Source organism: Cibotium barometz, chromosome 10 (genome assembly GCF_041138505.1).
Source record: "Cibotium barometz isolate CiBa-2024 chromosome 10, ASM4113850v1, whole genome shotgun sequence".
In the NCBI taxonomy this organism is placed as follows: Eukaryota; Viridiplantae; Streptophyta; class Polypodiopsida; order Cyatheales; family Cibotiaceae; genus Cibotium; species Cibotium barometz.
Genome location: NC_141055.1, coordinates 11,864,003 through 12,007,914, shown reverse-complemented (window position 1 = coordinate 12,007,914; position 143,912 = coordinate 11,864,003). Strand labels below are relative to the sequence as shown.

The 143,912-nt window shown below is 43.8% G+C and overlaps 1 protein-coding gene across 7 annotated transcripts; it reads left to right on the top strand.

The window, feature by feature from the left end:
• The first annotated feature begins 68,676 nt into the window (after positions 1–68,676).
• LOC147634558 (uncharacterized) lies at positions 68,677–128,564 on the top strand. 7 transcript variants are annotated; one of them, XM_086803661.1, is made up of 14 exons: positions 69,053–69,260; positions 69,339–69,437; positions 104,166–106,342; positions 125,121–125,231; positions 125,335–125,403; positions 125,521–125,637; positions 125,770–126,327; positions 126,583–126,989; positions 127,134–127,233; positions 127,306–127,365; positions 127,569–127,652; positions 127,745–127,864; positions 127,974–128,166; positions 128,269–128,564. In XM_086803661.1, the coding sequence occupies exons 3-14, from the start codon at positions 105,128–105,130 to the stop codon at positions 128,280–128,282; spliced, it is 3,048 nt and encodes a 1,015-aa protein (XP_086659787.1). In that variant the 5' UTR covers positions 69,053–69,260; positions 69,339–69,437; positions 104,166–105,127; the 3' UTR covers positions 128,283–128,564. The 7 variants fall into 7 exon arrangements, with proteins under 7 accessions (XP_086659791.1, XP_086659789.1, XP_086659788.1 ...); XM_086803659.1 differs by having other exon boundaries at positions 68,724–69,260; positions 127,974–128,564; XM_086803665.1 differs by lacking the exons at positions 69,053–69,260; positions 104,166–106,342 and adding an exon at positions 68,677–68,790 and having other exon boundaries at positions 127,974–128,564.
• Positions 128,565–143,912: the final 15,348 nt, after the last annotated feature.

Below are 143,912 nucleotides of genomic sequence, written 5' to 3'. Positions count from 1 at the left end.
CCTCAACATGCGCATATTGAATATTGTCCAGGATGACTGCATCATTCGAAGTTGTACCCTGGTATTGCTGCTCTTTCTCTTGCAGATATGTGCGTCCAGACAAGATCATACTCTCGATGGAGATGTTTCAAGAAAACATACGTGAAATTTGAGGTTGGAGATGGTGTTGTGGCTGACTTTGTGAAGGAAAGTGAAGGAAATCGAATAATTTCTCATTAGGGTTTCTTCAAACCTAGTATCGGGTTTGACCTTGATCTCAAAAGGATGCATCTACAAGCAGAAAAAGGTTGGCAAAATGATTATTAACTACAGAGCAATGGGAGAATAATAGAGATCTATAGTTACAGTGCAAACGCCATTACAGCACGGTGGATGTTGGCAAGTGAATCTTGAGATCATGTTGTGCTAAACCAAAATACACACGGTCTAAATTGCACATATATGCATCAGAAGCTAGCGATACTATAACTTTTCATTACAACACAAACTATGGGGTTTCCGAATTCAAGCTATACTAAGTCTGTATTGCTAAAATTTCAGCAAACACCCCTATGAGACAGAGATACGGAAAAGCATTAGGGGAAGGTTGAGGTCTATAAGGGCCCTTTAAGCTGCCACATTATGATTTTAATGACTTTTTGTTAAAATGTTAAGTTTCTTTGACTTTAGATACCTTCTTATTCTTCAAATGGCTACAAGTTTGAATTTCAAAGTTTCTCGCCAAAATTGAATTTAAAATTGAGTGGGCAAAACCATATCATGTGACATATCTATGGAAAGAGCTCAACGAGTAGATTCTGGATCTCTAATCTCTGACAAATTTTAAGCTCATATGTAGAAGCTATGGATGTCTGAAATTTCAAAAACTTTTCCTTCACTTTTTGGGAATGAAAAGTACAAAAAAGCATCTTCTAGAGAATCTTTTGACCACCTTTAATCACCCAACATTTTTGTATATATGGCATCACATCATTGGCCCTTTTCCTTAATAACCTTTTAATCACATGGCATCTTAAAGGGCCCCTATAGACCTCAACCTTCCCCTAATGGATTCCATATTCGAACTAAAAAGACCTATATTGCAAGTCACTACAACGCAATTAACATTGGACGTTAACGGGGGGAGGCCTTATATCATGTTGTACTGACTTGCACTATACAAGGTCTATATTACACTAATATGTAACAAACATCATTACAATGCGATTCACGGGCGGTGTATGTTGGTGAGTGAAGCATGATATCGCGTTGTGCTGAACCGAAATATACACAGTCTACATTGCACATATATGAACAGATACTAACGATACTACAACTTTTCATTACAACACAAACTATGGGGTTTTCGAATTCAATCTATACTAAGTCAGTAGTGCTAAAATATCAACAAACACCACTATGAGACAAAGGTATGGAAAAGGGTTCCATATTCGAACTAAAAAGACCTTGTATACTGCAAGTCACTACAACACGATTCAACGCTGATGAGGAGAGGCCTTATATCACGTTGTCACATTGTATTGACTTGCACTATACAAGGTCTATATTACACTAATACTTAACAAACAAGCCTCCAAAGTTCAGGATACTCAGTTAATGACTGTTTGATGTCAAAGATGCTGGGGAAGCATTTTGACTGTCTTGAGTATGTGGTCGTGGAGACCTATCTGATAAAGTTACAACAGCTGACGGAGAGTCAACGGAGGATGTCTCGCATAGCAAGGTCGGCCAAGGTCTTGACCAGCATCGGTTCGATTTAAATGGTGAGCTTCCGGTACGGTGGATGAGGGACCAAGGAAGCGGCCTATGAGTGAAGCGCTAGGTGACCTGCGAAGGACCCAAAGGGTGCTGACCATACGGTGCTCGGGCTGTGGGTCACCGAAGATACCCACACGTGCGTCGTGGAAGATATTGGAACAAGGAGTTAGAGTTGTTTTCTGGAAGAAAATTCAAGAAATCTATCAAGATCGAAATATTCAGATAAATGATTAATTTATTCCTCATTGGAATTCGTATCTAATTTAGAAATCAGTTAAGTGAATATTCAAAGAAAGAAATTCAGTAAAATTGTATGCAAGGATCGTATAGTTTCACATTGCACAAGTATGCAACGAAGCCGATCAGAAGTAGGCTTCCATATTCGAGCTATAATGAGAGCATATATTGCAAGTCAGTACAATGTGATATAGAGTGGATGTTGGCAAGTGAATCCTTTTATCGTGTTGTAGAGAATACTAAAAAGTGGCTTCTAAGAACAAGAGTATGGGCTGGCGATCTCCCATATGATTCCGAATTCACGTTATACTGACCTTATATAACGTAAGTTAGTACAACACTAAATTGTCATCATGCAATGTTACATCTACTTAAGGTGGGACCCCTTCTGTTAAACCCTAAATTGTCAAATTAAGAGTTAAGCTCTATGTAAACAGCAGCGTCTTTTGATCTATTTTCATCGTCATGATCTGCTCTCTGTTGTCTACACCATTTTATCCCTTCATGGACGACACTTGTTGATGAGTAAGTGTCCATTTCTCAATACAATGTTTATTGACTTGCACCATGTCTTCTTCTTCCTTTTCTATGTGGACTCCCAAGCGAATTTCCTTCATTATGAAGTCAATACAATGGGATATGGGGGTTTCAATTTGTTGGAACTCTTCCCATCGTGTTGGAGTGCATTGACTCCAAATATGTTGCATTTCTTTGATTTTGATTGCAACACAACGCGATTTACTGGTTTGAATATGTTGTTTGGTTGCATATCACATTGTATTTGGGCGAATTTTACATGTTTGAGTTTGCTTCGTTGTTGATTCAATACAACGCAATATGGAACATTCTACGTGTTAGATGTCCTCTTATCGAGTTGTAGTGAACTTTATCGAATATATTTTCATTGTTTGTCACTTGACCCTTTTTTGCGTGTCGGAGTTCCTTTGATGAATTGTGAATGCAATACAACTTGATATGGGGGATTCAGTGTGTTTGAAGTCCTCTTATCGCGTTATACTGAGTTTTGTTAAAAAATTATCCTTTGTAGTCCTTTAAGCCTATTTTGTGTGTTAGAGGTCCTTTCATTATTAATGCAGTACAATGCGATGTGGGGGATTCAGTGTGTTTGAAGTCCTCTTATCGCGTTGTATTGAGTTTTGTTCAAAAATTATCCTTAGTGGTCCTTTAAGCCTATTTTGCGTGTTGGAGTTCCTTTGATTGTGAATGCAATACAATGCAATATGGGGTATTCAGTGTGTCGAAAGTCCCCTTATCACATTGTAGTGAGTTTTGTTCAAAATCTGTCCTTATTGTTCCTTTGAGCCAAATTTATATGTTGGAGTTTCCTTTAACACGAATTCAATACAACACGTATTTTCATTTTCTACATATTGTGTTGTAGTGATATGTATCCAAATTTTTTCTTCTTAGTCATTTGAGCCATCCACCTAAATCTTTTATAGATGGCATGGACAAAGAAGACATCGAGAGACTCCTCGCCTAAGGACCCCAAAATAGGGTAGAAAGCTTAGAAATATGGACCAAGGAAGAATACTTCTCAAATGTACGAGTAGCACAACTCCGTCTTATGTGAGCTACGAAAGGTGCAAAGGCACATGCAGTGCGCCATTCTGAAGCTCCCATTCTAGCGCCTTGTCACATCTATTTGTGAAAGGAACCGCTATGATGTGCATTGGTGGTAGGCCTCGGCGTTGGGGTGCTTGCATGAGGCTAGAGAGGATTGGCTCATTAAGCATTTCCAGGACAGCTACGTTCTAGCTACCCATGCATATAGAGTAGCAATAATGTCAAAGGACACGTACTCGCTCGGCTTCTTAGGTTCAGATATGATAAGACCCTATAGCCAGTGAGCCTCACTAACACAAGGATGAAAGATATCCTGGAGATCCCCCCGCCGAGGCAAGGATGTAGTACTATCACTAAAGAGACTAAGGGCAATCATTCGCATGACACATGGCACAACGTACAAAAGGCTAACGAGATGAAGTCAAAAATAGGGAGGTTGATATGGAGAGAATTGAAAGGGCAAGGAGAGAAGCTAAATTTAAAGAATTGCATAGTTCTAATGTCCAATCTTTGAGTTATTTTTCCCCCTCCTTCATTGTGAAGTTGCCGGTGTGACACACTCTTCAATACTTCCCTTTCGAGGTGGAAGAGATTGAAGTGTTATCCAGAATGCACAAGGAGATCAACGACAGAGTTATGCAGGCTTTAAGGTTTGTTATGTTCCATGCCCTAAACTTTAATTTAAAGTGTTATTCTTTCTCGAAGTAATACGCTATTAATTATTTGTGCAGTCTGGTTTTATCAAATCTGCCACAAGATGCTCAACGCAGGGTATATATTTTGGATTCTCTTATATCCCCGCTTTTGGTTTCAGAAGGAAGTTTTCTACATGGATATCTTTACATGGTTTAGGCATGTAGATTTGGACCATGCCCAGATCTTTGTAATGGCCTACCATGAAGTGTAAGTGTCATGTGACCTAAATTGTACGTTTGGTATTCTAACATAAATACTAGGTTTACTATCTTATACTGTTTATTGACTTTTATAGTGGACATTGGAGTTTGATTATTATAGATACTGAGGCAAAGCGATGCTATCTTGCCAATTTAACTACAGAATTTCATAGCAACATGAGGCAATAAGTCCACGTGATCATTTTTTATATTACTGAGAGAGAGAGAGGGATTATTGATAATTGAAAAATGGTATACAGATCTATTAGAAAGTTAATAGCTAGTATTGAGGCCCTTACCCAGGAGGAGATTTTAGATTCAATGGAGATCATTAAATGCAGAGTCCCAGAGCAACATGATGGCTTTAGCTCTGGTTGGAGAGTGAGCTACAACGCCATATTGCTAATGTACGCAATGTTGGCACTGTCCTTAGAAAATGTAAGCATGCACTTCTTCTTCTAATGATACCTCAATTTCTTTGTACATTCACCGATAGCACATATGTAATTTTTTGTATGTGTAGAATCTACGACTATCGGATTATACAGATTTAGATGTACGACTGTATAGGGCCACAACAATTGAGACTCTAATTAGCAATATTGGGCAATGGGAGCTTGATATGTCATATGCATTTGTGCCTCCTCCACAACAGCCAAGACCAATGCCGTCGCTACGAGCCGACAGTATCCACAAACACCAACTGACAGGGAGTGGATCCACCTTGTAGGTTCACCATCCCCTTAGAGGGAGAAATCATAGCAAGAGCACTCCCCCGCATAGCAAGAGTAAGCTTCCCCTACCCAACGATAATATTCTACGTCAGCCCATTCACTTTTGACGCAATGTGTAAATTTATATTAACAATGTGTGAATTCTTTGTATTAACTGCTCTCGACATGTTCAAAATTTTATCATGCTGAATTTTAACAAGGCATTTTGGTATCTCCATGTTGCAATGATGATCTCTAAGAGAACTTGATTTACGGTAATGTCTTTACATTAAATGTTCCTTTCATCCACAGTTCCGAATTCAACCTATACTAAGTTTGCGTTGTTAAAATTTCAGCAGACACAACTATGAGACAGAGATATGGAATAGGGTTCCATATTCAGGCTAAAAAGACCTTGTATATTGCAAGTCACTACAACATGATTTACATTGGACACTGACGAGGAGAGGCCTTATATCCTGTTGTACTGACTTGTACTATACAAGGTCTATATTGCACTAATATGGACTTATATGTAGAATTCAAAGTAACGTATGTAAATAATAGCCTATTATGGCTTAATGTTGAAATCTAGACATTTTCAAGGTAGAGGAGCAAGGGTACCCAAGACGTGTGGTTGCCATAGAAAGAAAAAAATGCAAAAAGAAGTAACATTTATACAACACCATGTAGACCAAAGATAACTCTTATAAGTTTATTATAGATGGAAACGTTAAAATCTCAAGGTTTCCACAACCTCTAGGATATGTGGTTCGATACAAACAAAGAAGGTTTTGGAAGCTTCACTCCTGCTCTTTCGATTTTCCTACCATCTAACTTAAAATAGAAATCCCTTGGTACATCACTACACATCAATTGGATCTCTTGTCTAAGAAAGGCCAATGGCTAATGGATTTCTAGATTGACCACTAATGGGTCTCAACCTTGTAATTGGATGACAACATCGATGATGGAAGAGTGTGTTCCATCACGCATGTCTTGATCCAAGCTCTTCTAGATGCCTCTCCATAGTCGCCATCTTCTGTAACGAAATCGCATGTATAATGTTTGCCTCCCAATGAAATACCTAGTCATAAAAACAATCAATGCTTAAAAGTAACGGATATCACCCTAATAGAATTTTCTACAAATACAAACAAACTTTATGTTTTGATTTCACCGGAATGTAACATTTGGTATTGTTACTTTACTTTCAATGGCATCTTCTACAGAGAACCTGTTTATATCCCATCCCTCCCCCAAAAATTGGTTCATCCAATCATTATCAAGGGACCTCACTTGATATGTTAACTTAATTTTCTTGACACCCTCACATGATGTAAACATCTATGCAAAGGTGCTAAATGGTATAAACCAACTCAAATGGAAGTCCTTCGAACCTGTTGATGGTTTCATTGGTACATATATGTTCTTATCTTATTCTTGTATGCTGCAATGATGTCTATGTAGGAACAAACCCATTCTTAGCTAGACAATAGTAGAAGTGGGATAGACTCCAGTCTACCAACATTATCGTTTGAATTAGCCAAAACATACATGGAATTATAAAAGAAGATTTCTTGTGCTGTTGCTAAATGGCTGGGTGGATTATCATATAATAGCAATGTGCCTATCTCTATATGGAAGACATTAATTCTTCCACTGATGCACTGTACATTTTGCCACTCCTCCACATTCGATGGATATAAAGCTACAAGAAAAATTTAATGCTTAACTATAGAGCATAAAACAATTAGGCATTAAACACAGAAAACAAAGACTACTTATGGAATCTTACTATTTGTCTTAGATCTTGTACTTTCATCGTGGTGATGTAGCATTATGTCTTTTTGTATATAAACATGCTACACAAGGACCTCGATTGCACCATTTGGCCGCTTGAAAAACTACACAATCCTACCTTTCCAATGCTTGTTAGGATCACCAATGTCTTTTCATTGTACTTGAATGCTCCTCAAGTGTTGGGTCTCATCGTGATCCAATCTGACTTCCTAAATCGCTGAGGGATCCAACTGCCATCAGCATCCACACTTTCAATGCCGCAGATGTGTTTTCTCCTAGAGCTCATCTACAAAGGGAAAAGAGAACTTTATTACCATTTCATTGAGCTCAACAAGCTAAATAACGAAAATAAAACTTTAAAGAAATGTTGTGAACCTTGCACTCCATTTTCCTTCTAGTCGAGTTGACAAAAAACTCTATAAGTTTTCACAAATGACATACATCATTGTCAGGAAGATTAACAAACATAACAAACAAAATAAAAATCATGATTGGAAAACATAGCTTAATGAAGTTTAGCAGACTACTAAGACGGAATTAAAAAAGAGGCTGAGAGAAGAAGAAGAAGAGATGAAGCAGATATGGTGAAAATAAGTGACGCTATAAGAGAGGTAGGAAACGAAGAGAACTAAGTTCAAATTGTGGAGAAAGACTTCAATCGGACTAGCTTTCAATTAGTCTAGCCTCTTTTCTTAATATTCCTTCCTGACATATGTTTTGGTAGGTGGTATTCAGGCTTGACATTATTCTATTTTTGAGCTTTATGCCAATATATTTTATTCCTCTTTTTTGAGCTCGAAATTTTGGGGACCACTCTGACAAAAAAGTTCCATGTTACATGGATCTAGAATCTAAGCACTCTCATTTGCTGGCCTTATATTATTTTAATGGACTTTAAAAGGGCTCATTTGGAGCCTGAATTTTTCCTAATGCCTCTTACGTGGTGTTATACCCTTGAGCACCTTTGTGTAGGTTTGATTGAGAATGTAAACTAATGTGCTTACTCCTTCAGTCTAGAAAGTGTTTTGTAACATTTCCCTTTTAGCAAGCATCGAGCCATCTCCACAACGGTTTGATTACAACATTCTACAACCATTTTGCTAAGGTGTGTGAGCAGTGGTGAGTTGGCCCTTAATGTCATTTTCCTTTGCAGTATCTATCAAATTCTGTTGAAAGGAATTCTCCTCCTCGATCTATACAAAACTTTTTCACCTCCACAAGCTTATGCCATTGTTTAAACTTCCCAAAAACTTAAGCCTTATCTTGAAGAAAATAAACCCACATCTTCCTACTGTAATTGTCGAGACTAATATCATAAAGTAAGGAGATCCCCCCAATGCAGTAGTAGACATCTTACCATAGAGATCAGCACATGTGCTAGCTCTAGACAGAAGATTTTTTCCTATAGTTGCTCTCCTTTGGAAATGCCCCATGTTGTTTCTCGACCATCACATGAAAGCCTCACATGGTTTTTGTAATTTTGAAATATAGGCAAATTAGCTACCATTCCCTTTTTCTGCATCTCCTTCAGCACTGCAAATCGCTCGCACGCCAAAGCCTGCTCATGCTCTTATCTATAGTTGTTGGTGTAAGGGCACTCAATTCATATGGATTGTTACATCTTACTCCTTTCTTGACTAACTCTAGAATTTGTGTGTCAGTTTTCTTAAAGCATACTCAAGCCCATGAACTATTATTTTAGCAAACTGACAGCATATTTCTCTTGATTTGAGGTACATAGAGCACGTCACACCTTCTTCTCTTCACCTCTAGTAGGCTGCCATAAAAGAGATGGTTCTAGACCCTTTGGCTAAACATTTAGCATTATTTCCAACAACACTAATGGGTTCTTGTAGAAGCTTCCAAGAACTATACCAATCATTTCTACTAGTCATGTATTGGGATGCTCCACTATCCAAAATCCGTGAATCATCAAAACAATCAATTGAACCCTGAGCATATCAGCATATCTCTTTAATGGGGGCGACCCAAATTTCAAGCTTGGTCTTGACATTATTAACAGACTCTTTTCCCTTTCATGAAGACTTCAGGGTATCGTTCTTCTTGTCAACCTACTTCTTTATGCAGTCTTTGAGTTTGGCTTCTTCTTCTTGCCATCAGAAGATGCTGCGCCTTTGCCTTTAGCATTGGCAAAAAATGCAACATCAATACATTGCAGGTCTTCATCCGCATCTTCTCCTCAAGAAACATAGCACTAAATTCTTCAAATTATAGAGGTGGTACTCTCACTTGAGAGTTTAGTGCTGCCTAACCAAGCCATCATACTTTTGTGGAAATAGTTCAGATGCACCTCCGAGGAGCAGGTTCTTCACTGGTCTTTGTAGTCCCCCATAGCAGCCATTTGAACCCACAGATGTTTGATCCACGTGATAAATGCTTCAATGATAGCTTCTCCTTTAGCAAACTTCTCAAAGGAGCAAGTTGATTCTCGAGGTTCTAAATCCTGGTCTCATTCCGATTTTCATACTGATTCCTTAGTGTGGTCCAGGTCTTCAATGCCTTAGTTGTGTGTTGAATCAGAGTAAGATTAGAATCGCTAATGCTCATGATGATGGCACAAAGTACATTAGCATTGCGCCTCTTCCATGTCTGAAGAAGTGTAACATCTAGTGCCTTGTTGTTGGGGTCGGGGATTCCCACTGGTTCTACATCCATTCCCATAATAGTTTCTAGAAGCTCATAAGAGTCTAGAATGGCATTGACTTTGAAATTCTAGACAGTAGTTTGTCCCATCAGCCTTGCCTTCTTCTATGAAGGCTGGTGGGCGAATACACAGGATTGATGCAGCGATAGTAGCCAAGATAGAAGCCATCACTCCTAGTATTCTATGCAAAGTAAAACTAGTTTTGCATCCATTCCAAGAACAATTGCTAGAAGCTTATGAGAGCATAGAATAGCGTTGATTTTGGATTTCCAAAGACTGTAGTTTGTCCCATCAAGCTTGCCTTCTGTAAAGGCTAGTGGGACGAATACATAGGACTAGTGCAACAACCAATAGCCAAGGTAGAAGCTATCACTCCTAGTATTCTATGCAAAGAAAGACTAAACTTTATACACCATTTCTACTAAAAGCACCTAATCTTTGATACCATATAATAATATAGCACAACATAAAGATAGATAGAAAAACAAAGTGCAATAGAAAATTCAATATATAGAGAATGGAGAGAATTTGAAATTTCGAGAAAGGTACAACATGATGCTACTGTCCACTCATGCACTCTCAAGTAAAGCTTAGATGGCAATCTAGACAAACTCTAGATTGAGGAAGTACTAAGTGTAGAAGATGTGGATACTCACAATCATTGAATACCTTAGCTTGTGATAACTATGTCTATATATAGTGCTATAGGTGGTGTGTTATGCATGTATATAGCACGGGCGGTTATGCGGCATAGACACAGTCATTACAGCTCTCAAAACACGACCAACCTGCTACTACCCACTAATAATTAACCCATACTATCGACGGCGGCGGGCCATGGGCTCCTGCCCTCGCCGAGGGGACCCCCTAGGATCCCCTAGTCAGGGCATTACCCAAGGCCCCAGCTAACGCTTGCACCTATGACCATCTCCTACTAACTGTCAATGGTCACAATACAACGGCTCCATTGACGTCTAAGTCAGGGTTCCCACCACCACGGACACATACACTAGTGGCTTCTCCTCATACTAAGGGCCTTTACAAATATGCACTAAACATAGATGTGAGATACATGCTAAGAGGAGAGGGATGCAAGCATTATATCTGGGGCCCCAGGCAGTGCCCTGACTGGGGGGTCCTAGGGGGGCCAGCAGGCCCCCTCCTGGTGGGGATCTGAGGGCAGAAGCCCTACAATATGGATTCACTATTAGTGGGGGGCGGTGGGCCCTATTAGTGGTTAGTTTGCTTGATGATATGGATTTGTTTTATTAGTGGTTGGTTGGCTATATTTTGAGGGCGGCGACCATGTTTATGCCACATAACCACCTACATTGTATACATGCCTACCACACCACCTACAATACTATATATGGAGATAGTTATTACAAACTAAGGTATCCAACGCTTGTGAGTATCCACACCCTCTACACTTAGTACTTTTTCGATTCAATGCTTGTGATGAGTATTCACACCCTCTATACTTAGTACTTCCTCGATCCAATGCTTGTGAGTATCCATACCCTCTACACTTAGTACTTCCTTGATCCAGAGTTTGTCTCAATCGCCATCTAAGCTCTACTTGAAAGTGCATGGGTGGACAACACCATGACATTGTACCTATCTCAAAATCTTAAATTCTGTCCATTCTCTATTTAGTGTATTTTGTTTTGCTATCTATCTTTTTGCTGTGTGCTATATTCTTATAGATTTGTGCTAGAGTTGCGATGTGGATCCGTGTTAAGAGTTATTCTAGTAGAACTTATTGCAAGTGTCCTACCTTGACTCTTGGAGTGGAGTGCGGATTATAATGCGATTGGGATGATTGGTATTTCAACTCTTGGATTGGAGTTAGATTATTACAATAAACCTTTCAACTCTTAGAGGAGGGTTGTATTGTATTGGCAATAAGCAATTGGATCTTGTCAAAATAATGGGGAGTATGTACAACGGAAGCAATAGTTGATGATAGAGCAACATATATGAGAGAGAGAGAAAGAACACAAGATGAAAGCTTCTATATTACCTTCTATTTCAGCCACTCCAAAGTTGGCTTGACCTTCACCTTATGAATGTCTTGATTGTGTTACAAAAAGTGAAGCCTCCTGCCCTTTATATAGGGTTCACCAAGGGCTAGGGTTGGTGGGCCAACCCTAAATCCATTTTCCACCCACATGCCCACTTTATTTGGGGTGTGTTCACACCTACATGACCTCTTTCTCTTACCCTTTATCACTTGTACGTCATATATTTTAACATCCCCTCTCAATGCCACCATGGGACAATGTTAAACATCCCCTCTCAATTCCATGGGACAATGTTAAACATGGAGCAAGGTGAGCATTGGACATACAAGAACAAAATAACCCCCTCTCAACCATAGGATAGATGACAAGGTAGGTAGCCTTTATAGATTAGGCTTTTACAAAAGTGATGAGTTATAGAGAAATGTGGTTCACTCCCAATTCTAGTAAGCATGCTTTACTCCTCAACTAGAAGAGTTGCTTATTATGTGAGGAACTTTCAAAATTCTCCTCAACCTTAGCAACATCTTTGGTACCATCTCTTCCATAGTGGCTTCGTGCACCACCCTTGTTGCTCCTTTGCTTTGATGAAACCATCTTCTTGAAAAAGATAATCTTCAAGTGGGATTTGGATGTACCATTCTTCATTACATTGGCTTCATTGGTTGCATCTTCATGCTTCTCCAATCTTTTCTTGGGTAGACACGCTTGCGTACATGTTTCCTTCCAATCATGCTAGCTTCCTTAGTCTAGCACTTATTTATCAACACAAGGGCATCTCTTGATTTTTGATGAACAAGACCACCTTCTATAATCCTTGGGCTCTGTGAGCCTTGGAAGAGAACAGGGTTGAAGCCCTTAGAAAAAAAAGGTTGAAGACCTTTGAGATAAAGTTTTAGAGAGCAACTTTAAAGGAAGGTATAAAAAAACCTTTAGAAAGAGGGGTACTTGGACGAAAAAAATGTTTTGAAAACCTTAGAAGAATCGTTTTTTTTTCTTTCATTGTTGTGAAAAATGCGCTATGCGATTTCGTTGTTACGCTTGTCGCTACGCGGCTGTGCGATTTGCAAAAGCCGAATGTTAATGTTGTTGTCGTAATACCAAGCTACTTCAGAGCGTTTGTCTGTGTTTGCTCTGCAGTCGATGTTACTGTCGGAAAGACCAGTCCCGTCATCGACAACGGCAACTACCGTTGGCGAACAACGACGCTTCTATCGAACGTCTGTGGTGGGTATGCACTTCTAGATGTCGTTGCCTCAACACTATTGTGCAAATAAGAGATGGCGCTGCCCGCTGTGCGGAAGATCGCTTATTTCTACTGCTGCTAAAATGCTAAAGCAATAAAAGGACGCTCTGCACAACACAACAGTCGATCGTTTGCTGTTGGACGGTCGACAACGACAGGTATCGGACGGTGTCCTCCTTGCGTTTTTGGGTTGATGCGTTTGATGTGCCTATTGTTGTTGCTGCCAGGTGCTGTGCTGTTGTTGCCTTACCATGATGTTGCATAGGCAACAAGGAGAGCTGTTGCACAGGACAAGCTACTACAATTGACGCTGCCGTCTGACGGGCATCGCATCCGTCGGACGGATTGCGTTTCCGTTAGCCATGGATGGCCCTCCACCTCCTTTGATATGATGATATGAGGTTCAAAAGACAAGTTTAGTAGCTTCAAAAGCTCAACCAAAGTTTCTCATACCTCTTCTTCACGGTTCCAAACTATCAAAGAGGAGCATTGACGGAAAAACGCTGACGGAAATCCTTGATGGAAAAATGGAGATGGAATGAACTTTGCATTTTCCTTCTTCATTTTCCTCTTCTTCTTCTTCTTCTTGTGGGTGATGGGGATCCTTTTCTTTGATGAAGCTCTTTTGTTGTTTTCCTTCTTGATGCCTTTTTTCTTCTCACCTTCTTCTACCACCATCCTTCTTAATGAGGGTGTGAATAGCTTATGAGAGAGAGAGAGAGAGAAAGGGGATTGAAGGGGAACTTAGACTTTGCAAGGTTCTAATACCATGTCAAAATAATGGAGAGTATGCACAACGGAAGCAATAGTTGATGGCAAGATAGAGCAATATATATGAGAGAGAGAAAGAACACAAGATGTATAGAAAGCTTCTATATTACTTTCTATTTAAGCCACTCCAAACCTGGCTTGACCTTCACCTTATGAATGTCTTGAGAATCCTGCCTTTTATACAAGGGCTAGGGTTGGGCCAACCCTAAATCCCTTTTTCACCCACATGCCCACTTTACTTGGGGTGTGTTCACACCTACATGACCTCTTTCTCTCACCCTTTATCACTTGTACATCATATATTTCAATAGATCTTTGTATAGTGAGGAGAGGAGTTTCATATTGGCTTAGGTAAAGCCAAGAGACTTGAGTAAATAGGATGAGTGATTCTCAAGAGGATTACTTTACAGTGGTATATCTCCTTCATGAGAATGTTAATCTAATAGAAAGGGGAGATAATGTTACATCTAGACCAGCCTAGGGTTTGGGTGACCCGAGGTTAGGGGCATGTGCTGAACTAGGATTAGAGTTAGGTACAACCCAAGATTAGGGTTAAGGCTTTGCGACATGGGAACCTAGAGGGCTCACATCATGTAGACTAAGGACACTTAATTAGTTGTGGGATTATAAATAACAACTAAGGGCTAATTATGGCTAAAAAGCAATAAAGCAAGGATGATTGCTATAGAAGTGACCTTGGGGCACTTAAGAGTTATGAGAGGTAGGTGGTGGTAGGACAAGAGAGTTGCCAGGGGCATGTATGACCCCAGGGCCATTGCTATATACGTAGCCTTGGGGCACTTAAGAGTTATGAGAGGTAGGCAAGCTACCAAGGGCATGTCTGACCTAGGACCATAGAGCTATGAAGTGAGTGACTTGGCTCGGTGGTATGGGACGCCAAGTTGAGGTTCTCTGGGCTTGGTAGGCTCACATATAACAATCAGACCTTAGGCTTAGGAGTGGTTCGACGTATTACTAGGACATATTCAGGCAGGCCCTCTATTAATTAATTAGCCCCTAACAAGACTAATTAATTAATGCATTACTTAGATTCAAACCTTAGTATTTACTAAGGTTCAAACCTTAGCAAGTATTTACTTCTACGGAGTATTTAAAAAAACTTGATTAAGTGTTTTCTCTCTCTCACTCAGGCGCATAGGTGCTTTCTTACTCTCTCTCACTCAGGCGCATAGGTGCTTTCTTACTCTCTCAAAAATCAGGTGTTAAAAAAGGGATTAATTAATCTCACACTTAGGCGCAAGCAGATACTATTAGGCGTAGCAAAATAAAAATAAAAAATTTGATTGATCGTAATCGCTCTCTTTCATTTCGTGATCACTCTCTCTCTCTCTCTCTCTCTCTCTCTCTCTCTCTCTCTCTCTCTCAAAGTGTAATCGCCTATGTCTGCCATTGCTCTATTTCTCCCTCTCGTGCGCGGATGGGGCTTAGTGCCTAGGCCGGAAATGAGACCCAACAAGCTTTTATAGCCTCCATCCGAACTCTCCAAAATGGAAATTCTTCCAAAGAAATCGTGACCCCCTTCAGTCGCCCGTCACGTACAAATAAACCTTATAAAATATCAATACCTACCTTAGGTTGTATACTAAGGTTCAAGTCCCCTCTCACCCTCTCACTAATTAATTAAGAGCAAAAAAGCTTTTGGGACCCATATTGAACCTAAAGTTGGGTGGTGAGTAGCTAACCACAATCTATCGAAATCATGTAATACCTACGTTGTTGGGTCGTGGTTGGGTCTACAAAACCTCGTATAGGGTCGAGGGAGGTGGCTTTCAAGACCAATGAAATTTTTAAATTTCTATTTTTGACTTCACCTTCAGAGTCTTAGTTTTTTCTAATGTAAACCACATTCTTGGCCTATAGTATTCAATGCTTACTTCCATTGCATATATATATATAATTCACAATTAATTAAATGCCCGGTAGCGGGAAACTCCGTGTGGTTTTCCATGCAATTGGAGTCTGGACCTTCCCCCCACCTGCGCCTCATCCATCTGCCTCCTCTCCCGCCCTCACAACTGTCCCCGCGACCAGGAGATGCTCGTTGATGCACTAAATATGCTCAATTCATACGTAAATGTATCGGAGGCAGTCCTCCATGTGAGAGAGAGAGAGAGAGAGAGAGAGAGATGGGTGTCCCTCCTGTGCGCGAGACAAGAGGAGAGAGAGGGGGGGGGTGGGGGAGCGGGGCAATCGGCTGAACAAGCCACTTCTGCAGCATGAAGGGATTGCAGAAACGAGAGAGGGGGAGGGAGAGGGAGAGGACGATTTTGAGAGAGACAGACAGAGAGAGAGGACCGGGGAAGACATTGGCATGCAACTGCCGCCTGTAAACATTTCTTAAACTTGCAGATCCACGAAGATAATCCGATACAAGCTTTAATGCCTTTCACGAAGAAGAGAACGGGCCCTTCAGAATCCATAGTCCATTGTATTACCAAAGCTAGAAGCCCCTTAACAAAACAAACAAAAAACACACACACACACAAAAAGTGGAAAAAAAATAAGAGTCCCACTCACAGCTGAAGTGACGTTCGGCTGTTGCTAGAAAGCAACATTTCATGCATTCCACAAGGTGTAGCAAACCGTAGTTAGAGAAAACTAATAATGATCCACAAAGCAGAAATTATGATCTGCGAAAGCAAAAAAAAAAAAGGCACCTCAAGAGCTTAATTAAGGAGAGTTTGTGCTTCACCTTGCATTGCATGGTGTGCGATATCTCGCATTAATCACAGCATGATTATCACTTTTGATTCTAATTCAGTTGATGCAGATAGGGAACATCCGTATGAGGGATATACCACTCCATCTATATGTGTATATATATATATGTATGTATGATCCAAAGATCAGAGGTTCCCGACCTGCACCAAGCGAATTTGAGTCAGAAATAAGGAGGTTTGAAGCTAGCTTAGCAAACTAGGCAGCCCAAAGCTGGTGACATCTCAAAGCCAAAAATGGGAAGAAAGAAAAACACAGGCTGTATGCAACGCTGTGATGAAAAGCTGCGTGCAGAGAGACTTATCATCATGCTTCCGTCAGCGCACCATGTTTTTTTGCAGCAAGCACTGCAAGGGACTTGAAATGATTCCCACTGTCAGAAATAAACGTTTTTTTCCAAGTTTTTTTTAAAAAAGAGAATTGACCTTCAAGCCCACCAACCGGGTTTTGTTGAAAAAAAAAATTGCATAGATTAATCGGTTTTATCACTAAACCTTTAAAAATTATAACTGATTTTCCTCAATTTGAGCCGTGGAAATTACACTAAAGGATGGTTTTTTCTAACACTGTTCCCATCTCGAGAGTCGGAACTCTGGCCTTTGGATCAAGACACTGCCATTGGATCTTTGCTTTTCAAGTAATATCATAATAGCATGTTATTTAGAAGGGCATTTTTGTTATATGAAACTAAAAAGGAAAAAGCATAAATAAAATTGGATTTTACTTTGAGATAAAGAGGAGATGAATTTCTCATTATGGTGTACTTTTTGACGGGGTCACACCCGTTTTTTAGCATTTTGGCTGTAAAATACTTGCAAATTTTTAAAAATGCCCATAGAAAATGACACTAAAATACAAAAGAACTTGTTGTATGTCACCAAATTTTTAAAAATGCCCATAGAAAATGACACTAAAATACAAAAGAACTTGTTGTATGTCACCAAACCCATCAATTTTGAAGGGCTAGGGTGCCCGTCAAAAATCAAGCCTGACATTGCCGTAAACCAAGAGGAGGAAGAAGAAAGAAACTAAGAGAGGATTTGAGAGAGAGAGAGAGAGAGGTAGTAACATTGACAGAATGCAACACGAGGGCATATAAGACCAACGGTGGGACTTGAGCTCAGGTGGATCATGGCCTTTATAAGGGCCCTCGCACTAGCCAATTTGCCCCACTTGTGGGTGGCAGAAAGGTAGTGCGAGGGTCCACTTGAGAGAGAGAGAGAGAGCTCCATGCTCAAGACTTTAAATGAAACAAAGCTTTTCTTTTCTTTTTAGTTTACTCTCTATTAGCTCCTTTTTTTAAACATGGCTAAACTTGAAGTTTTAAAAAAACTTTCCCTTTTTATTGGTAGAATAATCATACCAAAAATAACATGATTGTACTCCTACAATGAGAGCATAGTATTTAAAAAAGTGGTGCCCATTACTCCATACCATCATAATTTACAAAGTGATTGCATGCGCTAGGCGATTTAGAATTTTAAATGCTCTCTCTCTCTCTCTCTCTCTCTCTCTCTCTCTCTCTCTCTCTCTCTCTCTCTCAATGTACTACACAGAGTTTTACATTCTAAATTGCCTAAAGCCAAGCATATGATGAACCCCTTCCATTGGAAATTGAAGCAGTGTTCTGCATGTCACATGAGGGTTTCACTTATTAGAAACTCTACATAGCATGTGCATTCAAAGGGTAATAACCCTCTCTACCCCCAATTTCCTTTAAGGACTTCTATAATCTAGATACACACCTTCTACAAATTTTGAGATGATAAAGTACACCTTCTACATGGACTTTTACACTTTTTGAATTTAGAAATATCTTACATATTTAAAATGTCTATAACTCCACGAGCAAATTAAACCCCTTCGTATGAACTCACAGGCTACCTTTTGTTTTTGTGTGACCCCTTGAGATTTTCAACTTACCATAATTTTTTTAAAACAAAAAAACTTCAAATGTAAGGTCTCTTTGTCGAGGAGAAGCACTCCTTATGTGTGCAAACACATGCCTTTGAGGAGACATGCCTTATGTGTGCAAACACATGCCTTTGAGGAGAAGCACTCCTTAAGTGCCAGTTCACACATGCCTTTGAGGAGCTTTATGGTGGCCACTCCTATTTCCCCCTATCCCCCATTTTTTTATATGGTACCATCAACTTAACAACTCACCATATAGAAGACTATATACCACAACTAGTGCAACTAAGCATGGTATCCCTCTAAACTATATACCACAACTAGTGCAACTAAGCATGGTATCCCTCTAAACTATGTGTGTGTGCTTGCACGCATGTTTCCCAATTGTGGATCAATCCCAAATTAAGTATCTAAAATTTTTAGAGCTTTAGATTTTCGAAGCTTTAGCCAACTACCTCCTTCATGCCACTACATAGCTTGACTTCACTTTATGTGTGCTTCTCTTGCAAAACTCCATCCTTTAAATAGATACTTGGCCAATTTCTCTTGTAAAACGAGGGCAATAATATATCACATGTGAACATGCATGCAACACACTTCAAACCATGTCATTTCATCTAATAAAAAATTTCCACAAGGATTGTTACTCTTGAAAAGGATCATAGCGCACCAACATCATTTTTTAGGATTAATTTTTATGGAATATGCCTTTGGATGAAGGTTAAATATTTACGAAATATGCCTTTGGATTAAGCGCACCAACATCATTTTTGGGGATTAATTTTTATGGAATATGCCTTTGGAGTAAGGTTTTAATATGTTTTGGACCTTAGGCTATTAAGGTTTTGGAGCTTTGAGACACAAGATTTGGAGGATTTTAGTGATGATGATGATGTAAAAGTTGGCATGGGGATTTAAGTCATGATGATGTGAAAGTTGGCATGGGGATTTTAATGAAAAAGTAGTGAATAGGTGCCCATGAAAGTTGGCAATTTAAAAAAAATGCTCTCTCTCTCTCTCTCTCTCTCTCTCTCTCTCTCTCTCTCTTGTTTTTTGAAGGGCTCCATGGAGCTGAATATCTCTCTCTCTCTCCCCCTCTCGTTTTTTGCAGGGCTCCATGCAGCTGAATATCTCTCTCTCTCTCTCTCTCTCTCTCTCTCTCTCTCTCTCTCTCTCTCTTGGAGATAAGCTTCTGTCAGATTGCGCACACACACACACACTCTCTCTCTCTCTCTCTCTCTCTCTCTCTCCCTCTTGGTGTGAGGTTGCTCCCTCTCTCTTTGCCACCATAGGGTCTCTCTCTCTCTCTCTCTCTCTCTCTCTCTCTCTCGTCTACACTGCTCTCCACCATGAAGGTGCTCGCTCATTGTTTGCAATGGCTTGATAATAAGGTTTGTAACCTTATTAATAAGGTTACCAACCTTAATTAATTGATAGCGGGCATTAATTAATTAATGAAAGAGTGCGAATACGAGAGTGCGATAATATCCTGGTTTTTTTCCTCTTGGGTAAAATAATTTTCTACCGCCGAAATGACATGGCATTGTGCGTGTGAGAGCGATATATTCGATTCTTCACGAGCGTGCATGGGGGGCAGGAGTAGATTTCTCTGAAATTAGAAAAAGATATTTTTAAAAAAAAGGGAGGGGCCGTACGCGCCTGTGATTCGCTTACCTGTTGAAGATAGAAATTTCAGATGCAGTTAAATATATTGACCGCCGTAAGAGAAATCAGCACACACTTCTGCAAGATTCACACACGGCAGCCTTTTGATTTGGATTCTAGTCTAGAGAGTCGAGACCACCGCCTGCACCCACTGCACACGCCAACTGCCCTTGTACAACACACTGGCTACATCATGGATGATGGAGCCCCTCCTGCGCATGACCACATGATGCATATGGCAACAAACCATCAAATGGCCATAATGAATGCATTTACAGCTTGCTGTCCCACCACAGGCAATTATCATTTTACTGGCTTGACCAATCAATACGAAAGCCCGCTCACAGAGGCTGTTCTCACGCAGGCCACTGGTGCCCTCAGTGCAACGGCCGGTGTTATCAGTCGTGGCCAGCGTGTGCACACCCTCAAAGAAATGGAGCTTAAAATGTGCCTAAGGAAAAAGCTCGACTTTTATTTGAGCCTCTCAAAAGCGTTAAGAACGATGGAACCTAAGCCTTTTTTTTGGGGGGAGAAATCCTTCCACCTCACACCCATCCCTACAATCTCCAATCCATCTCATTCCCTTCTTGTTCAGCTTCCTGGCTATTCAGCTAGGCTAAGGGAGGTGTGGACTTGTGTGACCACCATATCCCTAAGCTAAACAAAGAATTCCTCCACTTCATTAATCCCATCACCTCTTTCCAGTTGTAATAGCAAAGGAAACTTCTGAATTCTCAGTGGAGCATGTGAGAATAGCTTCAATCTGGTCCTGTCCACTTCCCCTTACACTGAACATTAGACTCCTCTATCACCTCCCTTACCATTCTACTCCGCATCTCCTCCTGCTTCTGCTGTAAGCATTTTGGTAGGCTAGTTGCCACTGCAGCCTTAGCATCAATGGGCAAATGCAATATTCCTAGCCCTCGCAAGTCTTTGGGCATACTTACTTTCTCCCAAGCAAGCCAAGCTAAATATCCCCTGCTATCCCTGTTCCTTTTCCAAATGAACTTTCTAATTGGAGCCATAATCCTCTTCCAATGGCATTTTCTGAAGTCACATATGCATTTAAAAATGAGTTTACAATAGCCACTCTCTCATGAAAAGACACCCTAATTCCCAGTTAGCCAAATCCTTATTAGTCACCCCAACCCCAAAAGGAGCTCCTAAGAGCCTGACAATCTTCCCCATCCTTATAATCTCACACCCCCACCTTTCTATATCAAAGTCATCCTCTTCAATCAAGCTAATAATTCTAGATTTATGTATGTTACATCTGAACACAGAAGCATCAGCAAATAATTATACTATTCGCAGGGCTTGTCTTACATTGTCATTATTAGCCTGTAGGAATAGCAATGAGTCATCTGCAAAACATTGCACCACCAATTGCTCCCCATTTTTCATTTTCAGACCCGTCAACCAATCCTTTCTCATATAGAAGTTTATTTTAACTTCAAGTGTAAATTAATCTTTTCATCATCATCTTGTTTAACATTAAGCTAATTATATAGATTTAGACTTATTTATTTAAATCGTTTCAAAACTTATTAGTCTTGTTTGAATTTAAAGTTTGTGAAGTAACATATTCATTTCATTTGATTATATTTAAAAAAGATTTTATTTAAGTCTTTTTGTAAATTTCAAGGAGAGTTCTTATGCATCAAAAGTAGAACATCGTGGAGGAACTCCCCCTTTCATATTGAACTATACTTTATGAATTTTTCACTATGTATTAGTCTTGTGGTATGGGACACAAGGTTAATCCTATGTGAAGTATTCCAATGCATACTTATCTCTAGATTTGTGTGGGATAATTTTTGGTGGTATGGAAAACTAAAATTTATTACGCATAGAAGTCCTTTATACAATGTCTCTTTTACATGTCTGACTTAGTGATATTTATTTGACGGGGCAGATAACTTATCACAATTAAGTGTTGAGAGGGTGATCTAAGCTGGTTGTGAGTGAATCCAACTAGCTGTGACATGTGTGAGGCATGTAAGGAATGTATGAGTGAATCTGATCAACTCTTCTAGTTAATTCTTGAGAGGGTGACCCAAGTGTGGTATAAGAATTAAGAGAAAATCTAATTAATTCTTTAGAGGGTCACCCAAGTTGCTTGTGAGTGAATCCAAGTGTAGCTGTAACATGTGTGAGATGTGTGGTGTCAGTTTGATTAACTCTATGAACACGTGCGACGCGTATGAAGACATTGTGAGTGAATCCAATGTGGGAGTTTGATTATGAATGAATTCGATCAACTCTAAGACACAAGTGATGCATGTAAAGGTTGTGTGCATTTTATTGTGAGTGAATCTAATCAACTATAAGACATGTGCGATGCATGTAAAGCCATTGTGATGAGTGAATCTAATGTGGTAATGATTAATGTGTTTAATCACCCGTATGTGCTAATATTTACAACCGAGGATGGTTGTATTCTCACTTGGGAGGACTAGCATGGGAGTGACATTTTTTAGATATTTTATTATCCATGGGAGTAAGCAAGAATTGTTATTATCCATGGGAGGACTAGCATGGGAGTAAGTAAGAATTTTTTAGATATTTTATTATCCAATTTTTGTAAGAAAAGCTTGTAGAGCAAGCAAGGGCTAAAATAGCCATGTAACCTATTTTTGAAGTAATAAAATCTATAAATACTCAAGTGGGGATGCTTTTGGCACATGCTTGTAGCATTATATGGATGGTAGTGATGTGTGTGAACACACTTAGGACTGTCGGGACACGTTTTCCCCCACTAGGAGGTTTTTTCCCCTGTGCGTATGTACACCCTCTTATCTACTCATTTTGGGGTATGTGCTTATCTTTTGTATATCTGGCACACATTTGTTCATTCTAATCTAGTGAGTTTGTGCGCTCTCAAGCTTCTCTATCATGTGTGTATGCATTGTTGCAACCCTAACCCTAATTCCAACAATTGGTATCAAAACTAGCTTCCTTGACACTTGATCTAGTAGTCTACCTCCCTCCTCACAACCCTATTTTTCTGTCTCCGATTGAGATACCCTCTTAGGAGAAGAAGATGTATACTGTAGTGTGATGTATACAAAGTTTTCAGGGTCCGCGGCACATTTGGGGCGTGTTTTGGGCACCGCAAGGTTTCTGCAGACATTCTGGAGAGGTATCATTTTGGATTGGTTCTGCTCGATTTTGGGTGTTTGGATTGTGTAGTGGCAAAGATTTGGTGTGTAGCAGCATCTACAGTGTCTTCAACAACATCGACCATCATACTTTCGCTAGTAACACTCTATTCTCTACTCTATGTTAATTTTCATACACTTTACAGGTGATTCAGTCAATTGGCAGCCATCCAAGCTTGCATTCAGTGAATACTAAGTACTTGCAGTGTGTTGAAAGATTTTTCATTTGGTAGAAAGTCATTGGCTGGCAGTAGTGATGTATTCAACATGTTGTCTACTGAGGACAAACTTGATGGGACTAACTACCTATTGTGGTCCTATATGATGAGGCATGTATTGGTTACTAAAGGCCTTTGGAATGTGGTCAGTGGTAGTGAAACTTGTCTTGTTTCACAACTACCAGTGCAACCAGGTGCTGCAGGTACGTCTGAAGTAGAATCTGATATAGATATGGCTCCTCCACATGCACCACCAGTACCTCCCACTGCTGCTCAAACGAGATGGGATGAAAGAGATGCACAAGCACATGCATTGCTTACACTTTCTGTGAAAAGCGAAGCATTATTCCTAATATTCGGTCATGTAAGACTTCAAAATAGGCATGGGATCCACTTGCTACATTATACCAGGTGCGCAACGAAGCACATGTTGCATATATGCGTAAACAGTTGGAGTCTGAGCACATGAATGAGGGAGACTCAATGGACAGCTTATTGACCAAGATCAAAGATTTTAAGGAGCAGCTTGCTAGTGTGGATGAGATATATCCTGATAATACATTGGTGCCCATAGTTCTCAATGCATTGCTGGATTCTTATCAGAGTTTTGCCTCTATCCTTAGACTCATGATAAAGGGAAATCCAAATGCCTTTACATTTGATGAGCTGGTTTCAGTACTCTTGTTGCAAGAAGAGCAGTCTAGGCAAAATAGATCTAATATGCGAGTTGGTGACCAAGCTTTTGTTGGTGACCAAGCTTTTGTTGCCAATTAGAAAGACAAAGGTAAAGCTTTTGTTGCCAATCTAATATGCGAGTTGGTGACCAAGCTTTTGTTGCCAATTAGAAAGACAAAGGTAAAGCTTTTGTTGCCAATTAGAAAGACAAAGGTAAAGCTTCTTCATATGGTGGCTATAAGCCAAAATCAGAATCCTCGGGTAAGGATGCTGGAGAGACGGAAAACTCTCTCGCTTGTAGCAAGAGTAGTATGATCCACATGTAGCTCAATCCAATGGGATTTGCATCCCTTTCGGAGCTAGGGATTCAACCCGTACCGGTGCACAAAAGCTTATCCATTTGATGGAGAGAATGCTAAGAATACTACTACCATTGACATAGACTTAACACACACACAAGCTCAATCTTGCTATTGCTCACTCACTCATCATCCCACTCATTCATGCATCCAAAACAAGAAGAAAGCTAAGCTATTGTATACACAAGATCAAAGCATTCTTCATTCTCAAACACTCACTTCCCTAGCATGCACACAAACCTTGAAGCTATCAACAAGAAACATGCACACTAGAGAATTGACATGAGAAGAGAGACAAACATCAACTCATTGCATTGAATTAACAAAAAAAAAGAACTTACAATAATGTAGATGGGGAGAGAGAAGAGATTGCACCTCTATGGATAAAGAGGGAGAGCTAGTCTCAAGAGAGCTCCAACATGAGTTTAGCCCAATGTGTCCATAAGCTCTCAAATGAGCCACTTTTTATACAAAAACTCTAAAACTCCCAAAAGTTCCCATGTGGGATTATTGTCAAGCCCACTCCCACACTCATCCACAACTTGGAACTCTTTACAAGAGCCCTAAGCATCTTTTTGTTGCATCCTTGCATTGATCTTCACTCGTCCACTCGTCACGCAACACTCCCCCCTTCCTATTTTGCGCACGTCCTCGAGCGCGGTAGAAGCAAATGCTGCAAAAAACAATAGATACAAGTAAAGCTTTTTATCGAAGAAAAGAAAACTAGCAATGACAATCTCACACATGAGCATACAAGTGAAAGGCTGATTAGAGTTTTAAAGAGTTCTAAAAGAGGTGAGTAAAAACTAGTCAAAGTGAGACTAAGTGGTAGATAGTGCTATGCAAAGGCAAGTGTGCTTGCACACCATAGGTTATGACCGCAGTCTCAATGTCCTACAAGTATTTCAGTTATTCCTAAGTGGCAAACCTACTCCTAAATATGAGCAAAGGTGATTGGACCTCTCTTTTTTTTTGACGTGTGTAAAAGATGATAAAGAGGAAGGTTCCATCCCAATGAGACCCAAGCAATGGCCAAGAGACCTTCGCCAAGAGAATCTAAAGGCCGCTAAGTATTTCAAGGGCGACAGACCCTTTTCTTTCTTTTTGACATAAGGAGTTTCCCATGAAGATGAGGGCATCAGCCTCGAGGGCCCATAATGTACCCCAGAGTCCTACCAACATCTATCAAGGCGATAGAGTCCTTGAAGGTCTTTTTTTCTGAATTTGTTAGACATCAGTGTTCACCCCATGGAAACCAAGGTATCGGCCCCAACGTGCTAAGACAATCCCAGGTCCTACCAAGCATTCCACATGGCTGTAGACACGTCATGTCTCAATTCACTTGTATATATTTTTTATGATTTTTGTAAATTTTTTATTAATCCTAGCACCTAGCCCATACCTAAGAGGTAGCTACCACTAGGGATAACTAATATACTTCGAGAGCATAAGAACTTGGCATACTCCGTTGGTATATATCCTACACTGTCTTCAAATAGAAATACCTTCTACTAAGTCCTCTAAGAATCTAGAAATCACTCACCACATTTTAACAACTAATTTAAAACTTAAACCAGCCAACTGTGTGTGAACATGCAAACAATATATCCAAAAGTTAAAAGCACATAAAGAACAAAGAATATGATTTGAATACATCTATTGTCGAGCTCATTGATGTTGTGTGTTTGCATTGATGCATTGCTGATGTTGTGCAGATTGCTTCTCTTTGCTCTTTGTAGGCATTGCATGTCTTCCCCCTTCCTAATTTGTGTGCACGGTAGGTGGACTATTGGGGCATGGTTGTATGCTCTTGTTTAGTTGAGATCTCTGCAAAATGTTTATTAACAAATAAGAAAAGAAAAGAAAGGAATGAAATTTGTTATTGGTGCCAATCACCGAATATAGCCGAGGGGAAAAACCCAGTGGGAGAAAAGTGCCTTGGCTTGTTGATCTTATTGTGGAGTCGATGAGCTTACCCTTGCACTGGTGGTGGATCCATGTCCACTTTTGCTGGAAAGATGGTATCAATGACCTCAGGATGTAAGGACAACCCTGTATAAAAATCGGCCTCTGGAGAAGGTGGTAGAGGAAGGAGTGCTTCCTCGCTAAAATATGGCATTGGTTCTATGGGAAGGTTTAGCATACAATCTCGATTTTGGAACTGCTCAATATAGGTACTCATAGTGATCCAAAATTGACATGTTGAGGCTTGGGGAAGGAGGGCTTGCAAGATAGGTGGTTGCAAGTCATTTAAGCATGTATACCTCCATTGTTGTGCTTGAACCTCCTCAGGTAATCTATGTTAATTTGGTCCTCTCTCTGGTATTCTCACATTAAGAAGATTATGGCGTTGGGGTGTAATTCCCACAATTTGTTCATTAAGCCCGTGCCATATCATCTAAAGTAAGAGCGGCATATCCAACAAATGTGTGAAGCTTCTCCTAATACGAGTCGTGCACACTCTTGACAATGTGGAAATGGGTGATGCTGTTGATAGAATAAAGTGACAAAGTGATGCCCACAGCAATTTTCACCTAAAGGAGCATAAAAGTACCTAGAATGAGTTTGAAAAGGAGGAGCACTATAACCCCCGCGATGTTCAGATCGAGTACTATCAGGGTCAATGCATGGTGGACATGTATCTCGCCAAGTATCCATCAGGAGGTATCTGGGCGTAGAACAATGAAATTTAGAAACTTCAAACTTTATACACTCATATCCATCATTAAAATCCCAATCAAAAACATTGTAGACAAGATCATCTCAAAAAGAACACAATCCTCTAAAGGCATAAGGAACCACATTATTCAAACATTGATCTACCAAAGAGCTTTAATTGTAGTGTTAATGCCTTATTTTTGGTTTTGGGTATGTCCTTCTTAAGAGGTGGGAAGGTTAGCAATTGTCGAGGAATTTGAGCAAGATAAGATGATTTAGGCATTGAAGTGCTAGAATCTATGCTCAAAGGAGACTCATGTGAAGTTGGACTTGTCTTAGGTACACAAGTTGATGGTGGATTTGTGTAACAAGGAGAAATTGGGACAAGTGGCGATTCAATACATGTTTTGGGAAGGTCAACACAAGGAGATTTGTAGGTGCTATCACAACCACCTATCCTATCTTGAAGAGGTTGTGTTGATTTCCTTTGCACCCACTGATATGGAAAACTGGAATCTTATTGATACACTCTTTTACCCCTAGCAAACCATGGCATTTGGGAAGCCAAAGTGCTGTTGCACCCTCATAATAGCCTTGTGCTTTAAGAACATGCTTTGGGACCCAACGAGTAACAATCTGAGTTTTAGGCTTGGAAAAGATGTGCTTTTTAGGAGGCATAGGAACTAAGCTAGATGGTACCAGTTTGTACGCATCTTTGGGTAGCCAAATTGATAATTCCTTCTTGCCTGGCCTTCTTTGAGCAGTGACTAGAGTAGTTGGAACATGCCAGCCATGGCCCTCACGTGAGGACTCATCGATTATCCACATCATTTGTGTTGGAGCTTCAAGAGCAGATTTTGAAAGTGGATTGTGTAAGGTAGAAACACCACCCTTTTGACATGATAAACCTCGTGGAGTAGCAGATCCCAAGATGCAATCAGAATCAATTTGCAATTTGTATTGTCTATTCTTCCAATCTAATGAACAATTGGTAGCACTTAACCATGATCGACCAAGAACAGCCTCTACCACTGCCTTGGACTTACTTGCCACATAAAAGGGAACAGACATCTGGTGATCCTAAATGGACATCATAATGACACATATTCCCTCTATAGGGTTATCTTCACCTGAGAAGCTTCGTAAGTCAATAGGAATGTGCACAAGTGTTGGTTGTCCCAAGGCTATCCATGTGTCAAACGAGAGAACATTATAATCTGCACCAGAGTCAATTAAGACAGAGACAAAGTAGGTAGTCTCATGAAGATGAAGACACACTTGAATATTGAAAGGATCGACATATTGTTCATCAGTAGCCAAGTGTAAGGTCAACATAGAAGCCTTGCAACGCTCCTTGGCTTTTGCAACTCTAGCTTTAGCCTCTTCTTGAGCCTGACGTTTAAGTAGGTCATGTGCTTCTTTCCGTGTGTGTGCAGCATGCATTTGTTGAAGCATGGCTTCAGTTAATGGTTCATTGTATTTCTTGAGACGACTTCCATTAATGAAGTTAGGCATTTGCTTTACCTTCTGGTGTCTCTAAACGCACTGCACCACTTGGAGTAAGCTCATTAATCACAAACGGTCCTAGGCCGCGTTTCTTAAGCTTTCTCTTATGCTTCTTAAGTGTGTACAAGAGCACAAGGTTCCCTTTTTTGAATCGGCCAGTTGTTACATTTCTATCATACCATTGCTTTTGTCTCCTCTTCTCGACATACATCCCCATTACCACCAATAAGCGGGTCTCATCAAGCTTTTCCAATTCATCAATGCATTGTGAAAGCTCATGACCAGTCCAGTCCAATTGTTTAGCAACTCGTAGAGTAGGTACAAGAAATTCAATGGGAAGAATTGCATCTAGCCCAAAAGCAAGCTCAAATGGGGTTGTGCCCATAGATGTTTTATAGGCTGTCCTATATGCCCAAAGAACTGAGTGCAACTTTTGCTCCCACCAATCCGTCCTATGGGGTTGTGTCCCATAGATGTTTTATAGGCTGTCCTATATGCCCAAAGAACTGAGTGCAACTTTTGCTCCCAATCCGTCCTATGTCCCTTAACAATCTTTGTGAGTGCTGTGCAGAGAATCTTGTTAGTACTCTCAGCTTGTCCATTGGTCTGGGGATGATAGGGTGCAAAACGCTTGTGAATTACCATAAATTCTCGAAGCAAAAACTCTATGACCTCATTCACAAAGTGCACACCTTGATCACTAACGATTTCAATAGGTAAGCCATAGCGTGTAAACACATACTCATACAAGAACTTGGCTGTGGTTCTAGCATCATTTTTAACTGTAGCCTTTGCCTCTATCCATTTGGTCAAATAGTCAGTTTCGGCATGCGTGTGACGAGCTGGAGGTTTAATGGGACCGACAAAATCAATACCCCATTTTGCAAAAGCACGTGTGCTTAACATAGGCCGCAATGGCATATTGTCCTTTGTGATGGGAGGTTTGGTCCTTTGACAATCGTCACAATGTTTTACATATTCTTCAGCATCTATTTGTAAGGTTGGCCACCAAAGCCCAGACCACCTAATCAACTTAGCTGTGGTATTGCCCGAAAAATGTCCACCCCCAACACCTGCATGTGCATGAGTCAAGATTTTTAAGTAGTCAGCTTCACATACACACATGCGTAAGTTGCCATCCTTGCCCCTCTTGTAGAGTTGGCCCTCTAGCAGCATATAGTTTGCCGCTTCAACTTCAATCGCACGCTTTCGATGTTTAGCAATTTTTTAATCAGTATGACCATGCTGAAGATAGTCCACAATATACTTACTCCAACTTGGTGTAGTTGAAATTTGGAATAATGTGACATTATGAATCGGCTGTTGAATTTGACATGAAGCACAGTTACGAACAAACTTTTCAGCATCCACATGCATGGTAGGCCACCATTGCCCATCCTGAGATATACGTCGCACACAAGTAGTAGCTGATGCATGGATTCCACCGATACCTGCATGTGCCCATTCCAAGATCTCCTCATATTGGTCAGGGTTAGGTATAAGCCGTAACACTCCATCATTACCCTGACGATATAATCTCCCTGAGATTAACTTGAATGGTTACCATAGGTCCACATTAGGACCCGCTAGTTGTATATGCCCACTTGTCAAAATTTCTAAGATGGATTCAGACCATTTAGGAGCTGTCTCTACAAGGAAAAGTGTTGAATCTAACATATCATCATCCACACCCACAGGAGCTTCTCCAGAGGTGATTCGAGACAAATGATCTGTCCTAAGATGAGTTGTTCCTTTTTGGACTGCCACTTCAAAATCAAACTCAAGAAGGATGCTAAACCACCTCACAATCCTTCCAGTTGCACAAGGCTTATTCACCAAACATAGCAATGCTTGATGGTCCACAAAAAATATGAATTTGTTTGTAACGCCGCTACGGGCATTACCACAAGAGGGGACGGCCTCTGGCTCACCACCCAACCATAGAGGAAGAATGAGGATTGCCCCTCATCCCCCAAGCTATATAGTGTGTGGCCTGTCGTCCACACTAGCCTGGCCGCCCATGACTCTGCATGGGCGTCCTCTCCCACTGAACCCCGGATATGGCCATCCGGTCTGCCCGCCCGTCGGTCAAGGCATTACAGCCTACGTGACATTACCCCCCCCCTTAAGAAGAGTTTTCGTCCTCGAAAACAAACTGGGGAAACCTTTTGGAAATTGCACTACAGCGTTCCCAGGTAGCTACCTCCTCATCCCTATCTGTCCATTTAACAAGTACCTCCTGGTACACTTTATGTCGAGTCTGTCTATCATGATACTGTAGAATCTTTTCAGGTTCATGTGGTATCTTTGGTGGTTCTATCAAGTCCACCAAAATCTCTGGAGAAACTGCGTTCTCTAACCCGTGAACTGATTTCTTCAGTTTACTGACATGGAAGACAGGATGGACTTGAGAACTCTCCGGTAACTCAAGTTTATATGCTACGTCCCCAATCTTCTTAAGGATTTTAAAAGGACCACAATATCTCAGAGAAAGTTTATCACACTTTCCCGTTTTCCTAGTTTCTGACTGCGCACGAACCTTGAGGAATACAAAGTCACCTTCTGCAAAGGTCACCTTTCTTCGTCCTTTATCCGCATAAGTTTTAGCGCGATCCTGAGCGCTACGAATGCTCTCTCGTGCGGCTCTGAGCATATCATTCATATCTTCAAGGAAATCCTTGACAGATTGAATCTTCTCCTTTTCTGGGCCTACAGCCATCGGAGATCTCGGCTGGAATCCATACATTAACATGAATGGTGTAAATCCAGTCGCTGAGTGTTTGGAGCTGTTATAGGTAAACTCCAATAAGGGCAAGTACTCTTCCCAATTAGATTGCTTTTTACTAACATAAGAAAGCAACATATCCTCTAGAATTTGGTTAACTCTTTCGGTTTGACCATCAAACTCCGGATGATACTCATACTCAGAGTAGTATCCAACTTTTTGAACACTTCCCTCCAAAAATGACTGTTGAACTTTCTATCTCTATCCGACACTATATCTGCGGGCAGGCCATATAGCTTGTAGAGATGTTCAATAAAGAGTTTTGCCAACTCTGGCATTTTAACAGTTTTCTTCGTGGCAATAAACTTTGCCATTTTAGTTAACCTGTCCACTACCACCCACACCGAGTCATTCCCTCGACTCGTCTTGGGTAAACCGGTAATGAAATCCATGGAAATGCTTTTCCATTTCCCTTGAGGAATCTCCAACAGATGGAGTAGTCCTCCAACCTTAAGACGTTCATGTTTATTGACCTGGCACTTACTGCATTTCAGCACATAAGTCTGGACGTTCTTAAACAAACTAGGCCAATAAAACTGTCTTTTTACTAGTGCATAGGTCTTTTGAATCCCAGGGTGACCCGCACTTGGACTATCAAAACTATACCCCGAAGACTCGGTTAGTTTCTCCGGACTAACTCTCGCTTCGCTACCCGCCGCACCTACGGCCAGTCTCTTCGGACTAGCATTACGTGCCGGCGAGGAAGGTGAGCGAGGCTGTGACAAAGTGCATACGCGTACAGTGCGCCAGACCTCTGTAAAGACAGGATCATGCTCACACAAGCCATGATTTGGTATTTCAACCAAAATCTTAAGGCAAATTTCATGCCTTATTTTGCATCATGTCATTAGCACAGAAGCTAATGTACTGGAGAGCACTCTAGTAGCACAAGTTCTTAGACCATGCTACTAGATATTTGTAGACTACGCTACCATGTTGCATCACCAACTTGTTAAAACTTCTCCTTGGAAAGCTCTACGGCCATAGGAAAAATAAACTAGAGCCAATCTAATCATGCATCACAAGGATTAGTTCCAAAGCTGAGAGATACCTCTCTCTTAGAGTAACATCTTTGCACAAGCATATGCTCTAGAATCTTGTTGAGTTTCTAACTACCATCAATCTACGGATGGTTAAACTCCACTCCAACTCAGAGTAAATGTAAGTTTTGAAGATTTCCCTTCAAATATAACAATCAAACTTCCTATTTCTTATGTCATACTATATATGCGGGTAGACCATATAGTATGTGGAGATGTTTGATAAAGATTCTTGCACCACTACGGGTGTCTGGAATTACATCCATTCACTTACAATTCTTTGTTGCTATTACCAGACATATCCCTTCAAGTATTGTCTGGACTCACACAACTATTCGAGTTTATGTGATAAGGGAGGATATCCCTCCTTTCCCTCAAGAAAGGTTTTTGTCCTCAAAAACTGTACTCTTAAGCGGACTACACGCTAGTGTCATAGGTCCAAGAACAAATCTAGACCGTGTTTAATATCATATGTTATATTCTTGAGTCCTTCCAAGAAACTTTTAAACATCTTGCAACGAAGATGTGGTATAGTGTCTACGCACATATGGTGGTACTTAATAAACTGCTTTGCAACAGATCAGTGGTTTCACACTTGTAACAAAGTGCTTCATTGTTGCATATTATTACCCTTCATAAGCGGTTACACACTTATGAATTATTTGGGTGGGTTGTACCATCTATCAAGAAAAATTTCAAACTACTAATAACCACATTATCAATCCATAGATAATGACTGAGCTTGCTGCTGCGAAGCCATAGGTTGCTAGATAATTGATGGTAATTACACAAGCCCAATGTTTCATTACATTATACATTCAATATTAATGCAAACATCACAGTACTTCGTGATGATGAACTTAGGAATTTCATCCTATCCCTGTTTGGTGTTGGTATGAAGTATAACTATGAGAACATTATTTACTGCCTCCTCATTATAGCGGCAAAGCTACCTACCCATCACAGGTGGCAATCTCTACCAAGCTATAACCAATGACAAGCAAATAAACGAGTACTCTTGTAAGAACTTCATAACCATATCTCACACCCAACTCATAATCACTACGGATTAAATGCCAGGGCTTGCAAAATTGAATGTTATCTGATAGGTAGAGGGGATCATCAAACTACGGATGATTTCGACAACTCACTAGGACTAGTGATGTGTAACTTTTAAGTTACTCCACTCTCCTTGCTTATTCATACCATCGAACAAATCGGTCCCTCGATTTGAGCAACGTCAACATATTTATGAGTACCTCGATACTCATGGATTGTGGTTCAGTAATTTAAAATGTTGATCTAGAGTATTTTTCACTCGAGGATCTTAATTTTATTAGCAGCTATGTATTAGTAGTGAGTAACTACGTACCCACTATTATCACACTAGTAGTTCCATACTAGTCTGTGAGTAACTCCGTACCCAATGGCGTACCTCCCCCGAGTGGGAGTACCATATACAACCATCTATAACAAGATGATTAAGTCACTTGCTGCTAAGAAGTGACTACACAAATTGACCCCTCCATTGCACATTGCAGTACAATTTCTGGTATTACAACACGAAATTTTGGATGCCCTTATCATAGAGGTCAACTTAAAAACTAGTGCATAGGTCTTGTGGAGTCTCGGCTGACCTAAACACACCACTGGTGACTTCCTACAAAAAATGTGGCGCCGAAGTCACCACCTATGTACTTTAACTCCGTAAAGTACATGGTCTTCATCTATCATCTATGGAAGTTGTAAAACATTCCTGCGATGGATTTTTATCACCCTAAAATTATTGTGCACTATTTTAGTGTGAAGAGCTTTTTTCCTGGGTACCATGGTTCACCCCAAGCTCATCTGTTGCTAAATTCTCCGATTTAACAAAGATATGTCTGCCTCCGAACACTCTAGTTCAGCCCCAGACTTTGAGTTTACTTCTTAACACTCCGGTTAAGTCAAAACTCACCAGATACAGTAGGATTTACCACTAAGCTCTCCGGCTTAGCCTCCTATCCTAACTCAGCCCGAGTTTATGTACACTACATATGTCGGATCCGATACTAACAACAACCAGGCTCATCTGGAGTGAGATACTACTCACTATTGCCATGTAAAACCTTATTAAATCCTAGAAATGCTCCACTCATTTCCCAGGGGTCATACGACTTATAGGGTTTACACGCACATGAACTTGTAAGCAAAATAGCCTGTCTTGCAATATTACAATTGCTTATGTAGGAAAGTAATATATTTCCCAAATTCATATGGCAGCAGCTAAAATGTGCTCACACAATCGCACACTTATGTTGAACATAGGCAAGACTACGCTTGCAAAATGCTATAGGGCGTCCCCCATGCATGAAATTGTCCAACCAAACTAGTCTACTACTAACCTCTAGATTTAGATCACTCCAGAACTAAATCACTCTGTTAGCACTAGCACACCATCATGGTATTGCTACCTAGAGCTTCTCCGAACTCTGTAAACTGGGTTTTATCCCAACTTATGGCTATATTTGGTAATTTTCAAAGTTCAAATTTTATCTTGCACACTTTATCACTACAGACAAGTGTACATACAACCTGCCAAAGAGTCAAGTTACATGCACAAGCCTTGGCGTCCCATTCCACCAAGACTACAATCGATTCCGTGAAGAATTTGATGTCCCATACCATCAAATTACCACCAAACCAATTGATGTGACATATAAAAAGGCTCTTTCCCCCCTCGAAAGATCACCACAAACTCTCGAGCAGTGGGATGTCGACGCATGGCAATAAAAAGAAGAGAAAACCATGCTAATAAGTTTAATAACAGTTCTCTTCGATCAACTTCTATAAGGGCATTGAGCATTACATCTCAAGACGATACCAGTGTTACATTCCCATAATGCCGCTACGGGCATTACCACAAGAGGGGACGGCCTCTGGCTCACCACCCAGCCATAGAGGAAGAATGAGGATTGCCCCTCATCCCCCAAGCTATATAGTGTGTGGCCTGCCGTCCACACTAGCCTGGCCGCCCATGACTCCGCATGGGCGTCCTCTCCCACTAAACCCCGGATATGGCCATCCGGTCTGCCCGCCGTCGGTCAAGGCATTACAGCCTACGTGACAGTTTGCCAAAGGTAATGGCGAAACTTTTTCACTGCATATATCATGGACAAACCTTCTCTTTCTGTTGTGGTATAATTCTTCTCAGCATTGTTCAACTGTCGACTAGCATATGAGATTGGGAAATCCTTATTATGTTCTCCCGATTGAGCCAAAATACATCCAATTGCAAAGTTTGAAGCATCAATATGGACATGAAAGATTTGGTTCCAATCTGGTGCCCGTAAGATGGGTGCAGTCACTAATGCTTGCTTCAACTTTTCAAAGGATTCCTCACACTCATCAGTCCAATTAAACTTTACAAGAAGAGCATATAATGGTCTGGCTAGGACAGCGTACATGTAGATGAATCGACGATAATAGCCACAATGTCCCATGAATGTTTGTACCCCTTTAGGGTTGATAGGCCGAGGTAATGAGACAATGACATCAATTTTATCCATATCTATTGAAATCCCATTGCGAGAAACAATATGGCCCAAAATTTTCCCTTGTCTTACCATGAATTTGCATTTGTCAGGATTCAAGTATATACAATAAACTCGACACTTTTGAAACACACGTCTGAGGTGTTCTATATGATCATCACGCTCTTGTGAGTGAAGAGTGAGTGAACACATAGGTCATCCATGAAGATCTCAAGAAATTGCCTAAGGTACTCCTTGAATACATGACTCATTAACCGCTGAAAGGTTGCTGGTGCATTTGTTAGACCAAATGGCATAACACGATAGGCAAAGATGCCATCTTCAGTAGCAAAGGCTGTCTTGTGTTGATCCTTTGGATCAATTGACACTTGATTGTAACCGGAGAATCCATCAAAGAAACTATATGCCTTTTTCCCTGCAACTCGTTCCAGAACATGATCCGTGATTGGAAGTGGGTAATGATCACGTACAGTAGCTACATTTACCTTCTTGAGGTAAATGATCACGTACAGTAGCTACATTTACCTTCTTGAGGTTTACACATACTCGAAGTTTTTCATTTTTCTTGGTCTGGGCACCACTACAATAGGGGAGACCCATTCAGTGTGTTCAATCTCATAGATAAATTCTGCCTCTAAGAGCTTGTCTATTTCTTCTTTTATCTTTCGTGCAAAATTCTCATTGTACGTATAAGGACGTTGCTTGGAAGGCTTTGCATCCTCTCGCAATGGAATTGTATGCTGACATATGCTTGGATCAACTCCTTTGAGGTCTTTATAACTCCAAGCAAAAACATCGCGATACTCCTTTATTGTTTGAATTAATAACTTCTCCTCATCTAAGGACAAGTCAGTGGCAATCCACACATAGCGAGGCTTTTCTCCTGGCTTAGCAATATCAATCTTTTTTTGCATCTTTTGGACCATCATATGAAACCCCTGGCATGCTTGGCTTTTGTCGCATGGGTTGTTGAAGAATGATCTTCCGATCTTGAAGAGTGTACTGTGTGAAGTTGGGGGGAACATTGAGACCTTGTTCTTGTCCACTTGAGTCATCACTAATTGAAGACCATGCGATTTTGAACTCTCCTTTGCAATCTTGTATCAGATTTTTTTGTTCAACCATTATCTTTGCACTTCCAACATTCTCTTTTGAATCGGTTTTAGACTTGAGTTTTGGTTTTTGTTTCTTCATTTTTTTGCAATTTTTGCTAACAGTTTTTAGCTTTTCTCCTGGTTGGAATCCATCTGATCGTTTTACTTGGTACTATCTGGTGCTTGGACATAGTATAGATATCCGTTCTTTCCTGAGAAGTGAGGTGGTGGTCGAGAGTGTTCACTCTTAAACTCCTCCTTTTCTTTTTGTAGTCTCTCACGTCATTTCCTCTCATCTTGTTTATGGATTCTCTTATGGCTCTTACAGCATTTATGTTTAGGTCGGCTTCGAGGGATCTCTACTTGAACCTCCCTTCCTCTCAAGAGTAGGCGTGCCTTTCCTAACTCTTCCTCAGGGATTATCACATCATTATCAAAATCAGAGTCCCATCCATCTTCCTTATCAGCATCATTAGCAGATTCGAGTGTTAAATCCTCCACTGAGACTTCCTCTACATGCAGTGCTGTTGTGGATGCATCCCCATAGTACAAAACATCTAGAAGGTCACGTGGTTGTACCATTCGTATAGGAATAACGTCATATCCATCTGAGTCACAAAATTGAATTGGCTTAGGTAAAGCACATGTTGATAATGTTGCAGGGACATGACTCCATTCTAGTGGATCAATTAAGTGCTCAGGGAAGGGTTGTGGAATGTATGCCTCATCTGATACACTTCGATTACCCTTAAGTCTCTCAGTGTTGAAATCCCTACATGAGGCTCCACACATCCATAGATCTTCTCGCCCATCTGAAAATGTAACTCTTGAGCCCTGAGATGAAGCAGAATCAAACTCATCTATTGGAGACCTTGTTACATCACGATATGAGTGATTCTTTAGGTTATTCCATCTCCTTGATATTTTTTTGGAGGCTTCGACTCTTAAGGTTGGATCAAAGAAATTTAGAGGAGATAAGCATTCCTTCCCATAGAGTGCTTTAATATCTTTCTGGATAGCCTTGGTCTGCTATTCCATCTCCTTGATTTTTTTTGGAGGCTTCAACTCTTAAGGTTGGATCAAAGAAATTTAGAGGAGATACATCCCATAGAGTGCTTTAAATGGTGACATCCCTATGCTCTAGTGATAAGATGTATTATAGGAAAATTCTACGAGAGAAAGGTATTGAATCCATCTTCTTGGCTCCCACCCATAATATGCTCTGAGAATGTCTTCAATTACTTGGTTGACTCTCTCAATCTGGCCATTGGTCTCTGGATGATAAGCTGTACTGAAGCAAATTTGAGTACCCAAGGCTTGAAATAAGGACTTCCAGAACTAAACCATGAAGGATTGAAGACCTCCTTGATGAATAATCGGGCAACATCATATTGTTGGAATTAGGGTTGCAGGAATGCACACACAACTTCAAGAAGATGAGGAAGCTTGAGCACAACACAGTAGTGTATTATGAGTGCCAAAAATGAAAGATTACAAGCCCTAGAAGATAATGGGCGTATATACAATGCACGGGGGAAAAAACCTCCTAGTGAGGGAAAAAGTGCCCCGACGGTCCTAAGTGTGTTCACACACATCACTACTATAATATGGTAACAAATCCCCCCTGGAGTGATGCAGTGAACAAGAGCTAGCACTCATGTATAGGGAAGTGTCTAGCTATGTGGACGAATCCACAAAAGGGAGTAAGCCCAAAGCTTTGCGAAAAGCTTCGAACTTCTCACGAGGCAGAGCCTTTGTGAAAAGGTCTGCAAGGTTATCCTGTGTTGGCACATAAGCCAAACTGATCTCTCCTGCAGAGAGTCTCTCCCTGACATAATGGTAGTGCACCTCAATGTGCTTCGTACGAGCATGGAACACTGGGTTCCGCGCAACTGCCAATGCGCTCTGACTGTCAGTGAAGATGGTGGTGGCAGATGGTTGCCCAACACCCAAATCAGCCATAAGGCGTCTGAGCCACACACACTCAACCGTAGCTGTGAAAGCTGCCCTGTACTCAGCTTCACAACTAGAAGTGGCCACAGTAGGCTGCTTCTTGCTCAACCATGATATGCATGAGCTTCCAAGCATGAAGCAAAAACCACTCGTGGACACGCGTGTGTCATAACAACCAGCCCAGTCAGAATCTGAAAAAACATGTAAATCTGGCGGCAATGATCCCCCCTTGGGATAAAACAACCCAAGATGCCGAGTACCACTCAAATAGCGAAAGATACGCTTCACTGCCTGCCAATGCTTAATGCCTGGGCTATGCATAAATCTGCTCACCTGTGAGACTGCAAACTGAATGTCTGGCCTCGTAATGCATACATAAATGAGGCAACCAACAGCTGTCTGATAGAGTGTGACATCAAAGTGATCTCCAGCATCATGAAGACTCAACTTCAAACCTGTCTCCATTGGAGTAGCAATAGGCTTGCAGTCTTCAAGGCCAAATCTCCGCAACAATGTTTCAATATACTTTGTCTGACACAAAGCAATACCTCCATCACACTGCTTAAATTGTATCCCCAAATAATGATGCAAATGCCCCAAATCTGACATCTCAAAAGAGGCATTCAAATCAGCCTTAAAATCAGCAATATGACTCTCATTTGGTCCTGTGAGCAGCATGTCATCGACATAGAGAGCAATGATTAGATGTACACCATCCACACGTTTAACATACAAAGTGCTTTCTGTTGGACTATTCTGAAACCCATGTGCAGTCAAATATGCATGTATTTTTTCATACCAAGCTCGTGGAGCTTGCTTTAAACCATATAAAGCCTTTTTTAACCTGCACACTTTGTTTTCCTGCCCTCTTTGAACAAAACCACGAGGCTGCGATACATACACCTCCTCATGCAAATCTCCATTTAAGAACGCAGTCTTTATGTCCAGCTGATGTACATTCCAACCATTATGAGCTGCTAATGCACAGATGCTACGAACAGTGGTGATATGACATGTGGGAGCAAAAGTCTCATCAAAATCAATGCCCTTCTCTTGAGCATAACCTTTTGCAACAAGCCTAGCCTTATGGCGATCCACTGTGCCATCAGGCTTACGCTTCAATTTGTATACCCACTTAGTGCCAATGGCCTTCTTGCCAGGGGGCAAGTCACATAAAGACCATGTACTATTCTTCATAATAGCATCGTATTCTGCTTGCATAGCAGCCATCCAATTTTCTGAACTTTGTGCCTCATCAAATGAAACAGGCTCACTTTCATCGCACATACTAGAAACAGCCAATGCATAACAATCTGACGCATAAGAGGCACCATGAGAGCCAGAACGAGTGCGACTAGACAAAGGGGCATCCAACTTGCTGTCACGCAAAGTCTGCACCAGCCATCTAGGCATGTTCCTAGAGCCCTCAATCTCTTGTCTCTCATCCTCAAGTGCATCATGCACATCTGCATCAGATATAGGCTGATCTGTGCCATCATTTAAAACCTGCATAGGCTGAAAAACTGCCTCATGAGGTATTGCACTTGACTGTGCACCACTAAAAAGAGGCAACAATGTATCATAGACATCACGTGAGCTGATATCTGTCTCCTTAGTACATGAAACCAAGGGCTGAACTGCATCTTCCACAAATACAACATCACGGCTAACCAAAATGCGCTTTGTCTGTGGATGATACAAACGATAGCCTTTGCTCTCAGCACTATATCCAACAAAAATACATTTGACAGCTTTGTCATCCAATTTTCTGCGATGTTGCACAGGCACTAATGCATATGCCAGGCAACCAAAAACACGTAAATGGCCAACAGATGGCTTGCGGCTATGCCAAGCCTCATATGGAGTGACAACCTGTAATGCTTTGGTGGGACACCTGTTTAGTACATAAGTGGCACACATGACAGCCTCAAGCCAAAAACCATGTGGTAGACTTTGACTCTTAACCATACATCTTGCCATTTCCATGAGAGACCTGTTTTTTCTCTCAGCCACACCATTTTGCTGTGGTGTATACGGCACTGTACATTGGTGTTTTATCCCACGCTCAGCCAGAAATGCATTAAATTCTGAAGACATATACTCCCCCCCTCGATCTGAACGGAGGGTGCCCATCTTACTTTCTGACACATTTTCAGCCATAACCAAAAACTGTTTGAAGCACAAAAACACTTCGGACTTTGCCTTCAAAGGATATACCCATGCATGCCTGGTAAAATCATCAATGAAAGTCACGAAGTAAAGGTAGTTTCCAAATGATGGAGTTTGCATGGGACCACAAACATCACTGTGAACAAGCTGCAATCTGCGTTCAGCTCTCACTGATCCATCTTTGGGAAAGGAAGCACGCTGCATTTTACCCAATATGCAGCCCTCACAAACATGCTTGACAGGTGCCTCAAGCTTAGGCAAAGAAGACACCATTTCAGATTTCTGCAGGCGCAGCAAACTTGCAAAATTCAGATGACCAAAACGTGCATGCCACAGTTTTGCATTTGAAATAGCCTGCGTATCCATAATAGCACATGCTGAATCCTCTACACATTTGCCATCCATATTGAGCTTATACAGCCCTCGACATAGTGAACCAGATGCTACAATGATGTCACCACAAGAGAGATCATGAACAGTACATCTGTCATCCACAAATTTTACAACCAAACCTGTTTTGGCAAATGCGGAGACTGACAGCAGATTCTTTTTGATCCCTGGCACATACAATGCATCAAAAAGTGTAAAGGTGTTGCAATTTGCAACATTCAGCACAATCTGTCCAACTCCTTTAACGGGATAAGAGGAGTTATTGGCACAAGTGACAGTATTCCCTGTGGGAGCAGACTCAAGGAAAGTGAATAAACTGCGCCGCGAGGTGATATGCTTAGTGGCACCACTGTCAAAGTACCATACATCTGAATCTACTGCAGACATACATGTGTCATGCAAAGATGGGTCATAACTGCACTGCGCATTGAATGCCCATTCTGTATCTTGAACAACATTAGCAGATTCATTGTTAGAAGGAGAGGCATCTGCAACAGCCATACCAGCCTCTTTCTTCTTAGCCTCTTTCGCAGCCAGCTTAGGACACGCTTTGATGACATGATCATTTCCCTTACAGTACTTGCAAAATGTCTTCTGTTTGTCACCCTTCTTTTCATCTTTGTCTTCCTTCTTTGGTTGCGCAGCATTTGCAGATTTCTGCTTACTAGAAGAAAAGCCAGCTTTACCTTTCCCGCTTCTCTGACTAGCAACGAAAGCTTGATCTGCGACACGCATAATATTCCTGTTTTGCCTTGACTGGTCTTCTTGCAGCAAAACAGAAACTAACTCCTCAAATGATAAGGCATTGGGATTGCCTTTCATCATCAAGCGAAGAGTGGAAGCAAAACCCTGATAAGAATCTGGTAGACCATTCAAAACAGTCTGCACAAGTGAACTGTCTGACAGGATTTCATCTGCAGAAATGAGCTGCTCTTTAAAATCCTTGATCTTTGTCAAAAAGCTATCCATAGAATCACCTTCGTTCATATGCTCACTCTCCAACTGTTTTCGGAGGTAAGCAACACGAGCCTCATTTCTTGCCTGATACAATGTGGCAAGTACATCCCAAGCATCCTTAGAAGTCCTGCAGGAGCGAATATGTGGGATAATGGTACGTTTGACAGACAGCGCAATCAAGGCATGAGCCTGCGCATCTCTACCATCCCAACGAATCTGCTCTGCTGAAAGTGGTGGTTCTCGAACAGCTGCTACAGCACTTGTGCCTGCACCATCATCAACAGTACCTGTTTCTGATGTGTTTGCAGCATTCCCAGCCACAATAGGACGTGCATCAATACCCTGCACAATGTTCCATAACCCCTTTGCTACCAATACATGTCGCATCATATATGCCCACAATGGATAGTTGGTGCCATCCAACTTATCCTCAGCAGCCAACATGCGGAATACATCATTGTTGTCAGCCATGGCCAATGACTGTACTACTAGATGTAAATGCTGTCTGTAAGAGGTAAACCTGTATAAAATCGACCTGTGCTATGTAGCACAACCCAAAACAGACGAATGGGCACCTGTCCTGCAGATTTTAATCTTGACAGAAAATCTACACAGTAGGACGATTTTGCCTGCGCAGTACTTGGAATGCAAAAACGGAGGGCGAAATGACTTCAGATCAAAATTCTGAAACGAACAAGCCCTACGGGCGGTCCCACGGCATATACTAACCTGCAGACGCTCGTGAAACCTCGTCGCAATCGGAGGAGATGAAGCGGCAGGTGCCGGTGATGCTGCCCGGGAGGAGGAAGCCTGCTCTGATACCAATTGTTGGAATTAGGGTTGCAGGAATGCACACACAACTTCAAGAAGATGAGGAAGCTTGAGCACAACACAGTAGTGTATTATGAGTGCCAAAAATGAAAGATTACAAGCCCTAGAAGATAATGGGCGTATATACAATGCACGGGGGAAAAAACCTCCTAGTGAGGGAAAAAGTGCCCCGGCGGTCCTAAGTGTGTTCACACACATCACTACTATAATATGGTAACACATATTTGAAGGTTTTCTTTGCCGATATAAGATGAGCTACTTTGGTGAGCAAGTCCACCACCACAAAAATGGAATCATATCCTCCTTGTACAGTGGGGAGACTTGTGACAAAATCCATACTTATGTATTCCCACTTCATTTGGGGGATATCCAAGGGTTGAAGCTTTCCAGGCATCTTGACTCTTTCAGCTTTGATCCTTTGACATGAGAGACATTACTTCAAGTATTGAAGGACATCATTTTTCAAGCCTGCCCAATGATAGCTCCTCGCTTAGAGCATTCAAGGTCTTTGTATAGCCTGGGGTGGTGCCAGCGGGGCTATCATGAGCTTCATGGAGGATTAGCTTCTTTAGGAAAGGATCCTTAGAAATACATAGCCTGTGATTGAAGTAGAGGCACCCATCATGGGTGAAGTAACCCTTGATTAGAATTTTCTCTTTCTCTAAAGTTCCCTCTTCTTCGACTGATTTCACAATCCTTTGGTAATCAGGATCATGAAACGAGACCAATATGGGATCATTTGGCATCGAAAATGCACTCAAGAAAGATTTGCAGCTAAGTGCATCAACTACCACATTAACCATTTCCCAAGGTGAAATTTGATGTCGAAGTCATATTCTTGTAGGATTCCAACCCATCTTCTCTGTCTCCTATTGAGATTAGTCTAGGTGAAGATCCACTTTAGACTCTTGTGGTCAGTTAAAAGTTGGAACTTTCACCCTAGGATATAATGTCTCCATAACTTGAGGTAATAAACAACTGCTAAGAGTTCCAAATCATGGGTGGCATAGTTGGCCTCATATTGCTTCAACTTGCGAGAAGTATAAGCCACCAGTCTTCCTTCTTGGTCTAAGACTCCACCAAATGCTAGACTACTGGCATCAGTAACCACCTCAAATTCCCTGGTGAAATCAAGAAGTTTCAAGACTGGTGCTAAAGTAATGATGGCTTTGAGTTGATCAAAGCTAACTTGAGGTAATGAACAACTGCTAAGAGTTCCAAATCATGGGTGGCATAGTTGGCCTCATATTGCTTCAGCTTGCAACGAGAAGTATAAGCCACCACCAGTCTTCCTTCTTGGTCTAAGACTCCACCAAGTGCTAGACTACTAGCATCAATAACCACCTCAAATTCCCTGGTGAAATCAAGAAGTTTCAATACTGGTGCTAAATTAATGATGGCTTTGAGTTTATCAAAGCTGACTTGATGGATTGATAACCACACTACTTTGAAATCCTGCTTAAGAAGATCGGTCAAGGGTGCAGCTACCAAGGAGTCATCTTTGATGAAAATCCTATACTATCCTCTGATTCCCAAAAATCCACGAACTTCGTGGAGTGAATTAGGGGGTGGCCATTCCAGTATATCCTTGACCTTGGCAGGATCTAATGAGATACCATCTTGGGAGACAATGAATGCAAGTTACTCAATCTAGTGAGTAAAGAAGGTACATTTACTTTTCTTAGCATAGAGTTTATGTCTACGTAGTAATTGTAGAACTCTATGCACATGCTCCTCATGCTCTTCCACTAACTTGGAGTAGACTAGAATGTCATCAAAAAATACAAGCACAAATTCATCCAAGTAGGGACAAAATATATCTTTCATCAGGTGGTTGAAAGTTGCAAGAGCATTGATTAACCCGAATGACATTATAGTAAACTCACAGTGGCCATAATAGGTATTCAAAGTTATCTTGGGTATATATGCTTCCTTGACTCTGATCTGGTAGTAGCCATACCTCAAGTCTATTTTTGAGAACACCTTGACCCTATGAAGCTTGTCAAGAAGCTCGTCAATGCGAGGGATCGGATACTTGTTCTTGACAATGACTTTATTTAGCCCCTGATAAATCAATGTAGAGACAAAGAGTGTCGTCCTTCTTCTTTGGGAAAAGAACGGGTGCTCCCTAAGGAGAGCTGTTGGGGCATACAGATCCTTGTTCAATGAGTTGGGAAAGTTTCTCCTTGAGATCAATGGCTTTAGGGAGAGACATCTTATAGAGTGTTTTTGAGATAGGTTGAGCACTAGGAATTAGCTTGATTTCATGATCGACTTCTCGACGAGAATGTGGTAGCCCTGTAAGCTTGTCAAGAAAGATATCATAGAATTCTTAGAGCCAAGAGGGTTCTGATTCTTTACTAGGTTCAATAGCTTTGTTGAGCTTAACAAGGAAAACTTGATGTCCCTTACGTGCTCCCTTGAGAAGATGTTTTGCTTTGACTACCTTGGACTTGGGTTTACCTGTCTTCCTCTAAACTAATACTACTTGGTCGTGCTCATTTTTAAAAGTGATACTCCCCTGATTACAATGAATACTAACATTAGTTATGATTAACTAGTCCATCCCAAGGATCCCATCATAAATACCTAATGGTAAGACCCTAAAATGGCCATGAGCTTACTCACTACCCAATTTAAAATAAAGGTTTCCTATAGAGTGGTGAGATACTACTTCCTTCCCACTAGCTAGCTCTACAACCATTTTCCTAGATGGTTTATGACCCAGGTTTAATTTTTGTAAACATCTTGGCGAAAGAAATGAATGGGTACTGCCACAATCAATCAAAAGCTAGAATGGCTTACCATGATGAGTGGCTAGGGTTTGAATAACACCAAATTGCTAGTTAGGACCTTGATGTTCTATCATCGCATGGACAATGGCACGCTCTTCTTCAACCATTTCCAAAGGTGGTTCTTCATTTATAGCACAGGCGTGGCCAATTGCTCCGTGACCTCTACCACATCCACCACCTCTTACACCTCAGTGGATGGGGGTTCCACGACCTTGATTTACTCGACCACTTTGAGGAAAGGATGTTGCTAGCTTGGGGCAGTTGGCCTTAAAGTGTCCCGGCTCATTGCAATGAAAACACACAAGGGCCTCTCTAGAAGAAGCACCATACGAGCGGGGAACAAAGACCTCGGTTGTAGTAGGGAGCATTTTGCTGGGGCTTTTTATAAGACTGATCCTTAGTGTTTGATTCAAGGTGAGATCGATTCTAGGGGCCTAGCTTTGCTAGACTTTAGCTCCTTCACAAGAGGTTTGGCTCGTATGAGAGCATCTTGCAATGTACTTGCCTCATTGCTTCGACGCGAGAATCCAAAGGTTCATTCAAGCCTTGGCAGAAACGGTCCACTTGCTGGGAGGTAGTCATGGATGGGCATACTGCCGAAGAGTGATGAACTTAGAGTAGTATTCTTCCAAGGTTAAACTGAGCTACTTGAGGCTAAAGAACTCATTCATCTTTATATATTCATGAGATGAGGGGATATATCGCTCCTTCACTGCTTGTTTGATGTCTTCCTAGGTTTGGGAGTGCTCGGTGACTCCCTTATCACGGCACGATTGCTTCCACCAGAGTTTAGCATCCTAGTGAGGCGAAACTATGCAAGCATGGATTGGTTCGCAGCTCCAATACCGGCAGAGCTCAACTAGCCTAGGCCCACTGAACTAGGTACCATTCATAACACTCGTCTCCAAACCGGTGAGTTCCAACTTCCCAATGGTAGGAGGGATACCTTGGGCCAACTCTAACGTTGTTGCCCCGGCTACACAAGCACGGATAGGGTTAGCATCAAGGTTGGGAGAGGATGTACCTGTACTTTACCTTAATCAAGATAGCAACACAATTGTTTAACTAAATCATAGGATACAAGAAACCACATTATCTTCTCAAGAAAGTGACAACTTTACAAGTGTAAGGTCCCCCGCTTTCTAAATAGGGAAAACCTTCAAGATAGTCTGCTAAGTCTAACTTAGGGTAGTTTTCTACTCATCGACACCTTGACCATGTAAGATACAAGGATATGATTAGTAGGTATGATGACTTAGTTCTATCTCGCAGGGGGAGCGTGGTATTTTTAAAGGATTTCTAAAATCAAACCACTCATAGAGTGATCGACTTTAATTCGAACAACCTCTATTCTTGAATTCTAGAAACAATGCTTTTTTCCTTATCTATGCAAGGCAGAGCCCGCTGACCGAGTCCTCTAGAGTAGGGTTGCCCATGGATTTATTTATCTAACGTAGCGCTTTAATTAATTTATTGGAAAGTTTCTTGACTAATCGAGTCCACCCGTCTGTAGAATGTTACCATCAGGGCATCCCATCCTCCCACTTTCCACCCAACTCCCACGTCAATTTATTTTCTAATTAATCCTACCACATTGTTTGACATAAATAAACAAGTTCCTTAATTAAAAGCCTTACACGTGGTTCATTTAAACAGGCTTTTATCAATAATACACAATGTTTACAAACAAAGTATTTAAAAAAATAGATACAATGTTCAAAATTATTCATAGCCAAATCCAAGCTCTTTACTTTATTGTGCCTCGATGATCTAGATTTCAGCCTTTCAGCCTCTACGGAGTGGGCAATCCCTACAGGACCATACACCTCATCGTCAGCAGCAGCAGCAGCAGCTGGCGAGGACTCGAGCCAGCCTGTCACCCGCTCAAGCTCCATCGCTTGATTCCCCCGCTCCTTAGAGGGATGTCTACACACTAGGGAGGGCTTATTCACCGCACTAGCCTGTCCCCACAAAACTAGGCAACATCACAATATTCACCTCCATTGACGAAATCTTATTCTCGCAATGGTATGAGGGATACCTTGGGTCGACTCTCCCGCTCAAGCTCCATCGCTTGATTCCCCCGCTCAAGCTCCATCGCTTGATTCCCCCGCTCCTTAGAGGGATGTCTACACACTAGGGAGGGCTTATTCACCGCACTAGCCTGTCCCCACAAAACTAGGCAACATCACAATATTCACCTCCATTGACGAAATCTTATTCTCGCAATGGTATGAGGGATACCTTGGGTCGACTCTCTGGGTCTCACTAATGTCGTCGCCCAGTTACACAAGCACAGAAATGGGGTTAGCGTTGAGGCAGGAGAAGAATATACCTGTACTTCTTAACTCAATCAAGATAACACTTTACAAACTGAATTGTAGAACATGATAGATTTCATCACTTTCCTTGAGAAAACAATAATTTCACCCACGAATAAAGAAAAATAGTATCTCTTTCTTAATGTCTTTAAAGTTATCATTAAAGATTAATAATAAATAAAAATCTTCTTTTAAACGATGACCAAGCTAACTTAGTCATTATTTCTTTGTGGGGCTCCCAAGGGGGAGAGATGGGGCGGCATCTGGAGGAGCAACTTCTTGAGACTCATTGATGTGTGCATCTCTCGGGGTGATATTTTGGCACTTTCATGAAGGACCCATTCTGCCCTCCTTCTTGTAGATCACAATGCCACGAGTCCAACGCTTCAGTCGGATCACAATTTAGAGCTTGTTTGCTCAAGTTATGAGCAAAAAACCCCTAGGTGTGAATCACCTCTAAGAGACTAAAATCCCTTACTAAAGTCACCGCTAGGGGGGGGGAGGAGGGGGAGGGGGAAGGTGTCCTTAAACTGGATTTGTAGAGGGAGAAGGCTGTAACTAGAGGGAGAGGAGGGGGAGTCCTCCCCTTAAGTCTTATTCACACGGGGGGGGTGGGGAGGAGAGCATTTAAGGACAATCTACCCTCAAGAGTGAGAGGGGGCCCTGTGCGTGGATAAAAGCAATGATACGCATGTACCTTCTGGGTCAGAGGCAGCATGGGCGTCCACGTGGTGGTCCATATGGACTGTAAGTAGGGCGATTGGCCTTTGGTCCTTGAGCGGGCGTTCGAGTGTGTGTACGACATCTTTTTGGGACAAGGACCTCTAATTTGGGATGTCAGCCTCGATATATGCGTCGGACCGCCCGGCGGTGCGAAAAATAATTTTTAGCAAAAATGTCCAGGGTATGTCCCTGGCCGTAGGGGTGCTGATCGTTTGTCAATCAGACGCCCGATCATGCATTTATTAAGGTTTAAGTTTGTCGTATTTTAACTTAAAATAATTAAAAATTTACGTATAGGCTCGATCCGGTGTCCGTTTAATATTTGGATGCTATAAAATCCTCTATTATGGTAAAATCACATGCAGATTCCGAATTTGGACTCAGAATTCTAAGATTCTAAGTTGAAACAGCTCGGTTATTAAAATTGTTGATTTTTACATCATAAAGATCATAAATTCATGGGCATGTATATTATTGAAGATGGACATGTTACAACAAAAAATTTAGAAAATTCGAAACAAGGAAAAGTAGCATCCTCTTTCTTACTTAATTAATGCTAATATTAAAGATCAATCAAAAAACCTCTTTTTAAATGATTATCAAGCCAACCTGGCCATTAGCTCCACGTGGGACTCCCATGGGAAGAGTTGGGGCATTCCCTTTAGGGTCATCATTATGCACGCTTTCCGAGGTAACATTTTGGGGTCTTTGAGGAGGAGCCTTACTATCACATTCTCATAGCTTGCAACACTGCAAACTCAATGCTTCAATCGGATTGCGATTCGGAGTTTGTTTGCTCACTTTATGAGCATAAAACTCACTCGTGGGAACCACCTCTGCTTGCATAAGTCTCTTTATATGGAGGATGGGGGGAAAAGTAGAGTGTCCTTAAGCTAGGGGCAAGGTTGGAAGTTGAACCAGAGGGGGAAGAAGGATAGTTCCCTCTTAAGTCTATTCACACACGGGGGCGAGTATTATAGGACATCCCCCACAAGACAAGGGCTGGCTGATGGAAGAAATTCTTTAGAGCCTACTTGGAGATGGGCTAAATAGGGCTTGCTGGGAGATGGGCCAAAGAAGGTTGTTGGGTACAGTCTCTGCTCAAAGTATCGGGTGTCAGCCTTGGAGGGGGTACTAAGGGTTTTGTAAGGTCCCTCCCAAGCCATGTATGTATGTCTCTTTTAATATAGATTTCAATAAGAAAAGAGAGTGTAATTAGAAAGAGTGAGACAATAAGGCTAGAAACATTAGAAAAGTGTTAGAATAAAAATATTAGCTCCAAAAATCCTAAAAGAAATAAGAACATAAGAATAGTCCTATTAAGAGATAAGTATCCCCAAAAATAGAATTTCGATTTTAGGTGATAAGAGGTCATATTTAGAGTACTTTTACACATTTAGAGTCCATGCATACAAAAAATGTGAAAAAACAACGTGTTTCCAAAGATGGCGTGTTTGTGGCTATATACACACGTTTTTGCCTATTCTGCCCGCGTTGGCTTGTAGAGCAGATGCCTTCCCGTTCTTTTGACTAGTTACATGACCATATTCTGAGTTTTTATCAGAGAGTTATGGCCGAAACAGTTTGCTGTTTCTATCAGGGTCTCTACATAGAGAAAACTGTGAGAAGACAGCAAGTAGCCTCAAGGTAATCCTAGAGTTTGAGATGCATATATCCCTTCATTCTTATCTAATATCTCAGAAAAGAAGCTTAGATTGCTATAATCTTTCGGAGGAAGAGACCAAAACTCCATAGCTTTTCTTTTAGAGAAAGAATAGTATACCATAGCCTTGTAAGAGAAGGCTATTTTGTCATAGACCTTAGAAAGAGAGAAGAGTCACAGTATGAGTAAGAGAAGATAAATCTTGGAGATTATTGGATGATTTCAATCAAAAGACAAGGTATTCGAAGACTCTATTCTCATATGTCAAGTTCTAAAGCTCTTGTTAACAAGCAAGGACAACGAGATAAACGACAAATTTCTATAAGATATATACATATTTTGTTTTTTATTTACATATCATTCTTAGGGGTTGAGGTATCTATTTGATTGATTTACCATTTAAAGTTTGTATTCTTTTAAGCAATAGCATATGCTTTAATAAAGAATGTCTTATCGCAATCTCAAGTTGAAATGCTAAAATCTTTGTGAAAAAGATTGTTTTCTTAAAGAAGGTGACATGGATCCTAGTCATATGGTTTAGTGAGTAAATGGATTGTTATCTTGGTTAAATTAAGGTACAGGTACAACTTCTCCCTGCCTTGATGCTGCCCCGTTCTTGTGCTTGTATAGCCGGACGGCGGAGACGTTAGTAAGGCTCGGAGTTGGCCCATGGTATCCCTCATACCATTGGGAGAATGAGGTTTGCCGATTGAGGCAAGTGATTATGATGCTGCCTAGTTCTGAGGGCCCAGGCTAGTGCGGTGAATTAGCCCACCCTGTGCGCAGACATCCCTCTGAGGAGCGGGAGGATCGAGCGATGGAGCCTGAGAGGGCGACAGGCCGGCTTGAGTCCTCGCCAGCGGGGCCGACGATGAGGTGTATGGTCCCGTAGGGTTTTGCCCAGCATGTGGAGGCTGGAAGGCCGAATTCTAGATCATCGGCGGTATAAAGGAAAAGAATAAGAGAGCCGGTTTGGCTTGTATGAAATTGATTCATGTTTAAACTTTGTTTTCGTAAATCTTGTCTTTGGTATGATTGTATGGTAGAAAAAGGCTGTTTTAACAAACCTTGTGAAAAGGGCCTTAATTAAGGAACATGTTTATTTATGTCAAACAGTGTGGTAGGATTAATTAGAAAACAAATTGACGCGTGAGTAGGGTGGAAAGTGGGAGGATGGAATGCCCCGATGGCACCATCCTACGGACGGGTGGACCCGATTAGTCGGGTAGCTTTCCAATATATTAAGTGAAAGCCCTACGCTAGATAAATAGGTTCTCGGGCAATTCTATTCTAAAAGACTAGGCCAGGACGGCTGTGCCTTGCATGGATGAGGAAAAAAGCGTTGCCTCTAGAAATCAAGTCTTGTAGTTGCCCAATTTATGATCAATTACCCTATGGGTGATTCATCTTTTAGAAGACCACGCTCCCCCTGCGGGATAGAACTAGGTCTTACCTATGAATCGTATCCTTGAATCTCTGCATGGTCAAGGTGACGATGAGTAGGAAATTTTCTCCAAGATAAGACTTAGTGGACTATCTTAAGTGTTTCCCCTATTTTGGAAGGGGGGGAACCTTACAAGTGGTATCAGAGCCGATCTTAGTTCCTAGGATTTGGTTTTCAAAGGTTAACTGTCAAGGGATTAAAACAAGTGATTGTTTATCATATGAGGACGAATCAATCATCTCTACTGGCCATAGAAGTGATTTGAATATCCTCACATGTTGAGACAATCATCTTATGAAATTGTGCTTGTATCTTGGGGGTGCACACGCAAGATATTTGTACAATAAATTTGAGAAATGAGATTGGAGAAAAAACCTTTTGTGAGGAAAACATAGGGTGATCAAATTAAGAAACTAGTGAGAGACTGAATGACTAGAAGCATAGACCGAAACTTTGTTTAGAGAAATTTTTAGGATAGCGCATTAATTTGTATATTATAAATTATTAAGATTATAACTCCATTAAGATTTGAATAGTTGACATGTGAATGCCATCCATTGGATGCTTTACACTAGAATGATCATCCAAGATCTAGAACCCATCTGAGACAATATGAATCTCGCGGATGTGTAATTCCCAAAGGATCATGCTCTTAGATGTGTTAATCCCTAGATACTAGGTGTGTAATTTTCAGAAAACTAATCATCTCAGATATGTCAATCCTGATAATCTTTGGATGTGTCAATCCCAAGGCACCAGATGTGTAATTCTCAAGAAAATGAAGATCTCAGATGTATTGATCCTGACTGCCTTCAAATGTGGTGCTATGATAAGTATTTGATAGTTTTGAACTTTTAATGGATATAATGAAAGAAGCAAGCTCACCCTTGCTCGTGTCTAAAAATCGTAAGAAATGCCAAATTAGTTGGAAGCACTGTTGTTAATCTAACCACTAGAACTAGAATCAGTTATATGAGAGGCCATGAAAGTACACCTTCGTGAAAGGTTTTGTCCTCTAGGATTTTGAGAGGATAAAATGAACGAATTTTTAGAGCTAACCCAAGAAGGGAGCACCCTAAAAGAATACCACCAAACTTTTGTTAAACTTCTCCGATTTGCTCCAGAGATGGATGAGGTAACTCTTCTCCATCGATTCATTTGGAAGCTTAATCTACTATTGAATAACCTCGTCAAGAGAATGCAAAACCATCCTCTCTTTCAGAAGCCATAATTATAAAGAGAGATTATGATAAAGGTTTTTTATATATAGAAAGTATCGAGAAGGACAAGAGTCCTTCCATGTTAATCAAGAAGAGGTCTCCTAATTCAAGAGGAACATCAAGCCCACCCTTGGCTACAAGGAATCATGAGCTAGAGCAAAAATTAGGTCAAAAAATAGAGATAGCAGGATTAAAGATAATCGAATTCAACAAGTATTTCTATGAGTAAATAGAAGAGGATTGGTGCAAGATTCATGTGAAGTAATGTGCATGATGATGAATAGAGCTATTCTACAAGACGATACTAAGATTATGAAATTGCTATCATAGGTTAGATTTCATCTATCATAAAGGATTGATTCCCTCACATTTTTCCATGACAAATTGTTAAGTACCATATTACATGGGGGGGTATAGAATAAGGAATTCGAAGGTTTATAGCATATGAAAGGTATATGGATGCATGAAATTAGGATAATAAGGCCTATTAACTTTAGAATGATAGACATTTTGGAGGCACAACAAAACAAGCCAAACACATGAAATAAGGGACTCAGAACAATGAAAGAAGATTTTTACCTAGTGGGGACACCAATTTTAAAGAGACAGGAGGATTTACTAAGATACTATCCCAGCTCGCGAGATGAGGACATCTCGAGTCTTTTAAGTGGGGGAGATTGTAAGGTCCCTCCCAAGCCATGTATGTATGTCTCTTTTAATATAGATTTCAATAAGAAAAGAGAGTGTAATTAGAAAGAGTGAGACAATAAGGCTAGAAACATTAGAAAAGTGTTAGAATAAAAATATTAGCTCCAAAAATCCTAAAAGAAATAAGAACATAAGAATAGTCCTATTAAGAGATAAGTATCCCCAAAAATAGAATTTCGATTTTAGGTGATAAGAGGTCATATTTAGAGTACTTTTACACATTTAGAGTCCATGCATACAAAAAATGTGGAAAAACAACGTGTTTCCAAAGATGGCATGTTTGTGGCTATATACACACGTTTTTGCCTATTCTGCCCGCGTTGGCTTGTAGAGCAGATGCCTTCCCGTTCTTTTGACTAGTTACATGACCATATTCTGAGTTTTTATCAGAGAGTTATGGCCGAAACAGTTTGCTGTTTCTATCAGGGTCTCTACATAGAGAAAACTGTGAGAAGACAGCCAGTAGCCTCAAGGTAATCCTAGAGTTTGAGATGCATATATCCCTTCATTCTTATCTAATATCTCAGAAAAGAAGCTTAGATTGCTATAATCTTTCGGAGGAAGAGACCAAAACTCCATAGCTTTTCTTTTAGAGAAAGAATAGTATACCATAGCCCTGTAAGAGAAGGCTATTTTGTCATAGACCTTAGAAAGAGAGAAGAGTCACAGTATGAGTAAGAGAAGATAAATCTTGGAGATTATTGGATGATTTCAATCAAAAGACAAGGTATTCGAAGACTCTATTCTCATATGTCAAGTTCTAAAGCTCTTGTTAACAAGCAAGGACAACGAGATAAACGACAAATTTCTATAAGGTATATACATATTTTGTTTTTTATTCACATATAATTCTTAGGGGTTGAGGTATGGCCCCGGCTTCTCTATTGATTGTTACAGTGATCTATTTGATTGATTTACCATTTAAAGTTTGTATTCTTTTAAGCAATAGCATATGCTTTAATAAAGAATGCCTTATCGCAATCTCAAGTTGAAATGCTAAAATCTTTGTGAAAAAGATTGTTTTCTTAAAGAAGGTGACATGGATCCTAGTCATATGGTTTAGTGAGTAAATGGATTGTTATCTTGGTTAAATTAAGGTACAGGTACAACTTCTCCCTGCCTTGACGCTGCCCCGTTCTTGTGCTTGTATAGCCGGACGGCGGAGACGTTAGTAAGGCTTGGAGTTGGCCCATGGTATCCCTCATACCATTGGGAGAATGAGGTTTGCCGATTGAGGCAAGTGATTATGATGCTGCCTAGTTCTGAGGGCCCAGGCTAGTGCGGTGAATTAGCCCACCCTAGTGCACAGACATCCCTCTGAGGAGCGGGAGGATCGAGCGATGGAGCCTGAGAGGGCGACAGGCCGGCTTGAGTCCTCGCCAGCGGGCCGACGATGAGGTGTATGGTCCCGTAGGGTTTTGCCCAGCATGTGGAGGCTGGAAGGCCGAATTCTAGATCATCGGCGGTATAAAGGAAAAGAATAAGAGAGCCGGTTTGGCTTGTATGAAATTGATTCATGTTTAAACTTTGTTTTCGTAAATCTTGTCTTTGGTATGACTGTATGGTAGAAAAAGGCTGTTTTAACAAACCTTGTGAAAAGGGCCTTAATTAAGGAACATGTTTATTTATGTCAAACAGTGTGGTAGGATTAATTAGAAAACAAATTGACGCGTGAGTAGGGTGGAAAGTGGGAGGATGGAATGCCCCGATGGCACCATCCTACGGACGAGTGGACCCGATTAGTCGGGTAGCTTTCCAATATATTAAGTGAAAGCCCTACGCTAGATAAATAGGTTCTCGGGCAATTCTATTCTAAAAGACTAGGCCAGCGGCGGCGGCTGTGCCTTGCATGGATGAGGAAAAAAGCGTTGCCTCTAGAAATCAAGTCTTGTAGTTGCCCAATTTATGATCAATTACCCTATGGGTGATTCAATTTTTAGAAGACCACGCTCCCCCTGCGGGATAGAACTAGGTCTTACCTATGAATCGTATCCTTGAATCTCTGCATGGTCAAGGTGACGATGAGTAGGAAATTTTCTCCAAGATAAGACTTAGTGGACTATCTTAAGTGTTTCCCCTATTTTGGAAGGGGGGGAACCTTACAGGTTTATATATATAAAGGGCTGGTACAGGTACTAGTGTAGGAGTCAAAGGAGGGGACTTAAAGGATAGAAGGGGATTGAGAGGAGGGGTCAAATGAGGGTTCAGAGGAGGGGTCAGAGGAAGAGTCAGAGGAGGGGAGTCAGATCATGAGTGAGAGGAGGGGAGGAGTGAGAGGAGGGGTCAAAGGGGTCAGAGGGGTCAGAGGAGTAAGAGGAGGGGAGTCATAGGAGTCAAAGGAGGGGTTAGAGGAGCATTAAGAGGAGGGGAGGAGGAGGGATTAGAGGAGGAGTCAAAGGAGGGGTCAGAGGAGGAGTCAAAGGAGGGGTCAGAGGAGGAGACTTAGAGGGGGCAGAGGAGGAGTTAGAGGAGGGGAGGAGTCATAGAAGGGGAAGAGTCAGAGTCAGAGGAGGGGAGGACTCAGAAGATGGGTCAGAGTAGGGGACTTAGAGGAGGGGACAGGAGGGGGCAGTGGGGTCAGAAGAGCAATCAAAGGAGGGGAAGAGGGGTAAAAGGAGCATTCAAAGGAGGGGGGGAAGAGGGGTAAAAGGAGCATTCAAAGGAGGGGTAAAAGTATACGTCCATCCTTCTAGGGCTAACTTATCTTTTGTACATTGACACAATCTAATACATTGTGTGTTGTGTGCATTCTTGCTTCTTCTTCTCCAAGCTTTGTGTGCTTTCCAGCAGGCATCGGCTCCCAGGGCTACGCCGCCAGCACCCTCCGACTCACGTTCTCCGATTGAGGTGAGCTTTCACGAGCACTTGCAAGTCCCTATACTCTGCAAATAAGCCCTTAGGGCTTAGCGTTCTCAAAATTCGCATCTAAGGTCGTTTTGGGCTCCGTTTTTGCATTTCAAGTTCTGCACAGGTGTTTTCGTCATTTTGTGCAAAAATTTTGACAGTGCAGTTTTTTGCAAAAACAGGCATACGTACTCTATTGTGGACCGTGCTACATAGCACGAGTTGTTTTTTGTTCAGTCTTTGCTTTATTACAGGTAGCTTTTGCATCAGTTTCAGTCAGTGGCCATGGCTGATAACAGCAATGATGTATTTCGCATGTTATCTGCTGATGACAAATTGGATGGAGACAGCAACTACCCACTTTGGGCATACATGATGCAGCATGTTTTGGTTGCAAAAGGAGTGTGGAACATTGTGCAGGGTATGGATGTATGTCCAGGTTCTGTGGATGTAGGATCTGTTGAGGATGTTGCAGGTTCTAGCAGCTCTACTGTTGCTACTGTTTTACCCACTGCTGAACAAGCTCGTTGGGATGGTAAAGATGCATAGGCTCATGCCTTGATTGCACTTTCTGTCAAACGTAACATCACCCCACATATTCGTTCAACTAAAACAGCAAAACAGGCTTGGGATATTCTAGTTGGTTTGTATGCAGGTCGTAATGAGGCAAAAATCTCTTACCTGCGTAAAGAGCTAGAATTGAAGATTATGCAAGAAGATGATGACATGAATGTTTTTCTTGCTGAGATTAAAGATCTCAAAGAATAATTGATTTCTGCAGGTGAGATTATTCCTGATCATTCTCTTGTGCAGACTGTTCTTGATGCTTTACCTGAGACATATCAGACTTTTGCTTCCACGTGGAGACTTCTTACTGAGGACAGACTTGATGCTGTCAAGTATGATACTTTAGTCAACAAGCTCTTGCAAGAAGCGCAGTCCAGGCAAAACAGGGCCAGGCAGCGTGCAGTTGATCAAGCATTTATTGCTGCCCAGAGAGAAGAAGTGGTAAGGTAGTCCCTTCTACTGTTTCTTCTCCTATTAGTAGGTCTGCAACTTCTTCTCCTTCCACAGGTAGCAACAATAAGTCTGAGAAGGCTCTTGATAAAGGCAAGAAAAAGATCAGGTGCAACTATTGTAAGGCAAATGATCATGTCATTAAGAATTGCCCTAAGCTAAAGGCTAAAGAGGCAAAGAAGAAAGAGTCAAATGCAACCACAATAGCGAATGCTTCTACAAATGCAGATTCTGCAAATGTTGTGCAGGATACAGAATGGGCGTTTAGCATGTATTGCCAGTATGACCCATTTGTACATGATGCATGTTTGGCAGTTTCTGTTGACTCTAATGTATGGTATTTTGACAGTGATGCTACAAAGCACATTACCTCACATCGTGATATGTTCACTTGTCTTGAGGCTGTCTCTAATGGGAATACTGTCACATGTGCCAATAATGCTTACCCAGTGAAGGGCGTTGGTAAAATTATGCTTACTGCTGCAAATGGCAGCGCTTTCACACTTTCAGATGCTTTGTATGTGCCAGGGATAAAGAAGAATCTATTGTCTGTCTCTGTGCTTGCTAGACTTGGATTTGTAGTCAAATTTGTGGATGACAGATGTACTGTTCATGATTTGACTTCTGGTGATACGATTATTGCATCTGGCACCTTGTTTCGTGGGCTGTATAGGCTTAATTCTTATGACAAGTGTGTGGAAGATTCAACAAATGTAGTTTCTGTGATGAAAAGGCAGTTTCAGATGCAAAACTATGGCATGCTCGTTTTGGTCATCTGAACTTTGCTAGTTTGCTGCGTTTGCAGAAATTTGATATGGTTGCTTCATTGCCCCCTCTTGAAGCACCATTGAAACATGTTTGTGAAGGCTGTATTTTGGGCAAAATGCAGCGTTCTACGTTTCCAAAGGATGGTTCTATGCGGGCCACTCGCAAATTGCAACTTGTACATAGTGATGTATGTGGGCCTATGCAAACTCCGTCATTTGGTAAACACTTGTACTTTGTGACTTTCATTGATGATTACTCAAGGCATGCATGGGTATATCCACTGAAGGCAAAGTCCGAAGTGTTTTTGTGCTTCAAACAGTTTTTTCTTATGGTTGAAAATGTATCCAATTGTATTGTGGGCACCCTTCGTTCTGATCGACGGGGGGAGTACTTGTCTAAAGAGTTTGATGCATTTCTGGCTAGTCGTGGGATAAAACACCAATGTACAGTGCCATATACCCCTCAACAAAATGGTGTTGCTGAGAGGAGAAACAAGTCACTTATGGAGATGGCACGATGTATGGTCAAGAGCCAAGCTTTGCCACATGCGTTTTGGCTTGAGGCTATCATGTGTGCTGCATATGTACTCAACAGGTGTCCCACTAAGGCCTTGCAGTCTATTACTCCATATGAAGCTTGGCATGGCAGGAAGCCTTCTATTGGTCACTTGCGTGTCTTTGGTTGCTTGGCCTATGCTTTAGTGCCTATGCAACAACGCAGAAAATTGGATGATAAGGCTGTCAAATGCATTTTTGTTGGTTACAGTGTTGAGAGCAAGGATTACAGATTGTATCATCCGCAGTCAAAGCGTATCTTGATTAGTCGAGATGTTGTTTTTGTGGAAGATGCTGTGCAGCCTTTGTTATCATGTACCAAAGAGACAGGTGTGAGCTCACGAGATGTATTTGATACATTGTTGCCTCTGTTTACAGGTGGGAGTTCAAATGTAAGTCCTAATGAGGCAAATATTCAGCCTATGCAGATATCAAACGACATCATAGATCAGCCCATTTTTTATGCAGATTTACAGGATGTAATTGCTGAAAATGAGCAGGCTAGAGGTATGCCTAAATGGCTGGTGCAAACCTTGCGTGATAGTAAAATTGATGCATCTATATCTAGTCGTACTCGTTCAGGTTTTCAGCATGCCTCTTCTGCATCAGATTGTTATGCTTTGGCTGTGTCTAGTATGTGTGAAGAGGAAGAACCTCTTTCATTTGATGAGGCACAAAAATCAAAAAATTGGTTGGCTGCAATGCAAAGTGAATATGATGCTATAATGAAGAATGGTACATGGTCTTTGTGTGATTTGCCTATTGGTAAAAAGGGCATTGGATGTAAGTGGGTTTTTAAGTTAAAACGAAAGCCAGATGGCAGTGTTGATCGCTATAAGGCTAGACTTGTTGCAAAGGGTTATACTTAAGAAAAGGGCATTGATTTTGATGAGACCTTTGCTCCTACTTGTCGTATGACTACCATTCGTAGCATTTGTGCATTGGCAGCTCATAATGGTTGGAATGTACATTAGTTGGACATAAAGACTGCGTTCTTGAATGGAGATTTGCATGAGGAGGTGTATGTATCGCAGCCTCGTGGTTTTGTTCAAAAAGGGCAGGAAAACAAAGTGTGCAGGTTGAAAAAGGCTTTGTATGATTTAAAGAAAGCTCCACGAGCTTGGTATGAAAAGATACATGCATATTTGATTGCACATGGTTTTCAGAATAGTCCAACAGAAAGCACTTTGTATGTTAAAATGTTAAACGTGTGGATGATGTACATCTAATCATTGCTCTCTATGTCGATGACATGCTGCTCACAGGACCAAATAAGAGTCATATTGCTGATTTTAAGGCTGATTTAAATGCCTCTTTTTTGAGATGTCAGATTTGGGGCATTTGCATCATTATTTGGGGATACAATTTAAGCAATGTGATAGAGGTATTGCTTTGTGTTAGACAAAGTATATTGAGACATTGTTGCGGAGATTTGGCCTTGAAGACTACAAGCCTATTGCTATTCCAATGGAGACAGGTTTGAAGTTGAGTCTTCATGATGCTGGAGATCACTTTGATGTCACACTCTATCAGACAGCTGTTGGTTGCCTCATTTATGTATGCATTACGAGGCCGGACATTCAGTTTGCAGTCTCACAGGTGAGCAGGTTTATGCATAGCCCAGGGTCTCAGTAGGTTTATGCATAGCCCAGGGTCTCAGCATTGGAAGGTAGTTAAACGCATCTTTCGCTACTTGAGTGGCACCATACATCTTGGGTTGTTTTATCCCAAGGGGGGATCGTTGCCGCCAGATTTACATGCTTTTTTGGACTCAGATTGGGCTAGTTGCTATGACACAAGAGTGTCCACAAGTGGTTTTTGTTTCATGCTCGGTAGCTCATGCATATCTTGGTTGAGCAAGAAGCAACCTACTGTGGCCACTTCTAGTTGTGAAGCTGAGTACAAGGCAGCTTTCACAGCTACAGTTGAGTGTGTGTGGCTCAGACGGCTTATGGCTCTGACTTGGGTGTTGGACAGGAGTTTGCCACCTCTATCTTCACTGACAGTCAGAGTGCATTGGTGGTTGCGAGAAACCCAGTTTTTCATGCTCGCACAAAGCACATTGAGGTGCATTATCACTATGTCAGGGAGAGACTCTCAGCAGGAGAGATCAGCTTGGCCTATGTGCCAACACAGGACAACCTCGCCGATCTTTTCACAAAGGCGCTTCCTCGTGAGAAGTTCAAAGCTTTTCGCAAAGCTTTGGGCTTGCTCCCCTTTGTGGACTAATCTACTTCGGGCATGGCACTCCCCTATACATGAGTGCCAGCTCTCGTTCACACCATCACTCTCAGGGGGGATTTGTTGCCATATATATATAGGCAGTGATGTGTGTGAACACACTTAGGACCGCCGGGGCACTTTTTCCCTCTTTAGGAGGTTTTTTCCCCCGTCTTGTATATACGCCCATCCTTCTAGGGCTAACTTATCTTTTGTACATTGACACAATCTAATACATTGTGTGTTGTGTGCATTCTTGCTTCTTCTTCTCCAAGCTTTGTGTGCTTTCCTGCAACCCTAATTCCAACAAAAAGGAGGAGTCAGAGGAGGGGTAAGAGGGGAGTCATGGGATTTAGAGGAGGGGTCAAAGGAGGAATCATTGGAGGGGAGGATTCAAAGGAGGAATCATTGGAGGGGAGGATTCAAAGGAGGGGTAAGAGGGGAGTCATGGGAGTAAGAGGAGGGATCACAAGAGGAGTCACAAAGAGGGGAGGAGGAGGAATCAAAGGAGTTAGAGGGGGAGTCATAGGAGGGGTCTGAGGAAGAGGCAGAGGAGGGGAGCTAGAGGAAAAGTCACAAAGAGGGGAGGAGGAGGAATCAAAGGAGTTAGAGGGGGAGTCATAGGAGGGGTCTGAGGAAGAGGCAGAGGAGGGGAGCTAGAGAAAAAGTCAAAGGAGGGGTGGTGGAGTAGTTGAGGAGGGGTCAGAGGAGAAGTTAGAGGAGGAGACTCAGAGGGGGTTGAGGAGGAGTTAGATGAGGGGAAGAGTCAGAGTCAGAGGAGGGGAGGAGGGGGTCAAAGGAGGGGAGGAGGACTCAAAGGTGGGGTAAGAGGAGGGGATTCAGAGGAGGGGTCAAAGGAGGAGGGGTCAGAGGAGGGGACTCAGAGAAGGGGACTCAGAGGAGGGGGCAGAAGGGTCAGAGGAGTAGTCAAAGGAGGGGTCGTAGGAAAGAGTCAAAGAAGGGGAGTCAGAGGAGGGGAGGACCGAGAGGAGGGGTCAGAGGAGGAGTATGAGGAGGGGAGTCATAGGAGTCAAAGGAGGGATTAGAGGAGGAGTAAGAGGAGGGGAGGAGAAGGGGTTAGAGGAAGAGGCAAAGGAAGTGTCTCAAAGGAGGAGTCAGAGGGGGCAAAGGAGGAAAAGAGGATTCAGAGAAGGAGAAGAGTTAAAGTTAGAGGAGAGGAGGAGGTAGAGGAGGGGGTCAAAGGAGGGGGTCAGAGGAGGGGGCAGAGGGGTTAGAGGAGAAATCAGAGGAGGGGTCAGAGGAGGGGAGGCAGAGGGGTTAGAGGAGAAATCAGAGGAGGGGTCAGAGGAGGAGTCAGAAGAGGGGTTAGAGGAGGAGTCAATGGGGTCAGAGAAGGGGGCAAAGGAGGGACCTGAGGAGGGGATAGAGAGGAGGGGGCAGAAGTGGAGTCAAAGGAGGGATCAGAGGAAGGGGAAGAGGAGGGGTCAAAGGAGGTGATCGAGGAGGAGTTAGATGAGGGACCTGAGGAGGGGATAGAGAGGAGGGGGCAGAAGTGGAGTCAAAGGAGGGATCAGAGGAAGGGGAAGAGGAGGGGTCAAAGGAGGTGATCGAGGAGGAGTTAGATGAGGGGTCAATGGAGGTGATCGAGGAGGAGTTAGATGAGGGGTCAAAGGAGTCCAAGGAGGGGAATCAAAGAGAGTAAGAGGAGGGGTTAGAGGGATCAAAGGAGGGAAGTCAGAGGAGTCAAAGGAGGGAAGTCACAGTATGGGCTAGAGGACGAGTCAGTGAGAGGTGTTGTATAGAGAAAAAGCATGGAAGTATGCGAGGCTTGCAGATCCTCGCAATGGTGAGTGTTACTGGCATGCTGTCCTTTCTTTGCCTTGACATGAACCAAGCAAACACATTGCCACAGAGGAGAAATTGAACATGATTGATGTTGTCTGCATTAAAGATGAAGAAAAATCCTTTCTTGTGGGGATGCTTGACAATTGCCAATCTCTTATATGCACCTTAGAGTACTTACCTAACAAGAGGAAGATACGAGATTGGTTACACATGTTTGTTTATTGGCTTCAAATTTCTGAATTTGGGGTATCTTTGTTGCATGACATACGTAATGTAGATAGAGTATGACAATGTGTACATAGAATGTGTACATAGAGTATGTCATGACCAATAGAAGAAAGCCTTTTATGCAAGCATTCTAGATCTTGCTTTGGATATTCAGAATTAGAAGCAACCCTCCACCATCATAAGTGGAATTATTGAAGCGTTGAATATAATTTGTACTAAAGTCAAGGTGAAAGGAAAGATGGTGGATCATTGTGTTGAGCTAATATTTGGTGAGTTCCCATCTGACATTGTTGTAGAGGGTTGTTCCATAAATAATATTCCATCTTGGAATAGGGTTGATGATAATCTATATACCTCGGCCTTTAAGTTTGTTGACTTTTATCTCTCTGATGTTGGCTTCTTTACATGCAGTAAAGAGAATCATCAAATCAGCTCATTTGAAGTTCATTTGATCTATGTGGAGCTAAGGAGAGATCAAAGCAAGTCTTATCATCATCAAAGGGGCATCCAACATCAAGCTACAATGTCCTAAAGATTGGCAGAGGCAGTGGCAAAAATTCCAACAGGAAGCAAAAAAACAATCTCATAATCATCAAATTGGTAAAAATTGAGCTTACTACTATCTAATTAAGCTCGATAAGAGTTTGCCTAGAAGTTTCTATGTGATTTAGTGAGCTAATCAAGCTGCACATTGAAATTCAAAAGTGGTTTGCTCTCAAAAATAGCCTTTATTAACATGCCTTTATCTCACTCATTTCTTGGTGGTTTTGGGCAAGTGAGAGCTCAATCATAAGTTTGGGAGTTTCTCTACATCATCACATCTAATTTTCCCCTTGATTTGAAGGGTCAATTGTTCACTTAAATACTGACAATTTTTTACATAAAATAGTGAGCTACTTTTAAGGTTTCATGGTTAATCCCTTGTGTTAGCACTAATCTCTTCATTATCAGATCCATTCATCTCTCCATAGCCTTCCATTGCTTACCCATTTGTGCTTCTATTTCACTAAGCTAAGCTTGATTAAGGCCTTAATCTCATTTATCTTCATCTTCCTCCTTTGTCGAGGCTTTGATTCTCCCTCATCTCTTCACCAATTGCCGAAAAATCTTAGGAGATTTTTTTCCTCATCTATGCGAATCAACCCATGGAAGTAATTGGTTAATTTTGTCGGCTCTCGTCCGTTCTTTGCAGATTTCTACAGTGTGCTTATTCGCGCCGTTCTCCGTGTGTGAGCCGATTTGGGCAAATCCCTTTTGTGATCACTTAGTGCACGCCTTAAGGAGTCTACAACTCAAGGCTAGTTGGATTTCATCAAGAATTCGCATCACAACAACAAAAAGACCAGTCGCGGGCTTGCAAGCATCTAGCGCAAATTCCAACAAGAATTAAGGCATAATTCATTGTTTGCCTATTAATATCATTAGGATCACCTAATGCATACCGAATTCCCCATCCAGAAGTGGCCCCAAGCTCACAAGCTTGCTAATCACAATTTTTGGGCACTAATCTTATCGTTAAAATATAATTAATTGCAATTGTAGGTAAAATTGGAAAATGGAAACTAAGAGCATTACGAAGTGGTCACTTACATTCAAACCACTTTTGTATTGAGATTAGACACAGACCTTGAGTAGTACTCACCTTCTCAAACCCTAAAAATGACTACTTCATTTGTGCTTGATAAATTCAAAGTGGAGTCTTTCCACACATGGCAAGTTAAAGTCAAATTCATGTTTATGAAGGATGGGCTCTGGGGCATTGTAAATGGAAGGGAAAAATGTACGGAGAATGATGGGGATGAAAAGAACAAATGGTTATGAAAAGGGATTAACTGTCATTGCATTAGGATTAGGAGATGAATTTATCCATCACATTGCATCATAAGATACATCTAAGGGTGCTTGGGATGAGCTAGAGAAATTGTTTGGGGTAAAGCAAAAGAATTCAAAAATAAGCTTGAAAATACAATTCTTTGGCTTGGACATTGAAGAAAGTGAATCACTTTCAGTACACCTTAACAAAATGAAGAGCATAACACAACAATTGGCTAGCATTGGGGTACCAGTAGAAGAAGAGGATACCATATCCATACTGTTAAAAAACATAACACTTGAGGAGTATGGACCCCTAGTGGCTACCATGAAGAACCTCCCAAATCCAACCATTGCAGGAGAAGAAGCATCACTCTCAGAGAAGAAAAGAACCTCTCAAATCCAACCATTACAGGAGTGGAAGCATCACTCATAGAAGAAAAGAAGCGAATTCGAGGGAAGACAATTCAAGCTACATCGACTGAGGAGAAAGCACTCTTCTCAAGAGGAGAAAGCACTCTTCTCAAGAGGACCAAGATTGAGGACCAGAGAAGGACCAAGGACAAAGATAACAGGTCATCATTGTTGCTAAATTTGGTCACATGGCAAGGATTACTCGCATAAAAGAGAGCCGAGGAAGCCAATGTAATGTTAAAGAAGGAAAATTGTGATGAGGCCTCACAAGGATGGAGGCAACACATATCATCTCTTCTAGATGATATAAGGAGCATGGCTCTTAACCCCTAGTTGTAACCTCACTCTCCTAGTGTGTAAAGTGTCAAGACAAAGCAGCATTGTAGCTCATAGAGCAACCTAGAGGAAAAGCACTCTTCTCAAGAGGACCAAGACCGAGGACCGGAGAAGAACCAAGGACAAAGATAACATGTCATCATTGTGGTAAAATTGGTCACATGGCAAGGATTACTGGCATAAAAAGAGAGCAAGCCAATGTAATGTTAAAGAAGGAAAATTGTGATGAGGCCTTGCAGGATAGAGGCAACGCATATCATCTCTTCTAGAGATGATATGAGGAGCATGGCTCTTAACCCCTGGTTGTAACCTCACTCTCCTAGTGTGTAAAGTGTCAAGACAAGGCAACATTGTAGCTCATAGAGCAACTTAGATGGACTGCTCCAACCATATGAATATGGAGTGTAGGTCGGGTCAATACATGCTAGGTGTTAGACCCTCATCACATTGAGGGTAGGTGTTGAGAAAAACAATGTGTGAGGGTGCAACATGAGTAGAGCAAGGGGAGGATCATGCACATTAGAAAAGGATAAACTAAGGGTACATTGGCAAAGGTTGATTTGTATGGTCATTTGTAATAAAAGGTGAAGTCAAAGGTGCAAAAGGTAACACATGGAAAATGCAAGGAGACGCATATAGTGTGAGCATTTATATGGACACATGGTTGACACAAGGGTGTGCACATCTTGTGAGATGGGAGCTCCATGAGAGCTATAAAAGGATGTACTTAGATCAACTCTAATGTAATAAGATTATGTGGGGTTGTGATTAATCACTTGTCATTATCTTGGTATAGATTAATCACACTTTGTACTATGCTTAATCATGTTTCTCATATGCTTTGATCCACCTTGAACTCAAATCATACTTGAATTCTTAATAAAGTCAATAATAAGAGAATGGAGACATGGCCACACTGTTATGCAACAATGCTGCTCCATTTCCTGGATAAGAAATATAGAAATAGATTTAACATTATGTAAAAGTGAGGTGCTTCTTGCTTTGTGCAAAGGGAACAAGGGGCTTTCCATTGTTGATCATTTTTTGCATGTGATCTCAAGTTTAACATTATTTTATATTGATTGTTCTTTTTTTTAGGTTGAAAAGAGAAGAATGTAGTATTTTGAGCTTGTTTGTAAAGAATACGACACCTAAGAAGGGGTAGTTCTTTGCTTGTTGATAGACATTGATGCCATCCTTAGAGTTGTGTTGTAGATAATAATAAAAAGCTTGCAAGTTTTAAGTCATTATTCAAGGTCTTGAAAGTTTTAAGTCATTATTCAAGGTAATCATTGAAGAAACTTACATTCATATCTAGGGAGAATGTTGTGTAATTGACATTTTTAAGTTGGCAAAAAAAACTTTTAACAAGGAATTTGTGTAACAAAGAATGGCCATAACATGTCAAACCAAATGCTAGCTTATAAATTATTGGTGGTAGCTAGTGCAATGATGAAGAAACATTTGCCTTACAATGTAGCACTAACAATAGCCATTTTTTCATAGTGGAATGTTTGCCCTCTCAAATCCACCATATGTGCACTAAGTATCCAAGGCTTACTTTTTTGAAGATTGTCAGGATGTGCAACAAGTACATCAAGGAAACTATATATTTATGGAGATTGTTGTATTTGAAAGTCATGATAGATGAACATGAAAAAAGTGCATAGGAGTGGCCCATGCTGAGGGTCATCAACATTCTCAAGAAGGGCTCGTGTTAAAAGGTTCTTACAAAAGGTAAGAGGATAAGAACTAGTTTTGTTTAAAGACCAAAGCAAAGGTAGGCAATGGAGAGAGAAGACCCTTGTTTTCTCGAGAGCTAGAAAGTGCACCACATGGTAAAGGACATTTTTTTACAAAGGTCTGTCCTCTTGATTAAGAAAGTTTGTCCTTTTGAAGGGGAAAGGGAAGCAGGAAGGGGTGGGGTAAAATTTTAACTCGAGGCAAAGTGTGGTGGGGCAATGGTGTTGTGAGGAGTGAGAGGTAGAAAGTAAAGGAGTGGTGTGCTAGAGTCAAGAACACGCATGGGGAACTTTCCCTGGGGTGTTTGGGCTTGGGTCAGGGGAGGTCTCGTGAAAGGGGATAAGGACGTTTGGGCTTGCTTTTCTCCAAAGGGACCTTCTAGGGCATTCGAATTTTGTGTTTTGGGAAAGGAGGGGGGGGGGGGGGAATCAACGCTAGGAAAACTGGTGACTCGCCAAACTTAGCGAGAGCTGACAAAGTTAGCGGCGAGGGGGGCGGCACGGCGCTAAATGATGGCAAAACGGGCCGCGTACTTCGAAGAGGCAGGCTGTCCTGCGCCACGTCACCAAAAAAGGTTAAAATTGTTTAGAATGTTTGATTGGCTGCCAGCTTGGATTGCACACGTCGCATCACCCGGCAGGGGCGTGGCCGTGCCACGCAGGTGCACGTGCCTGTATCGTCCCCTCAAAGGAAGTAATTACATTCGTTTTGCGCTTTTTTTGTCGATTGTTTATTTTTTTTTTCGGTTTCCCGGATCGTCTCCTCCCTTCCTTCCGGCTTCCCGAAAAACAACAGCAGCAATGCATGACGAAAGCTCTTTCAGCTCAACAGTATTTCACGACTGTTCCCTGCTCAGCCTGTGACACCCACCATCATAGCTGGCCTCTAGCTCAGCTCTGCTACCCGTATTTCTGTCTGAATTTCCAGCAGGCATTTTTGCGAATTTTGTTGCATTTGTTTGCGCCCGCGGCCCAACTTTCAATCTCCCAAAATCCCATTTTTTTTTCTCAATTTCTTGCGTTTTTTCGGAGCCCACAACCCACCTTGCAATCGCGGCATTGCAAAAAACCCACTTGGAATCGTCCCCAACCCACATTTTTATTTTTGTTTGGTATCACTTTCTGTTCTTCCCACGGATCCATCTCCACCGAACTTTCCTCAAAAACTCACAGCTTTAACCAAAGTGCATCAGGGTCCAACCCAATTTGCTATCCTTCTACCAGACTGTAGCAAGTTACTGGTAGCAGTGTGTAATCATCAAAGCCTATTGTTCTGCACCTGGCCTGTATGCTCTTTGAAGGTTTCTTCATAACTTCGCTCTGTAATTCTATTCTGCCTTTCAATCTATGTTTGGAAGTTTACCTGCACTTTGTTGCAGGTCAAGCTGAAAGGAGGGATGATGAGGAAAGGCAGGACAAAAAAACGCACGGGCAGTTGTTATGTTGATGCTTGAGGTGGTTCCCCAAGTCTACACCAGGTATGCTTTATAATGGCCACTCCTGCTTTTACGACATGAACTTTAACCATGGCTCCCTAGCAGCATCTGGGCCGCATTCGGCCATAATTGTACTGTATTCGGGCGGGAGACCAAGCCGCCTTCCAGAGGGCACTCAAATTGCTACTACAGAAGGATCTACTCAAGAGAAAAAAGTCTCTTTTTCATGCCTTAGAAAATCTCACATCTTAAATCGTAGCTATGTATTATGGTCATGCCAACTTTCTCGCCCATTTCAAAGGTTAAAGCTTAGAGTTCTAAATAGCCAATTGTCTGGTCTCAAAGGGTTTCAAGTCTGGTATGAGGCCAGACTTTTCCACTACAGAAGCCATTGTGATGTGCACAATCATAGGTATAACCTTTTCAATGTGATGTCCTACTTGAATCCATGAAAGGATTGTGGGGAAGCTTTTCAAAAGAGCCATTGACTCATTTCTTTCATCAAATGTCATGAGTAGGCAAGAGGAACCTTCTATGCGGCAAGCACCAGAGCATGCCCATCTAAAAGAGGAAAATAGATTGAGGCCTACTCAAAGTCAGAAGCTTGATCCTTTTCGTAGAAACCTTTGGCCACACTAAGTAATTGTTTTCAGAATGTGCTTTTACGAGCAGGATCAGAAATGCTTCGTACGGAACTCACAAAACTTACAAAATGTGAGCAAGTGAAAATGATCCCTCTCCTGCTCCCTTCTTACCCTTGAGCCTAGTGTTTCACATCAATGTGTATTCTTTTGCCCTTTCTGCTGTTTCTACCTACTGTCATGTGCACCGCCACGTGGACATTCTGCAGCTTCTAGGACAGTCGTGATGGGCCAAGGGCATGTTGTGAGCAAGGGACAAGTCGCCATGCACCATCTAGGTTTAGGGTCAGTGTCCGTCGTGCCTGTGGCACAAGTCTATGTAACCCTCTTTGGAAGTCATATAATGTTGTACTAGCCAACTCGGCACTTATTAGACTATTTGGTTGGGTGACTGGGGAAGCCCAACAGTGTATAAAGTCCTTGTCCCATCGGCACAGGGGCAAAGGTGGACCAATTATTGGGCTGATAGAGGGTGCCTATGTAAAGAAACTTTAAGGGCACATCTTTTGAGAGCAATCTTCGGGCCAACCCTAGCTCTTGATGCGTATATAAGAGCAGCCAGCCAAGGGCATAAATCATCTTGCAACCTGTGAGCTCCAGCGTCAGCCCAAACATGAAGAGGCAATTGATCCTTGAATAGCTTGTAGAAGGGGAGCATAGAGATCAATCATATCTTCATCATCTAGGCGACCACCTCTGGAGCAAAACGCACAGCACATAAGTGGCCTACAACTGCAACAGCATGGTATATACAGAGAGAAAACACAGTCCTATAGATGCCCCAAATCAGCCGCAAAACAGAGGTTCCATTCAGCCCAAAACAGTCCCAAGGTGTCTCTATTCACTGTTTAGTGGACAAGTAGTATGTCAATCTCGTACTTCATTTCCATCTTGCAATTCATAAGCAAATACACTTGGCAAACAGGTGGGGGCCCTTAAGAGGGTGGTTGGGACCCAATCGGGTGTGTTGTGTGCTATCTCTAACTCTCTCTCTCTCTCTGCTTTATCATTTTAGCAAATTTCAGGAAGCTCTTTAATCAATCTCTTCTCTATTCTCCATTGAAAGAATACTTCCACATAAGTTGCATTTCACACTGGTATCAGAGCTACGAGAGCGGCTCACTACTCCCCTTGATTCATTTTCTCCCATGGAGCGACCTCCTTCTCCGATTGTCTCTTATCTAGACACCCGAGCCTTCCGTGACTTCCATTTCCTTATACAATAGCAAATGCAACAGTAATAGCTGCAGATGCAGCAGTAGATAGAGCATCAATAGGACATTCAGAAGTTGCTTCTTGCCATACTCCTCCACCCTTATGCCTAGGTATCCCGGCTACATCAAGATTTGGCATGATCGTGTAACACCCTTCTTTATACCTTTATGTTAGTGAACATGAAGCAATCCAGTTTAATCTTTATTCAGAGGAGAGAGAGCTGAAGATAGAGAGAATATAGAGACAACACTAGATTGGATCCCAATCTACCCACTTAAGGGCCCCCTCCTGCAAGCAAGAGTATTTGCTTTATTGCTTTGGAGAACTTTGTTTACAATGCAACAAACTTACTGAAGATGATTGCCGTAGGATTGCCAAACGCAAGGAGGATGTAGACCAAACATCTGCTGAACCATCAAACGGGTTGAAGACGACTGTGAAGCCACTTTAAAAAGCCTTATGCACACCCAGATCTGTTGAGGGAGATGCAATACTGAAGGCTGAATGCTGTAGATAGCTTCGGACTGCCTTGGACTGTAGCACAAAGAGTGCTTGGTTGAATTGATGTATGCACAAGACCAAAGTCTCAAGCACACATTGTAACATACTTTTGCAATGTTCTACTGCTGAATTCTATGAAAAATGAGATGATTTATGCAAGGGGCTGAGGGCTTCTTATATATGAACATAGGATGCTGGTCAGTTATTTGTGCTGCTATCAGCCAGATGATTATGCTCACGACTGTGGATAATAAGCATTAAATGCTGCATATCATGTTATTGCTTCACACGTGTGGTGCGCCTGCTCATGCCCAACTGGGGCTGCAGACATGCTATATGGAGCTGCAGACTGAGATTAAGTGCTTGCTAGCCTATTTGGTGGCCCATGACGGCCCACAAGCAAGGCTTCGTAGGCTGGCCATAGGGCTGGCCTAGAGCCTTTAATCCTTTTGCTAAACGTCCTCTACATGCTCCTAAATGCATGCTATGCTAGAGTAACCTACATGCACTGACTGTTCTCTAAGTGGGTTAAGTGATAGATTAACACCTAAGGCTTGGAAGGACCTACAAAGCTCGTGCGTGACATGTCCTTGGATTAGGGCTCATAATGGGGTCATGGTGTACGACAAATAATCCTAAAAAATGTACTACTTATGTACAAGTATGGCAGCGATGATAGCCAGGGTGTCACATTGCACCTCAGAGTATGGGTGCATGTGACATTCCCTCTTGCTTAGCTTTGCAGTGGTTACATGGTCTCTAAGTAGTCCTCGAATATTTGTGTGTACTCTTGGAAGAATTCCTCGTCAAGCCTGACGGCTTTGTGAGTGCCTCGGTCTCTGAACTTGGTGTAGAACTGTCTAAGTTTTTGACCACAACCATGCTTCCACTTGTGGAGGAGAATCTGCCTCCAAAAATGGGAAGTAAACTTGGGATCTGTATTTGAAGTAATTGTTTGTGGTAAACCACAAACGGGATACTGAAGGCGAATAAACAAGTGAGCAATATCTTCGATTGTGGCCGTTTGCTTGCACGGAATGAGCATGCAAAACTTATTGCACTAGGCAACAACTTTGGTCAAACATTGCATATTCCTAGTTCACATAGCTACTGGACGAGGGCGTACGAAGTCCATACTTATTACTGATATCTTGAAAAGGTCCCTCGGGAACATGCAAAAGTTGTAGCAACCCGCCCTGCTCTTCGAGTGTGGAACCTTCACTTTTTGGAATTTGGCATGCTCGGACATACTGATAGAATCGCTTCAACTTCTCCAAGGTACTATTGATACCACGATGACCCCTAACAAGAGAATCATGGGTATCATGAAGAAGTACCTGTCTTTTCTCTCATGGAGGGTTCTTGTAGAAAGTATTCCATAAAAGATCTATTTAGTAGGGTGTGAATGTTATGTACATGTTTTAGATGCTCAAGAACCAAATTAGATGCCAAAAGCCAAAAATGCATCTTCTTGGGTTACTGCATGGAGTCCAAAGGATATTAGCTCTATGATCCCCCTCAGGCAAAGAAGATCATAGTTAGCCGTGATATGCCAAGAATAACCACGTTGGATGGAGGAGGCGCTTTCTTCTTCTTCATCATGCAACAATGAAATCACCAAAGCAACACAACCTCCACATGCAACACGGGCTTCCTTGCAATCTGATGGAGGGTAGTCCGCCCCATTTCCTATGGACATGGATTTTGCAGCAGCCAAGTGGTCGTGACGAAGCAGAGTTTATTGAACCCACGTAGATTCTCCTCATGGTTCCGGTCGAAGACTTAGACAATTCTACACCAAGTTCCGAGACCTAGGCACTCACGAAGCCGTCTGGCTCTTCATCGAGCCGTCTGGCTCGATGAAGAGTTCTTCCAAGGGTACCCACAAATATTGGTGGACTACCTGGATGCCATGCAACTAGTGCCAATTTTAAGTAGGAGGCAATGTCACATGCACCCATGCACTGAGATGGCATGCGACACACTGGCTCATCATTGATGCTATACTTGTACAGATTTAGTACCTTTTTAGGATTATTTGTCGTATGCCGTGACCCCATAGTGAGCCCTAGTCCAAGGACATGTCAAGCACGAGCTACATAGGTCTTTCCGATGCTCAACAATCTCCACTCTTGAGACCCCATGAGACTCTTGACTGACTGTCACTATGTGCAAAAAATGTGCAACATCACAGCATCATCAGTACAGTACAGTACATGTAACTATATCACAAGCCTTTCATTGCCCCATCATAACAAACTCCCTTTGGCGCCCCAAAAACCTGCAAAGAACCAACCCAGCTGTAGAACAACAGTAACCCCCTAAAAACCTGTCCTTGCGTTAAACCCTGGAAAATTTTTCCATCAACACAGCATAACTAGATGAACTGAGCTTATTGGAAAGAAATAATAAATCCTAATTTACTGTACATTTACTCTACCTGTTCAATGTCTAAGCTTTGAGACCCCATCCCTGCATATAATAGCCATTCCTAGAGCATCATCTCCCATAAGATAGTATATCCGAGCATAGTCTTCGTAATATCATCCAATGAGACCAAGTAATTCTGGCACCCAACAGGGACATGGCCCACCTACACAGCCGAGACCATACTCAAGCTTATGAACTATTGCTGCCACCTTACTTAAAGACTCACAATGTGTCCATGTCAGCTCGGTAAAGAAGTCAATGCTGGGCAGCCCCAACAAGCATGCCAAGAGTCGCTGACTTGCACCTGCAACATCTCCCTGAACACATTCCTTTTTTGCATCTTGCTACCCAAGGGAAGTGTCTCCATCATGATTTTCCATAAGAAGACTTTTACCCTGGCAGGTAAAGGCAGCTTCCACAGGTTTTCCCATCTGTTAAACCGGATGCCTGCATCCCATTGCAAATTCCATTCCTGGTTGGCACGGTTAACATTCAGTTCTGACTTAACAATTTCCAAATATATATTGCAAGTTAGTGGTCTGAAGAGAGGGGTTGAGACAAGCCAGGACCAGTCCTTAGCCCAAACCCCAAAATTTATTGAGGTTGAGACTTGCAGCAGATGCACTTTGTTTGATATGTTGGTAGATAGAAATGATCTATCCCTTCTGTCAATACCAAACATTGTGCATTACTGATCTAAGTCTCTCCAACACAAGAAGGGCCCATCCGACAAGTCCGGTAGGTGATATATAACCCTTTATTGTTAAGCCTCTTGGCCACCTTGCAACCCAGAGAAGCCAAAGGGGCGTTGTGAACACACGTGACCACCAAATACGACAAGACAACAATGAGTTTCCAGTTACCCTAACTGAGGCATTCCATTCTAGAATACCTGAAACTGACTTCCAGCTTCCAATTAGAAAAGAGACAAATGGGGCAGCAGTACGTTTAAAGGAAGCATAAGAAAACAGTTTGTCCACCCATGTAAGGCCTTTCCAGTTTCCTTTCCTGCATACAAAAGCCTTTCTCACCACCTCTTTTATCATACATGCCCAGATTTCCTCCTGTTGAATGCATTTGGCAAACATTGTGGATACCCTGGCCATAGCATGGGTTTGAATATGTATTACCCCAATCTCTTTCAGAGGCAGACCTTGTCCTAAGCTATCCAACTGCTTGCCTTGTGATAAGCTTTATTCCTCCACATGAATTGCTTTACTAGGGATAACAGCTTAAGCCAGTGATGTTTTTTGAAATCCAACAGAGGACAGAAGAAGTGAATGAAAGTTAAGAGCATTGAATTGATAACAGTTAACTTGGCATGAAATGGGAGCAGTGCATTGTCCCATCTACTAGTTTTGATGCAGATTTTTTGACTAACCCATTGTGTCCCATTCAAACAGTTGTTTGTTAGATACACCTACTCCTATAGGGCACCCCAAGTGCCTGAAAATGTTGCCTTTGTTTATCACTTGGAAACCCCAGCTTTGAAGGTCAGAAGATTCGTTTTCTGTTAGACTGATTAGATTATCCTTGATTTGGCAATGATACACCTAGACCCAGGGGCATCAACAAAGCATTGTATAGTGATGAGGGCTCTCCTCACCACCTCATTATTTTCCTACAAGAATAGCAACGAGTCATTGGCAAAGCATTGGATGACTACTTGATTCCCATCCTGCAGTTTGAGCCCAACTATTCGACCTTCTTGGGCAGTGTCATCTAAAGCCAAGATAAAGGAATGTGTGGCAATTGCAAATAGCAAAGAAGCAAATGGGTATCCCTGTCTTATTGACCTGTGGATTTTAAATCCTCCAACCAACGCTCATGGTATCAGAGCCCTACGCTCTAGATAGTTCTTGGGATTTGTGTGAGCTAGAGGGGGACTGTTGCGTGGCTGATTGGTGGAATGTTTGGGACTGTTCGGGAAGAGGAGAAGCAATAGGACGGCGGGCTGATTTGCTGGACAGCCACTTGCAGGTATTAGTTCTTCTTTGTTCCCACCCACCCACCCTTTTCAGAGTACATCCCCGCAATGGCAGATCTGTTTGAGATGGCCGAGAGGCATGTGAAGATCCCGACACTCCCCACGTTCCCGGTGGACCGTCAATTGGACAGGAGCAACTACGGCATATGGAAGGTTATGATGGAATCTGTTCTGGAGTCTTACGACCTCGCCGATTTCGTCGTTGTTGGGGTTCCACGGCCGGAAGTAGAGGAAGGGGAGTTACCGTCGATCCGGAAGGACCGGGAGGCTCAGACACACAGATGTGGTATCGTGTCAATGCCAAGGTCTGTTCGTTTATCTTTCTCAACTGCACACCACAGGTAATCAATCATGTAAAGCATATGACGCTGGCCAGAGGTATATGGCAGCATTTGGCTTCTCTTTACAACAGGGTATCGCCCATGAAGAGGATTTCCTTGGAAGTACAGATGCGGGTTATGAACCCTGCAAAGTCGTTGACGATGCAGGAGCATATTAACAAGCTGCAGGCTCTTCAGCAGGAAGTTCTTCAGGCTGGGAAGGAGATATCGTCAGAGGACATGGCCATAACGTTGCTGTCGCACTTGTCCTCTTCGTACTCAGTATTTTACTCGTCTTTGATTACCAGTGGTGGTAGGCTCAGCACCATCACGTGGGAGGAGCTTGTGCCCATGGTCCTGGACCAGGAGGAACGATTCACGAACCCTCCTCAGGGTGGAGGTTCGGAGACCTTAACTGGCCAACGGTCGAAAGGCCGTAACATGGGCAAAGGGAAGGCTTCGTCGGAGAAGTCTTCTGAGAAGAAGTCCGTTACTGACCACGAGAAAGTAAAGGCAGAGAGGATCTGTAATGATTGTGGCGAGAAAGGCCACTACTGGAGGCAGTGTCCCAAGCGGAAGACCGAGAAGAGTGAAGATTCCTCAACAGCAATCATGAAGACTCCGGCTTTTGTGCACCTGGAGGTGATGGAAACCGATGTTTCATTTTCTTCAGGCAGGGAGGAGATTGGAAGACTCTCCGCAACGAATACTCGGGAGTGGATTTTGGACAGTGGTGCTTCCAGGCACATGACTCCTTCCCGTTCCGGTTTACAGGATCTCTGCAGGCTTTCTGGTCACATACTTACTGGGGATACATCCACTATCCCAGTTCACAGTGAGGGCAGGATGGAGATAGTTCCCGATGGCAGAGGGGGGAAGCATTCCTCCCAGGTGTTGTATGTTCCGGCACTTGGTTTTCATCTGTTGTCAGTGCATCAGGTTTGCAAGGCTGGCGTACGGGTGGAGTTTGATGAGCATTTTGTTGCTCTCCGGGACAAAGTAACAGGCCAGGTGGTTTGGGAAGGCGGAGTGGAGAATGGAGTTTACAAGCTTTCAGCACACTCTCTCCCAGGTCCTCAGGTTTGTGATGAGTGGCAGTTTGGTTATGGCCACTTGTGTGTGGATACGCTGCAGGTGCAGGCTTTCCGGGACCAGATGGAGGATAGCTTGCCAGTAGATGGCAGCAGTTGGCAGGAACTCTCCAGTACTGATGTTGGTAGTTCTTGTGTTCGTCAGTCAGAGGAAACTGAACAGGTCACTTATGCTCTGATGTCTCGTAGTATTCGGGACAAAGAACCTCTAGTAGATGAGGATGTTCTTTCCATGGGGACCTTTCGGAAAGCCAGGCAGGTGGCAGGTGATTACTTGCAGAAGGAGGTGGTTTCTCCAGGCTTTGTGGTTCCGGATTCAGAGGGGGTGGTTGACAGGTTTTAGAAGGCCTTGCGTGGTCTTCAACAGGATTCTGGGGCTTGGTTTTGCATCGTAAATAGGTGTTGATCCTTGTGAGCAGTGTGATGCCTTTTTGACTCAGAAGCAGTATGGTTCATTGATCTGGTTGATGGACACCAGATTGGACGGGAGCTTCCTGATGAGGCAGTTGAGCTCATGGTTGCGGATGACTCTTTGTATGCAGTCGTGGGCCTCATTTATTGCTGGCCGACTGATGATGCAGTCGTGGAGTGCCTTTTTCAGCAGGCCGACTGCTCATATGGGGGCATATAAATAGGCCCCCAGCCCCCATACCATTTGTGTATCATACCTCGGGATTTTCTTGTGTATATAGAGCAGAGTTACACGCCTATATCCCTCTCTCTCTTGTGCTGTATTTTTCTGCATGCGTTTTTGCTCGTGTTCCCAGATCTGGTCATCATCTCCGCTGCGTATTCTGACAGTTATCATATATGGACCTTCCTTTCATGAATTCATGTTGTCTCTTGGATATGCAAGACTATAGCAAAGGGGCCAATCTGATTGCAATCACTTTGGCCACTATCATATAGGTGATTCTAGGTGATTCTAAGCAGAGTGATGGGCCTCCAGTGGGATAACTGCTTTACAAGCAATTTAAGGTCACTCACTATGCCCCTTGATTCATCTTCTCCCACAGAACGTCCTTCTTCTCTGATTGTCTCTTATTTGGACCCGAGCCTTCCATGACTTCCATTTCCTTATACAACAGCATATGCAATAGCAATAGCTGCAGATGCAGCAACAGATACAGGACATGCAAAAGTTACTTCTTGCCGTCCTCCTCGAGCCTTCTGCCCATGTATCCCGGCTACATCGAGATTTGGAGCTGGGAGGAGGCCAATCGTCAGCAAAGACCCATGGAATTGGAGAAGTTCTGTCATACTCTCCAAGGGGAGGCCCGTGTAGTGGAGGCCAAACGCTTGGCCGAAGCCTGTGACGCGGAGGAAAGGTGAGGGCCGATGCCCTTCATCTCGTGAGGTCCAGCTTGAGAGGTTGTGGGCTTCCCTCGGAGCTGAACGGGCTCAAGAGCAAGCCATTGTTTAGGAACGTTTTCAGCAGATGGAGGAAACTTGGCAATATGTGTCATGTGCATGACATGTACATGCTAATCCCTTAGCTAATCCATGAAGGGGAATAGATAAAGACAAGATTTAGGACCAGAGTTTGGGCCTCCAACAGCTAAGCATGGGCAAGGAAGACACTAGAAAAGACCAGGTGTCACGTGCATCCCACACTTGGATGCCACGTAGACATATCTGCATAGAAGGTGCAGGACCTGGGGTGGAAAACTAGTCCCATGTGAGCCCAGTCCAGGACGAGTCAGCCAGGGTCCCACTCTAGTCGTCCAAGGTCAGGTGTGCATTGTCCTGCCCATGAAACAGTGCCAGTCCGTGCTGTGACTCTCCCTCTGGAATGATGTCAGTGGTTCTGTGTATTTGGTATGATACTGGATGCTAGACCACTGTGTAGACAGTTAGGGTTTGCATATAGGAACGGGGCCAGCCCATAGGGCTACCCCAAGGACGGATATGTGGGCATGGGGGAGGTATAGAACCACCCCCATAGGGGCCAGGAAGGCCTTGGCAGTGCCCACCAACCATGGGATGGCTTGGAAGGGCTGTAGGCCAGCCCTAGGGCTCCTGGACAGGCAGCCGACAGGGTACCCAACCCCTAGAGGGCTGTAGGCCAGGTGTGGGGCAGCCCACACAGGCTGCCCAACAGCCAAAATCTTATGCGCATGGTGGCCAGCACCTATTGGTGTGATGTGCAGCATTTTTAGCATTAAATGCTGAATTTACAGGTCGTGAGGCTTTTATAAACAGCCATCTGGTTTCAATCCAGCCGACCAGCATCAGTGAGGAGTATAAATACCCATTGCATAATTCAGTTCCATTCATCTCATATTTCACCAAGTGCTAAAGTTGATCAAAGGGCCAGGACAGCCAAGGATAAGCTAACGCAGAAGGGGTGAAGGATTGAAGGTCAAGGGCAGAGGATTCTCTATTAGACATCATCCCCTTCTTGCTGGCTTCCTGTTTTGTGTCCTATTTTAGCCTCTAGGGCTGACCTTGTTAGCTAGAGGGGCTAGTCACCCCTCACATATTTTTCCCCTATTTTATCCCCATTTTATGGTGCCTTGGATATTTATCGTAGTCGTGGACATTGACCCAGTCGTGTCGATGCTAGTCGGCTGCCTTCATATGAGCATATATATAGCTGGCTTGCCTCCCTCATTCTTCACTGCTTGCTTAGCATTGTTTGCTGCAGTCCCTCACATACGAGGTTTTCTCCCCTCTTGCTCGGGACATGTATTCTTGGATGATGATATTGAGAGCAGGTTCTCACCTATGTTTCCTCTCCATCTCTCTCTCTCTCTCTCTCTCTCTCTCCCTTGTTTCCACTTTCCCATCTTCCGCTACACATTCTATCATGGTATCAGAGCACCGGTGATCTTCAGTGTTGGATGCTACCTCCTAGGTTTCTGCGTTTTTTTGCAGATGGATGGATCTGCGTTTTTTCTTCTCAGGTTTGCTACTGGTTGCTTGCCTCTTCTAGGCGCTTCTGCAGCCGAGGTCATCCTTTACAGGTTTGACCCGTGAGATCCCTTCTTCACCTATTGGCTACTCTGTTTTCAGGGCAGCAGCATCTAGAGTGCTGCGTTTTTCTACAGGCAGTCGTCTATAGCAGTTTTGCAGCAAGTCTTCCGTATTTAGCAGCATCTACAACCCCCCCTCCCCCGTGCTGGCCGCCTATTCTTCTTTTTTTTTCCGAGAAAAGATCCTTTCATTAGTTATAAAAAAAGACGCCCGTTGGGCTAAAAAAACCCTCTCCTGCTCATAAGAAGGCAGAGCAGAGATCCAATCAAGGCAGCTAGGGAGACTCTCCCTAGGTGCAAAAAAGTACAAATATCAGTACAAAGAACTGAGAGGCTATATCATACAATAGGAGGGGGAAAAAGCCAAACAGGTGGCCTGTAATGCCAGCGGGGGGTACCCGCGTGTAGGGTATAGAAGGGGCCGCTGCGCCAAGTGGTGTGAAAGGCCTGGTGCCGCAAGATCGCTGCATCCGAGTCGCCCCGGATGCGGTCATACTGTCCTGGCAGGGTGTGGATCAACTCTTGCCAAATCCCCCGAACAGTCTCTGCTGGTGGCTCCAGTCTCCCCTCAAAGGCCCTGAAACACCGGGCTCTCGAGGTGAACCAGATGGTGAGGCTGCTGAGGAGCTCCCATCGTAGATCCCTCTCCTGTGTCCAGCCGGCGGACGAGAAATCCGGTGAAGGAACAGGCAAGGCTGGCCCCTAATGAATCTGATGGCCTGGCTGTCCTGCTCCGTCTCGTATCCCAAAGCAGGCCCTGACGAAGTCGACCAAGCAGCGGCACCCCACGTATACATGCCCTCTGGAGAGAGGGGGGCCAAAATGCGCAGCATCCGCAGCCAAATCTGCTGCGCGTGTGGATAGTCCCATAGGCAGTGTCTCTGTGTCTCCAAAGGGTGGCCGCATCGGACGCAGGGCGCCGGAAGACCACTGTAGACAAGCCAGGTGCCAACTGCAGAGCCCCTTGGCCCCGGCTCCAGTGGGACCCCGGCTCCAGTGATCTCTGTGGCCTCGGGGGATGCATAAGGATCATGCCACTCGTTCTCGCCAGGGTCCCACTGGAGCCGGGGCCAAGGGGCGCGCAACATATGAGTCCACATCTGCAGGGTCTGGATCAATATGCCACTTCCGGGAAGCGGCGGCCACTACCCGTATCCTTTGAGAGATGCACTCTGCAACCAAAGGCGACTCCGCCTCCACTCTCTGAAGTCTGCCCTCATTCTGGATCTCATAGTAGAGGCATCTACCATCCTCAGTGCAAGCTCTGACAGCAATCAGGATCTCCAATTGTGCATACCGCTGGGCTCCAGATGAGCGGCTGTCTGGCCCACTCCTCATCACAAGTAGGAGGTCTTTGAGAAAGCCCCGGTCTCAGCAGCTCCCAAGCTCGCAGGATGCTCAAGGCAAATCTGTCCTCCCATCCTCTACTGAGGCCTGTCCTCCTCATCTCTATGAAGATCCATCGTATCTCTGGTGCCCAAGTGCCCCCTGCTGGGGGAGCCCTAGCCTGCAGTCGCTGAAAAAGCAGCTCCTTCCAAGGCTCAGCGCCTAGAAGCAGCCCCCGAACAATAAGCTTCCCCAATAAGGCTCTACTCTGATCAACTGGATCTATAATGCCCAAGCCCCCCTGGGCCAGCGGAAGAGTAATAACTGCCCAAGCAACCTTAGCCCGGGCTGGCTGACCATCCCGCCCAGACCAAAGAAAGTTCCTGATCAGCCTCTGTACCTGGCTGATGTAAGAGCTCGAGAAGATCCAGCAAGACGTGATGTACCACATGGTCGCTAAAAGCACTTGATTTGTCACCACCACCCTCCCAGCCAAGGATAGCCGAGCTGTACTCCAATACAAAAGCTTCTTCTGAATGCTCAGAAGAAGCGGGGCGATCTGTTGCTCAGGTGACAAATCTAGTCCAATCTGGCATCCCAAATATCGCACTGCTGTGCCAGGAGGAATCCATCTAAAACCCGGGTCTGGGCTCCATGCCGGAGTGGGAGCGCTACTGATCCAAAAGGCCACTGTCTTGCGCTAATTGATCAATGCTCCCGAAGCTGCACCAAAAACCTGTAGCGACTGCTCTGCCCTCTGAAGATTGGCCTCCTGGCCATGCAAAAACAATCCCGTGTCATCAGCAAACTCAAAATCGAGTAGGTCCTCACCCCGGACTGGGAGCTGGAGTCCTCTCAAACCAACCTCCTCTGCCGTCAGATACATGCTCATAGCCTCAGCAAAGAAGAGAAAAAGAAACGGGGCGAGAGGACACCCCTGACGGGCTGATCTGGTCAACTCAAAACTCGGCCCCCGTCCTCCTGCCATCAGCACCTGGCTATGAGCTGTGGAATATAAAGCCGCCACTCCTCGAATCCAAACTGGCTCAAAGCCCAGGCGAAGCATAGTGCCCTCTAAGAAACCCCAATCGTATGCCTTCTCAAAATCGAGAAGTATCATGACGAGGTCCTCACCGAGAAATCTAGCTAGGGCCGTCGCCTCCGAGAAGGTGAAAATGTTGTCAAGGATACTGCGCTCCTTGACGAATCCTGTCTGGGTAGCATGAATCAACTCCCCAAGGAAGGGCTGGATCCTCAAACTCAAGGCCTTTGCTAAGACCTTGTAGATAGTATTGAGGATCGTAATAGGTCTCTAATGCCGAATATTATCTGACACTCCCTCCCCCTTGGGGATAAGAAAGATCAAGCCCTCTGAAAAGCTCTGTGGCATCACCCCAGTGTCCAAAACATACTGAAAGCCCCTGCGGAGGCCTCGCCCCAAAAGGTCCCAATAGCGCATAAAAAAGGCAGGCGTCAATCCGTCCTCCCCAGGGCAACTATGGCGCGGAAGGACCCTCAAAGCCTCAACAAGCTCATCCTCTGAAAGAGGCTCTCCCAGAACTGTGCGCATACAATCTGTGACCCTCCTCTGCACATGGGCCCACACAGTCTGTCTGCAAGCATCATGTGCCTCCGTGGTGGCTGGCTCCGCTGAAAGCAGGTCTCTTTAGAACTCAGTGGCAATGGCTCTGATCTCCCCGGGCTCAGTGGCTAACGATCCGTCCTGCCTCCTCAGCTGGCGTACTCCTGCTCGAGCATGGCGGGGTCCAGTAATCTCAAAGAACTCCCCAGTCACTCTATCACCAAGCTGCGTCCACTGAGAGGCCTGGCGATGATAGTAGAACTCATGTCTCTGCTCCTCTGCCTCTCTAACCTCCTGGCGTGCCTGGCTCAGCTGGGACGCCATCCACTCACATGTAGGCTGCTGCTCCTGAAGGCGCTGGAGCGAAGCAAGGCTACGTCTCAAACGACGCTCCCGCTCTCGTGTCTCTCCCAGCCGTGTCAAGGCTACAACGTGCAAAAAAGAGCTGAGCTCGATGAGTCCCTGGGCACACTAGCCTGCATCCTGGTGAGAGCTCTGGCTATCATGCCATATCCTCTCAATGTCCTCAGAAAGACTGGGATCTGTAAGTATCCTCTCTGGGATCCTCAACTGCAAGCTGGTCTCCCGTGTCCTCTCCTCAAGTGTCAAAATAACTGGTGCATGGTCTGAAAAAGAGGTGCCAGCGAGAATGCCAACGGACCCCCCACGCTCCCCGAACCTGTCGCCCACATAGAAGCGATCAATCCGTGATAGATTAGTCCCTCCCTGCCGACGATCCGACCGAGAAAAACTAAGACTGCCTTGAGAGCGGGAGAAAGCCTCATGCTGCCATGCATCAATGATCCGCAGTGTCATGCAAAATCGCTCCCAAGCTGCAAGCTCAGTGCCGTGCACTGTAACATGACTGCCTCCCACCCTATCGGCCGGGTCCTCAAGCATGTTGGAGTCTCCCCTGACACACCAATGTGCGGCCTCGGGCAATGCATCCGTAACAAGGGTCCAGAACTCTGCTCTGGCACTAGCATGGTTGGGCGCATAGACATTGAGCACGCCAAAGTGCTCATCGTGCATCCTCAGAATAACATACTGTGCTCTACCAGGCACAATGACCCCGCGATCCACAATGGCCTGCCGCCATACATCCGCAATGGCCTGCCGCCATACATCTGCAATGACCATACATACTCCTCCCTGCCCACCCAAGGGGCCAAACCCTGCAGACCAAAATGTGTCCCATCTACCAGGCATCACCGAACCGTATCTCCGAATCCTGCTCTCACTCAAATGGTGCTCCTGCATCATTAGAATATCAATACTGCCACCAACCAAGCATCTCTGAAGCTCCTGCCTCAAGCAACCACGATAACGTACATAATGTGCGCCGCCAAGGCCCTGTACATTGCATGAGATGATCCTCATGGATGACCTGCTGAGGTGGAGGCTGTCTCAGCCGTACGGTAGGCCTTCGCAAGCGGCTTGGATGGAGAATAGTCCCCATCCGAGCGGCTACGAATCTGCCCACCCGATGTGTTGCAAGAATCTCGGATCAGGCGCCAGTGGCTGTGTCCCATGTCGACTGCCTCCCGCTCAGAGAGAGCAACCTCGTGTATGCATACATAACCAGGGTCGCGTGCTGGGTCTGCCACTATGCGAACCACCAAATGTCGAATCCCGAAGGCATCCACACTCCCGGTATCAAAGAAATGAGCCAATTCCCAGAGCCGGCCTATCACGTCTGTCATCTCTAGATCGCTCACATGGTGAGAAAACTCAACTGCCTGAGTCTTCAAAATGCTAAGAGCGAGATCCAGAGTCCACTCCCGGTCGCTAGGGCCACAGAGAGGGAAGGAGAAGGCCACCGTTGAATCAAGTGCCTCCTCCCCTTGGGCCGGAGGTATCACTACATGAACTGATGGGTGCTGGCTCATGGGGGCCCTCCACTCCAAAAAGCCGTGTGAAGGAGTAGTCAAAAGCCTCCGAGCGCTGTCTAGTGTCGAGACTACTCAGCCGACTACGGATAGAGGATATCCGTGAAGCCCGAATCGGCATGGTAGGTCTCCTTTGCGGTGCTCGAGCAAGGTCGGTGCTCAGTGCCCGCCGGACTGCACGTGAGCGCCAGGGTACTGCTAGGGCCTCCCGGGGAGCTGAGGCGAGTGGAGGGGGAGGAGGGGGGGGAGAGGGGGGTGGAGAAGGAGCCGTTGACAAAACGGGAGCGGGAACGGGAGGAGGCGAAGGTGGAAGCGAGGCGGGAGGGGGGGGAAGGGGGGGTGGGGGCGAACGAGGGGGTGCTGGCATCTCTTGATCCTCAGTCTGCACTGGGGTCTCCTTCTGGAGGGGAGCAAAGCTGTTCCTCACTGGAACCCAGTGATGCTGAGACTGTGGCTACTGTTGCATCGGTCTCTGGGCGTGCTGCTGTGGCTGTCTCCCTCTACGGCGCCCTTGTCCAGGCTGCCACTCCGAGGTCTCTGTGGGCTGAGCAGGTGTCCCGGAGACTGCCTGCCGAGCCGCATCTGTGGGCGGGCCATCGGGGGCCTGCTGCTGCTGCGGTGAAGGTCGGGGTCTCCTGCGAGGGCAGGCCTTGGCCATGTGGCCGACCTGCCTGCATATAAAACACTGGTTCGAGAGCCCCGAAAACTCCACTCTCTGATCGATCCATCCCCCCCCCCCTATCCTTGGTAGCTGAATGACCTTCGGAAGGGAGGAGATGTCAGGAACCAAAACTCTGACTGAAGCTGTTGTGGGGCCAGTCTAAAGCACCGAGCCCACCAAAGCTCCTAGCCTAGAAAGGAGCGGAAGGTACTCGCGGCGGAGTCTAGGGAAGCAAACTGTGACATGGAATAGGCGCTCTCCCTGCTCAGCCACTGCTGGGTTGAAGCCATGCTGCCAAGGTCTGAAGAATGCCCGAGCGCCCCTGATGTCAAGGGGACTCATGGCTAGGACCTGGGCCACGCTCTGGGCTGTCTTGAACTCAATCTGGTAGTGTCCGCGGCCCAGTAACTGAACGTCCAGGATCTTGCCCACATCTGCAAGAAGGCGGGCCTGGAGAAGATCCCGGATCTCCCCTCTGCTGGGGCGAGTGCTGACTATACGGCAGATGGTGGAATGTGCCTGGAGGCATTCCACCTCTGCGGCGAGGCTCGCTTCCTCTTCTGGCAAAAGAGAAAGCCTGATGGGAGTATCCTCAGGGGCAGGCGAGGGGGCCGCGGAAGAGTCCCTCTAAGGTGGGGCGGGAGGAACCTCCATCAGTGTCTGAAGCTTAGTCGAAGGCGAAGCGAATGCGAAGAGTCCTGCAAGAACCAAGCTGCACAAAAGGCGGGGAGGGGCGGAGGGGGAGAGGCGGAAGACAGAGAAACAGAGGGGGGCGGGAAAAAAAAACACAAATAGACTTGTACCAGTCCGATGACATCTTTTTTCAGAGGGGGATGTGGAGTCCTTTCATTTGGTGATGCCCACCTCAATGGAGTCTACTTATGTGCAGCATTGGGCAACTCATGGTATGGAGTTTGAGCAGATGGACCCCATCTTTTCTACAGAGTCTTTACATCTTGCAATGCCGACCTTTACAGAGGATGATTTTTTATAGCATTTGGCTACTCTTGGTATAGAGTTGGAGTAGATTGACTATTTATTTTGAGGGTTCCAGTGAGGAGCAGTTTGCTTCTACCAGGATTGATTATCTACAGGATCTGATCTTGGTTGGTTATGAGGTTTTTTATACCTTCTCCAGGTTGGATACACGACATTCGACTTCGGGGAGTGTTCTTACACTTGGGTTTGGAATCATTATTTGGAGGAGCATGTCGCAACCTACTTGGTCGTTTTCTTCCAGAGGAGCGGTGCACCTAGCAGCTTGTTCTGTTGCTTTTGTAGCCGAGTCGCTGAGGAGATTGCTTGTGGAGCTTTCTTGGTACCTATTTCTGCAGTCTTTCATCTTTGATCGAGGACAGCGTCTTTGGCTTCTTGGAGTTCACTTAGCATCCGGTGTTGAGAGGGGTTGTTAGACATCATCCCCTTCTTGCTGGCTTTCTGTTTGGTGTCCTATTTTAGCCTCTAGGACTAATCATGTTAGCTAGAGGGGCCGGTCACTCCTCACATATTTTTTTCCCTATTTTATCCCCATTTTATGGTGCCTTGGATTTTTATCCTAGTCGTGGACATTTACCCAGTCATGTGGATGCTAGTCGGCTACCTTGCATACTGAGCCTCTAGCATTAGTGCTCCATCCATCACCCCCCCCCCCCAACTAGCTCATTACTTTCATAGTTTATTTCATGTTCATTTTGTCCTTTTTTTTTTCTGGACATCTAGAGGACATTGACAGTTGTACATTGATTTGTCTCATAGGTCGAGTTCAGCCTCTAGTAGACGTTAATACAGCTTTCTTTCTTTCTCACTCTCTCTCCTGTGTTTCCACTTTCCCTTCTTCCGTTGCACATTCTATCATTCTTCTCAGCCAAGAAGGTTCAGGTTCAGTCTTTTATTTCAGTTTTGCATCATTCTAATAAAAGCAAATACACCATTCGTGGTGGAGGCCCTACAGAGGGTATTCGGGACCCAATAGTGTGTCCTCTTCTCCCCCTCTCTCTCTCTCTATTTTTCTGCACATCTACATTCAGATGTCTGCTCCTACAAGAGGGGCAACCATAAAAGCGCACACAAATTCTATGCCCTGAATAACTAATTTAGCAACTAGAGCTCCATACTTGACGCTCATTGTCATGCCTGTGCTAAAACCCTCAACTTGCTCGTCCACCGAAGTCAAGACAAAACGGGCACGCTGAGCGGCCTGTTCCGTCACCACGTCCTTCGTGTTGCTGCTGTCAAACAAGACGACAACTCTTTGGCCACCTATGTAGCCAAAGGTCTTGAGCAATTCATTGCGCTCATACTCCTGTGCGTTAATTTCATCGCGACAAGTGTGCTGTTTTTCTGAGCATTGAAGTTACCGATCTCCCCGAAGCTTCCGCATGTTACAGTGGTATCAGAGCCTACTTCGATTGCACTCCGGAAAGGAAGTGCGTTTTCCTGCTATGGCGAGCTTGGACGACGAGAGAAACCAAGAACCTTGGGACCAAAGTGCACTAGGCAGCCCAGCTAGGGCATTAGGCATGAGTGTTACAGAGATGTTCCAACAGATGATGCGAGCAATCGTCGACCAGAGTACCAAGTTGGAAGAGCAGAAGGCGCAGATACTGGCTCTAGAAGAGCACACCCGTTCTCCAGTGCTGCGTTTTTCATCTCCTCCTCCCTCTTCTTCCGTATCTCAGATTCTAGATCCTTTACACAGGGACCCTCTCGACGGGTCACGACCGCAGCCGAGTTCGGTGCTTGAGTTGCAGATGCGTGCATGGAGATCCGACAATGCGAAGACGAAGCCATGCTAGGTGTGGAACATGAGTGTCACCTTACGGCTTTGGACGCAAGATTGACACTAGCGGCTTCCTCGAATCATTTTCCCGAGAAAATGAACTTCAGTAAGTATAATGGTAAACTCGATCCCACAACTCTTTATTCATGGTTGCATCAGTTTGAAGCTTACTTTGCCGCAGTCAGAAAGAATGATACTGATAGAGTGATCTTAGCTAGTTGGTACTTGGAAGGTGAGGCCATTCCTTGGTTGACCTAGTGGGCTCATGCCCACACCAGATTAGGTATGGCAGCTTATGTGTGGGATGAGTTTGTCTGCGTGTCATGTGCATGCTTGCCCATGTACATTAAATTCTCAGGGCTAATCCAGAAGGGGCAGCCAAGAAAAACAGCATTAGAGCTAGGACCTGGAGCACAAGGTGCAGATGAGGCAGTAGGTTGGACTTGGAGGGCTCAGTCGGCTGCAAGACAACAAGGGTCGGCTGTACCAGAAGAAGCCGGGTTGCAAGCACATCATTACAAGGCAAGAGATCCAGAAGGCGCAGCCCGACCAGAATTTAGTGGGGTCCAATCCGGTCCGACAGTAGTTGGCCAGCTCATCCATTGGTCAAGAGCCTATATACAGCATAGAGTGCTCATCATTGTATTCATTCAACTCTTTAGGAGTTGGGTCCAAGTAGGGACAGATCTTGGTGTTTATCACCTTTTGTATAAGGCAGCCTATGGCTGTAGTGGAGGTACCTTTTTGTACCATATGAATATACTGAACTTACAACCATATCTCTCTCTCTCTACTGTCTCTTCATGTCTGCGTTTTGCATCAGCATGTTTCCAGTAGTGTTTAGGGCTGAAAGAAGATCCCCATAGCTTCTGCATGTTACACCGCGACCTTAAGCAGCAGTTTCTACCGCCCCATTACCTTGAGCGAATTGAAGACGAGTTCAGGGGAGCGCGTCAGAACGCGCAACCAGTCCTTCAGTTTGCCAATTGAATTTCGACCTTATGTTTGCAATTAGGCTTATCTGATACGGACAAGAAAGGGTAATTTTTTTATCGGCTTGACATGCAAATCCAATGGGACGTGCGTATGTTTAGGCCAGCCACCTTTGAAGACGCAGTCGTGCTTGCACAGATTGCTGAAATGAAGCACAATGGTGGCAAGCCCAAGACTTCCCAGTCGACAAGGCTACCGCCTCGAGGGGAAAAGGCGAGAACCGAACGGGGTCTTCCCTAGGACAGAGCACGGGAGTCTTTGGCTCCAAAAACTCGAACAATGCGTCCAAGCTTACTCCAGACCAAAAAGCGGAGGCCGGCAAGACAGGTGGCAAGTTGAGTGCTGAGGAGATTGCTCAGTACAAGGAGGGTAGGTGTTTCTTTTGTCATACAAAAGGACACACTTCTCGGGAGTGTCCTAAGAAGACTACCGCTCCAAAGACCGCCGCCTCAGCCTCCACAGCTTCCGTGGTGAGTCCAGCTCCCACACAGACCCCAGTGGCTGCCCCTAGTTCTTCGAATCCCAATGCTTCAGTTGGAGCAATCATTAGCCCCGGGAGCTCGAAGATACGCAGAAGGGCGCCCATGACCAGGAGTATGAGTGCAATGAATTGCTCAAGACCTTTAGCTACATAGGTGGCCAGAGAGTCGTCTTGTTTGATAGCAACAGCACGGAGGACGTGGTGACGGAACAGGCCGCTCGGTGTGCCTGTTTCGCCCTGACTTCGGTGGACAAGCAAGTTGAGGGTTTTAGCACAGGCATGACAACGAGCGTCAAGTATGAAGCTCTAGGTGCTAAATGAGTTATTCAAGGCATAGAATTTGTGCGTGTTTTTATGGTTGCCCCTCTCGTAGGAGCAGACGTAATAGTGGGCATTCTCAGTGGTTTCACAGGTTTCTTCCTGATGTCAAGTGGGACAAGCACACTTTCCAGATTAATCGGAATGTGTCAAACGGCCGAGTGACCATTAAGTGTGAGCCAAGAATTCCGAACTTTTCGCTCATAAGCCACTTGCAGGCTAAGCAAGCAATCAGGAAAGGCGTACATTATGCGACGATATACATCCAGATTGCCCAGATGGTGGCCAGTGCTTCCGAGAAGTATTTGGCTCTCCATGAAAAGTTCCAGAAGATGTTTCTTCAGGACAATCTCCCTCCCCAGCTCCCCCTGTCCAGACCGGAGGACCACAGGATCGATGTCCTCCTAGGCTCGGAACCCCCGAGAAAGTTTCCATATCGCCTTTCCAAGGCAATGGAATTAGAGTTGGACCGCCGACTCCAAGAATTGTTGCAATCTGGCTTTCATCCGCCCCAGCGTGTCGCCATTTGTAGCACCGATCCTGTTTGTCAAGAAGAAAGATGGGTCTTCTCGTTTGTGTGTCGATTATCGTGCACTCAATAAGCTGACTATCAAGAGTAGATTCCCGATGCCTCGAACAGATTATATTCTCGAGAGGCTAAATGGGACTAAGGTATTCTCGAGAGGCTAAATGGGACTAAGGTGTTCTCGAAACTCGATTTGAAGAGTGGATTACCAGGTGAGGATTGTGGAGGGGGACATCCCCAAGACAGTCTTCCGTATGGAACGGGCTCACTATGAATTTGTGGTCATGCCTTTTGGCTTGACGAATGTCCCAGCCACATTCAACCGCATGATGATGCGTGTGTTCCGGGAATTGATTGGAAAGTGTGTGTTCATTTTGCTGGACGACATATTGGTATTTTCAGCTATGGTTGAGTAGCATGACATTGATGTGGAGAAAGTCCTGAAGTTGCTGGAAAGCAATGAGCTCTACGTCAATGAGAAGAAGTCGGAATTTTATTTGTGCAAGGTTCATTACCTTTGATATATAATTAGTACAGCAGGCATTCCACTTGATCCGGCTAAGATGGCCGAGATTGTCAATTGGGAAGTACCACAAACTGCTTATGACATCAGATTCTTTGTGGGTATATGCCAGGCATACTCCACCCACATAGACAAGTTTTCTGACCTCTCGGCGGATCTCACCAATCTACTAAAGGGTGTCACAACAAGAAGGCAACGGATTCGAATGACTCCACGAGCGTTGGAGGCATTCAAGAACCTCAAGGTAGCTTTGTTAGAGGCGCCTTGTCTAGCACTTGCCTCGTGGTACGAGCCATTTCAGGTGATCACCGATGCGAGTAACATCGCAATTGGAGGTGTATTATGAGATATTGGTGCTGCCCATGTCACCCCCCTTACTGCATCGTGCATGGATGAAACCAGTGCCCGTGTCTTGATCTTTTGGTGGTGTGGTGACCACGCAACATTGTTTCAACGTCAGGCGTACTTAGCAAGGCTAAACACTGATGGTGTCCTAGATGAAGGTGCATAGTCCAAGGAGAGTAACACAAGACATGGAAGAAATTCCCAAGAGGTTGGTTGGTGGTGTTCCACCAGACCCAAGGGGAATGGCAGTCTTGCGAGTCGGATGCCACTCAGGGCATACCAGGAAAGGCTTTTAGGCAATGGTTCCAAGGGAGGATGATCTTCCGAGGGGTGGAGTGAGAGTGCTAGACTCAAATACTTAGGAAAAGAAGACCAAAGAAAGTGTTCAAGGACAGGGCAAGAAGGAAAGGGGACAAAGTGGAACAGATGCACAGATCAGACTTGGAGTGGAATTGGAGAACAGGGCAGGTTTTCAGTGAAAAGGTTGCGAGGGAAGCATGACAGGTTTGGGAGTCCATGAGGAGACAAGGGGATGATGACAATCATCCAGGGAAGAATCCCGTCAGCAAGTTTAGCAGAAGGGGATGTCATGTGCATGCACATGGACATGCTTATCCTTGGGCTAATCCCTAAAGGGCAACAGAAAAAACAGATTTTATAGGCCATGAGCAGGGCACAAGTGGACCTTGGAAGTTATCCCAAGGATAAAGGAATTGGTTGGCAGGCTGCTTAGTGGGCTTCTGGCATTGTTGGCTGCATGTGGATTTTTGTTGGACTTTTTTGCTAGCCGACAACAGGTCGGCCAGTTGGGGGCTGCTCTTGAGGTCTATAAAAGGCTTTTGCCATTGAACCATTAGACTATTCACTCCTTTATGGGCTGGATCACTAGGCTAGGACTTCATGGAGTTAGATAAACTTTTTATGGGGTAGCCTAGGGCTTCCCAAGAATGTACACCTTTTTGTACTATATTAATATACTGAAAACTCAGCTCTCTTTCTCTCTTCCCTCCATCTTGTGCTTGTGTTTTGCATCAGCATGTTTCAGGAAGGTGTTTAGGGCTGAAAGAAGACACCCAGAGCTTCCGCATGAGGAGACAAGGGGATGATGACAGTCATCCAGGGCTAGAAGTTGGAATCCCGTCATCAAGTTTATCAGAGGGGGATGTCATGTGCATGACATGTACATGCTAATCCCATATCTAATCCCTGAAGGAGCAACAAATAAAGGACGAGAGTTTGGAGCTATAGTAGCTAAGCATGGGTAGGGAAGACATTGGAAAAGGCTAGGAGGCTGTCGGCCAGCATTAATAAGGATTTTCTGTGTTGGTTGCAGCACGTGGAGGTGTTTGTCGAGGGACCTGGCCGACAGTAGGGCGGCTAGTCTAGATGTGCTTCAAGGGGCCTATAAATAGCAATAGGCTGAGGTCTGTTGGAGGAGAATGACTCAAACACAAGAGCCTTAGCCAAGGAAGTGCAGAGGAGATAGAGAAGAGTGAGAGTGAGAGAGAGAGAGAGAACTCACACAATGCTCAAGAATATCTTGAATGTCTTATTGAGGCTCAAGGGAGACCTCGTATTTATAGTAATACAAGGGTATGGGCGGGCGCCCAACTTATGGGGCGCCCGGCGGACCAAATACAAAGAATGCCGTTACAAGGCCCAAATGGGGGCCAAATGTACAAGTAAATATATGGCCGCGAAGCTCTCGAAAAGAGCTACGCGATGATCAAGGTCCGGAGGCGAAACTGGGACTTTATTCCCAACAACCTCCCACTTAAAGAGCCAGTGAAGCTCCTCTAAGCTATGTAACTCCCACCCGCTGTAGACACATATCAAGCTGTGCTTTTGGCAAACTTTTGGTGAGAGCATCTGCAGGGTTCTCATGAGTGCCAATCTTGACCAAACTGACCAAACCATCATCTAGCACCTGTCTGATGAAGTGGTACCGTACATCAATGTGTTTGGTACGAGCATGAAACATGGCATTCTTAGCCAGGTATATGGCACTCTGGCTATCACAACCAAGGACCGGAGCCCTCTCTGGCAATCCAAACTTTGTGACAAGGCGTGCTAACCAAATGGCCTCCTTAGAAGCCTCTGTGACGGAGATGTACTCGGCCTCAGTAGTAGAAAGTGCTACTATCCTCTGGAGTCTAGAGCACCAAGAAACAGCACCACCTGCAAGAGTATAGATGTACCCACTAGTAGACTTGCGGGTATCAGAATCACCTGCCATGTCTGAATCACAATAACCCTGCACCTCAAGTGGACCTTTACCATACATAAGGCATTTCTTCTGTGTCCCCTTCAAGTACCTCAAAATAGACTTTATAGCATCCCAATGTGCTTTGCCAGGGTTGGACATAAAACGACTGACTACTCCCACTGAATGAGCAATGTCTGGCCGTGTAGCAACCATAGCATACATAAGAGATCCACAAGCAGAAGCATAAGGGATCCCACGCATAGTACTGGCTGCATCATCATCTTTTGGGCAATCATCCTTGGATAGTTTAACATAGGGCTGCAATGGAGCACCCAAAGGCTTAGAATCAGCCATGTTAAATCTATCAAGGACTTTCTGGATATACTTCTCCTGTGAGAGGAAAAGCAACTTCTGTGCTCTGTCCCGTCTAATCCGAAGACCCAAAATATGTTCAGCTGAACCCAAGTCCTTCATAGCAAAAGCTGACTTCAGCTGGTCCTTAAGAGCTTCCAAAATGCTCTTATTCTTCCCTGCAAGAAGCATGTCATCAACATACAGCACAAGTATCACTGGGCTGCCATCTGCATCAGTTTTAGTATACAAGCAATGATCTGCATGGCTACGATTAAACTTTTGGTTAAGCATGAAAGCATCAAACTTTTTGTACCACTGCCTCGGGGCTTGTTTCAGCCCATAGAGACTACGCTTCAGCTTACAAACCAGATGTTCTTTGCCAGGAATGACAAAGCCTTCAGGCTGCTTCATATACAGCTCTTCATCTAAATCACCATGTAAGAAAGCTGTCTTTACATCCATCTGATACAGTTCTAAATCCAAAACAGCAGTGAGAGCAAACAAAACACGAAGGGTGGTCATTTTGACCACAGGAGAGAAGACCTCCTGAAAATCAATCCCTTCCTTCTGAGCATAGCCCTTAGCAACAAGGCGGGCTTTATACTTAGGCTGGCCGTCAACTGTCTTGACTTTGTACACCCACTTGTTAGGAATAGCCTTCCTTCCTTTGGGCAACTCAACCAAGTCCCAAGTGTCATTTGCATGTAGAGACTTAATCTCCTCCTGCATAGCATGCTCCCACTTGTTTCGGAGTTCACAAGACTTAGCCTCTTTGAAAGTAAGAGGCTCACCCTCATCTGTAAGCAAAACATGTTGCAAAGAGGGATCAAAACGCTGAGGTTCCCTCCGAAAGCGAGTAGACCTCCGTACCCAATGATCATTGGCTGGTTGGGGGTCAATATCGAGAGGAATCATAATTTCAGCATCAAAAGGCTGCGGGTTTTCACGAACAGCCTGATTTTCAGCATATAGGGGTTGCTGCCCTACACCTCCAGGAGCATGAAGCGGCTGTCCAACCTCTTCTGGCTCAAATATCACGGACTCATTATCTTCAGCCCTTTGTGAAGCATCCTGGGGCTCATTTTCAGCATCAATGGGTGGCTGCCCTTGCTGAAATTTGACCTTTTTCTGATCACCATGAGAGGCACAAACATTACGGAGCAGCTTTGCCTCATAAAATACAACATCCCGGCTGCGAACCACTTTGTTGGTTGATGGCAACCACACACGGTAGCCCATCTCACCTTCATCACCGTAGCCAACGAAGGTGCCCTTCTCGGACTTAGCATCAAGCTTGTTCCGGTCTTCCTTGCGGATATGCACATATGCATCACAACCAAAGATGCGTAAGTGGGCATATGAGGACGGTTTGCCAGACCAAACCTCCTCAGGGATTCCACCTTTCAAAGCTGTGTGTGGAGATCGATTGCAAACATGAACTGCAGTTTTCAAGGCTTCTCCCCAAAAATCCTGAGAGAGATTAGCTGTGGACAGCATGCATCGAATTCTTTCACACAGTGTACGATTATACCTTTCAGCCACACCATTTGAAGAGGGACTATAGGGGGGTGTAAGTTCCCTCTTAATGCCATTATCATCACAAAATTTCTGAAATTTAGTACTAACAAACTCACCCCCATTGTCAGTGCGTAAGCATTTAATCTTCACTCCTGTTTGAGTATGAACAAATGCATAAAACTTTTGAAATGCAGCAAAAGCATCATCCTTAGATTTCAACAAAGTGATCCATACTTTTCGTGAGTGATCATCCACAAAAGACACAAAGTACTTTGAACCACCTTTAGATTTAATGGGCATGCTGCATATGTCAGAGTGGACCAAGTCCAACTTTTCAGCCTTGCGAGAGGCACGAGAGGAGTAAGAACTCCTATTCTGTTTCCCGTACAAGCAATCATTACAAAAATCAAGCTTGCTTCCTTTTGCATCAAACTTGTTCAAAGAGGACAAAATGGAGAGACCCTTTTGGCTCATGTGGCCAAGTCTCTTATGCCAAAGCTCCATGTGGGAGCGTACCTCTGCAAAAGCAATAAACTTACCAGACAAAGCCTGACCATGAAGGCTATATAATGTTCCTTTCTTGCATCCTTTTGAAATCAGCCTTGTGCCTTTGGTCAATTTCCATGTGCCATTTCCAAATATGGCCGTGTATCCCAAGGCATCAAGCTGGCCCACAGACAGGAGACTGGTTTTCAAACCAGGCACATACCTCACATTTGGCAGCACAAACTCACTACCATCCTGCAAAGTCAAATTCACGGTGCCCATACCTTCAATATTGCAAGCATGATCATTCCCCAAGAACACCTTTCCTCGGGAGCCTGCAGTGAAAGTTGCAAAACACTCCTTGATAGGAGTTACATGAAAAGAGGCACCTGTGTCAATAATCCAAGTCTGTGAAAGCACATCAGATTCATACATCAAGGCATGAATAACATCTGGTTCTGTGACATGCAAGTTATGAACATCAAGTGCAGAAAAAACACATAGCACATCATCTGAGTCAGACAGTTCCTCTATGACAACACCAGAGGCCACATTGGCCTTGCTCTTGTCCTTTTCGAACTCTTCTGCTTTGCTGGAATTACTCTCTTTTTCCTTCTTTTTGTCATTTGAATGACTGGATTTCTTCTTCCGGTCTTGCTCCATCTTGTAAAATTTGCAATCTGGCTTCTTGTGGCCTTTACGACCACACTGGTAGCATGTAACATCAGACTGCTGGCCCTTGCTCTTGCTTCTACCCTTTGAATTGGTAGTAGTATTTCCCCGCTTGGTCGTCCTCCCTCGTGAGACATTTGCAGAACCGCTAGTCTCTGAGATCTTCCTCCGGATATCTTCATTGAGAATAGCACCCCTGACTCCATCAAAAGTTAGGTTGGGATTTGTCCCAAGTGACACCACAAGTGTTTCCCAAGAGTCAGGCAAAGTAGTGAGCAAAAAGATAGCTTTCAACTTATCATCAAAAGCAGGCAATCCAGAATCCTGCATCTGATTAAGCACCCCTGTGAAAGTAGTAATATGCTCTACTGCATTCTTAGAATCATCAAGTTGCATATTCATGAGTTTCCTGATGAGATGTACCTGGTTCACTGGCGTGGTGATCTCATAGGTGCTTCTCAGCTTCTCCCAGACGGCATAGGCTGTTGTCAGCCCTTTGAGGTCTACAAGAACCTCATCAGCAACAGCCATCTGGAGATAGGCAACGGCCTTTCTGTTCAGGATTCCCCATTCATCATCTGTCATAGCAGCGGGTTTGAACTGCTCAAGTGCAGTATCACATTCCCGCAGATAGAGGATATTCTGAATCCTCACCTTCCAAAGATCAAACCCAGTGCCTGCAAACTTCTTAATCTCTAGTAGACCCTTAAGATCACTTGTAGACGCCATGACTTATCAAACTGACACTTCAGAAAGTAAGTAATAGCAAGATGTTATGTACCAGATATGGGTTGACTGTAGGATGCTCGTAGATTGATGAAACAACTTCAAGTGAAGGTGACGGCGGAAGAGAATCACCGGATGTCGATGTAAACTCGCCGAGGGGCAGAAAGTTGCTGTCTTTGGTGTTGCTCGAAGATCCTGTCTGCTGGAGGCAGAGACGGCTGCTGCTAGTGGCCGTGGGACTGCTGGCTGCAGCCCGGACTGTTTGCTGGTGGCCTTGGGGCTGCTGGCTGCAGCGTTGGTTGCTGCTGGTGGTCGTGGGGCTGCTGGCTGCAGCCCTAGCTGCTGCTGATGGCAGCCGTACAGCAGGCAGAGAACAAGACCACAGAAACGCTGCTGTTTACAGCAGCGCAGCACCAAAAACGCAGCACAGAAACGCAGCAATGGAGAGCAAAAAAAAAACGCAGCACAAGGGGCAGCAAGGGATAGAAGAAACGCAGCACAAGGGGGCAGCAGAGGGAGAGAAAAAAAAAAAAAAACGCAGCACTCTAGAAAGAAAAACGCACCATCTTGATGATAAAAAAGGGAGGTGTTTGACGCGAAAAACGCAGACGATCCCGTAGTCAAGTGGTGGAAGACACCTCTAACTCCATAGCTTCTGCATACAGCTTCCCTCCATAGCTCTGATACCAGTTGTTGGAGGAGAATGACTCAAACACAAGAGCCTTAGCCAAGGAAGTGCAGAGGAGATAGAGAAGAGTGAGAGTGAGAGAGAGAGAGAGAACTCACACAATGCTCAAGAATATCTTGAATGTCTTATTGAGGCTCAAGGGAGACCTCGTATTTATAGTAATACAAGGGTATGGGCGGGCGCCCAACTTATGGGACGCCCGGCGGACCAAATACAAAGAATGCCGTTACAAGGCCCAAATGGGGGCCAAATGTACAAGTAAATATATGGCCGCGAAGCTCTCGAAAAGAGCTACGCGATGATCAAGGTCCGGAGGCGAAACTGGGACTTTATTCCCAACAAGGTCTTTGTAGGCATTCAGTCCCTCCTTGGGATTGGGTCATAGACTAGGATTAGGTAGGTATTTTTGTCACATGCACTCTGCACTGTAGTGCATGGTGACAAGATGGTTCATCATCATCAGTGCAACATTGTACATTATTAGTACCTTTTAGGATGATAATTGTCGTACGCCGTGATCCCATTATAATCCTCCGTCCAGGATAAGTTAGGCACGAGCTACATAGGTCATTCTCAGCCTTAGACAATCAGTTAGTCAGTCCAAGTCCCTTAACCCACTTGAAGAGATGCATTCATGCATGTAGAGTCAGTAGAAGCCTTAGAGTTTGCATCAAGACATGTGTGCATTTATGCATAGCATTCATCCCATATGCATGTAGGCCATCTAGACCATTGCAGAAGCCTTCAGATATCATCTAGCAGTCATCAGAATTTATCTAGTATTATTCCCATAATTTACAGCATTTATTGGGCATTTTTACATCATTTATATATTTTTGCCTGGAGGACAAGTGCAGTCGGCCAGCTCTGTAGCCAGCCGACCAGCATCCCTTGTCCATATAAATAGATGAGCATGTTGTCCTTTCATTCATTCATATCATAATCAGCATAGAAGAACTCATCGCTTGGAGCCTTCAGCACAAGGAGCATAAGCGATTGCAGAATTCAGCACATCATCCTTCAGCGTTTTCCTCATCAGCATCTAGGAGCAACAATGCTTGAGCAATTCAGCCTCCATACAGTAAAACGCAGCATCTACAGCATTCAGCCTTCAGTACCCCTTGCGTTTTCAGCATTCATACAGTTTTCAGCATCCTCATATGCATCGTTTTGCTACAGCCACTTGGTGAAGGTAAAACTCAGCATTCATACATATTCTAGAACAGTCCCAATCAGCCCCTTCTCTCAGCCTCAGATTTGCAGCCTTCCTACATCCATTGGGAAGAGTGCATAGGCTCAAGATTGGACATCATTGGTGCTTCTACAACCATGTACAGTTCAGCCCGACTCTTGGTCTTCCGAGATCTTGCGTTTGGCTTATTGTTAGTCCACCGTCAGTCTCTTCAAAGTAATAAAGCAAATACTATTCCGGTAACAGGATAGGGGGCCCTTCAGTGGGTAATTCGGGACCCCATACGATGTACAGTTTCTATCTCTCTCTCTCTCTCTCTCAAATCTCTTAAAGTTTGAAGTCTTAAAGTGGATTAATAAACTCGTGAAACTCAGGATACAGAAGACGGTGTGAGCATTTGTGTGATAGGATCCTCAAATTACGAATACTTCCGCTGCATGTTACATTGGTATCAGATTCAGCTTGTCGGCACACACCGTATCCTAACGTGAGGGCATCCTTGGATGGTCAGATTGCGTTCCGGCACAACCACCGACTTCAGCATCATGTCTACAGAGGAGAGTACCCATTAGCCGGAAGACGTCTCCCCCGAAGGAGACCTTGCTCTTCCGACTACAACAGACACCATAGCTCTGCTCGGAGTTCAGAACCAGCTTCTCATGGAGCGCCTCCAACTCTTGGAGGCAACAACAGCATGTCCTTCTTCGCCTCCAGCAACCCCCGACTACATCTCCCTCTTCTTTCAAATGGAACAACAAAGAAGAGAAGAAAAAGCTGCAGTTGAAGCATGAAAGCAACAAGAAAAAGTAGAAGCTGAAGCAAGAAAGTAGCAAAAAAAAGTAGATAGACATGACTATGAGGAAGCCCAACGCAAGATCGATTCTCGAAGAAGACCGGCGTCAGTATGAACTCACCGCTCGGGAGCACCAACGAGAACTCGATCGAGAACGTATGTTACTCGAGCACCAAAGGGAAAAGGAGGCCTTGCATCTTAGATACCAGCATCTCTCTTCAGTTTCCCTAGCCTAAGGTGCCACCAGCCAGCAGTCCGCTACATCGACTACCATCATTCGAAGTCAACCGAATTTTAGTAAGTATGATGGTAAGTGTGATCATTTAGCAATCAATTAGTTTATTCATCAATTTACTGCTCATTTTCCATTAGCCAGGATCACAGATCCTCAGAATAGAGTCCACGTAGCGGCTCCCCACCTTACAGGTGGGGGCGGACAACAGTTAGGGCTATCTGAGCAGGCCAAGATGGATCAATTCATTCATGGATTAGATCCCAGCATCCGGTTCACAGTTCGCAACTTTGAACCCAGTACATATGACCGGGCTTAGCAGTGCTTCAGTTTTCCGGAAAGGTTATCACTTTAGCACAACAATTAGGGCTATCTGAGTAGGCCAAGATGGATCAATTCATTCATGGATTAGATCCCAACATCTGGTTCACAGTTCGCAACTTTGAACCCAGTACATAGGAAAGGTACTGCATCTTCTAAAGATGGTAAGAAGGACGACAGTAATAGCTCTAGTTCAGGGGGTAAGAAGGATAAAGAATCTAAGCCTAAGAAACCCCCTGAGGAAAAGGCTAAAGCAGGCATCACTGGAGGTTATCTTCCTCCAGAGGAACAAAGGAAATACCAGTTAGAAAACATATGTTTTTTCTGTTATATCATAGGGCATGGTAAGAAGGATTGCCACAAATGGCAAGCGGAGCAAGCCTCCAGCGCACCTTCTGCCATAGTTGCCACTGCATCTCCAGCTCCTCCAGCCCCACCTACTACCACCAATGCAGTTCAGCTTTTACCTTCTATGCATCCTATGCCATCTGTGGTATTTGATGCTAAGCAGGAGGGTGAGAGTGATGTTGCACAGAAAAGCCTCATCCGAGCTTATGGCTCTGCCAAGGGCCGGTAGTTTGTAGTCCTGTTTGACATGGGCAGTTTTGAGGACGCCATCTCTCCCCAGTTGGCTAACAAGATGAGTTGCACATTAGTGCCCTATCATTTGGATGTGGACGGGTTTACACCTGGTCTCCGCACCCACATATCTCAGAAGGCATAGCAGTTTGCCTTTGTAGTTCAGAAGGTGTCATTCCAACGAGATTTCATTGTCTCGCCTCTTTTGGGGTGTGACATGATCTTAGGAATCTAGTGGTTTCGTCAATATGAGCCTATTCCCGATTGGGCGCAGGACACTTTTACTATTTGTAAAGTTTTTCTTGAGCCCGTCATGATTCGTGGGGATAGAAGCATTCTTGGCATCCCATTGATTTCGCACCTCCAAGCCCGATGAGCTATCCGCAAGGGAGAGGAAGGAGCACTACTTTATGTTCATGCTCAGACAGCCTCTACCTCATCAGTAGCACCTATCTCAGCTAGCAGACCTCCTGTCTAGACATCAAGACATTATGCTTAGGGACGATCTTCTGCCCAGTCTCCCTCCATCACGTCCTGAGGACCATCATATCGATTTGGTCCCTGGATCAGAACCTCCTAGTAGGTTCCCCTATCGTCTTTCCAAGACTTTAGAGGGCGAGCTAGAAAGGCAGTTATCTGAGCTCCTCCGAGCCAGATTCGTTCGGCCTTCTTCCTCACCATTTACTGCACCCATCCTATTTGTCCAAAAGAAGGACAAGTCTGCATGCCTTGGTGTAGACTACAAGGCATTGAATAAACCTCACCATTAAGAATAAGTTTCCTATGCCAAGGATTGAGTACATTTTGGAACGTTTAGACAGTGCAAATTTTTTCACTAAGATCGACCTCAAGAGTGGTTACCATCAGGTTTGCATTTTTGAAGCTGACATTCCAAAAACAGCTTTCCGGACAGAGTGTGGTCACTACGAGTTCGTAGTCATGCCTTTTGGGCTTGCAAATGCACCCGCAACCTTCAATAAAATGATGTCCAGGATTTTCGTAGTCCTTATTGGTAAGTGTGTCTTCATCTTTCTTGATGACATACTTGTATTCTCAGCCACTGCGGAGCAGCATGAGAAAGATGTGGAGAAAGTCTTGCAACTTTTGCGAGATAATGGGCTCTACATAAATGCCAAAAAGTCTATCTTCAGCGTTAAAGAGGTTCAATACTTGGGCTATATCATTAGTTCCGATGGGATTCGGCTAGTGTCACGTAGGCTGTAATGCCTGTGACCGACGGCAGACCGGATGGCCATGTCCGGGGTTCAGTGGGAGAGGACGCCCATGCAGAGTCATGGGCGGCCAGGCTAGTGTGGACGGCAGGCCACACACTATATAGCCTGGGGGATGAGGGGCAATCCTCATTCTTCCTCTATGGCTAGGTGGTGAGCCAGAGGCCGTCCCCTCTCGTGGTAACGCCCGTAGTGGCGTTACGGATATATAACACTGGTATCAGAGCGTGGTTCGAGGGGATCGTGAGAGTCCGTGCGTGAACGGGGGACCGGAGCCCACTCGATGGTTTTCAACCATTCATCTTCTCACCCTTATCTCCACAAGGGAGTGTGTGGAGGGAGGCGGCCAAGACATTTGGAAGGGAAGAACTCTCTCTCTCTCTCTCTCTCTCTCTCTCTCTCTCTCTCTCCCCCCGTCACACACAGCAAGCAAGAAAATTGGAGGTAAGCTTCTCGTTTTTTTTTCCTGTGTTGAAGCTTATCTGCGAGTATATTTTTCGTTTGGTAGAGAAGTCGCCTGGTTAGGCAACGTTTGTCTACGGTGTGTGGAGGGGCGAACAGCAGCCCACGACCTCACTGTCTACGGTGTAGCGTTGTTGTGCGAAGGGGGGGGGGCTTGCCTTGGAAAAACGAAGGCACATACCCGTTTGCCTTGGAAAGGCGAAGAGTCAACGCGAAGGGTCTATGGCGTTGATGCCCAGCTTGAGATGCTGGAAGAATACAATGGCGATGCTGGAAGAATACGTTGGCAACAACTCGAAAACCAGCGAAAACCAGCGAGTAATTGAGGGGGTCGCCGTCTGAGCGTTGCGTGAGCGCTGGCTTGCGTTGAAGCCGGCCTGCGTGGCTAGCCAGGCCAGCCAGGCCTAGGCGGCCAGCCAAGCGGCGGCGGCGGCGGCGGCGGCCAGCCATTCGGCGGCGGCCAAAGCAGCCACAACGCCAGCCAAGCCAAGGGGGCCGGCCAGCCATCAGCGGCCACCAGCGAGAGGAGAAGAAAACAGAAAAAACAAAAAAAAATATTTATTTTTTTAATACATATTTCATTATTCATTTTTAATGAAATTAAAAATGAACTAAATTCAAATAAATCCTCTCTCTCGGTTGGGGAGGAGGGATAATCCCCGCAAGGGATAATCCCGGCAAGGCACAGCTTCCCGAACAAAAATTTATTTTTGATATGAGTTGCAGGCATTTTTCTCGTGGATCGGAGCATCCCGGAATTGTCCTTGTAGAGGCTCGCAGCGCAACATAAATCGACAGGCGACCGTAAAGGGGGGTGACTATTCTCTCTCCACCACTGCTCATTTTATTAGCGTTTTTTTTTTAGTAATTTCCGAGTTCTCGCATTATTTTTTGCAAGAATTAAAAATGTCTGCTAGGCGTAGTGTGTCCCCACCGCCTTCTACTTCTCTAGGTTTTTCCAGTCTCTTGTCCTCGATCGCGGGTTTGACCCCGACCGAATTGTCAGGCCGTACATGCCCGACCGTTGTTCGGTCCGGAGTGTGCTCGTCGATCACGCGTGATCCGCCAGCGCCCTCCTTGTCTATTGACCCCTCCTTAGGACCCAGCGAGCCTGCAGCGGCCACATTGGCAAATGACTCCTTTCTGGCCGACAAGCCAGAGGACATGAACACCAACGTCGCCGAGGGGACCGAGGAGGACCTCTTGGATTATGACGACGACGACTATGACCTATTGGACCCTGCTGATGTCCTGACAGAGACGGAGCTCTCTAGTGGACTGTTTAAATATCTTAATGCCAAACTGAACACTATGGGTAAAGTCCAGGCTGATTTAGTCACGATGCTACAGAGCATCTCCACACGGTTAGATGCATTGACAGCCGCCTTGGCTAGTACTCCGACTCCTCGAGGTAGCCGAGCTCCTGCGGCATGGGTGAGCGTAGCCTCGCCAGTAATTGCAGGAGTACAGGCCGATGCGCCTGCGGGGCCGTCCGTAGCGACAGCTTCGTCGTTATTAAAAGACTTAAAGCCGCCTAGTTTTGGTGGCGAGGAAAAGGAGAGAAACAAGGACTCAGTCAATATGTTTCTAGCGAAGTGGTCAGATTGCACGCGCTGCGACAGCAGCCTAGCCGTATACAGCCCGTAGAGGCTAGTCTCTCATTAACCGGCAAAGCGTACAAGTGGTGGATGAGTTTGACAACTCGCCCTACCACTTGGACGGAATTTGAAACGATGTTTCGAAAAGAATTTTTGCCTGTTAATGAGGCAGAGAGAAGCTGGGAGTTATGGGACAAGTGCTCGATGGAGAACAAATCCCTAACTGAGTACATCTCAAACTACAGGGAGATAGTACTCAAGCTAAAGGGAATCGATGCATTCCAGACATTGCGAGGCTTTAAGAGAGGCCTCAAAGATGATTACCTTGAGTACGTAGAGCCCTTACAGCCTAAAGACTTAGCAGAGGCAATTCAATATGCACAGATATTTGATGACATCAAGCGCCGTAGTGCGCGTGGTGGTTCTAGCAGGGCCGAGAGTAGTGAAAAGAGGAGGTCAGGCCTTGAAAGAAAAGGGTTCCGCAGTGAGAAACAAGGGGATAGGACGGACCAGGAAGGACAGGGTGGTCATTGGTCTAAAAAACCGCGACCATCCAGGAAGAAAAGAGACACCGAAATCCAAAAGAAAGAGCAATATATTAAAGCGCGAAAGGAAAATCGCTGCTTTAATTGCAATGAAGTAGGGCACACGAAGGCTGAGTGTCCAAAACCTAAAGCCAGCACAAGTGGCAACGAGCCCAAAAAAGATGGTAAATCTTCTAGGCAGTTGCATATAGTGCAGAGACTACCTCGCAGTTCCGCAGAGTTCAGAGAGGTGACAGTGTGTCATTGTGATGAGCATCACGCTTGTTCAGTGACACCAGCGATGTGGCAGCCTACTGTAGGTCCGCATGACATGGTGCGCATGTATGGCACTATAGGTGGCCGTAGAGTCACAGTTTTTATTGATGATGGAGCTAGCCACAACTTCTTGAACTACTCGTTAGTCAAGAAGTTGGGGTTGATTGAGACCCGGAGTGATCATGAGTATACTGTTGGCCTAGCCAACGGATATGATAAAACGGTATGGAATACCATAGTATTGGGGGTCCCATTATCTATGCAGGACTACGAGGCTCCGCTTGACTTTCAGGTCATGCACTTAGCCAGAGCAGACGTATATCTAGGCAGGGAGTGGCTGTATGGCTTGGGCCCTAGTCTAGCTCGGAATTACTTACATAATACGCTATGTTTTGAGCACGGAGGTAGAGTCATCACCCTGCAGGGCGACCGTACTGTCCCTGCGACACCACTTATTTCCTCCATGGAGCTGTGTACAGCGGTCTGCAGAGACCAGATAGCAGAGGTATATGCTTGTTACCCTCTTTTGAATTCTGTTTCCGTAGATGAAACGATAAATGATGTTTGCGTAGACAAACAAGGAAAACAAAATAACCTTGGATGAGACCCACTGTTTGAAAACCCTGTTTGGCATGCATGTGATTCAAACAAGAAAAAATCCAAGGTGAATGAGACATTAAAGAAAAAGTACGTAGATACTTTAATGAATTTATTAGAGGAATTTCAGGATGTTTTTCCTGATGATTTATCAGATGGTTTACCACCATCTAGAGAAGTAGACCATGGCATCGAAGTTATGCTAAGATCAAAACCTATAAGCAAACCTGCTTATAGATTAAGCCACTCCGAGGCACAGGAGGTGGAAAAACAATTAACGGAATATTTGAACAAAGGCTTTATTCGGCCTAGTTCAAGTCCGTGGGCATCGCCTATTCTTCTAGTAAAGAAGAAAGATGGATCTATGCGGATGTGCATAGACTATAGGGCTCTTAATCAGATAACGATTAAGAACAAGTATCCAATGCCACGCATAGATGAGTTGTTTGATCAACTCTATGGATCGAGATACTTTACAAAAATAGACCAAAAATAGACCTGAGATCTGGGTATCATCAGGTTAGAATAAAAGCAGAAGATGTTACGAAGACAGCATTTAGGACCCGTTTCGGACATTTTGAGTTTATGGTCATGCCATTTGGGCTAACCAATGCTCCAGCGACGTTTATGACGCTAATGGACAACATTTTACGTCCATATCTGGGAAAATTCGTAGTAGTTTTCCTAGATGATATTCTTGTGTACAGTAAGACACAGAAAGAACACATAGAGCATTTCCGTCTAGTGTTTGAGTTGTTGCGAGAGTACAAACTATTTGCGAAGAAGAGCAAATGTGAATTTTTTGAAACAGAAATTCACTATCTTGACCATATTATCCGATGGTACGCGGATGGAGCCAGAAAAAGTAGAGGCTATTCTTAAATGGCCAGCGCCAAAGAATCTCGAGGAACTACAGATTTTTCTTGGCATGTCGGGGTTCTACCGACAGTATGTGAAGGACTACGTGAAGATCGCAGTCCCGTTGACTGACCAGTTACGGTCAAAAACAAAAAACATTAGTTGGGGGAAAGCCCAACAGAAAAGCTTTGATAAGCTCAAGGTGACCGTAGCAGCTGCACCTGTTTTGACTATTGTCGATCCAAATGAGCCGTTTGTTTTGGAAGCAGACGCTAGTAATGAGGCCATTGGGGCCGTACTTATGCAAAGGGGACACCCAATTGCATTTGAGAGTAAAAAGTTAGATCGTGCGCAGCGTAACTACTCGGCTTACGAGCGAGAGTTACTAGCGATAGTTCATGCACTGAAAAAGTGGAGACACTATTTATATGGTGCTACTTTTGAGGTCCGGATTGACCATGAAAGTCTGAAATGGCTTTCAAGTCAAAATGAACTGAAGGGTAGAAAAGCTCGGTGGGTGGAGATTCTACAGGAGATTGACCTTCAGATACGTTACCAGAAAGGTAAGTATAACGTGGTGGCAGATGCACTTAGTCGCATGCCACAGATTAATGAACTTAGTTTCACAGTCTTCAAGAATGATTTCTTGGAGTCCCTACGTGGTTTATGTGAGCATGATCCATCTTTTACAGAGGTCTAGCGCGCTGTACGCGTACGCACTTCTTCACAGACGCGACCACCTCCCTCGTTGGCACGTATTGCTAGTCCGGAGAGACTGGCCGAAGGTGCAACGAGAAGGGAAGCGAGAGTTAGTCCGGAGAGACTAGCCGTGTCTTCTGGGTATAGTTTGGAGCCGGAGAGTTCTGACGTAGGCCCTTCATCACCTTTGACTGCCACGGCTTCAAAGGGGAGTGATAAACTTCGTCTGGGGGAGAAATATGCTAATTACTCCATTGACGATGGGTACTTACTCTACAAGGGTAGAATATGTGTACCAACTATTGGTGACTTTCGGGCCCAAATTCTTAAAGAAAGTCATGATAGTCCAAGTGCGGATCATCCTGGGATTCAGAAGACCTATGCACTAGTAAAAAGACAGTTTTATTGGCCTAGTTTGTTTAAGGACGTCCAGACTTATGTGCTGAAATGCAATAAGTGCCAGGTCAATAAACATGAACGTCTTAAGGTTGGAGAACTACTCCATCCGCTGGAGATTCCTCAAGGGAAATGGGAAAGCATTTCCATGGATTTCATTACCGGTTTACCCAAGACGAGTCGAGGGAATGACTCGGTGTGGGTAGTAGTGGACAGGTTAACTAAAATGGCAAAGTTTATCGCCACAAAGAAAACTGTAAAAACGCCAGAGTTGGCAAAACTCTTTATTGAACATCTCTACAAGCTATATGGCCTGCCCGCAAATATAGTGTCAGATAGAGATAGAAAGTTCAACAGTCATTTTTGGAGGGAAGTCTTCAAAAAGCTGGATACTACTCTGAGTATGAGTACGGCAGATCATCCGGAGTCTGATGGTCAAACTGAAAGAGTTAACCAAATTCTAGAGGATATGTTGCGTTCTTATGTTAGTAAGACGCAATCTAATTGGGAAGAGTGCTTGCCCTTACTGGAGTTTGCATATAACAGCTCCAAACACTCAGCGACTGGATTTACACCATTCATGTTAATATATGGATTCCAGCCGAGATCTCCGATGGCTGTAGGCCTAGAAAAGGAGAAGATTCAATCTGTCAAGGATTTCCTTGAAGATATGAATGATATGCTCATAGCCGCACGTGAGAGCATTCGTAGCGCTCAGGATCGCGCTAAAACTTATGCGGATAAAGGACGAAGAAAGGTGACCTTTGCAGAAGGTGACTTTGTATTCCTCAAGGTTCCTGCGCAGTCAGAAACCATGAAAACGGGAAAGTGTGATAAACTTTTTCCGAGATATTGTGGTCCTTTTAAAATCCTTAAGAAGATTGGGGACGTAGCATATAAACTTGAGTTACCGGAGGGTTCTCAAGTCCATCCTGTCTTCCATGTCAGTAAACTGAAGAAATCAGTTCACGGGTTAGAGAACGCAGTTTCTCCAGAGATTTTGGTGGACTTGATAGAGCCACCAAAGATACCACATGAACCTGAAAAGATTCTAGAGTATCGTGACAGACAAACCCGACATAAAGTGTACCAAGAGGTACTTGTTAAATGGACAGATAGGGATGAGGAGGTGGCAACCTGGGAACGCCGTAGTGCAATTTCCAAAAGGTTTCCCCAGTTTGTTTTCGAGGACGAAAACTCTTCTTAAGGGGGGAGTAATGTCACGTAGGCTGTAATGCCTGTGTGACCGACGGCAGACCGGATGGCCATGTCCGGGGTTCAGTGGGAGAGGATGCCCATGCGGAGTCATGGGCGGCCAGGCTAGTGTGGACGGCAGGCCACACACTATATATCCTGGGGGATGAGGGGCAATCCTCATTCTTCCTCTATGGCTGGGTGGTGAGCCAGAGGCCGTCCCCTCTCGTGGTAACGCCCGTAGTGGCGTTACGGATATATAACAGCTGGACTCCTCAAAGGTTCAGGAAATCTTAGATTGGGATATCCCTTAGACCGCCCAAGAGATCCGTTCTTTCGTAGGTCTTTGTCAAGCCTACAGCACCCATGTTCACCAGTTTTCCAACCTTGCAGCACCTCTCACTGACTTGCTCAAGGGGGTGAAGACTCAAACAAAAAGTCTCAGTCACAGGCAAGGCGCTTGATGCATTCCGTGCACTCCAAAAAGCTGCCTCTCACAAGCGCCTGTTTTGAAGTTAGCATCTTGGAATGAACCTTTTGAGGTCATTACCGATGCAAGCAATGTAGCCATAGGTGCAGTTCTCCAGTAGGACAATAGACCTGTGGCCTACTACAGTAGAAAGTTGGATGTCACCGAAAAGAATTATTTGGTTTATGACAAACAGCTTTTGGGTGTGATCACAGCGCTCAAACATTGGAAGCCTTTCCTTTATGGACAAGTCTTCACAGTCAAAACAGACCACCAAGCACTTAAGTGGCTTCAAACCATGCCAAGTGCCCAGTGGAGTGATCAGCAAGCCAGATGGAGTTAGCTCTTTCAACAATTTGGAGGAATGATCGAGTACATTCCCTGGTAAGCATAACCTAGTTGCAAATGCTCTTAGTCGAAAGGCCAGCATCCAGGCAATGCAGGAGTCTACCATTCTCGAAATCATGGGGAAGGACTTAGATAGCATGAAAGACGAGTATGTCGACTCCCTTGAGTTTGGTACTCAATACAATTTGGCCCTCACTTCTGAGCCTGGCCATTATTCAGTGCAGAACGGTTGGTTGTTCTTCAAGAACCGCCTCTGTGTCATTCGGGAAAAGCGATCAGCTCTTCTCCATGATGCCTAAGGCTCAAGTGGCAAGTTAGCCCTCTCTCTCTCTCTCTCTATGCTATCTACATTGTGCCAACTCTCTCTCTCTCTCTCTCTCTCTCTCTCTCTCTCTCCAAGTTCCATGATCCATCCCTCTTGAGACTTGCAAGCCTCAAGAGTCAAGCGGCAACTTGCAACTCTCTATTGCACCCTTCTTCCCTCTCTCTCACACTATCATCATTCATGGCATCTCAAGGTGAAGGCGCCGCCGCCACATCTTCCGTTGCGGGCTCTTCACGAAGGAGGCCGGCGGTGCACACATAGTCGTGGAGTGGGCGGTGGTTCAAGGGCATGGAATTGCAAGCTTTGTTCCTACAAGAGAAGTGGCGGCGCCAACAAAGTGCGAGCTCACTTTTTGCACGAGGCCGGTCATCAAGTGCAATTTTGCGCACGCATTACTCCTGAGAAGCGAGCGGAGCTTCTTGAGAAGCTCAAGGTTTCTGAGGCGGCCGAGGCGGCAAAGAGAGGACGACATGTTGCCGTTGATCCTCATGATGTGGTGAGAGCACGAGAGCAACCGACGCGAATGGAGGTGGAGAGGAACCCAAATCTTGCTTCAAGCTCTCAACCATTCAAGTCCACTCCATCCACATCGGGTGCCTCCATTCCCATCCGCCGTCAATCCACTCTTAACGAGAATTGGAACCCAAAATTGAAGGATGAGGTGGATAGGTCGGTGGCTAGGTTCTTCTACCACGACCACATTGCGTTTCAAGCGGCACGGTGAGAGTCGAGACTCAATTCTCTTCACTCTTTTTTTTTTAAATGTCTCATGCTTCAAAGCATTTGTCATATTGCCAAAAAAAGCTAACATGCTACATGGTTTTCCTTACTTGAAATAGGTCTCCTTACTTCCGTGAGATGGCCACAAAGATCGGGGAATATGGCCCCTCTTATGTGCCACCTTCATCGGAAAAGATTCGCACCACTTTGCTTGATAGGGAGAAGTTGGCCGTTGAGCACGCGGCGGCAGATACAAAGGCAACGTGGGAGACTAACGGAGTCTCTCTCATTGTAGACGGATGGAGTGACACGCGCAAGCGCTCCATCCATGGAGTGGTGGCCTACTCAAGGGGCAAAGTGTACTTCATCGAGTCACATGATGCGAGTGGCACTGGGAAGGCCGTGGATGTGCTTGCCGCGGAATGGGCGTCCACGATCGAGGTCATTGGGCCGGAGCTTGTGGTCGGCATGGTGGCGGATGGAGAGGCGTCAAATAGGGCAGCCGGGACCATCATTGAGTCAATGTATCCATCCATCACAGTTTCTTTTTGCATGGCCCATTGTCTCAACAACCTCCTCAAAGACATAGGTGCCTTGCCATGGATTGCACCCACCATTGAGGAGGCTAACCAGCTTGTATCCTTTGTCCTCAACCACCAAAGGCTGCGACGTGAGTTCTCGAAAAGGAGCACTCTTTCCCTCCTCAAGTATTCTAAGACAAGGTTTGCATACAACTTCCTCATGCTAGGCCGCTTGTCTACATGTGGCGGAGCCCTAAGAGGGCTTTTCCTTAGTGATGAATTTTCTGCCATGCCGCAGTCAAAATCAGCAACAGGGAGAACGTGCCGAGATCGCGCCGACGATGCCGCTTGGTGGGAGAAGGTGAAGACACTCGACGCCTTGGTCAAGCCTATTGTTCACCTTCTACGAGTCATTGACGGCCGTGAACCATGTATCGGCAAGGTCTATGAGGCCATGGATCGCATGATCGAGTCACTCCAGCAGCTTGTGCCAGACAGGGCCGAGTTTGAGGAGATCCACTCATTATGTGAGTCCAGGTGGAACTCCTACTACTCCCCTCTTCATGCGGCTACCTTTGTGGTTGATCCAGAGTTCCAGGGCAGAAAGCAAGAGGCCGACAAGGAAGTAAGCAGGGGATGGCGGATCATTTTGGAGCGCTTAGAGCCCGACCCTACCATCAGGCGGAAGATCAGAGACTAGCTATCTCAGTACAGGACACGGCAGGGATCTTTTGGATGTTTAGATGCACAGCTTGACCGCCTCAAGATTGGGTCTCCTCTTTGGTGGGAGGATTACGGAGCAGATGGGCCGGAGTTGCAGCGCTTGGCTATTCGCATCCTTAGCCAGGCTGTGAGCTCTAGTTGCTTGGAGCAACTTTGGAGCGTTTACAGTCACATTGCCTCTGAGAAGAGGAACCGCCTTGAAGTGCAAAGGGCAAGTGATTTGGTTTTTGTGAGCGCTAACTTGTGCATGCTATGTGCGACAGCAACAGGGAAGGCGGATCCCTTCACCGAATGGGAGATGGCACAGCAGGATCCTGCAGCTCAGGAGCATCTTGAGGAGGTAGAGGAGGAGCTACAGCCTGAGGGGGAGGAGGAGGCTTCAAATGGCATCGACGACTTCGACTTCCAAGCCTCCCGCGAGGCTAGCACTTCAGGAGCTTGAGGCTTGACTCTTGAGTCTTGAGCCATCTCACCTTTTTTGTGCCCACTGCCAATGGCCATGATCTATTATGATCTATCATCTATGATCTATCTAGTATCTCTATTTTGTACCCACTCTTTTTTGTAACCCTCACTGCCCATGAGGCATGTACTTATCTCTTTGTATCTATCAGACTATCAATCACATAATCAGTGTGCCATCGATGTTTTATTAGCGCATTTTGCTCAAAATGACTCTTGTTTTTTTGTCTATTCGGTGTAAAATTTTGTTCAAAGTGTGTCTCTATATGTATGTCATGCATACAACTCCTAAATTGCTTTTAAAAAAGAGGTTTTTTTTTGCCGTTCCCGACCCCGTCCCCGGGACGGCACTTCCCCGTCCCCGTCCCTGTCCCCGTCCCCCGTCCCCATGTGACTCTGACCTGTACCCCATTTGTGATTTACCTAGCACCATTACATCAGATAGAGATTCCAAGTTTACCTCGCATTTTTGGAGGGCATTATTCGAAAACTTTGGAACTAAGTTACAGTTGTCTAGTGCATTCCATCCACAGACAGACGGCCAGCCAGAAATCTATAACCAGTTGGCCTTTGATGTTCTCAAGTCATATTGTCATGACCAGCAGTCCAAATGGGAACATTATCTTCCATTGGTCCAAGCCATCTTGAACTATACTCATTCATCCAGTGTCGGACAGACTCCGTATGAAGTAGCCTTTGGTCGCCGTTTCTCTTCTGTTTTAACAAGATTGGTGTCTCCATCTCTCGAGGCTAATAAAACGACAGAAGCATTTTCTGAAATCATTGAGTCAGTCAAGGACCGCTTGACCAAAGCACAAGAAGCTTATAGCAGACAGGCAAATAAGTCTAGACGAGATGTCCACTTCAAGAAAGGGGATTGGGTCTATCTGCGCATCATGAAACAAAGATTGAAACAAGTGGGCAAACATTGTCCCAAGCTTTCCTTCCGTAGTTTTGGACCTTTTCCAATAGTTAAAAAGATAAGTGATGTCTCCAGGAAATTGAAGTTGCCTAACAGTTGGATGATGCATGATGTTTTTCATGTTTCTTGGCTAAAACCATATGTTGGACCAAAAGTTTTTGATGTTTCAGATGAATAGCAGCCAAACCTGGTAGACAAAGCAGAATTCATCGAGCTTGAGCAGATCCTTCTTCATCATTGAAAGCATGGTTTCAGTCGACGGATATGTCAGTTCTATATGAAGTTCCGAGATCGAGGTACCCACGAAGCCGTTTGGCTAGACGAGGAGTTATTTCAAGAGTATCCCCAGTTGTTGGCGGACTACTTGGAAGCCATGAACCTGCCGCGCCAAGCTAAGCAGGACGGAATGTCACATGCACTCTGCACTGTAGTGCATGGTGACAAGATGGTTCATCATCATCAGTGCAACATTGTACATTATTAGTACCTTTTAGGATGATAATTGTCGTACGCCATGACCCCATTGTAATCCTCAGTCCAGGATAAGTCAGGCATGAGCTACGTAGGTCATTCTCAGCCTTAGACAGTCAGTCCGTCAGACCAAGTCTCTTAACCCACTTGAAGAGATACATTCATGCATGTAGAGTCAGTAGAAGCCTTAGAGTTTGCATCAGCACATGTGTGCATTTAGGCATAGCATTCATCCTATATGCATGTAGGCCATCTAGACCATGCAGAAGCCTTCGGATATCTAGCAGTCATCAGAATTTATCTAGTATTATTCCCATAATTTACAGCATTTATTGGGCATTTTTACATCATTTATATATTTTTGCCTGGACAAGTGCAGTTGGCCAGCTCTGTAGCCAGCCGACTAGCATCCCTTGTCCATATAAATAGTTGAGAACATGTAGTCCTTTCATTCATTCATATCATAATCATCATAGAAGAACTCATCGCTTGGAGCCTTCAGCACAAGGAGCATAAGCGATTGCAGAATTCAGCACATCATCCTTCAGCGTTTTCCTCATCAGCATCTAGGAGCAGCAATGCTTGAGCAATTCAGCCTCCATAGAGTAAAACGCAGCATCTACAGCATTCAGCCTTTAGTACCCCTTGCGTTTTCAGCATTCATACAGTTTTCAGCATCCTCATATGCATCGTTTTGCTACAGCCACTTGGTGAACGTAAAACTCAGCATTCATACATAGTCTAGAACAGTCCCAATCAGCCCCTTCTCTCAGCCTCAAATTTGCAGCCTTCCTACGTCCATTGGGAAGAGTGCATAGGCTCGAGATTGGACATCATTGGTGCTTCTACAGCCGTGTACAGTTCAGCCTAACTCTTGGTCTTCCGAGATCTTGCGTTTGGCTTATCGTCAGTCCACCGTTAGTCTCTTCAAAGTATTGAAGCAAATACTGTTCCGGTAACAGGATAGGGGGACCTTCAGTGGGTAATTCGGGACCCCATACGGTGTACAGTTTCTCTCTCTCTCTCTCTCTCTCAAATCTCTTAAAGTTTGAAGTCTTAAAGTGGATTGCTAAACTTGTGAAACTCAAGATACAGAAGACGGCGTGAGCATTTGTGTGACAGGATTCTCAAATTACGAATATTTCCGCTGCATGTTACAATTTTCCACCTTTTCAAGAGCAGGCAATGGGTAGGGAAGATACTGGAAAAGACTACGAGGTTGTTGGCCAGTATTTAATGAGGATTTTGTGTATGTAACTATTTGGCCCTCCTAGCTCTATTTCACGTGATGGAAGACATGCTCGGACACATGGACAGGTTGATGAAAGCATGGGAACATGGATCATGAAGTTGGCTTAGGAAAAAGCACCAGTTTTGGACAAAAAGCAAGAAAAAGCAAAAAGTCAAACTAAGTTGACCACGAGCTAAGGGCACCATTGGAAAGAGAGACTGAGCCAGATCAAAAAGCTAAAAACCGCTTTTCCAAAAGGCAACTCCAGGGCCAAAAAGCAAGGCCCTAAAGCTAGAAAAGCACTAATTCAAGAACGTTGGCAAAAGATGAGTAATATTTTATTATTATTAAAATATAAAAGCAAAAAGACAAAAGCAAAGCAAAAAGCTTGGCTAGAGTTTTTTTTTGGCAAAAAGCGGGGCTCCCCCACTACATTGCATTTACCATCTTGCATACCCCTTGCATAGCATTCTGTTTGTGTTTGGGACGCATGGGTGAATGAAAACTCAAAAAATGGGCATTCATGCATGTGAAAACCTCTTGCATTGTGGCATTGATCTATTACCGCCCAAACTCAAAAGCCTCTACACAAGTCGAAGAGCACATGATCTACTTCCTTGACAACCCACCTTACCCAAAGCCAAATTCCCCTGATCTTCTCTCATGCTCCCCTTTTGGCGTGAGAGGGGGTGTGTGAAAATATACCCAAACCGATATTTTATCCAGCCCAAAAGGGTTTGTTTTTTGGCATTTATTTGTCTCCTCTGCTGGCCGACAGCTATCCCTGGCTGGCCAGCACCCCTTCAACATATATATACAAAAAGCCTCATTATTCAACAGTACACAATCATTAGAAGATCATCGTTATGCCTTGCTGCTGTTTCTGCTGCTGCCGGCACATCAACATCAACACCAACACACTGTTCATCGTTATTCTCTGTACTCTGCTATTGCTTTTGCTGCTGCCGGTGCATCAACATCAACAGGTTGCTCAGCATTATACTCTGCTGCTGCTGTCGGCTTCTGTAAACGCAGCACTCTCTGCTTGCAGTCATTGTTGGCCTACATCTCTGGATCTGCAGCACTAGTGCTTCTCATACTCTGGAGCAATACTACACCTCTGCAACAGCCTACATTTACAATACTTCAGCGTTTTACATCTGCATCTCAAATTTGGGACAACAGCCCTCTCTGCTAGACATCTTTGGGACAAGCCCTCTCTGCTCATTCGACACCGACCATGCTTTACCTCACATCAGAGAGACTTTGTACTAGATTTCATTCATTAGTATACATACACTCACTCGTCTCTTTCATGCTGTATTGATTTGCTTTGATCTCTCATACATCCAGTCTTTTCGTCCTTTTGTCCTCACATTCCTTAGTCCAGCTGTCACATAGACCAACACATGGCTGCCAGCCATGTTTTAATAGCTTATGCATGTGTTTCTCAATATGCTTCTTGCTTTCACCTTTCACTTCATCATGATGCAGAAATACATACACCAATGTGAACATTGATTTAGGAGAGGTCTTACCACTCGTTTATCAACACAAGGGCAATGTCTAACTCCATTACAATATGGTAGACGAGTTCCATGCACATGAGTTCATCAAAAAAATTTAGGATCAGATTTCATGCTTGATACGTCGATTTGCTTGGTTTTAGAAATTGTGTACACCTTGCACTTCCCAAGCGAGAATGGCAAAAAATAATTTCTTCCCCTGCTTGTCTTGAGGTTGAAAGAAATGAAGAAAGGTTTGAAATAGAACTTTGAAAGGTTTCTAAGAACCTTAGAAAAGAGGTTGGTTTTTTTTTCTAAAAAAAACTTTGGTGGAAAAAACAAAAGTTTTTGAGCCTTTAGAAAAGATGTGCTTTTTTCTTTCTTTTTTCTTTTTTTCTTTTTTGTGTGTGTGAGAAAAAACGTGACTATGCGTTTTGCGTTTTGATGCGTGCGATTTGCATTTTGTTGAAGCGCTTATTGATGTGCACAGCATTGCTTGGGCAATGTTGTCTGCTGCCACACTGTTATAGTAGCCAAGCTTACAAAGCTTGGCTTACCACCATACAAGGCGGCAGGGCAGGTACACCAGTCCGTTGATGGACTATGATGGAAACGACACCAAACTTGACAGCGACGAAAAAATGCAAGGACAGAAGACGACGGCCATTGACAGACGCTACTGATAGATGGAAAACAGGGATGCGTTTTTGGATGCGCCTACTTTGATGATGTTGCCTCCTTGATTAAGAGAACATACCCAACACACCTTCCAGTGCTTCAAATGATCACAAAAGAAGCTTCCATGCACCTTCGAAATCTTTGAAGAAGATTGATGACGGAAAAAAATCGACGGAATTTCTTAACGGAAAAAACCAGAGATTTACCAATTTTACTTGCGTTTTCTTCTTCTTTTTCCTCTTCTTCTTCTTCTTCTTCTTTTTATTGATGATGAGGATCGTCTTCTTCTTCTTCTTCTTCCAAGCTTCAAGAGCTTGTTGATGATGACGGAATCTCCTCTTTGATGAAGCTCTTTTGTTGCCTTCCTTCTTGACGCCTGTTTGCTTCTCACCACCTTCTACCACCGTCCTTCTTGATGAAGATGTGAATGGCTTATGATACTGAGAGAGAAAGAAAAGGGGAACTTAGGCTTTGCAAGACTCTCATACCATGTCAAAATTATGGGGAGTATGCACAATGGAAGCAATAGTTGATGGCAAGATAGAACAACATATGTGAGAGAGAGCAAGAACACAAGATGTATAGAAAGCTTCTATATTACCTTCTATTTCAGCTACTCCGAAGTTGGCTTGACCTTCACCTTCATGTGTTGGTTGTGTTGTGTTACTTGTGTTACAAGAAGTGAGGCCTCCTACCCTTTATATAGGGTCCACCAAGGGCTAGGGTTGGGCTAACCCTAGATCCCTTTTCCACCCACATGCCCACTTTATTTGGGGTGTGTTCACACCTACATGATCTCTTTCTCTCACCCTTTATCAGTTGTAAATCATATATTTCAACACCAACTGCGTTGTTGTCTTTGTCTAGACCGTAGAAGACCAAGTGAGCACCTCGGATAGGTACCGGGTGCTCTATGCCAAGTTCCACAAGCTTTTCCTTTAGGATAGGAGCCACCGAGTAGGTTTCCTTATCATCTTAGCAAATCAATGGCGGAAGAGCTTGATTGTTAGCTTCACGAGCTTTTGCTTTCAGGGTTCATTAGACCAAGTGTTTCTTCTTTTGCGGCTCCCAGCTTGTTCATGAGGAAGAAGGATGGGTCTTTACGATTATGTGTTGACTACCGAGAATTGAACAAACTGACCATCAAAAGTCAGTTTCCCATGCCTCACATTGATTACAGTGTTTAGTGGTTGAATGGTGCCAAATTGTTTTCCAAATTAGATCTTAAGAGCGGGTACATCAGTTTTGGATAGCCCCTAAGGACATCCATAAGATGGAATTCCAGGCTGAGAAGGCCCATTATGAGTTTCTCATTATGCCTTTTGGTTTGACGAGTGCTCCGGCCACGTTCAACCATATGATGATGCGTATCTTTGTGAGCTTGATTGGCAAGTTGTATTCGTCGTTTTAGATGATGTCCTTGTTTTCTCCCGCGCTTTGGAACAACATGATTTACACGTCCAATAGGTTTTGGAGCTTCTTGAGCGGAACGAGTTGTTCATCAATGAGATGTTTGAATTTTATGTGATAGAGGTCCATTACCTTGGTTATGTCATTAGTGTGGAGGCTATCCGTCTGGACCACGCAAAGGTCCAAGACATCCTCGATTGGGAGGTGCCTCACGACGTGCGATATTCGTTCCTTTTTGAGATTTTCCAAGCATACCACTCTCATGCGAACATGCTCGTTGGCATATCAGCCCCACTCTCCGATGCGCTGAAGGTGTTATGACTCAAAAGGAGAAACTACAGCCTTTTCTCACTACGTTGATTTCTTTCAACAAGCTCAAAAAGGCCTTCTCCAAGCACCTTGCTTGAAGCTAGCGTCCTGGGACGACCCATTTGTGGTAAACATGGATGCCAACAACCATGCCACTGGGGCAATGCTGCAACAAGACGGACATCCTGTCTTGTACACGAGTCTTGAATTGAACTCCGCAGAATGCAATTACTAAGTACATGATAGAGAACTCCTTGTTGTGATCCAGGAACTTGAAACACTGGAAACATTCGCATGGATCATCAAGCACTTTGGTGATTACAGACGTGGCCTAGTGCTTAGTGGAGTGACCGCCAGGCTCGCTGGAGTAAGATCTTTCAAGAGTTTCTATATGGGCGTGTATTCACCATTCGCATGGATCATCAAGCACTTTGGTGATTACAGACGTGGCCTAGTGCTTAGTGGAGTGACCGCCAGGCTTGCTGGAGTAAGATCTTTCAAGAGTTTGGTGGTATGATCGAGTATCTTCTAGATTAGGCCAATCCAATGGCCGATGCATTGAGTCGGAAGGGAGCTACACATGTGTATTCCCCTCCTTGTTTGCTAGACCTCGAGGGGAACAGTCTTCACGAGATGCGTGGGCAGTATCAAGGCTTAGGCGTGTTTGTTGCTTAGTGGGTGAAAGCTGTAGAAACCATAGAGCCGTATGATTTTATGATACTTGATGGGTGGCTCTTATATAAGAACCATCTTTGTGTTCTTAAGGCATACTGGCCGCAGCTTCTCCATGACATGCATGACGCCATCACGGTGGTCATCGAGGAATGACTAACACCTTGGAGAAAAGCTTGAGCGGCATTTTAAGCCTAAGATGAGGCGAGATGTCTTTGACCATGTGTCCAAGTAGGAGATTTTCTAGAAAGTTAAGGTTTCCCATGGGAAATAGTAGGGCTTAATTCTGCCCTTGCCTATTCCTTAAGGACCTTTTCGAGATATATCAATGGACTTCATCACTACTTTCCCTCCTGGTCAGGTAGTCGTAACACTCACTGTTTGACCAGTGTTTATTGTTTTAGCAAATTTGTTATGCTTATAGCCCGCAAGGCCAATGGAATTGCTGTAGATGTGGCTAGGCTTTTCATTAAGCATTGGTATCCGATAGGTGGTTTGCCTCGTACCATAGTTGCAATGAAACACGTTTCATTTAGTCTGAATGGAATGAAACGTTTCATACGAATGAAACATGTTTCATTCGTGCCCACCTGGGAACTATACGAGTTAAGTGTTTTTTACCCAGATTCTTTAGTTTTAACTTGAAAACATGTTTTAATGTGTAAATGATGCATGTTTAATATTGTTTTGCAGGGAAGGCAACATATTTTATACATATTATAAACTTATATATAAGTTTTGGGACTTGTAACCCCCCGTTTTGTATGAAACGTTTTTGAAATGTCTGGGATTTGAAAGAAACGTTTATGAAACATTTTTGAAATGTGTTTCATGAAACGCCTGGCAACTATGCCTCATACTATTGTTTTTGACATGGCCAATGTAATTGCTGTAGATGTGGCTAGGATTTTGATTAAGCATTGGTATCCGATAGGTGGTTTGCCTCGCACTGTTGTTTTTGACAGGGTTGCTAAATTTTCGAGTGCCTTGTTTGACTTGTTTCTTTCTAAGCATCAGTTTTCGAGTGCTTTTCATACATAGACTGATATACAAACAGAGATCTAGAATCAATTGGCCTTTGTTGGGTATTTTGGAGTGTGAACACCCCCTTAGAACCCTTATTAAGGTCTAGGTCAAAAGATGAGGCTTGATGCCTATAAAAGCATGTACTTGGGTGGTTCCATGATCACAATGAGTATCATTTGAGTTGTGCAACATCTCTCCCTTGTTTGATATCACACCAGTGCTGCATTCCGTTAGGTAGCGCCCCAAGAAACCAACTTCTTCCACTTTAGTCTCAATCCAAGCACTTGTTGTTAAGGTTGAACCCATAGAGTCTCCTCCATCCAAGCCAGTTATTAGTACTTCTGTCGTTTGCAGGACAATAGAGGGTAAGTCATCAGGAACTATCCCTAAGCTTGAAGCTCCAGGAGGGGACTCTAGTAAAGGAAGAGCAGTTCCTTAAGTGCTGTGGCACTTTAGCACGACTCCACCTCGTAGTCTTGTTTGAATGTGGCAATACATTATTTTCGAGTGGCTTGGCCAACAAGCTCACCTAGATTTGACACCAATAGATAGAAGAGCTGTAAAGGAAGAGCAGTGCCTTAAGTGCCGTGGCACTTTTAACACGATTCCACCTCGTAGTCTTGTTGGAATGTGGCAATACCAATGCTGTTATTTTCAAGCGGCTTGCCCAACAAGCTCACTTAGATTTGACACCAATAGATAGAACAGTCACTGGATTTAGGGACGGAATGAGTTTACGGATTACGTGCATTGTGCAGAATGCAACACTGGTGTGATTTCTTAGTCACATCTTTGATTGGTGCATACATGATTTTGGGTATAAAGTGGTTTAGACAATAAAGACCACAGGTCGACTGGGATGATAGCATTTTGTGGATCACATAGACATTGCCGATATTGGCCATCATCTAAGGAAAAATTGAAAGGGTTTGGAATCTATTTCTCTAGTGTACAGTTTAATAGGCATAACACTCTGTTATTGTTGATATATTTGCGACTAACCATTTGAATGAGATTTCTCAGCATCATGCACAAGTAGTACCTTGTAAGCGACTCGACTTTGGGGACATTCTGCCATCCGCTAGCACACCCAACCTTTTCATCACCCACCTAATCGGCCAAAAACCACACTTCAGTGGATACCGAAGCACAAGACCACAGTAACTCCCAACATTCAAAAGGGGTACTGCATTCCGGCATTAACATTTGATACACAAGACCCTCAAGGAGATGACGCAAGGTTTAATCAGAAAGATCTTGCATCATTGAAGGTTATTCCGCCGATGACATTGACGACCCTGTCATCAAGCTAAGTAGGAGGGGATGTCACATGCATCCCACACTTGAATGCCGTGGGCACTACACCAACTCAAGTGCAAGGCCCCAAGGCCAAACACTAGGTATTTTGTTAGCCCTTGTCCAGGGATGAGTTGCTAGTGTACTGCCAAGGGGTAGTCAGAGTTGTGCATGACCAACACACGTTAGTGTTGTTCCCGCCTCGCATTCATTGTAACCCTCTTGTATGATTTAATGCGTTGTGTCGTCTTGGGCACTTATTAGCCATTGGTCAGGTTCCCGTCATCAAGTCTAGGACAAATGTGCAAGCCCCAGTGTGTGTGAATCCTTTTCTTAAGGTACTAACACCACCATATTCTTGGGGCCATGGGTAAAAATCACCCATGTGGGCCATAGGGCAGCCCATTGGCCACCCACACATGGGGGTCATGGTGGGTAGGGTGCACAAAGAAGGGCTAGGGCCCATCATGAAGGGCGCCCATGAAAAGCATCCAAAAGAAGATTTTCCAGTCCATGACCAGCAAATAAGCCTGGTCAGCCAGCCCCACATCAGGTTGGCCAGCGGCCCAGCCCTATACCTTTATACAAGGGCTAGGGTCCATTGTGAAGGGCGCCCATGAAAAGCTTTTCCAGTCCATGACCAGCAAATAAGCCTGGTCGGCCAGCCCTACATCAGGTTGGCCAGCCCCATACCTTTATATAAGGGTGCACATCCAGCCTAGGCTGCCATCTCTCTTTCTTACACACACAGGTTGATACCACTACCTGAGGCAGCCTTCAGCACTAAGCACAAGCCACAGAGAGGTCTACGTGCATTCCACAGGAGCATAGAAACAAAACACAGGTCTAGCCAGCCTGTAGGAACAGAAACACATCACAAGGCTGTCCAACAGATGCTACAGTAGGCGGCCAGCATTCAATTCAACAATGCTCCCATCAAAGCCACCTGCTTTATTTGGAGGGACATTATTCACACCCTTTCAGTTAGATGGGAGCACGTTATAGGCGACTCGGACCGGATGCAGTGGTGTCACACAGTCTTCTTGCACACATGGAGTCTAGGCGTATTCCTTACCCCGCGGGGGGTTTGGGGGGGGGGAGGGAGGGAGGAAGGGGGGGTTGGGGGGGGACGGATCTGGCATTACTCCACCCCCTCCATCGATGAGCCTTCCTCGGAGAGCAGCCAACTGGAGAGGGAGGCCCCCTTTCCTCATGTTTTTGGTTATATAGTCCTCTCATGAGGGTCTCTTTTGTTATCTAGTCCTCTCACAAGGGTCTCTCATGTTTTTTGGTTAAATAGTCCTGGGTCTCTTTGTATTGTGTCAGCTTCTGCGGAGGGTTCTAGTCTGCAGTATATGTGGATGTAAGGATCTAAGCCAGGAGCTTTTTACCAAGGCATTGAAGAGCATGTGAGGCCTCCTCCGTCTCAATAGGTCTGTCTAGGGAGCAGCTTCATCCTGCCCCTAGTTCTTACAATTCTTATTAAAACATACCATGAAGAAAATATCTGGAGAGGAGTGTGAGAAGAATAAGGTGATGGTGACATGAGAGGAGGTTTAAAAGGATAAGAGGCTGGTGACATGGAAAGTCATGAGTTGATGGAGCATGATGAGAGCAATAGTACAAATCAACAAGAGAATGGCACCATAGCTTACTTTGGTGTTAGAGGCAAAGACTAGGATGAATAGGAAATGCCAATGCTTAATGGTTTTTTGTCTCTTCCAGTTGAAGCTTGCAATTCAAGCTTTATTTTACCGGTTTGAATTCAACAATCTGCCTATGCTTTTAGCTTGAAACTTGTGATTTGGAACTTCAGACTTTGGACCTTTGGATTCTCGAACTCTGAAAATTTGAGTGGGAGTGTAATGGAACTTTTTAGCTGTCAACAGCTAGTGATTATAGCATTTACCAACCTTAATGCTGGGTTTTCGCATGAAGTTTGGGTGTCCTGCCATGGTTTCCATCTTTCATGTCGCTTTTTAGGGCTTTCCTTTTATGGAGGTAAAATCGAAAGGGAGTATTTAGGCACCAAGGAACTTAGTGACTGAGGATGTTAAATACATTGCAGAACATTGAGCAGTAAGTCCTCAAAATCCCTCCCTCCCTCTCTCTCTCTCTCTCTCTCTCTCATGTTGTTGTTGTTTGTATGTGTGTGTGTGTGTGTGAGAGAGAGAGAGGCTGGTTAGCGGGTCTCTTTGTGGAACTCATGCCACCGTGGAGAAGATTTCAATGCAAGGCTGGGGATGTATTTAGGCACCAAGGAACTTAGTGACTGAGGATGTTAAATACATTGCAAAACATTGAGCAGTATAAGTCCTCGAAATCCTCTCTCTCTCTCATGTTGTTGTTGTTGTTGTTGTTGTTGTTGTTGTTGTTGTGTGTGTGTGTGAGAGAGAGAGAGAGAGAGAGAGAGAGAGAGATCACATATAGTCACAAAAGCAAAATTGCCAGTTGGTTAGCGGGTCTCTTTGTGGAACTCATGCCACCGTGGAGAAGATTTCAATGCAAGGCTGGGGTCGTGGATCTCTTCAGCCTAGTACGAAGCATGCAGTGGAGAAGAAGGTAATGAGGGTTTTGAAACCTGTTTTTCTTGCTGGTATGAAGGAAAACATGTCGATAGGACAGGGAATACTTACTTATCTGTCTTTTTGAATGAGTTGTGAAGATAACTGCAGTGGAGAGAGCACGCCAACGATGTGCTCGTCGAGGATATCGGATTTCTTTGGAGAAAGATGTAATTTCTAGTGGACATTTTTTGGGAATATACATATTTGCCACCTTTCAAAGCTCTGTGCTCATGAAACTTCTTTGCTTGACCTTTGGTTCTAAATGCTTGCAATCTCCCTTGCAGATTTCAAATTTACAAAAGAAATGGAAGCAAGAAGTTGATACCCACAACGCTTTGGAAAGGGCCTTCAGGCGGACTCTTGGCGTTTTGCCACGTTTTTCCCCTGGCCTTGCTCCAAAGGTCCTTGACCTTGTTCTCAGTGTTTAAGTTTGATGACTTCTTCTGTAGTTTGTATCTTGATGGTACCTTGATATTCTTGAGAACTTAAGCAATCCCATAAGCTTCTCATTAGAGCATTTGGTATGGGATCAGGTTCAAGAGCTTTTGGCGGAAGTTGCGGTTCTGGAAGAGGAGGTTGTAAACCTGGAAGAATGCATTGTCGCATTGCGACAAGGACTATATAATGAAGCAGTATACCTTTCTGCTTCCAAGCAACAGAAAGAGCCAAACCTATACTCTGAACCTGTGCTCACGAAAGAGGAACTGCCGCATTCCAAGCTTCCGCTGCGGGTCCGGCACCTTCAAAATGGCACCAAAGCAAAAAGAAATTCTGTTATCGCGAAGCTTCTTCCACCTGTTATAGAAAACAGAACCATAGAATGCTCAATCATGGGAAGGTCTGGTTTTGGAGGGGAGCCAAATGACACAGTTTTCCATGAGAAATTGAATCATCAAAAGAGTCCTGTGTATGTGTTTCAACAAAATTGCAATAATAAGCCAGATTTGGTTGAAGAGCTTGCTAGACCAAGGATCATCATGTCATACCATGGTAGGAGTGTTGGAGATCAAGAAACTGGCTTGGAGAAAGAGAATCAACAAAAAACAGTGGACAAATCCATCAAGATTTGGCACCAGAACTCTGATACAATGGTAAGTATCTATATTTGTTGATTGCAACTTCAGGCTGAATAGATCACACGTTTTTAAGGCTGGTTGCGCATAGTTTCTGTCGGGCCATTGAATGGGCAGATATCCCATAAAGGCTCATGACCGGCCAGGATGGGTCCTGCCAATGGGCATGTATCCATCCTATGACAACTAATTGGTAGTATGGCTCTACTGTGGCCAGTGCATGCAGGCGATTCGTACAACCTTGTTCTTATCTTAGTATTTTTCTTCGAGCAGGCTGATATCACAAAGAAAAACCTGGAAATGTCGTCCAAGGTTGTGAGTTCACATTTCAACAATGGGGAGATCGTGGAACCAAATCTGCTCTCTGAAGAATTGATGTGGTGTCTATCAAGCATTTTTCTGAGATTGACAAGACAAGGCTCCTTTTCAGACTGTGAGACAGCGTCTACTGTGTCTCATTCCACTCTATCTAGTGTTTGGAGCTTCACTTCTAGAAATGGTGCCAGCTACAATCCATCCAGGGATGTAACGGAGGAGATTGAGTTCAATGATCCATACAAGCTCTGTCAGGAGTCCATACCCAAGGATATTGGCCCTTACCAGTATTATCAGGAAATTACAACAAATTCACTTGACTACAGAAGGATCCCAAGATCTGCCGGTTTCCTGAAGAAACTGATGCAAGTCTTCTTAGTTTGTGACCTTATTTTTCTTGCCCAACATATGGCGTGCACACACACATTAATGTAAAGTAATGCTAGCATTTGTATCGTGTAGGTGAAAATTTTCTACATGCTTAGTATTTTTTTCCTCTCTGGATACAGGAGCCTAGTGGAAAAGCTGCGTATGGTGGATCTACGAGGTCTCACACACCAGCAGAAGTTATCCTTTTGGATCAATATCTACAATGTTTGCATGATGCATGTATGTGGAGGCCAATGAATTTTATTTTGCCGATTTATTTAAGTCTTCGTAGCTAATGGCAGCTTTATGCAGGCGTTTTTGGAGCATGGAATTCCAAACAGCCCACATGAGGTCGTTGCCTTGATGGGCAAGGTAGGGACGCTTCTTCTTGTTGGTTGTTTGTCTGAGGTTAAAGGTAGCTAGATGGATGGGAAAGATTGCCTGGCCATCACATCACTGATGGGTGGCCTTCATGGGGCCCTGCTGCCTTAAGTTAATATGGAAGGAAGTTCTTTGTTTTGACTGTGGTACATGCGTATTACTTACTGACCTCCCTCTTGCTTGCATACATGCAGGCAGTAATTAACGTCGGAGGCCATCTCCTTAGTGCTCTGGCTATAGAGCATTTCATTCTAAGGCTACCATGCGACCTTGAAAATGTGAGTTTGAAGTCAGCATTTTCTGTTGAAGATACAAAGCTCCTTATGCAGCCAAAATTTGTAAATTCTCTTGTGTGCTGAATTCCCCACAGGCTGAATGGAAGAGCAGAGAGAGAGAAACGGAGGGATTGATGCGGAGCACATATGGATTGGAATGGCCAGAGCCTTTGGTGAGCTTTGCTCTTTGCTGTGGCAGTTGGTCATCCCCTGCTGTAAGTATCAGAGTCTGGACTAGACCTATGCTTTGAAGGGTCGTTTATAGACATCTCCCACCTATTGGATCATGCTCTCTTACAGTTCCATTTATATTATGGATTGCAGGTGCGCATATATACACCGCAGGAGGTAGAGAATGAGCTGGAGATTGCCAAAACTGAGTACCTGCAAGCAGCCGTAGGGGTGACACCCACAAAAGTTGTGATACCAAAGATGCTAGACTGGTACATGAGGGATTTTGCAAAGGATGCCGAATCTTTGATGGATTGGGTTTCAGAGCAGCTACCCAGTGCTCTTGGTAAGTCTGTGCAAAAATGTCTTGCCAACAAGCAGGGAAAAGTGCTGTCAGAGGTCGTGGAAGTGATGCCGTATGACTTCAGTTTCAGATACCTTTTTGCAGTGCAGCCACTTTAACATGAATTTCAAAAAGGAGTCATTGCACTTGCCGATGAGAAGCTGCACAACGACGTTTCTCTGGGGAGGGGCAGGAGCAGCATGTGTCTTCACCACTTCCAAAACAAGTGCTTTTCCTTGCTATTCATCACAGAGGCATGCACAGAAAATGGCAGAAACAAGATACATAGCCATAAACGAGGCCGCCCTGCAGCAATTCAATGTGCATCATCAGACTGTTGAAGTTCCAAACTTCCACAAAATTAGATACTGATCCCTTGTAATTATATTTTGTTTTTGTGCCATCGCCCCTCTCTCTCTCTCTCTCTCTCTCTCTCTCTCTATATATATATATATACTATCTCTCACAGAAACACACACACACACACACACACGTTCACATGTACGTGACGCGCTCTTGCAGCCCAACCTGCTGAACGTCGTCGCTTGCTCTAGGAGCAGTTCCCATGTCCTTGCCAGAGAACATGAGATTGGCAGGGCAAAGTTTTCTCTACAAAGCCCTAGCATCCTCAGCACACTTGTGGGAAAACGCAGAACCACGAAAAGCAGGGCAAGAGATAGAGAGCGAAAAACCTTGTGCTGGTGGAGGGCTCTTTACGCAAATCAGAACCATGAAAACCAGGGCAAAAGAGGGAGGAAAACCTTGTGCTGTCGGACGGCTCTCTGATGATGGTAGCCGTCAGGGAGAGAGAAAGACAGATTTAGCCTTCGCACATGATGTGAGGCGATGGCCGCGCTGGTCAAAAAAATATAAAAAAATAAATAAAACAATATTATATTACCCTTCAGCCCGAGTGGAAAAGTATTTCCTTATTGCTAAAGAGGCCGACGTTTACAGCCCAATAATAGATTATATAACGCTTTGCCATAGCTTTGAAGAGTGGAAGAGCAGCTGAAAGAGTTTGTGTTACTCGGGCTGAAGGAGTTTGTGTTATGTGGGAGGTGTTACGATGTATTGTAACTAGCTACTCTCTCTCTCTCTCTCTCTCTCTCTCTCTCTAGTTGTAAATACATGTATATGGGCAACATGCATGCAAGACTTCTTATGGATTGACAACATGCATGCAAGCGTACAATTTGGCTTTATTACAGAAGCATGTAAACGTAAGTTATGTGATAATGTATGCAGAAGCATGTCATCTCAACAAGGCAAGGAGGTACCTACGTGGGATGCCAATTCGCTTGCACTCTTGTTGTCATATATCAAGCACCTATCTTTGCATGTAAAATATTTAGCTTTTCACTAAAACATTCTACATTCTACCATTCATACAGAGTGGATGGATATAAAGTTGCAAAGCAACAAGCATGCTTGTATTAAAACTCTATCTAGTAAGCATGGACTCAAAGCACAAGAACACAAATCAGAGAGATATAAACTTATTGTTAGGCTTATGTCTTTCACTGAAGTTATCATGATACACTCGAATCTCTTTGTGCATATAAACAGATTGAATGAAAGCCTCTGTTATTGTACTCATACCATTTGTGTATCTCCTGAACTCTATGATTCTACCTTTCCATTGCTTGTTGGGGTCTGTGACATCTTTGAGCTTGACCTTGAAATTTCCACGAGTACTTGGTCGCATTAAAATTCAATTTAACTTATTGTATTGATCAGGGATTAACACTAAAACTAACTCTCCATATGAGAATGATTGTGAGGAGTACGTCCCTCTTTCTCTTGACCACCCACGGCCGAACACTTTCATGTCTATGTTGACAACGCCATGGGGAGGACTTCCTACCGAAAGCAAGCCTTTAAGTCCGATCAAGTTTACGTCTATACATCATCCATCTATTTCTTCTCAGCATAGTTCACGCATAGTCCCAATTCCTAGTCCCATAGCCTTGCCATCTCGGCCACCAAGATCCACTCCAAATGTTGGGACTCAATCCAGTGTGACTCAATCCAAAGTGACCACAAGTGCTCCATCCAACCCAACTCAATCTCTGAAGGATGGACCCCCATCAAAGAAGGCTAAGGTTACAGGAATTGTATGGTCTGATAGCACAACGTACACTTTATTACATCATTATGATGAGGTTTGGACACACATTAACAAAGGAAACTTTCGAGCAAAGGATTGGAAAGTTATCACAGACATGCTGAACAAAGATACAAGTGGGTCATCAATCCAAGACCAAGTCAAAAACAGAATAGACACCTTGAAGAAAGCTTATAAGAAAGAAAAGGTAAAGCAGAATTCCACAGGGGCTAAGCCATCATCATGGCCTATTTATGAGAAATGTGATACATTGTGGGAAAGTACTCCAAAATGCACTGGCTTGATGAATTCTCTCGACAGCGATGGAATGGCAGAGGCAGGAGTTGATACTAGGGTAGACGTAGACATATTGGATGATGGGGAGGAGGATATAATTGTTGCGGATGGATGCATTAAAGCAGCAACAGATCAAGCTAGAGTGAAAAGCAAAAAAGGTGGCATCATCCATGACGGTGTAAAAGGCCAAAACGTTAAGGAATTAAAGAAATCCTCAATAAACATTCTTGGGGAGACAACGATGAAAGTAGTCACAGATAAACTAGGTGAGATTGAAGCAACAAGGATGATTCATGAAGAAAGACTATTTCAGATAAGATAGGAAGAGGAGACAGAGGCAAATAACCTATTTTAACACGCAAGTGGAAATTGCAAAGATTCTTAGCAAATTAGGCAGAGAATGGTAAGGATTTAATCATGGTATTGATGTGTTACTTTTGTATTCTTGTTCTATGCCTTAGGTATTTGAGAAATCTATACGACTTGTGCACAGACATTTGGAACCACTCACCCCAAGGTAACATAGCAGATTGATCAAAGGTACGCATCAATCCATGCATCCTCTTGTGATTTTTGGTTTATTGTCGATGCTTAATTCTACTCCTTGTCAGACTTCAGTTGTTGAAATGCAACGTAATTGTATTCCAGTAGGCACTTTAATACTTATTTTATGTGCCTTTATGATGCAAAGTGTAATCATTGAATCCCTAGAAAAGGAGGGGTGGAGGTACTGTCCTCGAGAATGGTGGTGTTTCTTCCCACGCCAGGTGACTTTTTGGAGACGCATTCACTCGTCTTTGGTCCGAAGCAACTTGAAAATCAATATAGGTTTTTTTACGCATATCGAATGTCATATGACTCATTCCATGTTTTGCGTGAAATGATTGAGCCCCATTTGCCATCCACACGTAGTGAGAACATAGTGCATGATCCTATACCTGTTGACCTTGCATTAGCAAATGTTCTTTGGAGATTCGCGCATGGTCATTCTAGTACATCAATTTCACATTTATTTGGAATTGGGGAGTCCACTATTCGTAAATATATGGGCATCATCATCCATATTTTGTGCTTGCCGACAATGTTTGCAAGACATGGAATAGTGGTGCCTACGGGAGATCGCTTGGTCAAAATTATTTCTAAGTTTGAGGAAATCACGTCTTTGCCAAATATGTGTGGTGCCTTAGATGGGACACACATCAAGTTGCAAACGAAAGCCACCACAAGAGTGTTTTCCAGCTCAGTACGTGAGTCGACATGGTTTTTCGAGCATTGTGCTTCAAGGGATTGTAGATGCCCGTAAGATGTTTTGGAGTGTTGTGTGTAGTGCTCCTGGTGGTATGCATGACTCTACACATTTTAAGGGGTGCTCACTTTACAAAAGTTTGAAGAGGGGTGAGGTGTTGGATACTCCAACAGTAAACTTGTATGGGCAAACCATACGACCTTATATTGTTGCTGAGTCGGCGTATAAGCCCACTAGTTTCCTTGTGAAGCCATTTAGGCAAGCTACATAACAGCCAAAATAGAGTTTGATAGGCATTTGTCCAAAGGTAGAGTGAAAGTTGAAAACGAGTTTGGAATTTTAAAGACCAAGTGGCGCATATTGAGAGTTGAATGTTGCATTGCATTTTTCCCCAAAAGTGGTTGGTGCTTGTTGTGTGTTACATAATTTTGTGCAGATGCGTGACGAGGTAGAACCACAAGAACAACATGATCCTCATCCAAATGAAGGTGGTGGCAATAGGGTTGGCATGGGGAGATAAGGAGTACTTGGACGGAAGATGCATGCCACCTCGTTTCATCATTTTCGTTCGCGATTGAGAAGGGAGATGCAAAGACAAATGAGGTAATTTTTTGTTTTTTTTAAATCGTTTGCCCTCTTTTTAACTTTTAATAACTATGGGGGAGTGGTTAGGAGAGCCTCTTGGTCATAGAGTGGCCTACCATTCCTGCTTAGGGGTTCGATTCCCCTCAGGCTCGATTACTTTGTTTGTACATGTTTATAGGTGTGGTGGTCGGTCGGTTGGACTTTCATGTGCGAGATCCATCTGACGACGTCCAGCCGGCGATGTCCGGCAGGTTCTTTGCAATCGATCAGACTTTTTGGAGATCATGTGCGAGATGCCACTCCATCCATTGGTCACTCTTTCGCCTCAGACGAAGCCCACCGGTCGGAGACATGTGCGCAGGCTAAGAGAGACATGAAAACTCTCTCCTGCTACTCGACGGGGGATCAAAAGCTCGCATTAAAAAAAGGTTTAATTTTTTTAAAAAAAAGTGGCATGTGACAATGGTGATGTGGCACTAACAAGTGGAAAGAAAGAGGGCAAAGTCACCTTACAACAAAAGATTAAAAGTTTTTTAAAAATAAAAAGAGAATAGTCTTTATTATTTAAAATCTGCTTTTTCGACTATTAGTAAGCTTTAAAGTGCTTTTTTCAAGTTCTTTTGGGTAAGAACTATAAAGTCAGCTATTCTCTCATTGTTGAGACAAGTAAAAAGACAAGAGTTCACTAGCTCTAAGAACTTGTACTCAACTTTTCCAAGAAGTTTTATCCAATATAGGGTTGGGCCCAAGGCTCTTTAGACTCCTAGTGGGGTTTCTTCTCTCTTACTCTCTCTCTATTGTTTATTTTCAAATTCTTAAGGTTTTACTGATGAAATTTTGTTTTCTTGAAGATAAGCTAAGTACCAGTGTCATATCCCTTACGAAGGCATGTTTTCTCCCTTCCCCAATTGCTCCAACGCCGGACCACCCTCCATACCTGTACCCTCTCTACTGCTAGGGATCGACCAACTCCATTCGTGCCTGTAGAACCTGTAGTGCAAAATTGATTTAAGGTCATCTCTCTCTCTCTCTCTCTCTCTCTCTCTCTCTCTCACACAGTAGGGGAGCAACGAGACGCTTGTAGCAAAGAGGGACGCTCGGAGCAGGATTGCCTCACGTCGATGCAACACCACACGAAGTCCTAGGAAAATATCCGCATGAACTGGGACAAGGAAACACATGCCTTATAAAACTTGTTTTTTTGAAGATCCAAACCATTGTCAAAAAAAACGATAGCAGATTTCCCAAACCTTGCAGCCAAAAACAATTATAAGAAATTAATTAATTACATGCACTTCCATTGTCATTGGATTTTCTTTTTTCGTTCCCATTGTTGTTTTTTGGCGACGGTGGGCGACTACTACTCTGCTATGCTATACCAATCTTGTGCATTTATCCAAAGGCAAGCTTGAGGGGATAAACTATACTCTCTGGAAATTCAAAATCAATGTCATTCTTTCTAGACTCTTATAAGGTTCTAGAAATTGTTTTGGGAACAGATGCAGACCTTGACCCCAACAACAACGCGAACACACTTCTACTAGATATTACACTTCTTCTGGCATGGAAGAGACGCAATACTGATGCACTTTGTGCCGTGTAAGTGATTCTATTCTTACTTTGATTCAACACACAACTAAGGCATCGGAGGCCTGGACCATACCGAGGAATCAATATGACAATTGAATCAGTCTAGGATTTAAGTACTAGAGAATGAGCTTGCTACCGAGAAGTTTGCTGAAGGAGAAGCTGTTGAAGCATTTATCACATGGATCAAAAATATGCAGGATCAAATGGCTGCCGAAGGGATTACAAAGACTAGTGAGAAACTAGCCCGGAGGTGCATCCAAATTCTTCCGCAAAAGTATGACAGCTTGGTTATGGCACTAGACACTCAAGTTAGGATACCACCTATATTATTTGAACAATTTAGTGCTATGCTGCTCAAGGAGGAGATGCGGTTGAAGACTCGTGAGATGATAATGATGCTACATTTTTGGCTAATGCTAAAGGCAAAGATACAACATCTTCTGATGATGAGAAGAAAAAGCCATAAAAGTAGTAGTTTCAAGGGAGCTACTATTACTGTGACAAGAAGGGTGGCACTATCAAAGACTACAAAAAGAAGCAAGCTAACGAGAAGAACGGCACCATGAAGTCTTCATGTAAGAGAAAGGAGTTAGTTAATAATGTCGAGACCAAGCTTGAACTTTGGTGCGCCATTGAAGAGGTATGCTCATGTGCTCATTCTCCAATTGTTGATGATTCATGGCTTTTGGATAGTGGAGTATCCTGACACATGACGAATGATATAGTTCCTAGGAGCCTCTACAGGAACCCATGAGTATTGTTATTGGAAAATAATGCTAGATGTCCAATTGAAGGATCTGGAACCATCCCTTTTGTGTGGTAGCTACAAAATAAGTGAAGAGAAGGAAGAAGTTATCAAACATACTCTATGTACCTCAAATCAAGAGGAACTTGCTGTCAGTTACTATGATGACAGATCATGGGCTTAAAGTATGCTTCAAAAAAACTGAAGAAGAAATTCTAGATGTCAGCAAAGGAGTAAGGCACAACAATCTATATAACCTGAGTGCCCTTTTAGCATGACTATAGATAAGAGCGCGAGAAAGCTTTGGCACAAGCGATTTAGTCACATCGAATTTGCAATGTTGAAGGAGATGTAAAAAAGGGAATGGTAGCTAATTTCAAGAACCATGTGAGGCTTACATGATGGGCAAGCAACAACGTATGTTATTTGCACAAGAGAGTAGCAATAGGGAAAAGACTGGTACATTTTGATCTTTGTGGTAAGATGTCTACTACTACATTGGAGGGATCTTCGTAATTTATGCTGTTAGTCACGATTATAGTAAGAAGATGTGGGTTTATTTCCTTCAAAACAAGGATGAAGCTTTTAGCAAGTGTAAACAGTTGCATAAGCTTGTGGAGAATAAGACAAGAAAGAAAATAAAAAAAATCTGTACAGATCAAGGAGGATAACTCCTTTCAATAGAATTTGATAGGTACTATAAGGAGAATGGCATCAAGTGCTAACTCACTGGGCTGCTATTCACACACCTCAGTAAAACGGTGTTGAAGAATGCCGTAATCAAACAGTTGTGGAGATGGATTAATGCATGCCAAAAGGAAAAGGGTTGAAGTAGTGAGAACAATAGTTTACATGCTCAATTGAAACTACATAAAGATGCTCAAGGGTATCACACCACAAGAGACCTACTCTAGTAAGAAACCTTCAAGGTCTCATTTCAAAACATTTGGCTATGAATGTTATGTGCATATACCAAATGCATCAAGCAAGAAGCCTTATGCCAAAAGCAAGAAGTGTGTCTTTCTTGGGGATACAATCAAGAAGTGTGTCTTTCTTGGGGATACAATCAAGAGTCAATCAAGAAGTGTGTCTTTCTTGGGGATACAATCAAGAGTCAAAGGATTATCAACTCTATGATCCAATGGTGAAGAAGATAATCACCAACTAAGATGTGGTGTTTGTGGAGCAGCCACACTCAGTGGTGGTAGAGGAGACAAATCCATCCACTCTATCATCAGCCGGAGAAATAATCCACCATGAGGCCAACCCACCAGCCAAATTTTCTCTTAAGGAGAGGAGGAGTTTTTAGAGGACGTAGACTCTCACCCACCACACCGGCCTATTATCGAACCACATGGAAAACCACTTCCAAAGTGGGCACATTAGCTCTTTGATGAGTGCAACCTAGTACTTGAGATACTAGAATCTTCAAGGCGGATGGATCATGCAAATCAAGGAGAATAGAGGAACAAAGAAGAGCATCTAATCTCATTCTCAACATGGCCTTGATGGGCTGAGATAATGGGAGTAGTGAAGAACCTCCCACCTTCGACAAAGCCTTAGCACATCTAAAGTGGAAAGCCACGATGCAGTCTGAGTATGAAAACATCATAAAGAACAACATATGGGAGCTAGTTGATCGGCCACCAAACAACAACAACAAACACAAAGGTAATTGGTGTTTGGAAAGCTAAGGTTAATGGCTACAAAGCTAGGTTGGTTGCACAAGGATTTTCACAAGTGGAGGGTTTTGACTTTGCTAAAACCTTTATTCCCACATCACATAACAACTATCAAGGCGATACTACCTTGGCTACTCATAAACAATGGCCAATTTTTCACACGGATGTCAAATCAGCATTTCTGAATGGATATCTCAAGGAGGAGGTATATATCAGCCCCACCAGGTTTTGAGATACCCAGATCAGAAAACAAAGTTTGCAGGGGCTGAAGAAGGCATTACATGGCATGAAACATGCTCCAAGGGCATGTTATCACATGATAGACCAATTTATCAAAAATATTGGGTTTACTAGAAGTGCTTCTCATGCTAACTTATATGTTCTAAAAAGGCATGGCAAGATTGCGTTGGTTGTCATGTATGTAGATGGCTTAAACATCACACATGACAATGAAGAAATGATCCAACAAACAATAGATATTCTGAGCCCTGATTTTGCAATAATAGACTTGGGTGTTATGCAGTTCTATTTTAGGGATTGAGGTTAGACAAGATCTTCAAATCACAATGAAATCATGCTTGGGAGATTCTCATAGCATTTGGGATGACGGACTGCAAACATGTCTCAACGCCTATGGAGGTAAACATGAAGCTTTCTACAGAAGATTCTTCACCATTAGTAGACATCTAGAAGTATAGGAGACTGATGAGGAGTTTAATTTCTCACTAACACTAGACTTGATATCATCTTCACAATTGGTGTTTTAAGCAAGTTTTCCAACAAGCTATTTCCAAGAACCGTGTGTTTCGTGCTCGAACAAAGCACATTGAGATTCAATTTCATTTGTGCAAGAGCTACTTAAGGATGAGATACTGGAGCTGCTGAAGTACTATTCTACGGACCATAACTACACTGACATCTTCACCAAGGCTCTTGGAAAGGACCAGCTCATTTGGCATCTTCATCGTCTTGGCGTTGGGCCAAGAACATAACTATTAATCCCATTTTGGATTAATAAGTATGCTCCTCCATTTGAGGATATTAATAAGTGTCATGCAAAGGCACTATAAAAGTTGTACATTATGGATATTGGCCACCCAAGGCCTTAGTTAAGTAAGTTTTGGGCGCCCAAGTGTGAATAAAGGTGCCCAAGTGTGAATAAGGGTGCCCAAGTGTGAATAGGGCCAATTGTACATAAGGCATTTTCTCATAATGAATGGACACAATCCCCCTTTGTGCTATTGAGAGCTCTTCTTTATTGAGGCCTTAGTTAAGTAAGTTTTGGGTGCCCAAGTGTGAATAAGGGCCAATTGTACGTAAGACATTTTCTCATAATGAATGGACACAATCCCCCTTTGTGCTATTGAGAGCTCTTGTTTAGGGAATTAGTTGGATAAGGATTTTGCACCCAAAATCACCTTAGTTGATGCGGGAAATTCCCACATGAAACTGCAAGAAAATTGTTCACGACATCAAACGTTTTCTGCAACTTCACGCCATGAAATGCTCCCGGTATCAATGCCGCAATTAACGAGATTACCTTGCCAAAAATAGGTAGCCTTATCCTGACACCTCTGACACTCCCCTACCAGATCCAGCGGTATCATTGATATAGCATGGGGATTTTTTGATCTCCAAACCAACAATGATGAAGAAGCACAAACTTCGGGCATGGGTTCGTCAACCAATGCTAGACTTGGTCCAAGGAAAGTGCAACCAAGACTGAACAAGTATTCTTCCCAACCTCAGAGGAAGCAGAATTAGATCTGAAAAGGATCGAGGTAGAATGGAAGCTACTAGATGTGAAAAGGACCGAGATAGACCGATAGCTACGAGAATTGAGCTTAAGGAAACAAGAGCTCGATACTCAAAGGACGAGAGCGGAACACAAAAGGAGATGGGAAGTGTAAACTTACTCCAATCACAGGGTAAAGAGCCGGAAATAGTCATGGGTAGAGGTGAGAGAGAAATTCCAAACTTAGAACCCATTAATGAAGAGCCCAGAGCGGAGGAAGGGTTTGTAACCCTAGAGGAAGAGGATAATCTACCAAGAGAAGTGGGTAAAGTGGAAGACCGCCTGTACACCAAAAAGGACATCGAGCAGATGATCAATCATCCCACGTTCCTACAGGACATGGATAAGGTTAACTTCACACGACTCAAGAATGTGTTTGTGTCTAGCTTTGCCAAAAGTGGCGACAGATGGAGTCTTGTGGCACAGCTGCACAACGTCAAACAAAAGGAAATGGAGTCGATGAGAGATTATGTGTCTTAACTAAAGCACTTAAATTCAAGGTGCAAACTACGGAAAAGACTAATCGATGATGATCAGTTATTGCCTTGCTTCTTCCAGAGAGGAGTTAGAGACCATAAGATGCATGATTATCTGGTATTAGCCTGACCGGCTACTCTGGATGCATGTTGTAAACTGGCAATTGAATATGAAGAGAATATGCTAGAATTGCCACAACCGGAAGATGTTAGAATATCTTCGGTAGCAAATGACTTTGCATGTTTTGAGTCACCAGAGATTGGAACTCGGAGCAAGCAAGTCGGAAACATGACTGTGGATAAACTCAGTAATGCAATACTGGAAAAATTGAAGGTAAAGGAGGGAAGAGAAACATCTTGGCATGGGCATACCCATCTATACCCCTGTAGGGAATTGGTGTGGTATTCTATGCGCAGATTGAATCACACTACCACCAAATGTCCACAGTTAAGAGCAAGGCCACTACTCTATTGTGCTTGCACACTGTGCAAAATTACGGAAGCATGACACCTCCATGTGCAGATATCCAAGGTTCCAAACAGTTCCACAACTGCCGGCACCTAGAGATCCATTGGCCTTACGAGCACCACCTGTGCAAATCACTGCAGCTGCAAGACAGCCAAACTCTTCCTATTTACCTAGGGGGATGTTTCGGATATAGGACGCTTCACCTCTGTCGCCACCTGTTCTACCACCACAGGCTAAAATCAACCAAGTATTGATTGAAGAGCCATCAGAAGATATGGATATGGTACATGAAGTAGAACTTAATGGAGAGTACTATGAGGAAGCTACGAGGATCGCACCAGAATTCTATGTCCTATAGAATAACACGCCAGTACCCGTGTTTCAAACCACGGTACAGTGGAAGGGTAAGGACATAAACTCAAACATGAGGAGAGGACCGCTACAATGTTTTGGCTGTGGTGGGCCGCATCGAATCACTGAGTGTCCAAAAACAAGAATGTGGTTCATGTGCACCAACCCTAGCAATTGACTGCTCCACCCAATGACATGCTAGTACTTATGCTAAATGTGGCATTGATCATTTGATCAAGGATTGCAATACCACGCAAGTGGTTTGACTTCCACTTCTAACCAGGCCACCATCTTTTGACCATTGTTGTGCAGGCTGGAAATATCATGCCACTCAATGTCCTGAGAGACAACACGAGCCCAGGCCCAATTGGGGGACAAGGTGAAGAACTGAGCTGATGCAACCACTTCCAGAACTGGCCGAAAAAGGAGAGTGAAAAAAGTGGGTAAGGGTGACACCAGGGTCACAATCCAAGATGGGTCCGAAGAAGATATGATCGACACTGGATCCACCCAATCAAGAGAAGAAGGGGATCAAGCGGTCAACCAAAAAGAGCCTGACCTAGAGATGCAAGGGGAAAGACCATCAACCCCTAAAGGAGTCGGTGAATACCCAAATACTGAAGAGGAGATAAGGAAGCTTGAAGAAGCTAGGGCCCTAGTAGAAGAGTGCCAACGACTTCATGAAGCCAAGTTAAGGGCTAATCGGGTCAGGGATACTATGTATCCAAGAAAGGAACCAACAAGGGAAAGAGAATTGGACGTACCTACTCCAATTCTAGAAGAGACGGAAGAGGGATCTCAAGAAAACACAATGTCAAGAATGTTTGAGGAAGATGCACAGGATGAGTCCATCCATTCATTCCCTAGGGATGGATACGAGACACACATGGAAGGAACCCTCAATTGTTAGAGAACCCAGAGACATAGGCAGCCTCGCGGCTGTACTACCCACTTCTGTGCAAATGCCATTGGGACAACTGCTACGCAGCTCACTAACATTATGGACAGATATAAAGGAATGGGTAGAAGGCAGACTAAGGCCGACTGACACTACAGAGGATGTTCTGTCACCTCTGGTAGAAAGAATCTTAAAACACATAAGGGAAAGAACAACCAGAGTCGTCAAAATACTGGTTAATCAATTGGGGCGTTATTATGAAAGTGATGACACTAATGCTATAATCCTAATTCATCATAACGGGTACTAGGCACTGGCTATCCTGGATGGTGGGACGGGGGTTAGCATCATCACAAAACGGTGTTGGGAAAACCCTATCTAAAAAGAGCAGATCTTATTGTTAAAATGGCAGACGGAACATCTTCAAGGCCCATTGGGCATTTAGAGAATGTGAGACTCAAACTCTTTACGTTTCACTACCATCATACATTTGTAGTAATGGACTTTCTGCGCGGCAACCAGACTCATATGACATAATATTGGGGAAACCCTTCATGAGGGAATCAAAATTGGTGCACGTTTGGGCATTAGATCATGTGTATGTGCATAGAGATTCACAAATTTTAAAGATAGATCTGAGAACGTGGAGAGCACACCCCATGGAAGGGCAACTGTTCGGTAATGATTCGGTCACAACCAAGCGGACCACATCCGTACAAATCTGTCAGCCCACGGTGAAAAATTCCAAAGAGGAAGAGGAAACGAAAATGTATGCATCACCTCCTTCTCTCGATTTCAGTGAAAACTGGATGCATGTGTGCTAGCTACCGTGATGTGATGCAACTCAGAGGAACCCAATATGTGGAATCTAGAACTGTTCCCACTACCTCTGTCTGTATGGTCAATTGGCAAACCATTGATGAAAGAGGAGGTCTCTAGCATAGAAGGGATTGGATCACAAGACCGGACCAGCGCCCAATGCCTTAGAAGATGGCAAAAGTAGAAATGATATATTGCTCGACGAAATGCCCTACTACAAAGAAAACCCACGGATGCCCAGTGGGCTGAGATACCTCGAAGCCACTAAGGTACACGACGAGTTTTCTAAGGATTGGGGTGAAGAATTGAGTAAGATATCACTTGAAGGGAAACATAAGGAGGAAGTCATCCTTCAAGAACCAGAAACGCCTAAGCTTACAAAAGCGGGGTGTCGAAAACTGAAAGATCCCTGTCCCCTCCGCGCAACGAATTCAGGGGTGCTAGCACAGCGAAAGTAGCACTTCTTTTGCGGGGCAGGGTCCCTCACTTGGGGCCTCGCCTAACGGATGTCCATACAAGAGACTAATCCCTCGATTCTTCCAAAATCGAGCCCGGAAAAACTTCCCTCGCCCGAAAAGCACGGGCAATTCCTCCAGGATAATTTTACTCTAACGTAGTCAAGAGCCTTAACTAACTAAACTAATCTGACCGAACCTATAAGTATCATAGTCAGATCAAGGAAAAGACTTGCACTTGGATCATAAAGACCAACGCTTTTTTCTCATTTAGAGGCACAGCCATTGATTCTTTTCCATAGAACAATTTTTATCCGGGATTTACTTCATCTATCGTACCATAACAGAATTGACTCTCATTTTAGGGATCCATCAGTCCAGCCTAACACCATCCAGTCTCGTGGGTTAGCCAACCACCCAACCACTGTAGTGATGGGATCCATTTAAGAATTTGGTTAGGTTTTGTCCCGGGTGGGTAACCAGGGAAAAGAGTTCCCAAGCCCCCTAGTTGGATATTCATGCAAACTTAAAACTAGTCACACCACTTACACACCCAATATGAAATTGCCTTTTTCACAGATTCAGCTGTCTTTAAAATAATCTTTTAATGAAACTACAGTATCATTGATCATAATCTTCCAAAATATCCAGTTGAATCCTAATTTCTAATTTTTCCTTCATCAGTGTACTTATGACCATTGGCAAAACTAGAACGCTCACCACCAGTCCACTCAAGGGCCTTTTCAATAGTTCCTAGCTCATAGTACTCGGCAATATATTCACTTATAAAAATCAAAATGGAATCTCCGTCAAAGATCAGCAAGATCAACCAACAGATCCATATAAAAAAGCCATGGACTCATCCATTGAGGACCAGCAAGGTCAATCAACCAGATCCATACCCGAATTCAGAAAACAACTCTTACTCCTTGTTCCAATATCTTCCACGGTGTACGTGTGGGTATCTTTGGCGACTCAGAGCCTAAGCACCGTATGGTCAGCACCCTCTAGGATCCTTCGCAGGTCACCTAGCGCTTCACTCATAGGTCGCTTCTTTAGTCCCTCATCCATCGTACCGGAAGCTCACCATTTCGAACCGAGGCTGGTCAAGACCTCTGCCGACCTTGCTACGCGAGATGCCCTCCGTTGACTCTCCGTCAGCTGTTGCAACTTTATCAGATAGGTCTCCACATGACCTAATTCACAAGACGGTCAAAATGCTTTCCCAACATTTTTGACATAAAACAGTCATTTAAAAACAAGTCATAAATACAGTTTCTATAACGAACTCTCATCTTTCCACATTGTTCCACATCAATCCTCATTTATTTCATATATATTCCTATTCTCATCACATCATTTTCCATCTCATCACATCTTTTCTCTTTTATCCGCATCATCAGGTCTCATCCACTCGCATCTACCCTTATCCACATCTCATCACATCATATTCATTCACATCACATATCACATCTATCCCAATTTACATCACATCTGAGTCACTCACATCCCGATTCACATGACATCACATCTCCTCCATTCACATCCCGATTCACATGACATCACATCTCCTCCATTCACTTCCCGATTCGCATCACATCACATCTATTCACGTCCATCACATTCATTTATATCATATCCATTTACATCCATCACATCACATTCATTCATATCCATCACATTCATTCATTCATATCCACCACATTCATTCTCATAACCATCCCATCACATGCATTCTATCCACATTATATCACATCACTTCTATCCACATCATATCTCATTCATACACATCTCATCTCATTCATCCACATACATCCACATCCATTCTTTCACATACTCATCCACATCCATTCTTCACATACACATCCATATCCATTCTTCACATACACATTCACATCCATCTTCACATACACATCCATATCCATTCTTCACATACACATTCACATCCATCCATTCATTCACATCTATCTAATTCACATCACATCTCATCACATCTATTCACATCACATCTCATCACATCTATTCACATCACATTACATCCATCCAGTCATTCACATCTATCTGATTCACATCACATCTCATTTCTATGCAAGTTTTCAGTTTGATTTTCTTTTGAATACAAGGAGTATTTCTTAAATTAGTATCCCCAAAACTTCTTGATTAGAGTTTTGAATTTCATACCAGAATTCCTCGAATTCTACCTTCATCCACAAATCAATTCAAAGGGTCTCAAA

Bases quoted from the DNA above. Each gene is read 5' to 3' on its own strand.
- LOC147634558 (XM_086803659.1), top strand. From the start codon at position 105,128: ATGAGTTTGACAACTCGCCCTACCACTTGGACGGAATTTGAAACGATG. The intron at 126,990-127,133 runs GCAAGTCTTCTT...CTCTGGATACAG, and splicing joins GGTTTCCTGAAGAAACTGAT to GAGCCTAGTGGAAAAGCTGC. The intron at 127,366-127,568 runs GTAGGGACGCTT...GCATACATGCAG, and splicing joins TCGTTGCCTTGATGGGCAAG to GCAGTAATTAACGTCGGAGG.